This window comes from Pelophylax lessonae (assembly GCF_965119305.1).
Source record: "Pelophylax lessonae genome assembly, chromosome: 9".
NCBI lineage: Eukaryota > Metazoa > Chordata > Amphibia > Anura > Ranidae > Pelophylax > Pelophylax lessonae.
Window position 1 is genome coordinate 173,422,744 of NC_138776.1, and position 144,179 is coordinate 173,566,922.

At 41.8% G+C, this 144,179-nt stretch overlaps 1 protein-coding gene across 1 annotated transcript; it reads right to left on the bottom strand.

Annotated features, from left to right (window-relative positions):
• Positions 1–16,315: 16,315 nt before the first annotated feature.
• On the bottom strand, positions 16,316–103,404 carry MMRN2 (multimerin 2). The gene is made up of 7 exons (XM_082269348.1): positions 103,059–103,404; positions 53,994–54,116; positions 39,009–39,115; positions 38,620–38,694; positions 29,698–29,871; positions 23,105–24,994; positions 16,316–16,448 (listed from the first exon to the last, which is right to left on the bottom strand). The coding sequence occupies exons 1-6, from the start codon at positions 103,343–103,345 to the stop codon at positions 23,124–23,126; spliced, it is 2,637 nt and encodes an 878-aa protein (XP_082125474.1). The 5' UTR covers positions 103,346–103,404; the 3' UTR covers positions 16,316–16,448; positions 23,105–23,123.
• Between the last annotated feature and the right edge of the window lie 40,775 nt (positions 103,405–144,179).

Here is a 144,179-nt window from a genome sequence, read left to right on the forward strand (position 1 = left end):
TTCAGCGAGGGATGTTGGATGAGAAGGCCTGCCCCCACGAGGGGGGTCTTCTTACCAGAAAAATAAGCTAGAAATACAGTCAGGTCCATAAATATTGGGACATCAACACAATTCTAAACCTTTTGGCTCTATACACCACCACAATGGATTTGAAATGAAACAAACAGGATGTGCTTTACCTGCAGACTTTCAGCTTTAATTTGACATTTGGTATTTACATCCAAATCAGGTGAAAGTAAGGATGATCGAACGGTTCGGGTCGACCATCGGTTCGGCCCGAACACCGAACTTTTTGCGGTAAAAGTTTGGTATTCGGCCACCAGAACCGCCCAAAATGCACTGGGACAGGAACTGGGCTTTAAAAGCCCGTGATTGGCCCAGAAACGTCTGCAAAAGTCAATGAGGGGGCAGGAGTCTCCTAGGAACGTGATTGGAGTGACTACGGGGACCAGAGGCCAATCAGGAGTGAATACGCCCCACACTATATAAGATGGCCCCGCCTAACCCCTAGCACAATGATCCAGATCCTGTTGAAGAGAGTTGAAGCAGTTCTCTGACTCCTGCTTTGCTACACTACATTTTCTACATATCGAGTGGTTCTAAAGCTCCATATAGCAGAATTGTATTTAGCTTACAGCCAGTGTAGATAGATACAGCGATTGTGCTGGTTCTTAGAGTTACAAAAAAAAACAAAAAAAAACTTAAGGGACAGTGTCAGTCTTCTGCTGTATGGAGCTTTCTATTTAGTGGAAAGGGATATCTAGTGTAGTTAGGGAACTTTGTACTACATTAGTTAGATTTGAAAATTTAGTTTCTGTAGGGAAAGTGTGAGGGTTCTGTTTAGTGAGCACGTGGCACAGTGCTGTTCTATCACAGCAGGTGTACGTGCTTGCTAGGCAGCAAAATACAGTGACAACTTAACGCCTGTTGTTCAAAGCGTTAGGTGCACTGTACAAAAGCCTTTGCAACTGTGCGTGACACGCATCTGCTGTGCTGTATCCAGCGACAACTGTGGGTCGCATAGCAGTGTGCGTTTTTCACCGCACACAGTTGGCAACGCATCAGTGACAACCTAACGCCTGTTGTTCAAAGCGTTAGGTCCAATGTGCAAAAGGCTTTGCAACTGTGCGTGACACGCATCTGCTGTGCTGTATCCAGCGACAACTGTGGGTCGCATAGCAGTGTGCGTTTTTCACCGCACACAGTTGCCAACGCATCAGTGACAACCTAACGCCTGTTGTTCAAAGCATTAGGTCTACTGTGCAAAAGCCTTTGCAACTGTGCGTGACACGCATCTGCTGTGCTGTATCCAGCGACAACTGTGGGTCGCATAGCAGTGTGCGTTTTTCACCGCACACCGTTGCCAACGCATCAGTGACAACTTAACGCCTGTTGTTCAAAGCGTTAGGTCCACTGTGCAAAAGGCTTTGCTACTGTGCGTGACACGCATCTGCTGTGCTGTATCCAGCGACAACTGTGGGTCGCATAGCAGTGTGCGTTTTTCACCGCACACAGTTGCCAACGCATCAGTGACAACTTAACGCCTGTTGTTCAAAGCGTTAGGTCCACTGTGCAAAAGGCTTTGCTACTGTGCGTGACACATCTGCTGTGCTGTATCCAGCGACAACTGTGGGTCGCATAGCAGTGTGCGTTTTTCAGCGCACACAGTTGCCAACGCATCAGTGACAAATATGCCTGGTAGACCAAGAAAAGGCATACGTGGCCCTGCTGCGGAAAGGGGCACAGCTTCTAGGGTGTCTAGAGGTGATCAGTCCTCAGCCAGGCCACCATTTGGATTGTTCTCCGGCAGTGGCCAAGCTATACGTCCACAATATGTACAGGAGGTGGTGGACTATATGACCAAACCCTAATCATCGGCATCATCTGCAACTACAGTGACCCAGGCAGAGAAAAGTGGTCAGTCTTCTGCAGTTGTCAGAACAAATACAGATGAGTCCATGTCCACCTCACGTCCTCCCTTAGACTCAACTTCAGACATGACAGAGGAGTCAGCTGAGCTGTTTGACCACAGTGTCGGCCATCTACTCCAGCCTGATGCTCAGTCCTTTATGGAGTCTGATGTTGGGTCTGAGTTTGAGGAGGAGGCAGAGCAAACAAGAGGGGAGAGCAGACGGCCCGCTCCATCTAAGGCCGCACCTGTTGTCTCCCGGGCCAGGCCTGATGCTCAGTCTTTGATGGAGTCAGATGTTGGGTCTGAGGTTGAGGAGGAGGCAGAGCAAGCAAGAGGGGAGAGCAGACGGCCCGCTCCATCTAAGGCCGCACCTGTTGTCTCCCGGGCCAGGCCTGATGCTCAGTCTTTGATGGAGTCAGATGTTGGGTCTGAGGTTGAGGAGGAGGCAGAGCAAACAAGAGGGGAGAGCAGACGGCCCGCTCCATCTAAGGCCGCACCTGTTGTCTCCCGGGCCACTATACACACCTCATCTTGCTGGGACTTTTTTGAGACATCCCATGCAGACAAAACAGTTGCGGTCTGCAAGATTTGTTAGAAGGGTATAAAATGTGGCAGAAATGTCAACCACCTGGGTACAAGCTGCCTAAACAGGCATTTGACAGCCCACCACTCGGCCCGTTGGCAGGAGCATTTAAAGAACCCACAAAAGGGCCAAAGATCGGTCAGTATGCCTCCTAGTCCTCCTCGCGCTCCTCCCCATGCTCCACCTGCTCCACCTGCACATCAGTCTGTTCCTGGCCCTGCTATAGTCACTCGTCACCTGTTGGCAGCCTCCACTGACAGGGATGATGATATAGCAGGCAGTGTCGCATCTACCTCCAGCACACCACCAGCTGTAACATCTAGACGCCAAATTTCGATTCCACACATGCTGGAACAAAAAAAAATGTATACTCCCCGCCACCCACATGCCCAGCGTCTAAACAGTAGTTTGGCTAAACTACTGGCTCTGCAACTATTACTATTTAACCTGGTAGAGTCTGCTCCCTTCCGTGACTTCGCAAAATGTGCAGTTCCACAGTGGCAGGTGCCAAGTCGGCATTAATTTGCCCGTAAGGCCCTGCCATCCCTATACCAACATGTGGAAGGCAATGTAGTGTCGTCCCTGGCCAAGTCAGTCAGCCGTAAGATACACTTGACGGCTGACACTTGGTCAAGCAAACATGGGCAGGGACGGTACATTTCTGTCACTGCTCACTGGGTGACACTGCTTGCCAGCGGAAGGGATTGTAGCCAGGGCTCGGTGCTGCAGCCAGTGTTGCCCCCACGTCTGCAAACAGCTGGTGGTGTCGCTGATCCGGGTAGATCGATCACTTCTACCCCCTCCTGCTCCTCCTCCTCTACCTCCTCCATGCCCTCCTCTGCAGAATGGTCCTTTGAATATGATGAGGTACCACGTAAACGTTCAAAGGGCTATTCTATGTCTCAGGCCAAAAGGTGTCACGCAGTGCTGCAGCTTGTGTGTCTAGGGGACAGGCAGCACACTGCCCCTCAGATTCTTGGGGCTCTGCAGGCACAGGCCCAGAGGTGGTTGACACCACGCCAGCTGCAGCCAGGGATGGTGGTTACTGATAATGGGTCAAACCTCCTGCCCTTCGTCAGGGAAAGTAAACCCATGTGCCATGCCTGGCGCATGTCCTGAATCTCGTGGTACAGCAGTTTTTGAACTCGTACCTGGGAATGCAGGATGTGCTAAGGATGGCAAGAAGGGTGTGCAGTCACTTCAGGCGGTCGTACAGTGCCACTGCACGTTTGGCCGAGTTTCACCTGCCGGTACACCGCCTCATCTGTGACATGCCCACCCGCTGGAACTCCACCTTGGCTATGCTGCAGCGCCTGTACACGCAGCAGAGGGCCCTCAATGAATACCTATGCGAGTACGGCACCAGCACTGGCTCTGCGCGCCTGGGCTTCTTTTCACCACGGCAGTGGCTTTTGATTAAGGATGCATGCGCTGTCCTCTCGCCATTTGAGGAGGCCACAAGGATGGTCAGCCAGGACAGCGCATGCATCAGTGACACCCTACCGGTACTGTTTTTGTTGTAGCACAATGCGTGGCATTATGGACAGGGCACTGGAGGCAGAGCAGCAGGAGGAAGAGGAGGACTTCCTTGCCTCTCAAGGCCCCCTTTATCCTGAGAATCCTGACCCCATTATGCCTAGCTCCCAGAGGCCCGAGCAGGATCCAGGGGTGGAAGAGGAAGAGGAGGAGGACGATTCTGCGGGAACTTTTGCAGGGTTTGAGGAGGAGGAGGAGGAAGACATGCGGCAATCTGCAAGGCCTAGTTTGACTCCCTCTGGACACTTTGGAGTAGTGCGTGGCTGGGAGGAGGAGGAGCCCGTTCAAGATAATGTCGTTTTGAGTGACCCCGAGGAGTCAGCTTCTCAGGCCTTCGCTAATTGGCGACGCATGGGAAACATCATGCTTCAGAGCCTGAGAAAGGACCCCAGAATCAAGGCCTTAAAGAGACTAACCACTATTGGTTGGCCACCCTACTTGACCCCCGGTACAAGTCTAAAGTCTCGGAGCTTTTCCCATCCACCCAGAGAGTCCACAGGATCAAATCCCTTGAGGACAGTCTCAAGAGGATTCTGGTGAACAAGTTCCCCAACTCCCGTAGGGTGCAGGGGCGGGGACAACCTACCATGGATTCTACTGGTGGTCACGAGAGGAGCGTTGGAGAAGGTGTGCGGTTGACGGATGCCTTTCGGTCTTTTTTTAGTCCTCACCGCCCAGGCCTCTCAGCTGCCACATCGCATCGACAGCATCTGCATCACATGGTGGACGATTACGTGAGGGCACAAAGTGACACAGAGGGCTTTTCATGTGACGATGCCGATCCATTGGCATACTGGGTCTTAAGATTAGACCACTGGCCAGAACTAGCCCAGTATGCCATGGAGTTGTTGGCCTGCCCTGCTTCCAGTGTCCTATCGGAACGGGCATTCAGCGCAGCAGGAGGATTCGTCACAGACCATCGAACGAGACTCTCCACCGACTCAGTCGACCGTTTGACATTCATTAAAATGAATCAGTCGTGGATATCAAGCTTTGGTGCACCTGATGCAGACCTTGTAGACTAGGCTATCATTGTGATGTGGCAGCTGAGCCTCAGTTTAAGCCTGGACCATGGTGCCACCCTCAAACCCTCCTCTCATTCTCTTTACGTTCACAGAACCTCATTTTGGTTATAACAAAAACTACCATGTTTGCGCACCTGTTCCACAGGTGCACACCTTTACAATTTTTGGGCCTCCTTCAACACCAGCTCTTTGGGGTTAAGGTGGGGAGGCTATGCTAAAACAAAAACTACCATGTGTGCGCACCTGTTCCACAGGTGCACACCTTTACAATTTTTGGGCCTCCTTCAACACCAGCTCTTTGGGGTTAAGGTGGGGAGGCTATGCTAAAACAAAAACTACCATGTGTGCGCACCTGTTCCACAGGTGCACACCTTTACAATTTTTGGGCCTCCTTCAACACCAGCTCTTTGGGGTTAAGGTGGGGAGGCTATGCTAAAACAAAAACTACCATGTGTGCGCACCTGTTCCACAGGTGCACACCTTTGCAATTTTTGGGCCTCCTTCAACACCAGCTCTTTGGGGTTAAGGTGGGGAGGCTATGCTAAAACAAAAACTACCATGTGTGTGCACCTGTTCCACAGGTGCACACCTTTACAATTTTTGGGCCTCCTTCAACACCAGCTCTTTGGGGTTAAGGTGGGGAGGCTATGCTAAAACAAAAACTACCATGTGTGCGCACCTGTTCCACAGGTGCACACCTTTACAATTTTTGGGCCTCCTTCAACACCAGCTCTTTGGGGTTAAGGTGGGGAGGCTATGCTAAAACAAAAACTACCATGTTTGCGCACCTGTTCCACAGGTGCACACCTTTACAATTTTTGGGCCTCCTTCAACACCAGCTCTTTGGGGTTAAGGTGGGGAGGCTATGCCAAAACAAAAACTACCATGTGTGCGCACCTGTTCCACAGGTGCACACCTTTACAATTTTTGGGCCTCCTTCAACACCAGCTCTTTGGGGTTAAGGTGGGGAGGCTATGCTAAACAAAAACTACCATGTTTGCGAACCTGTTCCACAGGTGCACACCTTTACAATTTTTGGGCCTCCTTCAACACCAGCTCTTTGGGGTTAAGGTGGGGAGGCTATGCTAAACAAAAACTACCATGTTTGCGAACCTGTTCCACAGGGGAACACCTTTACAATTTTTGGGCCTCCTTCAACACCAGCTCTTTGGGGTTAAGGTGGGGAGGCTATGCTAAACAAAAACTACCATGTTTGCGAACCTGTTCCACAGGTGCACACCTTTACAATTTTTGGGCCTCCTTCAACACCAGCTCTTTGGGGTTAAGGTGGGGAGGCTATGCTAAACAAAAACTACCATGTTTGCGAACCTGTTTCACAAGTGGACACCTTTACAATTTTTGGGCCTCCTTCAACACCAGCTCTTTGGGCTTAAGGTGGGGAGGCTATGCTAAACAAAAACTACCATGTTTGCGAACCTGTTCCACAGGTGCACACCTTTACAATTTTTGGGCCTCCTTCAAAGCCAGCTCTTTGGGGTTATGGTGGGGAGGCTCCGCCAACACCAAAACTACCATGTTTGCGCACCTGTTCCACATGTGCACACCTTCATAATTTTTACGCCTTCTTCAACACCAGCTCTTTGGGCTTACAGTGGTATGGCTCCGCCAACACCCAAACAACAATTTTTGCGCACCTGTCACACAGATGCATATCATTGCAATTTTTTTCCTTACAAAGGCAATTATTGCCTTCATTACCAGCACTTTCATAGGGATATGGTGTCAAGGCATCGTCGGCACCACCAAAGGCCCAATTTTTAAGCATCCTTTACTTCTATTCAAAGTCAAGAGACAACAGTATTCATCCAAAACATCTCTAATCTTGTTCACTCTGCACTACATTGTGGCCCCTACCCCTAACCCTAAGCCTCAATGTATCCGTGCATATATGTCTGTTTCTTGTGAGAATTCAAGTTAAAGTGCACCAAACACCATTTTACATGAAATAAAGTGCAACTACATACATCTTTGGACTTCTTGAAAACATTTGGTAATAATAGCCCCATTGTGGAAATACACCCGTTAATTATATGCACATTTAAAGAGACAGCACCTTTTTCCAAAAAAAACTCTAATCTTGTTCCCAGTGCACTGCATTATGTCCCCATCATACACATTGGCTGTGCCGTTGATTAGGAGCAAAAGAAAGGTGCGGTTAAGCAAAAAAGTCATTTTTGAAGGTTTGGTATGCTATAATTCTGGTTCTGGACATGCTACAGAGCTGAAACTTCACAGGTACACCTTTTAGACCCCCCAGACACTAAATCCAAATCTCTCTTTTTTTTTTTCAATAATTGGCTCTCTATCAAAAACGACAATTTTTAAGAACTTTTTTTTGTGTGATTAATAGTCCCTGGGGCATGACCCAGAACCCTAGGCACTTTTTAGGGGCATTTATTGGGTTTTAGGGCTTCAAAATTGTGTTTTTTGATTCCAGAAGTTCGGGTCCCATTGATTTCAATGGGGTTCTGGAATCCGAACCGAACTTTCCTGAAATTCGGGTGTTCTGGTCGAACCGAACTTTTTAAAAGTTCGATCATCCCTAGGTGAAAGGTGTAGGAATTACAACAGTTTGTATATGTGCCTCCCACTTATTAAGGGACCAAAAGTAATGGGACAATTGGCTGCTCAGATATTCCATGGCCAGGTGTGTGTTATTCCCTCATTATCCCATTTACAAGGACCTGATAAAATGTCCAGAGTTAATTTCAAGAGTGTTATTTGCATTTGGAATCTGTTGCTGTCAACTCTCAATATGAGATCCAAAAAGCTGTCACTATCAGTGAAGCAAGCCATCATTAGGGCTAAAAAAAAAAAAAAAACCCATCAGAGAGATAGCAAAAACATTAGGTGTGGCCAAATCAACTGTTTTGAACCTCCCTAAAAAGAAAGAATACACCGGTGAGCTCAGCAACACCAAAAGACCCGGAAGACCATGGAAAACATCTGTGGTGGATGACCGAAGAATTCTTTCCCTGGTGAAGAAAACACCCTTCACAACAGTTGGCCAGATCAAGAACACTCTCCAGGAGGTAGGTGTATGTGTGTCAAAGTCAACAATCAAGAGAAGACTTCACCAGAGTGAATACAGAGGGTTCACCACAAGATGTAAACCATTGGTGAGCCTCAAAAACAGGATGGCCATATTTGAGTTTGCCATGCAACATCTAAAAAAGCCTTCACAGTTCTGGAACAACATCCTATGGACAGATGAGACCAAGATCAACTTGTACCAGAGTGATGGGAAGAGAAGAGTATGGAGAAGGAAAGGAACTGCTCTTGATCCAAAACATACCACCTCATCAGTGAAGCATGGTGGTGGTAGTGTCATGGGATGGGCATGTATGGCTGCCAATGGAACTGGTTCTCTTGTATTTATTGATGATGTGACTGCTGACAAAAGCAGCAGGATGAATTCTGAAGTGTTTCGGGCAATATTATCTGCTCATATTCAGCCAAATGCTTCAGAACTCATTGGACGGCACTTCACAGTGCTGATAGACAATGACCCGAAGCATACTGCGAAAGCAACCAAAGAGTTTTTAAGGGAAAGAAGTGGAATGTTATGCAATGGCCAAGTCAATCACCTGACCTGAATCTGATTGAGCATGCATTTCACTTGCTGAAGACAAAACTAAAGGGAAAATGCCCCAAGAACAAGCAGGAACTGAAGACAGTTGCAGTAGAGGCCTGGCAGAGCATCACCAGGGATGAAACCCAGCGTCTGGTGATGTCTATGCGTTCCAGACTTCAGGCTGTAATTGACTGCAAAGGATTTTCAACCAAGTATTAAAAAGTGAAAGTTTGATTTATGATTGTTAATCTGTCCCATTACTTTTGGTCCCTTAAAAAGTGGGAGGCACATATACAAACTGTTGTAATTCCTACACCGTTTACCGGATTTGGATGCAAATACCCTCAAATTAAAGCTGAAAGTGCCCATTCACACTACCACGACTTGTCAGGCGACTGATCAGCCTGACAAGTCGCGGTCCATGCAGTGCTACGGGAACCGTTCTAATAGGAGTGACTCAAGTTGCTCCGATTTAGAAAATAGTTCCTGTACTACTTCGCAGGCGACATCGGAGCAACTAGCATTGACATTCATTATATGAAGTCCGTGCAAGACGCGTCGAAGTTGCGGTGCACGCGACTTCACAGGTCGCCCCCGAAGTCGTGCCGCAGTAGTGTGAACCAGCACAAAGTCTGCAGTTAAAACACATCTTGTTTGTTTGATTTAAAATCCATTGTGGTGGTGTATAGAGCCAAAAAGATTAGATTGTGTTGATGTCCCAATATTTATGGACCTGACTGTATACTGGTTGGTTGTGTATATATATATATATATATATACAGGAATGCCTAAATATTTCTCTTTCTTTCTTTCAGAATGTCTAAAGTTAGACAGTTAGTCATTATGTTATGGTTTACCACCACCGGAGCACCCCCAAAATTGTATCCTATTGACAAAGTGCCTATATTTTTATACATAAATTATTCTTGTATATTTGTTTTTCCCTTTTCCCCCTTTTCCAGGTTTGTGGGATACTCCTTGAAAAACAGTTTTGTAGAATTTTTGTAGGGGGCGGCTGCCCCAGAGCCAATGGGGACATGGCTCATTTTGGTGGTGGGTGGATGTAGATCCTAGGTGGGTGCTAGTAGGTAAATTATAGTTTGCTCCATCTGCTTATGAGGGGAGCCTAATCAGTAGTTAGGCCTGTTGCATGTGTCCATGTGTGATTCACTTGGTCTGAGGGAGTGTCCCCACTGTGTCCAATAGGGGAGCCTGTTAAACAGTGGAGGAAACCTGGCCAGTGACACACAGGCTTTTGTAACTATCCCAGTGGGTTGGCACAAGCAGTGGTACATCCTGGGATATGTGATAAAAAGCCAAGGGCACATGTGACAGGGTGTCTTTGGGCGGGAAGCCAGGTCCCAGGAGGAGGGTGACGGCTGTTTCTCCTCCTGTCAGTGTGGAAGGTGGTCACAGGCAGTCGGCCTAGTGGACCAGAAGTGTGGTGCTGAGCCAGGAGGTCCAGTGGATTCTGACCAGTGGAGCTGAAGGCAGAGCGACCTAGGGAAAAACAGTGTCCATGAGTACCGGGAAGCTTGCCAGGGGTCTGCCCAGAAAGGGGACCGCTCCAGAGGAGAGTCAGTGGACAGGGGCTGGCACACACAGCAAGTGAGAAAGGGGATGCCAAGTTGAGACCCTGAAGAGGAGCTTTAACAGGAGCATATTCATCTATCTTCACTTCTGTGTCAAGGTGAAGCAGCGGCCTTGTCGCATACACTACAGCTAGTTGTCCTCAAGATTGTGCATAGTTCATAGTTGGAGTATCCCACTCATCCCTTCTCCCATCCCAGTTCAAAATAAAACACAAAAAAATCAAATCCCCTGGACTGTTCATTGTCTGAGCCAAGCGTTAAAGTGATACGTTTCTACAGACTGTTGCTATGGGTAACCCAGGGGAATCCAATCTCAGCAGCTCCCTAGAGGGCAATGCTACATCATAAAACTGAATAATCACTAAACATGTCCCATAATGGATCCAATTTTTTTTATTTATTAGGTGCTGCCAGAGCACAAAGTTTCTTTTTTACATATTGGAAAAAGTTACAGAATACCTTTCTTTCATGAAAGCTAAAACAACAACTACTCACTCGTGTATCGCTATCTACACACGTTTTATATATTTTTATCATAAAAAAGTTACAAAGAATAGAAAAAACAGCCATATAGAGAACAGTAGTATATATGTAAAAAATCAGTGCTTTTGCTATCTAGATACAGTATCTCACAAAAGTGAGTACACCCCTCACATTTTTGTAAATATTTTTATATCTTTTCATGTGACGACACTGAAGACTTTGAAGACAATGTAAAGTAGTGAGTATACAGCTTGTATAACAGTGTAAATTTGCTGTCCCCTCATAATAACCCAACAGACAGCCATTAATGTCTAAACCGCTGGCAACAAAAGTGAGTACACCCCTAATTGGAAATGTCCAAATTGGGCCCAAAATGTCAATATTTTGTGCGGCCACCATTATTTTCCAACACTACCTTAACCTTCTTGGGCATTTAGTTCACCAGAGCTTCACAGGTTGCCACTGGAGTCCTCTTCCACGACTACATAATGGAGCTGGTGGATATTAGAGACCTTGCGCTCCTCCACCTTCCGTTTGAGGATGCCCCACAGATGTTCAATAGGATTTAGGTCTGGAGACATGCTTGGCCAGTCCATTACCTTTACCCTAAGCTTCTTTAGCAAGGCAGTGGTTGTCTTGGAGGTGTGTTTGGGGTCGGTATCACGTTGGAATACTGCCTTGTGGACCAGTCTCCAAAGGGAGGAGATCATGCTCTACTTCGGTATGACACAGTACATGTTGGCATTCATGGTTCCCTCAATGAACTGTAGCTCCCCAGTGCTGGCAGCGCTCATGCAGCCCCAGACCATGACACTGCCACTAGGGATGATCGAACGGTTCGGGTCGACCATCGGTTCGACCCGAACATTGGGTGTTTGAAATTCGGCCGAATTCCAAACTTTTTGCGGTAAAAGTTCAGAATTCGGCCACCAGAACCGCCCAAAATGCAATGGGACAGGAACTGGGCTTTAAAAGCCAGTGATTGGCCCAGAAACATCAGTAAAAGCCAATTGAGGGGGCAGGAGTCTACTAGGAATGTGATTGGAGTGACAACGGGGTCCAGAGGCCAATCAGGAGTGAATGCGCCCCCCCATACGCCCCCCACACGCCCCCCATACGCCCCCCAGTATATAAAATAGTCCCGCCAAACCTCTAGCACTGTAATACAGAGGCTGTGGAAGAGAGTGGAAGAAAGTGGAAGCATTTGTGTTTCTCCTGCTGCTTGTAAAGCTCCAGTGTCATTTTGCAATTATTAGTGTGAGGAAAGGGATATGAAGTGTAGTTAGGGTACTATATACCATTATAGTTAGATTCAAAAATCTAGTTTTTGTAGGGATAGCTTTAGGTGTCAGGGTGACCATAGTGTAGTTTAGGGTGACCTGACTCTGCCATGTCAGGGTGACCGTAGTGTCGTTTAGGTGACCTGACTCTGCCATGTCAGGGTGACCGTAGTGTAGTTTAGAGTGAACTGTCTCTGCCATGTCAGGGTGACCGAACTCTGCCATGTCAGGGTGACCGGTTACGCCAAATTTAACACACCTGCTTCCTATTCACACCTGGGACCTTGTAACACTAACGAGTCACATGACACCGGGGAGGGAAAATGGCTAATTGGGCCCAGTTTGGACATTTTCACTTAGGGGTGTACTCACTTTTGTTGCCAGCGGTTTAGACATTAATGCCTGTGTGTTGAGTTATTTTGAGGGGACAGCAAAGTTACACTGTTATACAGGCTGTACACTCACTCCTTTACATTGTAGCAAAGTGTAATTTCTTCAGTGTTGTCACATAAAAATATATTATAAAATATTTACAAAAATGTGAGGGGTGTACTCACTTTTGTGAGATACTGTATATACAATAAATAAGACAAATTAGATGACATGACAATTGTAAAAGTATAAAGAACACAATATCAATGTTTCTATTTCAGTAGTATAAATAATTTTAGGCTGTACATTTCATATAATGATTTATACTCAAAAAACTGCTGTGTAAGATAGAACAGGTATATGTGGGGAGACTACAGTCTTAAAGGGATGAAATGCTGGAATTTTTGTAACTGCTACTAAAACATATAATTGCTTATTCTAAAAGCAGTTAAAATTGAATGTCAAGCAATGATCCTTGCTGATCTGACTACAGTATGCTTATTTCTCATTGGTTGCTCTGTATTATGGTACGTTAAGCATTAGTTTACTTTAATATATAATACCACTGGCATAATATCCACCTAATTTCTGTTAGCAGAATACTGGTAATAGCAGAAAATATTTTAGACTAACACGTTAGACTAATTTTAGGCCAATTAACAGAGGACCTTGCCAAAACTAGTGCATTTTTTACTCCTATACCTAACAGATAAAAAGTCGGAATTGCATTTTGGGCTCATTAACATGGGTGTGCAAAACATTGTATTTAGTTGCATACAGTACAGCGTATACTTTTGTACACATCTAAATGCAGCACTAGCAATCAATGGGGCCATACACACAACTGCTTCTGCAAAAGAAGATATATGTCACTTTTAGTGGTATACAGTAAACCGGACTGGACTCCAGCTTCCCGATCACCAGATCACTGTAATTGTCCTTGATTGGCTATCACAGTGAGCAGTCACTGTACAGCCCACCCATGTGTTGTTTTTTTTTTCTTCTCCAAATGAAAAAAAAAAATACATTGTATATCTCTCTCTCTCTCCTTGCCAGGGGAGAAGGATGTAAACAAATAAGTGTATAAAAAATGAAAAAAAAAAAAAAAATCTAGATCAAGGCTTGGTCAGAGTCAGAGTCAGGATTAGTGTTAGGGTCAAAGGTCAGGATCAGTAAATGTTGGGTAGGATTTAAAAAAAAAAAAAACAAAAACATTTTTTAAATTAGTATTAGTATCAGTGTGTTTTAGAAAGAATAAAAAAAAAAATGCAAAATGCGCACTATTGTTTCTGGGTTCTACTATGGGTACAAACAACAAATAATATGCACAAAATGGTATTACTATGATTGTTAGGAGCAGGAGATTTTTTTCTGGGTTTTTCTTTGGTGGTAAGATATAGTAAAAGCAAGACATTTACAGATAATTTTTTTTTTCTCACTATTTTGGGTTAGTTTTCCTAATGCCTCGTACACACGCACCGATTGTTGGCCGACCAATCAGCCGTCTTTTGTCCAGTGTTGTTGTGTTGTTTGAAATGTGCTCTAGACTGCACACGAATTTTGTCGGCCAACAACAACCAACTGCAGAAGTGATGTCATGTTCTGGTTATCTTTTCGTGTGTTTTTTCTTCTCTGAGCATGCCCAGTCTTGCTCATCACATTTTTGTCTGCCGAAATCTGTACTGACTGAAGAACAATCGGCCGTTCTGGTGACGGCCAACAAAAATTTTATAGCATGCACACCAGATTTTGTTCGGCTGAAAAGTCGCAGTCGGTTGTCGGAAGCATCATACTAACAAGCCGACAATCGGCCGATCGGACGTTGGCCGAAAATTCACGGCCAACAATCGGTGCGTGTGTACGAGGCTTAGGGCTCCTTAAACACTGGGCAGGCTCCGTTTGAGTCTGCCTGCTCAGGGGGGAATCCATCTGCTGATCCCCACTGAAAGGGCGGATGGCTGGTCCGTGTTCGCTCCACTTTTGCAGAGCGGACACAGACACAGACCTCTCTACTCTATAGGTGGTTGGATGTAAACAGACTGCCTGTCTATTTACACCGACTGCAACCCGATCCAAGAGACGGATGGGGAATGGATCCCCACCTGTCTGTTTTTAGTGGACAGGATTGGATGTCAGCAGGTGTCAACTGACACATGTTTGTTGACACCTATTTCTCCATAGATGAAACTGGAGGGTCCAATCGGGTCCACCTAAAAGACTGACAAATGGACCCAATCGGATGACCTATGTGAAAGGGCCCTAACACGTGTCAAAGTTGCAAACTTGTGCTCAGGCATTAGGATTTGTTTTGCCCTCCATCACAAAGAGGTTAAAATACCTGTCTTCCATTCCCTAACACTGCACCCTCTCTCCTACCGGGTGTAGTGGGGACGTTTTAGCTTGCCTACCTGCCAGCTGCCCGTAACCAATGAGGGGAAGCAGGGAATGCATAACTCTGCCCCCTCATTACACACTGCTGCTAGGGGTGGTTCAGCACACCTCAAATTTTCAATGCATGTGACATCCTTCACACTGTGCCCCATCACATTACTGGTGCAAGTGAAGATGGTACCAGCACACGAGGAGGAGAGCAAAATGCACTTGTGTATAGCCTCTTCTGCTGTACTGAAATTGTTTACTTTGATTCGCTACACACATCAGAGGCTGCAGTAAGTTGGATAGATTACGACTTATTTTTTGGCTGAAAGACATCCAGCATCATTTAGCTTTTCCTCGCCATTCTTACTATTCCTAGTCCACCCCTCTCATTCATTGTATTTAGAGAGGGGGTGGGTGAGGGAGGGAGAGAGAGGAGGTGAGGGGGGATGAAAGAGAGGAGGTGAGAGAAATGGGGGGTTGAGAGAGAGGGGGGGGTGAGAGAGAAAGAGAGGGGGTGTGAGAGAGATAGAGGGGGTGAGTGAGAGAGAGAGGGGGATAAAAGAGGCGGCTCTAGCAACCAGTGGCCAATAAAGTCTCAGGTGGTGGGGGGGGGGGGCAAATTTTTTGCTGCCCCCCTGCAAAGTGCCGCCCTAGGCCTGGGCCTTGTTGGCCTAGGCCAAAATACAGCACTGCTGACATCCACATATCCAAGGCATGTTATATTTGTATAACTCCTCCCTCTGAGAGAAATACTGAGACAGGGCGCTGTGCTGTTTTCAGGAAGTAGAGCACCCTGCATTGCATAGAGAAGCACAGAGACCAGCTGATGGCACTAGGTCCAAAAAACAAAACAAAAAAAAAAAGGGATGTAATGAAAACTGAAAGGTTTCCTTAAAAATGTCCTGATATTGATGAGGGGGTGAAAAAGGACAACATATAAGCAGCTTAGACTTCATCTTTAAAGCAAAACCCAATAGTGACTGATAGTGACCGATAGATTGGCTATGCCAATACTATCAATGTGGTTCACGTGTTAGTGGTCTTGGGTGTCCATCAGAAAGTACCTTGAAAGTAAAAAAGGGCAAAACTTGACTCTGGTGGAATGTCGTTAGTGGTAAGCAAAAATCTAATATTTGTGAGCTATATATATATATATATATATATATATATATATATAAAAATAACAGTTTTAACATTCAGTGGTTCTTAAAGAATAATGTTCTTATTGTTGGTCATGAAATGGTAGATTCAGCTCTTGTCTTCTCAGGTGCTACACGTTTTAAAATGTAGCTAATAAAATTTGTTCGCAGCTATAATGAAAGACTTTTGTCCTTTTTATGTATTCGTGATGAAGCCCTAAAATAACTGAAACCGGGGGGTTTCTAACATTCTTCAGTAGAACTGTTGCAGCAAATTGTTGCACAAGACCTTCTGCTTGCTGAGTGCTGCCAGTGCCAATGCAAAAATAAAGTGTTTGATGATTCTCCAAAATACAGAAATCCCTGGGTATCACCAGCACCAAAAACCAAGGCTAATTTCAACGAAGTAGTCTCCCACTGTAAGGTGCTGCGAGATTGGCCATCTTCTTTGGGGAAATGGTTTCCATAGTTTTACATTAGAATACAAAATGGTATCATTGTGGATTTCCTTGTGCTCCATTCTAAAGCCAGTATTGAAAGCATATTGAGACTCTAGAAAAAAGGTAAAAAAAAGAAAAAGGAAGTTAAATGTCATTCCCAGGTAACTGATTATTCCCCCAAACAACTAGTGCATACATAATATCTGTTAAAATGATGGAACAGGCTTTGGAGGGTAATTATTTACTACAGCTCCATTGCTAACAAGATTATCAACTCTCTGCTTATACTTTGGAAGACGAACAATATCAGTAGCTTACAACAACACAATGTTACAAAAGCCATATTGTTTCCTGAAATTAATTTTTTTAAGGATATTAATCCCTTTTCTTTCTTCCCCTTCCCTGCATTTGGTAAGGAAATATCTATTTTCTATTTTCTGCTCCGTGCCAATTTTTTTTTTTTTCACTACCTGGTGGGTTAGTTGGTAGAATAAGACAATATGGGCAGGGAGGTATGTGTATATTTAGGCCTCATGCGTAAAAGCCCATTTAATGCCCATTTTAATGCCCCTAAATACCGTTGCATGTTAGCTTATGTGGCCATGCAAATCAGGCATTTAGAGAAGTATTTTAGGATTAGTATTTAGAAGTAAAAAAAAAAAAAGAGAGAAGAGCTTTATGAGCATAATGAACGCGCAAACATTTGTGCATATCAACAAATGTATTCCAATGGCCAGAATAATTTAATATTCTGGTCAGTAGAGTGTGTTTTTGCTAAAAGCCATACATACACAACATTACAGGCATTTTTTTTTACATGTTCTGGCCGAAAAAATTCCAACATATTTGGAGCATACAGTCACATGCCCATGTATATTAGGCCTTAATGCCCATACACACGATAGGAAAATCGGAAGAAAAATTTTGTATGACAAACAATCGGCCCATTATCTGATTGTTTGTATAGTGCTTTTGACAGCCGATTCCGACTTTTCAGGCGACAAAACCTGAAGGTGCAGGCTAGAAATGTTTTACTGAACACAACATCCGATTTTCGTTTAATTAGTACAGTTTTTGAAATAAAAAAAAATGTAAGAATACGCATACTCAGAAATGAAAGAATATATTACAAAACAATTCAACACATTACTTCACTTCCGAAGTTGTATTCTGTTGTAAGAGAATTTATGTAAATTGAGTAACCTCTTAATTTTCGATATGAGCATGTAAAAAAAAAAAAAAAAAAACTGATGATTATTTGGTTTGATAACCTCATCGCGTGTACCAGGCTTTACTGTTTATTCTTGACAAGTGTATCAAGTGTTTGGATAAGTTCATATAATTTAGGGTCCATTCAAACATAAGCATTGTGTTGTGGTGCATCAAAACGTGTTACAGTACACATTAATGTGCCTTGTGTTAAGGAAACCCATTGTTTAATAATTTTCTTCCAGTGCATCACAACTCATGAAAAAACTTAGGACTCTTATTTTTGCAATGCATCACACCACAATACATGGTATACTGTATGTGTTGTGGTGCGATGCTGTGCTTTGTGTGTGGGACTCTACTCTACAATACTTTTAGTGCCATTCAAACCGAGTGTGTTGCTGTACAGTGTGGTAATGCAAGTTGTCACAACACACAATTGTGAATAGGTCCCCAAAAGAAAAAAAAGCCAGCTCCGGCTTTTAAAAAGATATCAAACAAGATGGAACAAGCAAATTTCTGTGAAAATATGGAAGTTTCCACTAAGTATTTATGAAAGTCATCAAAATATAATTATTGATGATCAAAACACAATGAACGAAACAATTTATAAAAAGCTGATTTTTTTTTTTTGCAAGTCCTACACGAAGGACCGGGTGTAAAAATAAAATAACAGTTTTGTATCTTTTGGGTTTTTCATGGTATTCCCACCAGGTTAAGTAAGCCCATCATAATTAGAATTCTGTTATTTCACTTCCTAATTGACTTTCCTTGATTATTATCTATTTCCTGCCAAGTAAAGATGCTGAAGCAGCTCCAAATTCTAATACACTAATTGAATCCAGTCGCTTCCTATAAATAATATATCACACTGGAGTTTGTGAAAGATTTCTGCAGCCTTGACAATTTCTAAAAAGAGATCAAATGTATGAATCTAACAAATAGTGTATATGTTAATGCATTACCCTCCAAGTGAACAAGCAAGGGAAACTTCCATCTTAATTTCTTATTTGTAGAATGCTAAGACCTCATTCCCATAGACATATTGATTGGTACCCTTGTGCAGAGGACCATGTTTACTTGCCTGTCATCCAGAGATGTGCATCATTCTCACACGGATGTATACTTAGGAATGTGTGTAAAGATCCGTTCAGCCGTTCATCTGGATTTAAACAGTCTGCACACTACACCTGTGCCTCCCCAGTGGGTAAAAATGGCTCTCTGCATAGGTGTACTGATCAGTGCACCAAATAAAATGAGACCTAACCAATAATACTCTTAAGTTACTGAAAGTAGTTAAAAAATTTAATCTGACTGTATAGACATATGGGAGAAGCCGCTGCTGGCTTGTTCCAATGCATTGCCACCAGACTTTCTGCCAAAAAATGCACACAGCATTTTGCTGCACTCTTCCACAAGGACACAACCACAGAACATAGACAGTGCGGCTCCTGTATCTGGACACACAAAACCTCATTTATTCTGCACTCCATAACCAAGAATACAATACTGGGAATCCCCTCGCTTAGCAATGGTGAATCACAGGTGCAAGGGAGCTGGAATATAAAACAGGCCAAAATGCATGCATTCTGCAGATGGCCTACAGGTAACTCAAGCTACTGTTCAAGGTGATAGCTGTTTATTGTTCCAGAGCAATGTCCATCTGTCCTCATCTGACTCTAGCTCCCTCTTTGACACACACCATGTGGACTCTCTGACAAAAGCGCCTGCTTTTTATGTGGTATCAAATGCTCTACTGTGAAAACGTTAATTTATGTGGTGTGCACCAGTCTTTGCTTAGCAGCACCTGACTCTCCACAGCCTCAAGAAATACTTTTCTAATATATGCATAACTTGATTGTGCACTTATTAATGTCTCCTAAGGTTTTTATTGAAATTTTTCCTATGGATAAGAAGAAATGGGCTGTTCCTGTAGGAGATACAGCCATTAAAGTTCTCCAAAACATCTTACAGTTTCTATTGAGGATGTTCCCTCTCTGTTGATAGGCATCTAAAAGCCCTCCTAAAGACCTTCTTTGCCCATACCTGTCCTGCTCTGCAGCCCGCTACCATTGCTGTATCGATTTGCCAGATTATTGCTAACTGCACAACACAAATCCAAATCAGAGCTTAACACCTCCTTTTGTTGCTAGCCATAGACTCCCAAGTCCACCAAGTCAGCCCAGAAGCCCTCCTCATGATGAAAGGGCACCCCTACTTCTAAGCATTTTCACCAGTTTGGTTCCAATATGTCCCGGGCCTCTTGGTCCAATAGTTTTTTTCAATGGGCTACAAAATATACTTTCTACTTCTGCTCCCTCTTTGATTTTTACCTTCCAATCTGCAGCTACAGACCCAAAGAAGGCAGATTTATTGACCGCTTTGCACAACTTTCAGGCACAAGGAGTGGTTGCACCAGTTCCTTTTAGAAGAACCATTTCAAGGTTTCTATTTAAACTTTTCTGCACTCCCAAAACCAAATGGAGGCATCCTCCCAATGCTGGACCTAAAATATCAAAACAGATTTATTTTTGTACTAACATTTCAGATGGGATTGATGAGATCTGTTATTACTTCTCTCAGAGGAGGGGAATTTCTGGCATCAATAAACATACAAAATGCTTATCTATACATTCCCGTCTTCCCTTCACATCAATGCTTTCTGTGTTTTGCTGTAAATAACCAACACTTCGAAATTGTAGCTCTTCCATTCAGGCTCTCCCCTGCACCCCACATGTTAACAAAGGCCCTAGCCCCACTACCGGCTCCTCAGACAACCCAGGACATTCATGTTATCGGTTTCCTGGAGGATGACCTACTGAAGGATTACTCATTCTCAACCTTGGCTACCAACATTTAGATGACTTTTCAGCTCCTCTAAACCTTTAGCTGGATAATCAACTTTCCTGCTCTTCAACCCTCAAACCATCTAGAGTACCTTGGACACAGCCCAAGACAGAGTTTTCCTTCCTCTGGAGAAACACCTCCTTTTGCTTCCCTAGGGTCCCAGACAATGATCCTCTGCTCAAAAGGATACCCCCCAGGTGGCTTTTGCTTAATGGCAGCCTCCTTTGAGACAGTTCCCCTTGCCCAGTTTCACCCTTCAATCCAACATACTCATGACATGGAATAAGAAAATTCAATCCTTGGATCACCCAGTACTCTCCCTGACTGGGTGGATCTCCAATTCTGCCCTGGAATTGGGAAAGTATATCCTTCACATGCCCTAGAAGGGGGTGACAACAGATGCCATCTTTACAGGCTGGACCTGGTCCCCACAGGAGTCTAAACTTCCCATCAACATTCTGGAACTGAGACCCATCATATTCTCTCTTCAACACTAGACCTCAAACCAGTCATGATACAGTTGGACAATGCAGTGGCCTACTTAAGCCATCAAGGGGGGAGGGGCTCAAGAAGTCAAGCTACGCTTAAAGAAACACATCTGATGATGTTCCACATTCTAGTGCTACCATTTAATTTAAATGCATTTCCACTGTGCCCTATCCTAATAAAATTTGTGCGAAATATAGAACAACTGTATTATCCCAAACAGGGATTGATTTTAACAGCACATGTTGCTGATTTGAATGAAGTGAACAAAATATGGTATTTTAGATATTTTTCCTTTGCCTCATGTTGGGCCTGTAAAAGTTCATATTTTTTTGGAGCAATACGTTCTTCCTTTTTTTCACACACATTCTAGTTTTCTTGGCCATCCCCATACCAGCATTGGACAATTGAAAGTAGATTTTCTAAATTGTCAACGCCAAGATCCAGGGGAGTGGCCTCTGCACCCAGAGATCTTTCAAAAGCCTTGTTTAAGGAAGGGGAAAACCAGATGTGGACATTCTGGCCTTCAGGTTCGACAACAAGCTAAACAAATTTGTGGCCAAAACCAGGGATGCTTTAGCTTTCGCAGTGGATGTTTGGTGAGTTCTTGGACTAAATTTGAGTGGGTTTATGCCATCCGTTCAATAAAGACCCTCCTTCAACTGCTACACAAGATAGAGAAGGAAAGGGCTCCAGTCATTCTCATTGCACCAAATTGGCCTGGAAGTACAAAGAAATAAACTTTTGGCGGACGATCCTTGGCCTCTTCCAAACAGACCAGACTTACTGGCCAAAGGCTCCCTATTCTATCCTGCTTCTCAGTCACTGCTTTAACAGCATGGTTGTTGAAACCAAAGTCCTAAAGAATAGGAATATTTCTGACTCTGGTATTCCTACCTTATTTAGAACAATGTCCAACACTAAGTAACCTCCTAAAAATGCTTCACTTACCAGGCCCTAGAACAATTGCTGCTAAAACATACCAGTCCTGTTTCATGATCTTAGAGGCACATCTGGACCTAAATCTAGTATCTGACTCTTATCAAGCTAATGTCCAGGCAGATAAAAAAAAAACACTAAATAATCTAATTATACAATTATTAAAATACGGTACTTTTTTTTTAACCGCAGCTAGTTTGTCTATAGCATTGTACAGCAGAACTGGGAAAAACAAAATAATACACTATTAAAAAAAGGAGCCTGCAGGCTCTCGGGAATGTCAGAGATTAACTCATCAGTCTGCTGCTGCTCCTTCAATCTCTAATCACAGGCAGGGGCTTGAGAAGTGACTAGACTGTGTTGCTTAATTGTAGCAGAGAAAAGTGAGGTCTGTCACATGGCTCTGCTGCCTGCCAGGGTTGTGTGAATATTAAGAAGAACAGCCGTCTGTCTGTAGTCCAGCTTTCTATCTACTTTTCCTTTCTACACATACTGTACAATTTTAGGAGAGAGGAGTTGCCTCTGTCACTAACTAACATTGGCAATAAATATTGTGATAATCAGCCAACAAAAGGCCTTTTTTTTTTAATACTTAGGACACCTATGGTATGTAACAAGGATGCTTGGACATGTGGTATTTTTGCTTTATAAATTACAATGGCTGCTTATCAGTGTCTATGATATTGATCCTGATGATGACATTATTTTTGTATAGACAGGATTGAATCTAGATATCCCCTACTATTTAGTGCCCGTTGCCCAAGGCATCCCTTATGGTTGGTTCCCTTCCTAGCCTGTGGTAAGCCTTACTTTATCTTTATAGAAGCAGATTCTATTTCTTTGAACTTATGATATATCTTTGTTATTATTAAGACTGCTTTTCTATAGCTATCAGTGCTCTCTACTCCTGATGAAGCGGGAATAAACCGCGAAACATGTCGAGAAGATTTCGGATAGGACTTATTCGATAGACTGTATGATCTTGTCATTAATATTACTAAGTATATATCCGATCATTAGAGAGCCTTTTTAGTGCATTTAGTGGCATTTACTGTATATGTAAATTTTCCCCTTTTCACAATCAATTTGTAATAAAAAATGTTTTTGTAACCAATTACTGGTGTCTATAATAGTACCAATAATGTCCATACAAGCCCCCACAAAAATGCTCTACTTTTGAAGACAACGATGAATCCACAGAATTGTAATTTAGCTAGCATACATGTTTATGTTCTATTCATTTTTACTCTCATCTTTTAAGCCAGTCAGGTAAAAAAATTAACGTACCTTGATATAGTATTCATGTTTAGACAGACTGATCATTCCTTTGCTTTTTATCACCTCTTCTATTCTGTAAATCTGATGCTTTCATTTTCTTTTTTGTTTTCTTATCAATAATAGACTGGATCTGAGCAAGGTCAAGAGATACATTGGAGGAAAGTAGAACTTCATAATTTCCAAAGATTTTGTGGAATAACTGTATATGTTCATGATAAAAACCTCTGAGGTTTGCAATGTCCTCTTTAATAGAGGCAATCGAAGAACTGAGTCGTTTTAATGTAGTTTCAACTGTATCATTGCTATTAATATTTCTTTCAGCAAAATAAGACTCCAGCTTATTCATTTTCTCACTAAGATTCTTTATGTCCTTTTTCAAGATGGCAACATCATTATGTTCAGACTCATCAGTATCCCTTGATGCTTCGTGGCTTGGTTCCATATGAGCTAAATTGCCTTGCTGGAAAGGACTATAATAGGTCTTTCCTTCAGTGTGTTGTTCAATATTGAAGATGGTGGATGTAGCTGGTGAATTGTCTTTCTGTATTTGCATCTCCAGGAAATTCAGTCGGTCAGAAATAGAATCAATTGTTATCTGATGCCTGTCTATCCTGTCCACATTATTACTTAGTGTTTCATACATTTTTGCTATTGATACATGCATTGCTTCAGGGTTTTGTTCTGAGAAAAGGTCTAGAACTTCTTCACCCAGCAGTGCTTCCAGAACTCTCTCATGTCTTGTTGCGTCATCCAATAGAGAACTGAATGAACTGTCGAGATTTTTGATATGATCGTGTATCTGATTATTTTCTAACCGGAGAAATCTAACATCATCAGTAAAGTTTGTAGCTTGAGATTGCAGCTGAGTGGTGACAAGCGTAAGCTTCCGTCCCTGTTCTTGCTGTGCTGTTAGAGACTGACGGTTAAGCTGGAGTTCCAATGAGAGATCTTCAACTGAATTTTGCAATGATATCTTTGAACTTCCTTCTTTTTGTTTCACATCTTCAATTCCATACAAAATGTCCCTATACTGGTTAGAGAAATTCCTCTGTATTTCCACAAGAGCAAGAATGTCTGCATTCATTTTGTGACAGTCACAATCCTTGAAAAGCTCATCAATACTTTCTTGTATACTAGCAATAGTGTAGTTGAGCTCCATTATCTGTCGTTGAATTAAGACTTTGTTTTCCTCCATAATTAGACTTTTCTCCATGAACTGAACCTGTACCTTTTCATTATTCTTTTTGGTGTCTGTGCGAAGCTCTTTAATCCATTTTTCCAGAGTAGAAATATTCTCAAAAATGACATCTTGCTCTGTTAGTAATTCTTGAATCTCTTTCTCATGCAGTCCAAGAGTGTCATTAATCTGAGGACTTGTAATTGATACCACTTCCCCTTCTCTTGGTCTACACTGTAATGTGATATTCTGAGATAAATCAAATAGATCATCCTGAATTTGCTCCTGACCCCTTCGAAGTTCACCAATGCTGAAGTTCAAATAGGAATACTGTGCCTGTTGCATCTTCAAGTTCCTCTTTAACTTCATGTCTGTGTCTGTTTTAAGCATTGTGAAGTTAAAGTGGATTACAGCCTGCTGTGTATGAAAATGATTGGCCATTTCATGTTTTAGCTGCTCGAGTTTGTCAACATTTTCCTGAATTTTTGATTCAAATTTTGTTCCCAGCTCATAAAGGTCTTTCTTGGGTACAGTGTTCTCCAGGAATGTATCTAATCTCTTTCTGTTCGATTCAACATTTTCAGAGAGGTTCTTGACCATGTTATTCAGATTCTGGAGACTTTTGTTAAAGCTGTTCCACACAGGGTTAAAATGAGCCTTTAGGAAGTTTTCCACATGTGGTAGAAACACTTCTCGTAGGAGACGATCATCTACTTCTAAATCTTTAAGAAATATAAAAAAATATATATATAATCTTTATTTCATATGAGAAAAACAATGGAAATATTTGATATCAACATCCCCTGTGCCTTTAAGGAGGAGGTGGGCTCCCTCTAGGCTTATGTGCCCTCCACCTATCCATTATAATACATTTGCTTCTACTATGGAGGCTCTTAAAATGTAGAGTTAGGACTGCAGATAATACTAGTGGTGCCATGAAGTGGCTCTACAGCTTACGCAAATATTTGCAATTGTGTGCAGACTAAACCCCTGTGTTTAACACAAATTGTTAGACAGGATAATGTGGTTGGTTGCAGACTGGTCGGTAAGCTGAGCTGGGAATTTTCTTTGGTTTTGTTTGACAATCATTGCCCTTCCAAGGGGCTCCTTGCTGCAAAGGCCAGTTGTAGCTGGGGACAGTGGCCATTTGTTTGTAATGTTTTAACACAAGCCTGAACCCACCTGAGCTATCCCACTGGGAAGCTGTCATAGCCAACAGCCAATCATAGGCAGCAGTGGCATTCCCTACTCTTCAGCCACATGTATGCAAAGGACATGTATACACATGGCTGGGTGCAGGCAATGCCTTTGCCGCCTATGATTGGCTGTTGGCTTTGTCCAAACAACCGTGAGCTCATTACCAGTAATGAACATGGTTAGCATGGTCTGGATACAACGAATGTTGCCCAGTTTTCATTCTTTAGCCAACTGGTATGCACTAGCTAGATTTTTCTTAAAGTGTCTGTCTGGGAAAAATAATTCAGTACATTTACTTATATTTTGTTTCATTAAAAAATGTTGTAAGAACCAAAGAATACCTATTGATTCTACTAGAAATACAGGGAGCTCCTAACTTCGTCTAGAGTGCTGACACCACTGTATCTGCCGCACCTAAATCCCAAACAGCAAGGTCTGTGCCTGAGTTCTCTGCTGGGTACAGAACACCCCCTTATATGTTATGGAGATAAAGAGAGGGGAAGTAATTTGAAGTCCAGCAGAAAAATTATGCTTGGCTTTGCTGTACTTGCAGTGGTTTTTAAGAGGCAAGCATAGAGAAATGTGCATTTATTGCAGATATGTACTAATTTTTTTTTTTACCAGACCTATATTTAAATGCATTAAGTTATCATCTAAACAGAGAGTATGGCTTCATGTTGTTAAATTGCTAACACACACTTAAGAATGTCAAAAAAACTGATTAAAATAGAAAAATAGTCACCAGTACACAAACCTGAGCATTCTTTCCATGCATGGTCAATGACAAGTTTACATAAGTTGTTAAATATTGCTGTCTTAATAAAAAAAGGTAACCCAGACATCTTCCATATTGGTGCCAAGTCAAGACTCAAAGACGGCCCCTATGGTCAGGGCTGTATTTAGTATAACAACATTTATGGACCAGTGTTACAGGGGACAGCACCAAACCTAAAAAATGACAGTGGATATAGAAAATAATCACCCTCCCCCCTTTAAAATAATCACATTGTGTTGCTTTCCAGCCTGAAATGAAGACAGACACATATTTTGTTTTATTAGCTGTGCAAATTATAACATCCAAGTGAAAGATGTAACACCAACATGTCAGAAAAAAGTAAAAAAGAAAATTAAAAAACAGAATCACAAGCTGGAAAAGGGATCAACTCTCTCTCAAAAAATGACTTGTAAACTCAATCAAGTCTAGCTAATCACCTTCTCAATGGCATACAATGCCATTTGACTCCTAACTATGATCAGCTGTGGTCATTTTGATTAGTTCAGCATAAAAAGAGCTTTCCTAATGCATTTCAGTTCCTGGTAGTGCAACTGAAGCAAACAATCAACTATGGGTGGTAAGGCACTGTCAAAAGATCTCTGGGATAAGGTTGTCAACAGGCACAAGTCAGGAGATAAACATCAAAAATCCACAGATGGCTTACAGGTATGGGTCATTGAAGCCATTCCCAGTAGCCTTCCTCATGCTGAACAGTTCAAACGTCTATGTCAACAGGAAACCTTCTGGATTTATTCATTAAATACCCCTTCGCCAGGAGGACCCAATGAAGAAATTGAGGTGCACTCCTTGTTATAGTCCCCCATACCCCCATTTGCTATAATAGTCCCATAATGATATGGTCTATTGGTATAATTATTGTACTATATTGGTTTATCATTAGAAATCACATTATCTCATTCTTTTCACAGTGGGCCCTTACAGTCATTCCCTCACAATTATTTGCACATCGTGTACTCTTCTTCTGGTTGCTGGTTGGGGGTGGTGGTTGGTTTCAACAATATAGTAAGTAAATAGTGTTATAGTATTTATTCTAATCTCCCCATTCCCCCTGTTCCAAACTTTCTTTTCCTCTCTCTAGATATTATGTCTACTGTGATTTTACATACTTTCTGTTTACAATGAAAATATTTTTTAATTCTTCTGTAGTCTTTAAAATAATCAATGTTTTTGTGAAGATATGTTTTTTAAAAAATGTGTATTGCATTATATTTTATATAATGTTTTTATTTTTTGTTCCTCTCCTTCATCTATACCCACCACATAAACTTGATTCAGGGACTTTTTTATGTGATTTCCATATTGCAATATTACTGGTCTACTGTCCCTTCTAGTTTCATAGCAGCAGCAGCAGCAGCAGCAGCGATCCAGCCTAGTCAGCCTGTTTAGTGTGTATTTAAGCAGCTAGCCATAGCCCTTCAGCAGTAGCCCTTCAGAAGGAGCCATCCGCTCCGAGTGGATAGCCTTTCCTGTCTCCATGGATTGAGTGTCTCTGGACTCCCCGCACTGGTGACGTCACTTCCACCTCCTCGTCCCATGCTGGTCCAATGCAGAAGCACAACACAGGAGAGCCAGCCTTCCATCTTCAGTAGTGTTTGGGGTGACACAGTCCCCAGGAACTCAATGGAACTGCCAGACTACATATCTCCAGATATTTTCACACTCTTGTAAGTGTTTTTAACTGCTTGAAATAATTGAATTCCTTCTAATACTGAACTTAGTGGCTCCTCCCCCCTCCTTTTCTTGTATATGTTACAGAGCATGAGCACTCTCTGAGGATAACTGCCTGAATTATAGTATACACGGTCTGAATGGACAGCAGATCCACCTTATGTCCCAGACAAACAGTCCAGGTGACTCTTTAGCATTTAAAATTGTAGAGCACCACACTCCCATTCGGTTTTCTTTTTCACAAGTCAGGAGATGGATACAAAAAAAAATGTCAAAGGCTTTATCAATGCCTAGAAGCACAGTGAAGTCTATTGTAAGGAAGTGGAAGGCATTTGGTACAACCTAGACCCTCCCTGGATTAAGACCTCACTCCAAACTGGAGGAAATGGCCTGGAGGAAATTGGTCAGAGAGGCTACCAAGCAGTTGCAGCAATTTATGACAAAGAGTGGTCTATGTGTGCATGTGACAACAATATTACAAATTCTCCACAAATGTGGCTTGTATGGGAGGGTTGCAAGAAAAAAAACACTCCTCAAGAAAGGCCACATGCAGTCACGACTGAACTTTGCAAAAATGCACCTTGAAGAATCTGAGACCACATGGAAGAAGGTGTTATGGTCATATGAGAGTAAAATTGAATTATTTGGCCTCAACAACAAACGATAGGTCTGGTGGAAATCCAATACAGCTCACCATCCAAATAACACCATTCCTACAGTAAAGCATGAAGGTTATGGGGGTGTTTCTCTGAAGCAGGGACTGGAGCACTTGTCAGGATAGAAGGAAAAATGGATGGGGCAAAATACCATCAAATTCTTGAGGAAAATCTGCTGCCTCTGCCAAAAAGTTGTCAATGGGAAGAAAGTTTACCTTCCAACATGACAATGACCCAAATCACACAGCAAAAATGATCACACAGTGATTGGAGAAGATAAAGGTGACTGTCATTGCATGGCCTAGTCAGAGCCCAGACTTAAACCCCATTGAAAATCTGTGGAGTGACTTGAAGACTGCAGTCAACAAACAGTCACCATCAAATTTAACTAAACATAAACAGCTCTGCCAAGAAGAGTGGGCAAATATTGCAAAGTCTAAATGTGCAAAGTTAGAGACATATCCCAACAGACTAAAGGCTTTAATTAAAGCAAAAGGTGGTTCAACAAAATACTAACACAAGGGGGGTGATCCTTTTTCCAACTCAGTGATTCTGCTTCTGAATTGCTATTTTATTTTTTTCTGACATGTTGGTGTTATATCTCTCACTTGGATGTTATAGGTTGCAACAAGTAAATACAGCTGGATAAAACAAAACCTGTGTCTGTCTTAATTTCAGAGTGCAAAGCAACAAAATGTGATTATTTTAAAGAAGGTGATTCTTTTTTATACTCACTGTACAAACTGTGATCACTTTTTCCTTATTTTGTTTCCCTCTTCTCTTCATATTTGGATATGGCTTAATTCAGCAAAAGAACTATAGGGGAAGGGGGTGCAGGGGATGCTGAGAGGAGTCAGAAGGCTTATTACAGTTTAAGAAAATGACAGGCATTCATGCAAGAAAACCCACAAACATTTTGCACCTGAAGGAATTTTGCACTGAGCAACGATCAAAAATGTGATCGAGCCAATGACTGACTTCTTGTAGGCATTTTGCATAACTGCCCACCAGTCTTTATCAGTTTTCTTCTATAATTTCATTTTCAAACAGTAGATGCAACATTGTATGATTTTTTTTCCCCCTAAAAAGAAATGTTTTCTCGATTTACCTTTATCTTCAGCAGTGTCTGTTTCATTGTGGCCCATGATAAAGTCAGTAGAAATGTTCTGTCCCAATGCGTTCTGTAGCTCCATGAGATGACTAGTAGCCTGGTGAATGTCATTCTGTATATCCTCCAGTAGACTCTCTTGGCTTTCTACTGCTTGAATGATTTCTGTTACCTCTGAAAAACAGTACATGATGACCATGTGTCTAGGCAGGATCATGGGGGCTGCCAGGTGTCTGGAATTCCCCAGTAAAGGAAGACACATTTTGAAATTGAAGAAAATTAGGGCTTGTTCACACCAGTCGCTGCATTGCAACCCAATGGCTGGTGTGTGGTGCAACGTAACCCAGCGCGCTGATGTGTTCGCTCGGCTGTGCGATCGCTCAGGTGTGAGATTGTGCTATTTCCTTTTATTTTTTATTTTTTTAAAGTAATTTTATTGAGATGTCAAACAGACATCTCACAAAATTCAATTGCCAGCCAAGCAGTGTGAGGCAGTGGTTTGCCTAGTGCTACGCTGAAAAAAAAAAAGTGCATCCGGAAAATATTCACAGCGCTTCACTTTTTCCACATTTTGTTATGTTACAGCCTTTTTCCAAAATGGATTACATTTTTTATTTTCCTCAAAATTCTACAAACAATACCCCATAATGACAACGTGAAAAAAGTTTGTTTGAAATCTTTGCAAATTTATTAAAAATAAAAAAACAAAAAAAAAATCCCATCTACATACATTTTCACAGCCTTTGCTTAATACTTTGTTGAAGCACCTTTGGCACCAGTTACAGCCTCAAGTCTTTTTGAGTATGATGCTACAAGCTTGGCACACCTATTTTTGGGCAGTTTCTCCCATTCTTCTTTGCAGGACCTCTCAAGCTCCATTAGGTTGGATGGGGAGCTTCTTTCTGTGCACAGCCATTTTCAGATCTATAGAGACGTTTAAATCTGGTTCATGTCTGGGCTCTGGCTGGGCCACTCAAGGACATTCACAGAGTCGTTCTGTAGCCACTCCTTTGGTATCTTGGCTGTGTGCTTAGGGTTGTTGTCCTGTTGGAACATGAACCTTTGCCTCAATCTGAGGTCCAGAGTGCTCTGGAGCAGGTTTTTATTAAGGATGTCTCTGTACATTGCTTCAATAATCTTTCCCTCCATCCTGACTAGTCTCCCAGTTCCTGCTACTGAAAAACATCCCCACAGCATGATGCTGCCACCACCATGCTTCACTGTAGGAATGGTATTGGCCAGGTGATGAACAGTGCCTGGTTTCCTCCAGACATGATGCTTGCAATTCAGGCCAAAGAGTTCTATCTTTGATTCATCAGACCAGAGAATTTTGTTTCTCATGGTCTGAGAGTCCTCCAGGTGCCTTTTGGTAAACTCCAGGTGGGCTGTCATGTGCCTTTTACTGAGGAGTTGCTTTAGGCTGGCCACTCTACCTTACAGACCTAACTGGTGGAGCGCTGCAGAGATGGTTGTTCTTCTGGAAGAAACGCTGGATCTCAGTCAGAGTGACCATCAGGTTCTTGGTCATCTCCCTGACTAAGGCCCTTCTCCCCTGATCACTCAGATTGGTCGGGCAGCCAGCTCTATAAGTCCTGGTGATTCCAAATTGTTTGCATTTATGGATGATGAAGGCCACTGTGCTCAATGGGACCTTCAATGCTGCAGAACTTTTCTGTACCTTTCCCCAGATCTGTGCCGCGATACAATCCTGTCTCAGAGGTCTACAGAAAATTCCTTGAAATTCATGGCTTGGTTTGTGCTCTAACATGCACTGTTAACTGTGGGACCTTATATAGACCGGTATGTGCCTTTTCCAAATCATGTCCAATCAACTTAACTTACCACAGATTGACTCAATCCAGTTGTAGAACAAGGATGATCAGTGGGAACAGGATGCACCTGAGCTCAATTTTTAGTGTCATGTCAAAGGCTGTGAATACACAGAGGACAAGGGGGCACTCTTTACATCTAGAGGAAAACAGATTTTGTCTCCAAATATGGAAAGGTTTCTTCACCGTAAGAGCTGTGAAAATGTGGAATAGACTCCCTCCAGAGGTGGTTTTGGCTAGTTCACTAGATTGCTTTAAAAAAAGGCCTGGATTCTTTCCTATGTGTACATAATATAAATGGATACTAACATTTTTTTCAGGTAAAGTTGATCCAGGGAATATCCGATTGCCTCTCGGGGGATCAGGAAGGAATATTTTTCCCCTGCTGTAGCAAATTGTATCATGCTTTGCTGGGGTTTATTTTCGCCTTCCTCTGGATCAACAGCGGGTATAGGATTGTGCATACGGGATTTTATGGTTGGGTTTTCAATACTGTTTTTTCCTTTTTTTTGGTTGAACCGGATGGACTTTTTTCAACCCGACTAACTATGTAACTAATACTTCTGTACATGTGATTTTTTTTCGTTTTTTATTTATAATCAACTTTTTTAAAGATGTTTACCAAACTTCTTATATGTTGTCATTATGGGGTATTGTTTGTAGAATTTTGAGGAAAATAATGAATTGAATCCATTTTGGAATAAGGCAGCAACATAATAAAATGTGGAAAAAGTGAAGCACTGTGAATATTTTCTGGATGCAATGTAAGTACTGCATGTAATACTTTTTCTCAGTGAATAATGCCCGCACACCACCACAATGCAGTGCTGTGTACTCTGGCACATAGGAAATCATTTATTTTGCCTCTGTTCTCTGGAATCTTCTGGAGGTCAAGTAGTTAAAGTGAACACAAGGTCATATTAATCATATAAAAAAAAAAAGTACAACATATAGCTTAGTGACTTGAGATGAGTTAACAAATGATGCCCCCTTTAGGCTCATACAATGGCACATAGATTACTCAGCAAGTTTGAATTTTTTAAAATAACATAAAAGAAAAGGTTGGGAGAGAAGGAGCAAAGGGGAACATGTCTCCCTCAACTGTCTTATGGATTTACTGGTGTCACGCAGTGCCGAATCGCAAAATAGGCCCTGGTCTTTGAGCAGCCAAATCCTCTAGCTAAAGTGGTTAAGTGAATTACCTAGAGCAAGTAGTAGATGACCTTTACTGAAACTAAATATTGGTTTTAAATAAGGGACATAACCTACAGTTAGGCTAGACATACACAGTTCAAATCTTGGCTGGTTCAGCAGGAACTCTGATTCCAACCGTTAATGGGCAGGCTGAATGTACCAAGTTGAGCAATCAACTTGGGTACAGCCAGTCTGCCGGAAACGCTACCGATTATGGCAAGTGGCTGCTATAGTCTCTGTTGTCCTGCCCTATGGGGCTATTTTAACCACTTGCCAACTGCCGACAGTAATCCTACTGCGGCATTGCGGCTCCCCTGGGTCCAGCGACGTAGACCTATGTCGCTGGACTCCTAGTGATTCCAGCGGCGCGCACCCACTGTGTTTAGATACAGCGGGAGTCGGCCCGGAGGAGGAGAGGCGGCGATTGCAGCCTCTCTTCTCCATCTGGGAAAGTGTGAGAAGACCTGCCTGCTTATGTAAACAAAGCAGGTAGATCTTCTCAGTGACAGACAGGGAGAGTTCACAGGATTCAGCATAGCTGAACCTGCGATCTCTGTCTGTGTCACAGAACCCCCCCCCCCCCCACGTCAGTAAGCATGAGGCTCACATTTAAACCTTTGATTAACCCCTTCCCTGCCAGTGTCATTATTACAGTAACAGTGCATATTTATAGCACTGATTACTGTAGTAATGTCACTGGTCCCCCCAAAAGTGTAAAAAATGTCAGTTAGGGGCACGATCTGTCCGCCGCAATGTCACAGTCCCGCAAAAAATCACAGATCGCCGCCATTACTAGTAAAAAAAAAAAAACAATAAAATAACTTTTGCGCAAACCAATCAAAATATGCTTATTGTGATTTTTTTACCAAAAATATGCAGCAGAAAACAAATTGGCCTAAAATGTTAAAAAATTTTGATTTTCAAATTTTTGTTTTGGTAATGTTATATAGCAGAATGTGAAAAATATTGTTTTTTTTTTTTCAAAATTGTCGTTTTTTTTTTTTTTGTTTATAGCGCAAAAATGAAAAATCACAAGGTGATCAAATAAAAGTAAGGCTCTATTTGTGGGAAAAAAGGACATACATTTTATTTGGGTACAGCATCGCACGACCGCGCAATTGTAAAAATAACGCAAAAAATAAAATAACGCAGTGCCGAATCGCAAAATATGGCCTGGTCAGGAAGGGGGTCAAATCTTCCGGTCTTAAAGTGGTTAAAGAATAAACAATTTCTATGAAATGCTTTGAATAAAAATAAAAAATGAAAATCCTACATTAGCTGTTTTTTGTTTAGGGACTTTTGTTTGATGGGTACTGATTCTAAAGGATGTGACACCAGTAAATCCATAAGACAGTTGAGGGAGACATGTTCCCCTTTGCTCCTTCTCTCCCAACCTTTTTCTTATGTTACAAAACACTTCTTGAGTTATTTAAAAAAATTCTAACTTGCTGAGTAATCTACGTGCCATTGTATGCGCCTAAAGGGGGCATCATTTGTTCACTCCTCTCAAGTCACTAAGCTATATGTTGCACTTTTTTAATAAAATCACCTTGTATTCATTTTAACTACTTGACCTCCAGAAGATTTTACCCCCTTCATGACCAGATTATTTTTTGTTATTCCTGACTGCGCTACTGTAGCGCCCCCCCCCCCCCAAACCTCCAGAGGCCTGGTGATGACCCCCAGAGACAGGGGGAACCAACATTCCTCCTGAGGGTGCAGGTTCTTAGGCATGGTGGGTGGTGTACAAGGTAGAAGGATTGGCGCCAGTCACTTTTATGCTTGAACAGAGAGAAGTTTATTTCTCACAACAGGAAAAATGTGGGAGAGAGGGGTAGGGAACAGGACACCCCTATTTAAAAACAGCAGCAGACTTGCAGATTGGCAAACTCCTTGGACAAAAATGTAGAAAAGGTAGACAGCAGTACAGAAAAAGAGCCTTTAAGCTGGAACCAGCAATCTGTACTTTGTAGCATAAGCTGTCTCCTATAGCAACAATATTAAACTCACAGAAGGTGCAGTAACTCTCTGGATGATTCCATCTTGACGTTTTCCCAGGCTCTCCATGGGTCCTCAGTCCATGGCAGAGTAACCTCTGGTACTTCATCTCAGGTCTCCTTCCCTTCCTTCATGCTTCCAGGTATTGAGCAGGCTCTGCCTTACAGAGCCCTGAACACATGGCTAGGTTCTTCACACACCCACCCACCCAGACTGGGTGGAAAAGGACAAAGATCACCTGGCTTCCTCCAAATTAATACCTTCTCCCAGCATGCTCTGCAACCAGTATGATTGGCTGAGAAAAGTATACATATTCATAACCTAGACCTACTGTAATTTATCACACTAATGCCAAAGATAACAGTGCCACCTATTGACAAAAGGGAGAAAACACAGCTAAAGCAGGCTTAGGAGGAAAATCCAATGATCACAAAGACAAATTAGTCAGACCAGCTACCACCTAGCACAGCCAAATTCACCAGCAGCCCTGTTTAGGACAAGGGTACCACACTACTTTAGCTGGAAATTGCGCAATCATCACACACTGTGCAAAAATGAAATTTATATCATATTTTTCACACAAATAGAGATTTCTTTTGGTGGTATCTGATCACCACTGTTTTTTTTTTTTTTGCGATATAAACAAAAAAAATACAGAACATTTTGCAAAAAAAAAACCCCTATTTTTTACTTTTTGCTAAAAAAACATATCCATTAAAATGAAAATGTATGTCCCTTCCCTTCAATCAGCTCTCAGAGCTCTCCCCTTTGAGCTCTACAGAGTGTAACTTCAGCTCTCCACCCCCTTTTTCTGGCAGCTCAGACAAGCTTTATAAATTCAGCATTTTGAATGGGCGTAGAGAAGAGAAGACTGGAGATAAATAGGTAACAATTTATGTAGGTGAATTACTTTCATTTCTGTGTATCACCTAAAGGATGGTCATTTAACTGGGTATATGTAAGGGTTTACAACAGGGGTGGGGAACCTACGGCCCAGGGGACGTATGTGGCCCTTAAAGTCATTTGGTCCGGCCCCCCGTGCAGTTGAGTCTGTGTCTCTCAGCTGATCTGTCAGAACGGAGCCGATGCTTCCTGTATAGTTCCTGCTCTGTTCTGACAGTCTGTGTGAGTCACAGGCAGAGTGATATCAAATGCACTCTGCCTGTGACCAATACAGGAAACATTGCCTCTTCCTCCAGCGCGGTGCCGCTGCTAGCCAGCATTTCCCACCAGCAGTACACACAGTAGTACCAGCCAGAGCCAGCAGTACTCACAGCAGTACCAGCCAGAGCCAGCAGTACCAACCAGAGCCACAGCAGTACCAGCCAGAACCAGCAGTACTCACTGCAGTACCAGCTAGAGCCAGCAGTACTCACAGCAGTACCAGCCAGAACCAGAAGTACTCACTGTAGTACCAGCCAGGACCATCAGTACCAGTCAGAGCCAGCAGTACTCACAGCAGTACCAGCCAGAGCCAGCAGTACCAGCCAGAGCCAGCAGTACTCACAGCAGTACCAGCAAGAGCTATCAGTACCCACAGCGATACCAGCCAGCTGTACCCACCAGCACTACCAGCCAGCTGTACACACCAGCAGTACCAGCCAGCTGTACCCACCAGCAGTACCAGCCAGCTGTACCCACCAGCAGTACCCGCCAGCAGTTCTTTTCAAAATGTACCACCACAAAGAGTCGACTGCACTCCAAACTGACCAACGCAAACCTGGAAAACCAGTTGCGATTAGCAACATCATCAATACCAGCTAACATCACACACCTCACCAAAGAGAAGCAGTTTCAGCCATCACATTAGGGGTGGGTTAATTAAATGTTTGACCAAATATAACAGGCACATTTTTACACCTGCACATTAAGTTGATAATTTTGTACGCCCCCCGAATGATTTTATAAATACCTAAATGGCCCTTGGCAGAAAAATGGTTCCCCACCCCTGGTTTACAACAACTGCAAAGGTCTAAAACTGAAGGAAGCCAAGTAATGTAGGCTGCCTATGTACCTTGTAGAGCACACAGGGAGCCACACAATGGCCTGCCAAAGTCTGATATACAGGAAAGACAAAAAGGAAGTGGCCACACTACAAAGCATCCTGACCATGAGAACATTGATTGTTCAAATATGCACAACAATCACCCTACTGAGATGCCCCCTTCTCTAACATGTTTTACCCAAAACAGGTTTAATTTATAGAGATGATTAAACCTGTTTTGGGTAAAACACATTATAGAAGATAGAATATCGGTACTTTGGAGTGCAGGCAATTTCCTTTGCCCTTTGCTGTTTTGTATATCGAGCAGTACACCTAACCAGTAAGGCTTCAGTGGCATTGTCAGTTTTTATTTCCTCTGATACGCAAGTGATGGTTTCAGATTTTATAGTTGTGCTTGTCCCCGTCTTTTCCATCTTTATTCTATTCTTATTGTGAGCATCCTCACAGACCAATTGGCATGCACACATGCAGGATAAAAATAAATAAATAAATAAATTCAGGAACTAAAGTTCCCATTTGCCTGTTCAAGCTTTCTGGTCTTTGGGCCTCCCAGGGTGCACTACAAGGTATGTGATGCTACATGCAAGAACCTTCATGAGCCTTTATGGATTAGGACATATTAAAGAGGTTGTAAACTCGAATTTTTTTTTTCACCCTGCAAGAGAAAGACATAATGAGCTAGTATGCATCGCATACTAGCTCATTATGCAATACTTACCTCAGAACGAGCCCCCGCCGTGCCGCTCACTCACCTCTATGACGGGCGACATGTCCAGTCGCCCGTCTTCTGGGATCGCGGCATCTGGCCATCTGATTGGCCGGAGCCGCGGTGACGTCACTCCCGCGCACGCGCGCGAGAGCCGACAGTCACGACATGGGACTCTGAAGGAACGGCACGAGCGGCCGTTCCTTCAGAACGCATGCGCCAGTGACGTCACTGCCTGCATGTAAGGTAAATATCTCCTAAACGGTACATGTTTAGGAGATATTTACAGTACCTATAGGTAAGCCTTATCATAGGCTTACCTATAGGTACAAGTTGTAGCAGGGTTTACTTCCTCTTTAAGTAAAGACCAATTCTTGTTAAATTCAGTAATGCACTGTGTGAAACTAGGGAACAGAAATAAACGCTGCTCCTGGTGAGCACAACAATCAGGTTGCTTGCTCCACGTGTGGGTGCCAACCCTGGCTCGCACCTGAGAAACAGGATGAATAAAGGAAGTGGCTGCACACTGATTGGAGTCAGAGTCCATTTATTTGCAAATTCCAAATGTTATACACCAGGCGACAGAGGTAACAGCAGGTTGACGCGTTTCACACAGCAATAATGTGCTTAATCATAACCAAGGTAATGATTAAGCACAGGAACGCTGTGTGAAATGCGTTAACCTGCTGCCACCTCTGTCGTCTAATGTGTGTCATTTTTTCATTCGGAATTTTCAAAAAAATGGACTCTGACTGCAATGGGCATTCAGCCACTTCCTTTATTCATACTCTGTGAAACTAAATTGAAGTTGTAGAAATTATATATGGTCGTAAGGAATATGATGAGATTGTGCCTGTAGTACTTTGCAAAATGATGGCCTTCCATTAAAATATGTCAGTATGCTTTATATATGGTTAACAGAGTGATTATACTAAGGAACACCCACTTCTTAGGTATTTCTTAATATAATTTAAAACGTTTTGGAGTCTCTTTGAAAACCTCTAATTTATTTGCCATCAAAAGCAAATTTTATTTTATGTTTCTAGTGCTGTATTTGTGAATGAAAGACAGAAGATTGCCTACTGAGAAGTACTGTTCTTCCATTGAATATTAATATTGTAATACAGTAATTTTATGCTTCCTATTATACATAATGCAAAACATTATTCATTTACGTAGGAGAAGCTTACCTGCTTTTACTGAGGCTTCTTGTGTTTCCTCAGCTTTAGAAGTGTGTCCCAGAGGAATAAGAATAGAATTGGGATCTGTATGAAGAGACAGCCAGATTTTGGATGAGCCGATGTAGAAATAACAGAATTTATTGTGTCAGCCATAAACATGCATTATTTCAAGACAGTACAAAGAGCAATAATAAGAAGTAACCACAATAAGCCTGTGGCATTTCAGCTCCCATATACTTAGAGCAGTCCAAAAAAAGATGATTGTTGATTGATTACTTCCTTTTGTTCTGTGCATATCCAGTATTGGCTATAATCCTAGCTATCTGCCATGCTCTATATATCATTATAATCTCAAGTCTTAGAATGAATTTACATCAGTCTATTTGTTCTTAACTTACCAGCATATTCACATGTGGAGCCACTATATCCAGGGCAGCATTTCCACTCTAAGCCAGTGATAAATTTTCTTTTTATTTCATAAACTGGTCTCTGGGCGAGTCTGTACCTGCAACAAATAACATTTACTGAATTATGGCTGCTTTTCTGTTATTTAAAAACGAAATCCTAAAAATGGTACACCATCGAAAGGTTTTAGTTGTGGTTGGCAGGGTTTGGTGTTTTTTATTGTTGTGTGTAACTACAGATTCTCTTATAGGCCTACTGTGACAATTGGACCTTACGGTCTCATGCACACTAGACATTTGCCTATTTCTCCTTAAAGCCTTTGCTCCTGGCAGCAGTTTATTGGCAGAAAAAATGCATGACGCTTGTAAACACGTCAGACTATTGGGCATGCATTTTTGGCAAGAATCATTTATTTTGGCCATTGAAATGAATTAAAGCTCAAGTTCTTAACGCACCTAGTGTTAACGAGGGTTTAGCTGCATGTTCACGTGTCTTGCATTTTTTTCTGCCAAAACGTTGCTGCTCCTGGACATGCTGGCGAGGTGGGGGGTTGGGGGTTCTTCCTCTAAATGCTCCTACCTCTGAACTCCTCTAAATGCCTATGTGTGCCTGGACACATAGGCTAACAAGCAGGGGCGTTTAGAGGCAGAAACGCCTCTAACAGCAGGATTAAAAACATTCAGTGTGCATGAGGCCCAACTGTGACCTGAATTTTCCTCTTTCTGGAGCAGTCCTCAATGGTAATATACATAAAGGCCACTCAAAAGAGAGGCATTAGAAAGTTCCACTAAAAGCTAAGCCTAGCACACATGGGCCGAATGTCGGGCGGCATTGGCCGGTTTAATAGAAACTGGCCGACATTCGGCCCCTGTGTATGGCAGCTGGTCCGACAGAAGCTGGTCGCTCGTCCGGTTTCTGCTGAAGGGTCATGATTGAAAAAGGTCTGCCAATGCCAGAGAGCGCTGACCAGAGTGTTCTGATGGGGATGGGGGGGGGGGCATCCCCCTGTTGGAATACAAAAGAACAGCAGGGGAGATTGCTGTACTAACATCGGATTGTTAGTACAGAAGCTGCAAGCTGAGTTGTCTTTTTTTTTTGTTCAACCTTGTATTGTGTACGAGGCATAACTGTAGGACCAGAAGTAGATCTCCCCATTGTTTGTTGATGAGGAGGAATTACACTCTCTTTCACACACTATTGAAACATTGGAGGGAAGGTGTGCTTTAATTTATAAGAAGTTTTGGTGCCTCAAACCAAAAAAGATGGGACTTTATGGGCTAGTCAAGAAATAATAAAGTATATAAAAAAGTATATCACAATTTATTACATAGGTCATAATACAATAAAGAAAAATAAGTGCAAATGGGTTATAGACCCATGTGTATAGTGAAGGATAAGATGGAAGAGGTGACAAAGTGAATGGTGAACATAGATATAATTCTCTGTCTGTTCCGGCTCATATGTGAGACTCAGGAATGTGTTGAGAGAGAGTGTATATCTCTAATTTCCAACGCGTTTCGGCATTCTATATGTTGCCTTTATCAAGGAAAGAGGGTTGATCACCATATCTGGAAGATATATGGTAAAAATAATAAGTTGTTTGCATTATATGTGAATATTTCCAGTAAATAGGAAAAAGAGGAGTATATCAACATACTTGTGACATTGGCGTCTGGTCCCGGACCTTGTTATCTGTTCTCTCAAAATATTGCACACAGGATTTGGGGGAATCACTGTCTCTATGGTGAGAAGGAGTTTAGGTGAATTTGTTGAAATATTGGAATGGTTTGTGTAGAAATTTGTTAACTGACTTACAATTTGAGATCGTTGCTCTTGTTGAAGGGGAAAAGTCCCTTGTAGTATCCTAAAATGTTTAGTACGGTAATTATTCAGATGTGGAAGAGCATGATGATGAGGTAAGTCATTTAATGAAGTAAAAAAATGATTTTACACTTACAAAATGGATGTGGTTGTTTCTTGTGGCCAGTAGAGGGAGCTCCGGTATGGTATCCCGGTTGTTTCCCTAGTAACAGTAATATACATATGAGCCTTTGTTCAAAAGGCATTTATTTTGAAAGAATCATCCAACAGTGCAGTGAATCGACACTGTTGGATGGTAAACTTACAGTTTTAGAGGGAATTAGGTTCCTGAATGTTGAAGAGCAGCGGGTCCTGGGCGTCCGGTACGTTCCCTCAGCTAGAGGGAAGTGGCGCCCTGTTAGAAATCCCCGGCTTTATATACCCGCTCGCGCATGCGCAATAGCGCATCGGAGCGTCACAGCGCAGACCCGGCTTCCGGGTGTGCGTGTCGGCGTGGAGCGCGTCAGGCGGACCTGCGCGCGCATCCAGCCTGTGACTGATGGAAGGGAGATGTCCCGAAGCCGCCGACACAGGAAGGACGGAGATAGTGCTCCCTGGGACGGGAGCATTTCTCTGTCAGGTCCCCAGGGAGAGGCCTCTGGGGTCACCTGTGCCGGGTGTGTTTTGGGATGGCAGAGTAAAGGCGCGGGGATATTGAGACGCCACTTATGTCACAAGAAGGGTATAAATAAAATATAATACAAAAGCATCACTGATAATTAGGAAAATGAGAGTATATGTTAGAACATTTTATATTAAACATGATAAATTGCAGCAAATTAGTAACATGAAGGGAAGAGTGGGTTGCACTCGGGGGGACAGTGCAGGTCAGGGCGGGGCATCCTACTGTTGATGATAACATGCCAAATAAAGTGTATGTCTCTTTGCAAATGTACGAAAGGAGAGACTAGAAGCTTGCTGGGGATTATTATGGAATAGAGTGTGTTTAGTCTGTTTTTCAGGAGACGAAGCCCTCTAAGAAGGGGCGATAACTTTCGTTATCATTAAGTCCTGGGGGTCTAGTAGCGTTGAGTTTTTTTATCCACCGCATTTCTGTTTGTAGTAAGGACTTATTCCAGTCTCCCCCTCTGCTTGGAATGTGTATACGATCAAGAACAGAAAATTTGACTTTCGGCATTCTGTATTTATGAAAATGAGACATGTGGCGGCCTAACGGTAAGTAAAAGTTACCAATGGACATGCTTTGCATGTGTTGGTTGACCCTGAGTCCAAATTCTTGGCGCGTCTTTCCGATGTAGAACGCGCCACATTCACAGTTCATTATATAGATAACCCCCTTCGTTTTGCAATTTGCATAATGTCTGGGGGAAAAGAGCTCACCATTAGGTAGCAGAAGAGAGGTTGTTTTGGGAATGACGGCGCATTGTGCGCATGATCCACAGGGAAAGGTGCCTTTGATTTTACAAGGATCTTTATATGATTTCATTTCGCTGTGTACGAGGGTTTGATGCACAGAGCGAGTCTTTTTATAGGAGATGAGGGGGTTGTCGGGTAATAAGTCTTTCAATGAAGGATCTTCCGTAAGGATGGACCAGTTCTTTTTTAATATATTGCGAATTTTACTATGCTCGTTGGAGAATCTGAGTATTATTCTGGTTGGTGGTGGATCCGTTGTTGGGTTTTTATTTTTGTTGAACAGGATTGTGTGTCGATCTTGTTGGTTGACCCGATTAAATGCTTTCTTAAGGCATGTTCGAGAATATCCTCGTGCTAACAATCTGTCAGTTAGAGCATCGGCCTCTTGTTGGAATTTAGTTGGACTGCTGCAAATTCTCTTGAGTCTTAAAAATTGACTGTGAGGGATGGACTTTTTAAGGGGTTCTGGGTGAAAACTGGTAGCATGAAGTACGGTATTGCCAGCAGTCTCTTTTCTGAATAAGGTGGTCATGATATTGCCGGTTTGATCTTTGTAAATGTAGGTATCCAAGAAGGGTATTTTTGTTTGGCTGTATGTCATTGTGAAATACATGTTGTATCTGTTATGATTCATTTTGTTTAAACATTCAAGGAGTAGATATTCGGGGCCGTTCCAGATAAGGAGTACATCATCGATGTATCTTTGCCATAACATGATATTGGTGGTATATAAGTTGTTTTCTTCTGATGTTAAGAAGTCCTCTTCCCATTCGCCCAAATAGATGTTCGCGTAAGAGGGCGCGCAGCTTGTGCCCATGGCAACGCCGCATGTCTGCACATAGTATGTGCCACAGAAGGAGAAAATATTGTGATGAAGTATGAATTTCAACATAGTTAGAATAAATGTATTAAAGTTGATGTCATGGTCGCTTTGTTGGTAAAGAGTTTTTTGTACTGAGTGAAGTCCTTTTGAATGGGGAATATTGTTGTAGAGTGTTTCGACATCGATTGTGACCAGAAATGCATTAGTAGGTATTGATATATTATCCAAAATTTGAAGTAAGTGTCCAGTATCCTTGATGTAGGAGGTGAGTTTGGTAACATGAGGTTTGAGGTGGGCATCAATGACTTGGCTCATTTTTTCTGTAATGCTGCCGTTACCGGAGATGATAGGTCGTCCGGGTGGATTTTGTGGATCTTTGTGCACTTTGGGTAAGGCATAAAAAGTCGGAACCTTGGGATATTTTGTTCGAATGAACTCCCAGAGGGTCTTAGTGATGGTATTGTTGCTGTAAGCTTGATCAACCAGTGTATAGAATTCTTGATTAAAGCTGTGTACCATAAGGGGAGAAATTTGTTTATAATATTTTTTGTTTTCCAGAATGTTGAGACACATTTGTTTGTAATCTTCATTATTCATTAGAACCACATTACCCCCCTTGTCAGAGGGTTTAATTGTAATGTCTTGGTTATCTTGAAGTTCTTTGAGTGCTTTCGTGTGTTCTGGAGTTAAGTTGGTAGAGTGGGTGGTTCTACGTAATTGTTCAATATCTTTGGTTGTCTGACGAACAAATAGTGCTATAGCTGGGTTAGTGTTGATGGGGGGATATTTCGGTGATTTCCTCTTGAATTGAATAGTAGTGGTTGGTGGGATATCGGGTTCTTCTTCATCACTGTCTGTTAATGAGTCCGTGTCTTCTAAATCATCTAGTCCACCTTCCTCGAGGAGTAGGTTGAGGTCTCTGATAGCCCTGAATTCAGCGGCTGTAAGTGGAGTGGGTGTAGGTTGTGTCATTGGTTTTTTGCTATAGCAAACCTTAAGAGTAAGGTTGCGTGCAAATAAATTAATGTCTTTAATGGTTTCGAAAGTATCCATACTTTTGTTGGGACAGAAAGACAGTCCTAAAGATAGGACTTCTTTCTGTGCTGTAGTAAGGTTATGTGAAGAGAGGTTTATGACATTTAGTCCCTCTTGTCTTCCTGTCTTTGTGTGTCCTGGTTCGCTTTGGTTTTGTTGTAAACTTTGCCTAAAAAAACACCCCTTTGTTTGGAGCGGGTGAACATTTCATGTGGTTTTAATGTTTTCGTAGCAGTTTCTGTTATTTCGGTGTCAGATGCACAGGCTTCTGATTGATCTTGAGGTATTGCCCAGTCGTTTCTGTCGGGGTTCCTGGGTGTCCTTTGTGTGGTACTTTTTTGGGGCATATTTCTGCCTTTGTTCATGTCAGAGCCAGAGTTGTAGGAAGATGAGTCAGAGGATTGTTGCTGGTAAGGATATCTTGGAGCACGATTTTTGTTGCGATTTGATCTTGTGGAATTTGTCCATCTGTATGCGCGGCCTTGTGTAAATGCATTCTTGTCGCGCCAATATTTCTTTTCTTTTTTGACAAGTATCTCCTTGCTGTACTCTTCCAGATGTGCCTTTAGCTTGGTTTCCTCTGTGCTGTAAAGTGCGGCTGTTTTTAATGGGGCGAGTTGGTCATAAATTTTTTTGATTTCTCCCTCAAGGCTTTTACTTTGTCGGAGGTATTCCCCTTGAAGAAGTAACATGAGGTTTTTTGAACATTGGTTAAGTATATCTTCCCATTCTTGTTTCATCAAAGCTGTAATGTTGTCTAATGTGGGAAAGATTTGGATACGTAAACCAGCCGGGTTAATATTTTCTTTTATGTATCTGTCAAAAGTGCGGACGTGCCAGTGTAGGGCTGACTTCCTTTCTAGGTGTTTTTTTAAAGTAGTAAAAAGTGCGGTGATGTCAGAGTTTAGCTGTTCTTTCTCTTTGAAATTGGATTGTATATTTAGCATCAGGGAGTCCCACTCCGTACCCACAAGGTCCCCCATTGTGCCCCCAGTTTCCCTTGCGAGTGAATCCAGCTTGAATTTAAATAGTAGCCGGAAAACAATATTTGGAACCCTGCGGCTTCTCCGTGAGTGAACCAAAGTTCAGAGACAGGGGAAAGCCGGGGTTGATTAAGTCGATAAGTATGTGCGTTTTTGCCTTGCTGCCCGACAAAAAACGAAATAATATGGAGACTTTGGGTCTATGGATCTAGGAGGTCACGGATGTGTTGTCCATCCAAAAAATCGATACTTGTGTGTTAGATCCCTAGTTGCCCTTAAATAGTAGGTGTAGCCAACATCCCGATATGAAATTTATAAGAAGTTTTGGTGCCTCAAACCAAAAAAGATGGGACTTTATGGGCTAGTCAAGAAATAATAAAGTATATAAAAAAGTATATCACAATTTATTACATAGGTCATAATACAATAAAGAAAAATAAGTGCAAATGGGTTATAGACCCATGTGTATAGTGAAGGATAAGATGGAAGAGGTGACAAAGTGAATGGTGAACATAGATATAATTCTCTGTCTGTTCCGGCTCATATGTGAGACTCAGGAATGTGTTGAGAGAGAGTGTATATCTCTAATTTCCAACGCGTTTCGGCATTCTATATGTTGCCTTTATCAAGGAAAGAGGGTTGATCACCATATCTGGAAGATATATGGTAAAAATAATAAGTTGTTTGCATTATATGTGAATATTTCCAGTAAATAGGAAAAAGAGGAGTATATCAACATACTTGTGACATTGGCGTCTGGTCCCGGACCTTGTTATCTGTTCTCTCAAAATATTGCACACAGGATTTGGGGGAATCACTGTCTCTATGGTGAGAAGGAGTTTAGGTGAATTTGTTGAAATATTGGAATGGTTTGTGTAGAAATTTGTTAACTGACTTACAATTTGAGATCGTTGCTCTTGTTGAAGGGGAAAAGTCCCTTGTAGTATCCTAAAATGTTTAGTACGGTAATTATTCAGATGTGGAAGAGCATGATGATGAGGTAAGTCATTTAATGAAGTAAAAAAATGATTTTACACTTACAAAATGGATGTGGTTGTTTTTTGTGGCCAGTAGAGGGAGCTCCGGTATGGTATCCCGGTTGTTTCCCTAGTAACAGTAATATACATATGAGCCTTTGTTCAAAAGGCATTTATTTTGAAAGAATCATCCAACAGTGCAGTGAATCGACACTGTTGGATGGTAAACTTACAGTTTTAGAGGGAATTAGGTTCCTGAATGTTGAAGAGCAGCGGGTCCTGGGCGTCCGGTACGTTCCCTCAGCTAGAGGGAAGTGGCGCCCTGTTAGAAATCCCCGGCTTTATATACCCGCTCGCGCATGCGCAATAGCGCATCGGAGCGTCACAGCGCAGACCCGGCTTCCGGGTGTGCGTGTCGGCGTGGAGCGCGTCAGGCGGACCTGCGCGCGCATCCAGCCTGTGACTGATGGAAGGGAGATGTCCCGAAGCCGCCGACACAGGAAGGACGGAGATAGTGCTCCCTGGGACGGGAGCATTTCTCTGTCAGGTCCCCAGGGAGAGGCCTCTGGGGTCACCTGTGCCGGGTGTGTTTTGGGATGGCAGAGTAAAGGCGCGGGGATATTGAGACGCCACTTATGTCACAAGAAGGGTATAAATAAAATATAATACAAAAGCATCACTGATAATTAGGAAAATGAGAGTATATGTTAGAACATTTTATATTAAACATGATAAATTGCAGCAAATTAGTAACATGAAGGGAAGAGTGGGTTGCACTCGGGGGGACAGTGCAGGTCAGGGCGGGGCATCCTACTGTTGATGATAACATGCCAAATAAAGTGTATGTCTCTTTGCAAATGTACGAAAGGAGAGACTAGAAGCTTGCTGGGGATTATTATGGAATAGAGTGTGTTTAGTCTGTTTTTCCGGAGACGAAGCCCTCTAAGAAGGGGCGATAACTTTCGTTATCATTAAGTCCTGGGGGTCTAGTAGCGTTGAGTTTTTTTATCCACCGCATTTCTGTTTGTAGTAAGGACTTATTTCTTGACTAGCCCATAAAGTCCCATCTTTTTTGGTTTGAGGCACCAAAACTTCTTATAAATTTCATATCGGGATGTTGGCTACACCTACTATTTAAGGGCAACTAGGGATCTAACACACAGGTGTGCTTTAATTTACAACTCATTGCGCTGTTTATACAATACTTCAATAGAATTACAGTAAAACCTTGGATTGCGAGCATAATTCATTCTGGAAACGTGCTTGTAATCGAAAGTGCTCAAAGTGAATTTTCCCATAAGAAATAATGGAAACTCAGATGATACGTTCTACAACCACAGCCACAAAAAAAAACTGTCATTAGGGAATGCATAAAGCTGAATCCAGCAGGAGCTACAGAGTATAAAAGAGAATGCTCAGGTTGGAGAGGCAACTCTAAGTGTATCAATATGGTTACATTTAATGAAGGTAAAACATTTAGCAACTCACATGGTTGATGATTAAACAGGCACATCTATGTATGCAAGCATCTGGGGTAAAGCTGTCCACATTGACCATCCTCCGCACCACCACTGCATCTACATCATCTCTTCCACGCTGCGCTTCACGAGCGCTTCAAGCTTCACTTTCAGACGGCTCTACTTCAGGCTAGTCTTCCCATTCACAATTGCAGACTGACAACGGTGAGAGCCGTTGGAGTGGACAGCTTTACCCCGGCAAAGAAGAACTTTACAATTTATTGAAATTCACCTGATCACTCTTCATAACATTCTGGAGTATATCCAAATTGCCATCATACAAAACAGAGGCAGCAGACTTTGTGAAAAAACTGAATTTTTGTAAAATCTTACCTGTAAAATTCCTTTCTCTGAGTCCTCCGACAGTCGCCGCCCCCACCCCTCTTTTGGGGTTCTTATTACCTACTGCTATGCTACCAAACTGAGTTGGGAGTGGTGATGCAGGGGGGGTATTGACCGGATGGGACAGCCCCCGTGGGTGTGTATATGCTAATGCCTTTTGTCTTTTGACTAAGTCTATATGCCTAGCTATTCCTACGGATAGGAAGACAATACCCAATAGTGTAAATGGGGGGTGTAGAACCAGCGCTATGAATAAGAACAGCCAGGCGGTGAAAATATAAAAGGTTGCAGCCACCAACCGACCTCTAAGAAGCTTAGGGGCAGGAATGTAATGTGGGGGTGAAGGGTTGGAAATCGGCGCTACCTACCACATGTGCAACGATGTGAGTAAAAGAGGAAAAAGTGCTTAGTGCATACAAAATAGTGCAAAATGTGACAATTATACTTAATCTTGTAAATGAGTAGATAATAAATCCAATAAATAAATGAATAAAAAATAGAAAATAGTTATTAAATATATGGTGTTTGAAGTGAAGTAAAAAAACTGGGTATGTATACAAAGTTAGTGGTTACAATTGCCACTATAAAATGCTAAATGAGGTAGTTGTGAATAAATACTATAAAAATGCCAATTGTATATCCTTTTGTTAAATGCTCATGTAATGTGTCGGTCTGGACACTGGGGGTCACACTTACCCTGGGACACACAGAAGTGTATAAGCCAGATAACAGGAACTAAGTAATTCTCAAACCTGCCTGTTGGTGGTCCCACAGGACCAGAAAGATCCCATCTGGGTGTAAAGGGAAAAAATAAAAGATCCTTAGTGTGACAAGTAGAGAGCAAGTATACAAGGCAATAGTATCGACTCACGCTTGAAATTGATGCAGCAGATCTTCTCAGATACTGGCAGTCTGCGCCGGGGAAAAAACTACAGCGTTCCAAGCATCGGCGAGCTGCGGACCGGAAGTGACGTGGGTTTCCGCCCGACGTACGTTTCGTCATAGGACGTCTACGGGGAGCGGTGCCCGTCAGTCGACCTCACTGTCCTAATATAGCCATAGTCATCCCAACGGCCTATAGGTTGCCTCAATGCACATCTGCCAATAGTTGCTCAGTATTGGAAACAGATGGGACGTGCAGGCTTATTATGGGATGCATATTAAAGGCTATTGTTATCATCATGTTAGATCGTGCTGCCATCTGGTGGATCCAATTTATATTACAAGGATATTTAAAATTAACTTTATTAAGAACAAATATGTGTAATAAAATGTGTATATAGAATTAATAAAAAGACAAAGATATAATTAAAAAAGGCGATAAACGTATTTTGTAAGGTGCTTTAATAGTGAATCAGTGTATATTAGTGAAAAAAAGAGGAGAGACGAGTCCAAAGGAGAGGACTGTGGTGAGTGGTTAAAATATAATATATAAGCCAAGGGCACATATATAAAAGTGCTGACGTTGAAGTAAAGAAATTGACGTTGAAGTAAAAGAATAAATAAGCAAATCTTTAGTGTCTGAGATATAAATTATTTGGTATATGTACTTATAGTGAATAATGAAAGTGATGTGAAGATAGATAAAGAACACCCGTGAGAACTTGAAAATTATACATTGAAGCGAGTGTGGGAAGGGATATTCAAAAAATTCCATATAAAAGATGTTTAAATAGAAAACAGGCTTATTCCTTGAAATGGTCTGTCCATTTTTTCTAAAAGGACAAAAAGTAAAGGGTTCCACATAGAGGGGAGAAAGTTCAAAAAATCAAAGAATTAAAAAATTAAAAAAATTTAAAAAAATTTAAAAAAATTTAAAGTGATGCTGGATGGGAAGGTTGAGAACAACCAAGGGAAAAAAACAGACAAATGGAGGAAAAAAAAAAAAAATGGAGGAAAAAATTATATCCATGTATGCTGAATGAGAAGGTTGAAGTGATGCTGGATGAAAAGGTTACAAACAACCAAAAAGAAGAACAGACAGATGGAGGAAAAAATTATTATATCGATGTAGTAGTCAATTGCTTAATGAATTGAAATCTATATCTTCTCATAAAGGGTAATATAATCCAGATACTTGTGTGAAGAGGGTATATTTATGTAAAAACATATAGAAAATTGGAACTCTAAAAAAAAAAAAAAAAATTGGAACTCTAAAAAAAGAAACTCTAAAAAGTACCCATAGGGGAATAACAGTCATTAAACCGTTTAAGGAGATCCCAATCATCGAAAATGGTATAAACCGGATAATTGTAGTAACGTGATGTTGGATGAGAAGGTTAACAGAGTCTGCTTGGGTGAAGAAGGCGCAACATCCCAAGAGCTGAATGAAGGGAAGAAAGCATATCAGAAAAAACACACATATCAGATGAAAAAAAGGGGGGGTAGATTGCCACGATGCAATATGCATCCCCGTAAAAACATATGTATTGTAAACATGTATAAAAATGTTCATAAAAATATTATATATAAAAGGGAAAAAACATATGTAAAAGAAGATAAAATCAGAGGTTGTTTCGTAGTAGAAAAATAAAGACCAACAGGATAAAAAATGGAATTATGTGTCTGTGATAAAACAATTTAAAACAATTTAAACAATTTAAATCGATGTCAGCATTTAACCCTTCGGGTCGAAGAGAGCGCATTAAGAAATTTAAATTGTTTTATCACAGACACATAATTCCATTTTTTATCCTGTTGGTCTTTATTTTTCTACTACGAAACAACCTCTGATTTTATCTTCTTTTACATATGTTTTTTCCCTTTTATATATAATATTTTTATGAACATTTTTATACATGTTTACAATACATATGTTTTTACGGGGATGCATATTGCATCGTGGCAATCTACCCCCCCTTTTTTTCATCTGATATGTGTGTTTTTTCTGATATGCTTTCTTCCCTTCATTCAGCTCTTGGGATGTTGCGCCTTCTTCACCCAAGCAGACTCTGTTAACCTTCTCATCCAACATCACGTTACTACAATTATCCGGTTTATACCATTTTCGATGATTGGGATCTCCTTAAACGGTTTAATGACTGTTATTCCCCTATGGGTACTTTTTAGAGTTTCTTTTTTTAGAGTTCCAATTTTTTTTTTTTTTTTTTTTTAGAGTTCCAATTTTCTATATGTTTTTACATAAATATACCCTCTTCACACAAGTATCTGGATTATATTACCCTTTATGAGAAGATATAGATTTCAATTCATTAAGCAATTGACTACTACATCGATATAATAATTTTTTCCTCCATCTGTCTGTTCTTCTTTTTGGTTGTTTGTAACCTTTTCATCCAGCATCACTTCAACCTTCTCATTCAGCATACATGGATATAATTTTTTCCTCCATTTTTTTTTTTTCCTCCATTTGTCTGTTTTTTTCCCTTGGTTGTTCTCAACCTTCCCATCCAGCATCACTTTAAATTTTTTTAAATTTTTTTAAATTTTTTTAATTTTTTAATTCTTTGATTTTTTGAACTTTCTCCCCTCTATGTGGAACCCTTTACTTTTTGTCCTTTTAGAAAAAATGGACAGACCATTTCAAGGAATAAGCCTGTTTTCTATTTAAACATCTTTTATATGGAATTTTTTGAATATCCCTTCCCACACTCGCTTCAATGTATAATTTTCAAGTTCTCACGGGTGTTCTTTATCTATCTTCACATCACTTTCATTATTCACTATAAGTACATATACCAAATAATTTATATCTCAGACACTAAAGATTTGCTTATTTATTCTTTTACTTCAACGTCAATTTCTTTACTTCAACGTCAGCACTTTTATATATGTGCCCTTGGCTTATATATTATATTTTAACCACTCACCACAGTCCTCTCCTTTGGACTCGTCTCTCCTCTTTTTTTCACTAATATACACTGATTCACTATTAAAGCACCTTACAAAATACGTTTATCGCCTTTTTTAATTATATCTTTGTCTTTTTATTAATTCTATATACACATTTTATTACACATATTTGTTCTTAATAAAGTTAATTTTAAATATCCTTGTAATATAAATTGGATCCACCAGATGGCAGCACGATCTAACATGATGATAACAATAGCCTTTAATATGCATCCCATAATAAGCCTGCACGTCCCATCTGTTTCCAATACTGAGCAACTATTGGCAGATGTGCATTGAGGCAACCTATAGGCCGTTGGGATGACTATGGCTATATTAGGACAGTGAGGTCGACTGACGGGCACCGCTCCCCGTAGACGTCCTATGACGAAACGTACGTCGGGCGGAAACCCACGTCACTTCCGGTCCGCAGCTCGCCGATGCTTGGAACGCTGTAGTTTTTTCCCCGGCGCAGACTGCCAGTATCTGAGAAGATCTGCTGCATCAATTTCAAGCGTGAGTCGATACTATTGCCTTGTATACTTGCTCTCTACTTGTCACACTAAGGATCTTTTATTTTTTCCCTTTACACCCAGATGGGATCTTTCTGGTCCTGTGGGACCACCAACAGGCAGGTTTGAGAATTACTTAGTTCCTGTTATCTGGCTTATACACTTCTGTGTGTCCCAGGGTAAGTGTGACCCCCAGTGTCCAGACCGACACATTACATGAGCATTTAACAAAAGGATATACAATTGGCATTTTTATAGTATTTATTCACAACTACCTCATTTAGCATTTTATAGTGGCAATTGTAACCACTAACTTTGTATACATACCCAGTTTTTTTACTTCACTTCAAACACCATATATTTAATAACTATTTTCTATTTTTTATTCATTTATTTATTGGATTTATTATCTACTCATTTACAAGATTAAGTATAATTGTCACATTTTGCACTATTTTGTAATACCCAATAGTGATGACGTAGAGGAGGCGGCGACTGTCGGAGGACGTAAGAGAAATAATATTTGTGTCACTCTCAAAACCTTTAGCCACCACTATACATAAACTCTCACTGTTAGTAGATTTAAGAAGCAACGGCACCCTAACATATTTCTTCAGGTGCGTGGAAGTTTAGATTCAGGCTATGTACTGTTTTTTTTTTTTTTTTTTATTGTTCCTTGAAACCCTGTGGTGGGGTGAGATAACATAACAGTTTAAAAGCTTAGTTGGCCATCAAGCTTCTGTTTTCACCTGCAGTTTGTGAGCCTTTGATGTGTTCTCACAGAGAATCCAACTTGCGTACAGGGCTAATGAATGTGTTAATGAAAACTCCATAGCAATACAGACTCCAGTCCATTGGCATAACTTTCCACATTATAAACTGCCATGGCAAGAGCTCATTGTGATTTGTGGGTATTTGATTTAGATTCAAAAACATTAAAGGATGCTTCTGTATGACCCAATGGAAGATGGATACCTTTCCTATTTCTTGCAAAGTAAAGAGTAGCTCCATTGCAAATTGACATTTCCAAAGTGTTCATAAAGTCAAAACGTTTTTTTTTTTCTTTAAGTTTTAGACATTAGAGAATAGTTAAAATTGCATATTGTCTATATCCCACAGAGGAGATTTTCCTTCAGTTCCTGTCAATTAAACAGGAACAGATGCCCCATTCAAGGATATTCTTCACCTCTTGCTAAAATGAAGTTGTTTTTTTCCCCATTTCCCATCACATTCATTTTCTTTTGCACTGCTCCGCTGAAAAAAACAGCGTAAAATCACATATGTGGTTTTGATTCCTTTACCATGTGTTTTCTGGTTGCCAGACTCCCAGCATGCACCTGTGAAACATGGACATGTGACTCAAAAAGTACACCAAAAACGCAACTGCGGTGCACCACAAATTCAGTATATTTAAAAATGCACCGCACCCGCAGCTCATTGGTGTGAAGAGTTCCTTAGGAGTTCAAGGGATATATTTCATGCATTTTTCTTCTGCTTTTTAAACACCAAAAGCGCATTAAAAACTAGTCAGTGTGAAAGGGCTCTTAGTGACATAGAGGTAATCTCACCAGCAGAGACACAGGCAGCAGTACAAACTTGTCAAAGTGTCCAACCTTTTCCTATTCCAGAACTAAAAAAAAAAAAAAGTTGCCTTTGCATACACTTTAAGTATATTTTAGGATTTTTATTTCTATACTCACATAGTCTTTTGGCAGTCTGGGGTTCCAAAGGGACAGGGCTGCTGAGACCTTATCACATATTTCTCTGTTCTGCACAAATCCACATATGATACCATTTGGCTTTTCACCACCGAACACCATTTTCTAGATAGGGAAAAAAGAATACACTATTAAAACATTTATGCAATATTTTTCAATGAACATGTCACCTTTTAGTTAAAACAAACATTAAAGGGCTCATTACAGTGTACCTCCAGCCTAATTTTTTTAAGTTTGAAATAGAATGGGCAAGGTTTGAAGGGGAACCTTGTTTTTACTGCCTCCTGCTGGGGCTCCATATGGGAGATTGCCCTTTATGCCCCATACACACGTGCAGATTATCTGCAGACTTTTGTCTGCAGATTTACCTTTTCTATGTAGTGCAAGGGCCTGCCGGATTGCATACAAATTGAAAGTGTTTAGGTTTGACCTCATATTATATGGTTTTGGTAAGTCTGCAGACAAAAGTCTGCAGATAATCTGCACGTGTGTATGGGGCATTACTAAAGGCCCGTACACACGTACCGATCGTCGGCATACAAACGTCGGTGGACGAAGGATCTGCCGATTGTACGCGTGTTAGTATGGTGCCTCCGACAGATGTCTGCGCACAATCCGCGGACAAAAGTCTTTCTTGCAAACATGAAAATTTTTGTATGCCGACACCAGAACGGACGATTGTTCGCCTGTCAGTACAGAATTCGGCCGACAGACCGCAGATTTGCAAGACTGGGCATGCTCAGAAAATTAAAAACACAGGGAAAGTTAACCATTACATGACATCACTTCTGCAGTCAGCTGAAGTCTGCAGACAAAATTCTTGTGCTGTCCTTGTGCTGTCTTTGCACTTTTCAACAGACACCGACATCCCGGGGAGAAAAGAGGAACATTTGTATGCCGACCATCGGTACGTGTGTACGGGGCTTTACTCCCTTTACTTACTATCACAATGAAAACGAGTTCACCCGACCTGTTCCAATAGCAACACAGACATAAATACATTTTTCTTTTTTTTTAGTATAGTAACGGAGGGTTAGAATTCCTGTCAGCATTGCTCAACACTGTTAAAAACTAGAGAAAATATTTTGGGTGGTGCTGGGCTTTAAGGCAGAACTAAACTCTCTCAGCATTACCTATTTTTTTAATTATTTTCTTTTTTTTTAACCACTTTACCACTAGAGGATTTTGCTGTCTTACGTCCAGGCCACTTTCTGCGATTCGGCACTGTGCGACTTTAACTGACAATTGCGCGGTCGTGCAACGCCGTACCCAAACAAAATTTATGTCCTTTTTTTTCCCACAAACAGAGCTTTCTTTTGGTGGTATTTGATCACCTGTGCGATTTTTACTTTTTGCGCTATAAACAAAAAAAGAGCAACAATTTTGAAAAAATAACAATATTTTTAACATTTTTTTTATATGAAATTCCCCCCCCCCCAAAAAAAATTTAAAAATCAAATTTATTTAAAATTTTTGGCCAATTTGTTTTCTGCTACCTATGATTGGTAAAAAAAATCACAATAAGCGTATTTTAATTGGTTTGCGCAAAAGTTATTGCGTTTACTAACAAAGGGAAAGATTTCTGTCATTTTTGGTGTTTTTTTTTTAACGCGTAATGGCGGCGATCTGCAATTCTTTTGCGGGACTGCGACATTGCGGCGGACAGATCAGACCCTTGACTGACATTTCTGACACTTTTGGGGGTACCAGTGACATTACTGCAGTAATCAGTGCTATATATTTGCACTGTTACTGTAAAAATTTCACTGGCAGGGAAGGGGTTAATTTTTTTGGAGAGGGAGGGGTTAATGTATGCCTGGTGCTTACTGACGTGTGTGGGGGGAGGTGACTGAGTGACACAGGGACAGATCGAGGGTTCAACTATGCTGAACCCTGCAATCTGACCCTGTCTGTCACTTAGGAGATCCGCCCGCTTGTGTTTACACAAGCAGGCAGATCTCCACACTCGATTCCCCGACGATCGGGGAAGAGCAGCGGCGATTGACGCTGCTCCTCCCCTGGCCCGATTCCCGCTGTGACTGAATACAGCGGGAGCGAGCCTCCGGCGGCGCGCCCGCGCCGCCGAGAAAGGGGAGTGTCTGGCGACGTAGGTCTACGTCGCCAGACGATAACTAACCACTTTGCCGCAGTAGGCTCAACGTGAGCAGACGGCAAGTGGTTTAATAAGAGAATGCACTTTTTTACATTTCTTCAGTTGTTTCCTGGTTTCTGGCCTAGGCCAAAATCATGTCATACATCCCAAGAGTCGTCCTGGGCATTTTTTTTCTTTCACCTAGAGCAGGGGTTCCCAAACTGCGGCCCGAGGGACAGATGGGCCACATTTACTAGCCTGCATCTAGCCCTTGGGGCACTACTTCTACCAATGATATGATGCACTATTCCTCCCACTGACACCAACAATGGGGCACTATTTAGGGTTGCCACCTGTTTGGGATTCCCCCAGAAAGTCTGGGTTTTGAATCATGAGTCCGGGTTTTAGTCAACCTGAAACCCGGACACAATATTCAGACAGGAATGTGGCTCAGAACAGGGCCTTACAGGAGGGTAAGGGGGCACTATGCACGCCACATTACTATTCTCTTTGCAGCACTCAAAGATGTTCCAGGTCTGTTACAATCCTATACTGTATGACACATGTGTCCAACACAAGGCCCGTGGGCTGAATCCGGCCCTCCACTCCATTTCATGTGGCCCTCACACCTCTCCTGGAGCTGTAGTAGAGCTCCAGCCCTCCATTGGGCCTCCTGCAGACCCTGCACTTTCTGCTTCCCTTCCCGGCTCTGCCACCAACTTCTTCCAAGCAGAAACACAAGGTAAGGGGGTGCACTTTGATGTAAGAGAGGGTGGGGGTGGACTCTAAACATCTAAATTTAAGGGGTTTGGGATACTCTGGACATCTAGTATTAGAGATGCAGCCGGCCCTTTGAGGGCAATTATAATGCTGATGCGGGCCTCGATGAAGTTGAGTTTGACACCCCTGCTGTATGCTAAAAAAAACAAGCTTGAAGAAAAAGTGGCAACCCTAGCACTATTAGTACCACTAATGCCATGAAGGGGCACCATTCCACCTCCTACTGACCACAAATTCCACTGATGCTGCCCGGGACATTTAATACCCTCACTAGCCACAATCCGGCCTCATTAAAGTCTGAGGAACATTAAACTGGCCCTTTAATTGAAAAGTTTGGAGAGCCCTTATATAGAAGAGAGGAGGAGCCTAGCACACCCTCCTGCCTGCATGCCTGAGCTAAGGGCGCATGGATTCCAAATAAATGCTACAATAGTCATCTGCCTTTTCTCAAGAGGATCACAGCTAAGAAATGCTGGAGGGGTTTCTCAACAAAATAGATCATGAAAGCGTGTGTGGATGGGTGAATTTGTTTTGAATATTAAAAAATAATTTAATAGCATTTTTAGTTTGTGGTGCTCAGATACAGTTACATTCTGCTTTAATACATATGTAAAGGTAAAACTTTTTTCAGTTTTGGATAGAGTGGGGACATTTTTTGTTGCTGTAAGCTTTTTTTGTTGTGATCTGTGGTTTCACTTCCTGTTTGCATCTCCAAGACAGGAAGCAAAGGGAAATCTCCCCAGCAGGGCACTGGCAGTAAAAAAAAAAAAAAATGAACCTTGTAGATGTTTTAACTCCACCCTACTCTATCCAAAATATAAAAATAAGTTTTGGGGATGATGGCGTATACATAAACTTTAAGAAAAGCAGTTCAAATTCATCATGGAAAATAGGCCTAGTGATCCACCGGCTGCTTGAAATGTAAACAATAAAAATATAACAAAAAAATATTTAAATGCAAAATAAATGTTCACTATAGTAAAACATTTCAGATAAACATTAAATGTGCACATGATAAGGAAATACAATATAAACAAAATCCCTATACATTTCCATTAAAGTAGTTTACATAACGAGTGTTTCCTGTGGTAGACATTACATATGAAAAGGATAGAGATGAACAAAGCTTGGGAAAAATTAAAATAAACATCGTTTACTTTTTTTTTAAGACGTGTCTCATCTGACAGCCCCAGATTTAGGCCAAAGAAAATATTTCAGTGGTTTCATAGGAAGGTCGGTCGTTACTTATACGATGTGTTTAAATCACTGTGTTTTACCCACCATCCAGCCACCAGCAGGAACAATGTTAGGAAATGGGGGTTGTTTTAAAGGTCATTGTATGCTTACAATTACATTCATTTTCTTCACAGTTCCCAGCAGATTATCACGCTCCTTGGGTTCAATGATACAAGGGTCTATATTAAAACTGAGGTGTGTGCAGATTCCCACGAAAAAAAAAAAAAAAAATTGTTTAGTCCCTGCAAATGTGTGGAGCTGATATGTCTAAATGCGAATGTGCATTCTTCATTTGTGCAAAACAAGTGGGACCCTCCCTACAATTTATGATCTTTTTTTAACCACTTTACCACCGGAGGATTTTGCTGTCTTACGTCCAGGCCACTTTTTGCGATTCGGCACTGTGCGACTTTAACTGACAATTGCGCGGTCGTGCAACGCCGTACCCAAACGAAATTTACGTCCTTTTTTTACCACAAAAAGAGCTTTCTTTTGGTGGTATTTGATCACCTGTGCGATTTTTACTTTTTGCGCTATAAACAAAAAAAGAGCGACAATTTTGAAAAAATAACAATATTTTTCACATTTTTTTATATGAAATTCCCCCCAAAAAAATGTAAAAATCTAATTTTTTTATCATTTTAGGCCAATTTGTTTTCTGCTACATATTTTTGGTAAAAAAAAAATCGCAATAAGCGTATTTTGATTGGTTTGCGCAAAAGTTATTGCATTTACTAACTAAGAGAAAGATTTCTGTCGTCTTTGGTGTTTTTTTTTCTAACGAGTAATGGCGGCGATCTGCGATTTTGTTTGCGGGACTGCGACATTGCGGGCGGACAGATCGGACCCTTGACTGACATTTTTGACACTTTTGGGGGTACCAGTGACATTACTACAGTAATCAGTGCTATAAATATGCACTGTTACTGTAAAAATAACACTGGCAGGGAAGGGGTTAATTTTTATTGGTGATCAAGGGGTCAATGTATGCCTGGTGCTTACTAACGTGTGTGGGGGGAGGCGACTGAATGACACAGGGACAGATCACAGGTTCAGCTATGCTGAACCCTGCAATCTGACCCTGCCTGTCACTTAGGAGATCCGCCCGCTTTGTTTACACAAGCGGGCGGATCTCCACACTCGATTCCCCAACGATTGGGAAGAGCGGCGGTGATCACCACCGCTCCTCCCCTGGCCCGACTCCCGCTGTGACTGTGACACAGCGGGAGCGAGCCTCCGGTGGCGTGCGAGCCTCCGGTGGCGCGCGCGCCGCCGAGAGAGGGGAATGTCTGGCGACATAGGTCTACGTCGCCAGACGTTATCGAGCCACTTTGCCGCAATAGAGCTCCAGTGAGCAGCGTTTACACCTGCTGACCCCTATATACACCTATCTACCCACCCTATACACACACTGACCCATAAATACACCTACCTACCCACCCTATGCACCCATTGACCCCCAAACACACCTACCCACCCACCCTATACACTGGCAGTGTACCACGCAGGTACCACAGTGCCACTCTCAGCAAATACCACTTCATTTACCACTCAGCAAATACCACTCAGGTACCACTCAGCAAATACCACTCAGGTACCAGTGTACCACACAGCCAGCCAGTACCACTCAGCAAATACCACTCAGGCACCACCAGTGCCACTCAGCAAATACCACTCGGGTACCGTACCAGTGTATCACGCAGGTACAACTCAGCAAATACCACTCAGGTACCACTAAGTAAATACCACGCTTACAAGGGGCATACAAGTTATTTGACATATTTGATTATTTTTTTTTTAAAGTAACGCAATAGTTACTTTCCCTGGTAATTAGTTACTTTTTACTGATGTAACTCAGTTACTAACTTAGTTACTTTTTGGGAGAAGTAACTGGTAACTATAACTAATTACTTTTTTTAGGTTACATGACCAACACTGGCTATAATAAACATAAATACCTTTTTTCCCCCTCTTTTATTAAGTGATCCCAGACCCTCTGTTCTCAGCTGTATAAGAGCTAGGGGAGGAGAAGCAGCAGTACAATGAGCTTACCAGTGAAAGGCCGTGCAGGGGGGGATGGGGGTGTCGGTACACGCCTGATCATTGGAGGACAATTAGTTCCTAGCACAGCTAGAGATCTGACCATGGTGTGTTCTGCTTAGTGTGGTCAGTTTTTAATAGGAAAGCAAGACAGACTGGCAAGAACACCTGGAATTTCACACAAAGGAAGCAAAATAAAGAGAACATGATATGTTTTCATTCAGGTACATAGCACAGCAGGCACATATCAGGAATATGAACTGTTGGGGTAACAAACACTTTAGGCCAGGTTCACATATATGCGAATTAGATGTGGTTTTAACCACATCGAATTGAACGTGACTGGTTCTCAATGGAGCCGGTTCACACATGTAGGGTACAAAAGGGTCCTGTGCATTTTTGGGTCCGGATCAGGTGCAAATTTAGGGAACAATGCGGACCTGATTTGCTCCTGAACCGATGAACAGAAACGCACCGGACCCTGGGCCGCAAATCGTGGCCGGCCACGCATATATAAACCCGGCCTTAAAGTTGGTTGAACTTTTTGGGTTCTAGAGACGCTATCAGAGGCACTTACAACTCAGGTACATATAACACCTTATGTCACCTATTATGCAATAGCTAACTCATTCTCTCAATATTTTTATAGTAATACTGGTATACTATTTGAAATGGCACATGGTCTAAAAATATTTTTCTCTTTTTTGCAGCCTACACAATAGAATGAACCTTTCCTTTGACCATGCAGTGCAAAGTAAAAGGTTCACTCAGCTCTACCCCCTACTAAAGGTGGGCACATACTCACCTTTTGTTAATCAATGCTCTGTTCAGCTGCAGGAGAAAGAATTTTCTGTTCAGGCTCCAAACCAACATCTCTGAGCTTGCACATGGCTATGGACTCTTTCTGCAGCCCAAATCACAAAGCGCCAGTGCAAATACATGGGGAGAGACAGGAGAAGGGAGCCACATTTTCACTCATACCTGCAGATGCAGGCATTTTACTTCTCTCCTGGAAACTAAAATAAGCAGCGTGGGAGCAAAGAATTATTCATTTTAAGGTATAACTGAAGGCCACATTTTTTTAAAGTTTGGATCGAGTGGAGAGGAATTAGAACACCTGTCAGGATTTTATTGCTGTCTCTGGCCCCATTAGGGAAATTCAACCTCTCTATTTATCTTGTTTAGTGCTATCAATAAAAGTGAAAAAACAATCCCAAATTTTGGGATAGAATGTTAATAGAGGGAAATCTTCCAATAGAGACACTAGTTATGGTGACCCTGGTGCCAACCAGGGATTCCCCTACTTTAGAGCTATTTCCTCTCACTTCCTGCCTTTGCTTTGAGATGGGAATTGAACAGAATTTTCCCCAATGTGACATAGATGGCAGGAAAAAAAGCCTGATGGGGTTATAACCCTCTATTACTCTATCCAAATTCAAAGATGTTTTGGCTTTAGTTCCACTTTAAGTGCTTCACACTTAGTCATTGTCTATTTACAAAAAAATTCAATTGTAACTAAAGGCAAACATTTTATTTTAATTTTGGACAGAGTGGAGTGGAATTAGAGCACCTGCCAGGATTTTGTTGCTGTTATGGAGATTCGCCCTCTCTATGTGTCCTGTGTACTGTTATCATCAAAAGTGAAAGTAAAAGAAAATCCCAAATTTTGGGTTGACACCTGAACATTAATAGAGGGGAACACCCAGGGATTCTCTCACTTTGGAGGGATTTTCTCTCACTTTCTGTTTTGGGTATGGGACAGGACAGGAAATTAAAGGAAATCTCCCAAGTGGGACAGAGATGGCAAAAAAAAAAAAAACCCTCACAGGGGTAATACCCACCCTTACGCTATCCAATGTGAAAAAAAATGCTATGAGGAAGGCGTAAAGCCGAAACGTGTCAGGATTTGTCATGTTGTCACCGCTATCCATGTTGGCATAAAGAATTTTACTTGGAAGAAGCCTTTTCGTGTGCCGGCTTTATTCATATAACAAAGTGATAAAAAGGTTTTGCCATTAAACTTTAAGTTCTTACATTTACTGTAACACTCCTAATGAGTATATTTAATTTCTCTTTTTGAAGTGTTGGCTCTTTGCAATAGACAAGTGACACCACAAAAAGTCAAGCTGGATATGGCAAACATGGTGGGATGGATGGAGCCAGGCTCTCACGAGGGTTGATACCAGAAACCAGTTTTGGTTGGAGCTGTCTGCTGATGGACAACAAACAAACTTTCAATTGTTGACCAATGTAACAGGTTATTCCATAACACTCCTAGGAAGTATATTTCATTTCTCTTTTTGAAGTGTTGGCTCTTTGCAATAAACAAGTGACACGACTGACTTACAAAAAGTCAAGCTGGATATGGCAAACATGGTGGGATGGATGGAGCCAGGCTCTCACGAGGGTTGATACCAGAAACCAGTTTTGGTTGGAGCTGTCTGCTGATGGACAACAAACAAACTTTCAATTGTTGACCAATGTAACAGGTTATTCCTGTTTGATGTCCCTACGGACTGCAGTATTTCTCAGGACACCCAAGCACTTTAAAAGGAAGTCATTAGGCAAGCTCAAGTGGCAGCAAGCATTAGCTGGTCATTTAGCATTCAAAGCGTGCGTAGGTGCTCTGGCTGCCTTGGCTTGTTACTGTGCAGTCTTGAATTTATTATTCAAGTAGCAGGCGTTTCTATGGTGTAAATATACGTACATGAGCAATACTAAAACAAGCCTGCCAGCTAGAGTGTCTGCTCTCTTTTTAGAAGAACTATAATATATATAACCAGCATCAACTGAAGTGTTAGATCAACAAATTACATAAATTGTTATGTTATTATAAAATATATGTAAAATTATTCTTTGTTTGCTGTAAACTTTATTGTAGCAATATTCTGATTTTATCCCATTGGACGATATAAGCCTGCAGCTGACTCACTTTTTGGCAAAAAAAACAATAAGAGCATTTTTACTTGGTATTAAACTTGGAAATGGACATCTGGAATGATTCATTTCCAGACGACAGAAGTGGGGAGAGGAGATTAAGGGATGGAGGTTGGCATTTAGACAGCTGAACCTTGTATGCTCTATGTGTAGTATAAACTGCATAGCAACTGGTTATGAATGAATGGCTGAATGTGTTATAGAAAGCCGATATAAGAAAGTTTTGTGATGGAAACACAAGCAGACCACCAGAAATTCAGGACATATTTTTTGCAGAGAAATAAACATTATATGCCTGTTAACTTGTTGTGTACTACCTTTATCTTTGGTAATTAGGGGTGTACATGCTCATTTACAAATATGTTTTATTTTATCATACATCAATTTTTTATAAATTTCTTTCCTTTTTTGTTCATCAAGGGACATAGGATTCATAGACAAATAGGTTATAAACTTCCACCTACAGGAGGATTTCCGGTTTACCCACCCAGCATGCCTTCGTTTTTTTTCTAGTGTCCTGGGAGACGTCTGTTATTTACTGAGGAAAGGTTAATAATTTTTACTATCAAAAGAATAGCTAAACTTTTCTAAGTAGATAAAAGACGCCAGGACTTCTCTGCATGCTTTTTGAGCTGGTCTCCTATGCAGCTATCCTAATCGGCATACCCTTAGCAGTAGCTTTGGAGGCCATACCCTGACCCCACTGGGCTTGCCGATTGCAGGGATAACTTGGAATGTGATCTTCGGGCACTGGGCTTCACATTGCGGCACTCTCCACAGCTGAATGTACATTGCCATTGCTGCTATTAGCAAGAGACATGCCGTTCTACATCGGTTAGTTCTTGCTGCCACCTAGTGACCTAGTCACCTCTGGCCAATCGAACTTCTCCTGTTCTAAGCAACCTGTTCTTGAGTACCCAATGTTTTTACCTGGTGTTTACAGCTAAGTTGGTTCTGTCGAGCAATGCAACATATTGGATCTCAGGCATAGGAGGAGCAGTCCCTCTGTATCAGGTCTCTCCAGCTCATGATCAAGCAAGCGTTCTTGGTTACTTGCAGTACCCATTCCCATGGTCCTGACACCGCGAGTCTGGTCTGTTCTCCTCTGAGTCCTAAAAATTCCTTTAACTCTTCTTTAGCTGCATCTTACATAGTTACATAGCCTTATAAAAAAACAAAAGCCCATCTAGTTCAACTAATTAAAAGAGGATAACAAAAACAAAAACCTAAAAATGTAAAAAAATCTGATGTGGCTCCTCCTCATTGTTTTCCTGGGAGTTCTTCAAAGTTACATAGAAGTTTATTGCCTGAATTAAAACTTTGCTTACTCTGGCTCTACAGTTGTAGAGGCCTCTGAGCATTTTGCTGCATGGGCCCTGCCTAATGAATCTCTCATGTCCTTGATTTTGTCCCTGAAGAGTCGCAGGCAGAAATCTTACTGTAACAAAAAAAAGTAAACATTAATTCTATCCTGGGGAGGAGGTTTGGACCATTGGCAGAAAGACTACCCCAGCAGGCAGCACATGGACTGTGAGAATGGTTTCTATAGCTAAAAGGGTTTCTTGGTGGAGGACCCCAGATTGTGACTTCCTGGTCCCCAGGTTTAACACCAAACTAGACCGGTTTATCCCTTGTGCAGAGATTCTCTAATGAAGTAGTGAATGCACTGGTGGCTGTGTGGGATCAGAACCAACTGATCCAAGCCTTTCCTTATCTGAAACCTCTTCAGTAAAAACCTTCTGCCCCCCACCCAGCCCCCCTCATACTTACCTGAGCCCAAATATCGATCCAGTGCTGTGCACGAGAGCAAAGACTCGTCTGGCTCTCTCCCATTGACTCCTGCTGCTGTCAATCACAACCAGTGATGGAAGAGTCGGGGTCAGGGCTGAGCCACACTTTGCCTGTCTATGGGAGCTCGGGATCGAGCATGCATGAGTGCCCCCATGGCAATCGGCTTGTAATGTTGGGCACACGGGGGAGTTAAGCTGCCAGGAGCATCAGTGGGGGACCCAAGAAGAGAAGTATCAAAGTTGCTCTGTGCAAAAACATTGCACAGAGCAAGTAAATATAACATGTTTGCTATTTTTAACAATCCCAATTGCCCTTTTACCTGAATGGCTACAAAAAAATGTATAACATCTGTCAGCAGGACATTCTCTGGTCTCCAACCCAAAGGTTACTTTCCATGGCTTTGCTTATAAAAAAGATTCTACCCTTTCACAGAGAATTGGTGTTCCACTGTCTTGGCATTGTGATCACGTACCAGGAGCTTGTGAAAGCCTGGATCTTTACTTTAATGTGTTACACAGCTTAGGGTTAGGACATCGTGGATGTGTAAAATAGTTTATATTTTGTTAGGGTTCATATCTGCTTTAAGTGCATATTTTTTTACTATGGTAGATACCCCAAAGAGTAAGTTCATCTTCACCAAAAAAACTGCCTATGCAGCTGTAGATAAAAACAAACTTTGGCCGAAGTTGAATAGTGTCCTTGCTATAGGTGTAGGCCATTTATGTAGCTCACGAAAACTCAGAGGACATTGCTAAGTGGCGTTTAATGGTCGCTTTTCACCTTCACAATCACAGGAGTGAGCTCTCAAATGCTGAGTTCAGAGTTACTGCATCAGGGAACTGAAAGAGCTCGGTCTTGTAAAGGTGAACAGTAACATCTAGGTGTCTCTTAGCAATGTCTTTAGTAACATCCCAGGAGTTTTCATGTCGGGCTTCCTGAGGTACCTAAATGGTCAACACATATAGCAAAGGCATTATTCAACTTTGATCAAAGCTGCACGGTTTGTTTTTATATTCAGACTCTCCTTTTCTGCATCTTAACCACTTAAGCCCCGGAAGATATTACCCCCTTCCTGACCAGGCCCTATTTTGCGACAATTGCGCGGTCCTGCGACGCTGCACCTAAACAAATTTGACGTCCTTTTTTTCCCACAAACAGAGCTTTCTTTTGGTGGTATTTGATCACCTGTGCGATTTTTTGATCATGTGATATAAACAAAAAAATAGCGTAAATTTTGAAAAAATAACAATATTTTTCAAATTTTTTTATATGAAATTCCCCTACAAAAAATGTAAAAATCAAAATTTTTTTACATTTTTGGCCAATTTGTTTTCTGCTACATATAAATGGAGATCTGAGTCACACCCTGTCTATAGAAATACCTCTGCGCTTAGAAGGAGTCAGCTGATAGCTGTAATACAAATTGCCAATAGATGCAGCTACTTAACAAAATAACGGAGATATTTGATACAAAGCATAAATCATAAATAATAGTAGTGCAAGATCCAACATCTAATTGGATAATAAAGTGACCAGTGAGCAATATAAATATAGACATAAATCACTTAAAATCACTTGAAATAGTTCAGAACGTCCCAAAAGTCCTTAAAGGTGAATAACAGAAAGTCCCCTAAGCAGCCAGTGATATTGTGCAATCTATCAGGGTCATCTCCTTATCCACCACCAAGTGCCAGGGGTAAAATCAGAAGAAGTGGTAACTCACCAGACCTCAATGCTCATTTGTTCTCACAAGTGAGCAAAAACGCATGGATAAAAAATGGACCAGCAGGAAAACATGAACGATATGTATAGTCCAATCTGCTTCTGGTTCGTTAGCCCCTCTTACCGATAAAATCCTCATAAGCCGTACCACATGTAGAAATAAAAATACCTCCAATAGTGTAATATGTCTCAACACCTTTATTAAATATGGACACTAAGTTGCACTTACATTTTGTAGTAAAAAGCTAGGCACATCATCATAGTAGGGCGATAAGGAAACAGCCGATGTTCGCTGTATACTGGCTCTACACCAGCCCAGCTAGTTCCGGGATGCTCCTCCGCCACGTAACGTCTGGTCACGCCCGACGCGTTTCGTCATATCCGACTTCAACTGGTGGCGTGACCAGGATGACGCTCACGGCCCATTAATACCCCGCTTGACACATAGCCAGCCTATCAGCGTTCCTGCAAGCTGACCGGAAGGACAGCATCAATTTGTATAGCGGAAGTAAACATCAGCCAAGCCAGATCCCAATACCTCCCCGCTCTGCGTAGCCCCTAATCCTGATTCATGGACACCGGAAGTGTCACATCAGAGTCAGAAAAATCTATTGAGGAAAAAAGGTAGCTTATTGCTAATCTGGCTGCTGGAATATATAAAGTATGGGCTGTATTGATGTGATCCGACCGGATAACTTGCCAAACGCCAGTCACATATTCATATACCAACATTAATAAAATGTCAATAAAAAATTACACAGGTATGGTTTCACAAATAGGAATTCCTTCATACCTTTAACCACATACTTCCAATTAAAATTACCCTATAACATTTGCAATCAATCAGACATGAGCCTAAAATTCATTACAAACATAATTTTTTAAAAACATCATGTTAAAAAGACTTTATTAAAAATACTAAAATATTTAAAATATTATATATATATATATATATATATATATATATATATATATATATATATATATATATATATATATATGTGTGTGTATATATAAAAAAGATAAGTATTATCCTCATAAATATTCTAAATCGCATCACCGTTAAAACCACCACTCATTAATACATTAATAAAATTAATTTATTAAGAATTACTAATGAAGCAATTAATGTCAAGCTCTATGTTAACTCCCATCGGAGCGAGGGACTGGGTCAGGAAAATCCACTTCGTCTCACACTTGGATAATTCCCTGACCCAATTCGCCCCCCTCCACGACGGGGTAACACGCTCCACACCCCAAAAGTGTAAACTCCTAGGGTCACGCTGGTGATATTGACGAAAGTGGTGGGCTGACACATTGTGCTCACGCTTCCCTTTCAATATATTTGTAATGTGTTCACCCACTCTAATTTTAAGGGTTCGCTTCGTGCGTCCTATATAGATCAAGTTGCATGGACACATAAGTGCATAAACTACGTGGGTGGTATCGCACGTAATAAGATGCTTAATCTTGAAGGATTTGTTAATAGCCGGAACAGAAAAAGACTGCCTCCTCCTAAAATTGGTTGGTGCAAACGCACAAGCTCTGCACCTTCCACATGTAAATGATCCTTTTAAGTCAGGAAAGAAGGAGATTTTAGGGGGATATAACACTTTCTTCACTATTTGATCTCCAAAGTTAGGAGCTCTCCTGTATATGAAGGAGGGTTTATCTGGCAGTACAGGGCCCAAGGTCCTGTCCATCCTCAAAATAGGCCAATGTTGCCTGAAAATCCCCTCAACTTTTTTATAGTCATTCGAAAAATCAGATAAGAAACTCCACTGTTCGGGATCATTATCACCCACAGGGGGTTTAATACGTGGGCCTAAAGGTCTTGGGGCGTCAAAGATTTTTTGAATGTCTCTATCCAAACCCGCCTCCTCATACCCTTTGGCCAAAAATCTCTCCTTCAAAATGTCTGCCTGTTCAATATAGTCTTCAGTGGACGTGCAATTGCGTCTCACACGCATAAATTGGCCTCTAGGTATATTCTTAAGCCAATTCGGATGGTGGCCACTTTTGATTGCAAGATAGCTGTTGCGATCCGTTGTTTTAAAGAATACCTCGGTAGCCAACAAATTCCGATCTCTTTCAAATGTCACATCCAAGAATCTCACTTTGACTATATTGAAACTCCAACTTAATATTATTCTGATTGGAGTTTAGATGTTGCATGAAGGATAATAGACGATGTTCAGAACTTTCCCATATGAAGATAATATCGTCTATGAAGCGCCGATAAAATTTCAATTCCAGCCTCTCCATATTAAAAACAAATTTGTCCTCCCATTCCGACATGAATATATTCGCCAGGCTGGAGGCAAATTTGGCGCCCATCGCAACACCAGTCTTTTGGCTAAAGAAACTACTTTGATACCAAAAGTAGTTGTGGCTTAGGCAAAAATCAAGAACTCTCCCTAAGAAGACTTTCTGTTCCCATGGCAAATCATCCCTCTTGCTCATGGCCCAATTTAACGCCAAAAGGGCATCCTCATGCTGGATGATGGTGTAAAGGGACGACACGTCGGCGGTCACCAGAAAGGCCGACGAGTCGTCCCCCAACATCACATCACCCAGCGAGATCAGAAGGTCAGCAGTATACTTCAAAAATGCCCTGGTGCGTGTCACACTTAATTGTAAGAATTGGTCTAAATATTGACCGAGCCGAGCATTCACCGACCCTATTCCATTCACTATAGGGCGTGGGGGCGGGTTAGTCGGATCCATGTGGATCTTCGGGAGTGTATACAGGATAGGAATTCTACAGGAACTTGGAATTAAATAATTCCTTTCCTTTTTAGTGAGAACTCCATCTTTAAATCCTAAATCAACCAATATTTTTAAATTCTCCACAAAAATTGCAGTTGGATCACCCGATAATTTGGTATACGTAAGCTCATCACTTAACATATCATGAATCTGATCATGATAAAATGATTTATTCATGATAACCACCCCGCCTCCCTTATCCGCAGGCCGAATGATAATATCTTTCCATGATTCCAGGGAGTCCAAACCCTCTTGTATGTGTCTGTATTTTTTATTGACTTCATAACCTGGTTGGAGTGCCTGGAGATCCCGTATTACCAGACTCTTAAACACCTCAACACACTGGTTATTGCTAACCGGTGGGTTGAAAACAGATTTATTTCACAAACCACTATTTATCATACCTGCGTTGCCTCTATTACTTATTGATGAAAAAGGGTTGTTTATGAAATATTTTTTCAAATTCAATTTCCGGATGTATTTGTGTGTGTCAATATACACATTGAATTTGTTCATAGGCTTCTTAGGTGCGCATTTGAGACCTTGGTCCAGGATGTGCAATTCACTTTCAGTGAGATTTACATCACTGATGTTGAAAATTCCTTCATTTACCAATCTCTCCTTCGTTTTTTTGCGCTGTATCCTTCTCCCGGCCCGTACTCCTCTTCGGGGAGCATGTTCTATCTGTACTGTTGCCTCTCCGGTTGAGGATTCTTGTTGTAAGGGCGATGACAACCCCTCCCCTGCCTCTGCCTCTCCCTAAAAAAGGCTGCCTTAAAGAGTTTTGGGGGGTTTTTGGTCCAGGGCCCTCAGTCTCACCATTGGACCTATTGGCTAAAACCTGATATTGGTTCTGAGTAGGTATTCCTAACAACTTCGGGTTCCCTCGAGCAGTACCTCTCTTTGTTTTGTTACCCCTATTAGACCCTTTAATGGGTGGACCCGTCCATTCTGTGACAGATTTCACCATCACATGTGATACCCCTACTTTTGGGCGGACCACAGGGGTCAGCGGTTGAGTTACTGGCTGTGAGCCTCCAGTGCCTCCACTGCTCGTGGCCTCCATAGGCGCCTCTATTTCCAGGGCCTCTGTAGGAGGCATGGGTGGTAAATTGGCTAGCCAGCAAAATACCTGTCCGTTTTTAAAGTCCTGTAAATCCCTAGTGTATTTTTTAACTTTTTTAAGGTGAGTCTCTTTATCCACCTTGTCTAGTTTATTTTTAATATTAAATTCTCTGATCTCAGGAGAATCACCTTTTGTTTCAATCTTGGTCTGAAGGTCATGGATTTTTTTATTCAAAATATCCATTTTACGTTTTTTCCTTTTCAGTACCAAAGACTGGAGGTCTAAACCTACTTGGTGGAAAAATTTATACCACTCGGAAGTAGAAAGGTCATCAGTCAGTCCATCCTGTGGTGCCACATCCCACCGGAGACCCCTGCTGATGATCCCCTCAGAAATATATGCTTCCAAGGTGGCAATGTCCCACCAGGCCCTTACTTGTTTTTCTAAAGTGAGGGCTAAGGTTTTTAGTGTGATGTTAACCACTTACCGCATATCGACGTATATATACGTCGGCAGACTTGGGAGACTAGGGAGCCGCTCGATCGTTACCCGGGTGAGCGGGAGGACGTCCCTCCCCCTCCCGCCGCCTTCCGTGACTTTGCTCGGGGCTCCCGTCCCACCGGGAGCCCCGAGCACCCAGCCGGCACGTCCGCCGGCTGGATGGAGTCCCGATCAATGCCGGAAACGGCTTCGATCGGGTCTCCGATGAGGTAACACGGAGGCGGCATCCATGACGTCACTTTCGGGTTACTGTGCTGCAAAAAGCGGCAAATTTAAAAAACGGCTGTATGCAAAAACGCAGTTTTCGGTGTTTTGCATACATGGAAGTGTAGTGGAGGGGTCTAGGGTCTTTTAGACCCTCGATCCCTCTATAAAGAGTATCTGTCACTACATATTGGTGTCACAAGGGATGTTTACATTGCTTGTGACAGCAATAAAAGTGATCAGATATATATTTTTTAAAAAACCTGTAATAAAGTTAAAAAAAATAAAATAAATAGGAAAAAGAAAAAAAATTTAGCCGCCCCCGTTTTTTGCTCTCGCAAAAAAAAAACGTATACGGAAGTCGAGCAGCGAATGAAATCGCTGTTCAACCCACACATGTGAGGTATCGCCATGATAGCCAGAGCGTGTGCAATACTTAAGAAAAAGAGCTACACTCTAACTCTAAACTGGTGACCGTTAAATAAATTTAAAGCGTCGCCGATTGAGATCTCTATTGACCGTAGTTTGTCGCCATCCCACGGGGGGCGCAATTTTAAACTGTAACATGTTGGGTATCTATTTACTCGGCGTGACATCATCTTTCACAATATATATAAAAAATGGGCTATCTTTACTGTTTAGTATTTTTTAAATGCAGTGAAATGCGATTTTTCAAATTTTTTCCAAAAAAATTGCGTTTTAAAGACCGCTGCGCTAATACCGCGAGACAAAAAATATTGCAAATACCGACATTTTATTCTCCAGAGTCTTTGCTAAAAAAATATATATAAAGTTTGGGGGTTCTAAGTAGTTTTCTAGGAAAAAATACTGGTTTTAACTTGTGAACAAAAAGTGTCCGAAATAGGGCTGGGGCTTAAGTGGTTAATATCCTCATCCACTAAGGGAACATTACTTGGTACAAAAATATTTTTAATATCAAGTTGTCTGGTGCTCAGAAACATAATAGCCTCCATAGCAGCAGAGTGAAAATAGATAAATATAAATGGAGATCTGAGTCACACCCTGACTATAGAAATACCTCTGCGCTTAGAAGGAGTCAGCTGATAGCTGTAATACAAATTGTCAATAGATGCAGCTACTTAACCAAATAACGGAAATATTTGATACAAAGCATAAATCATAAATAATAGTAGCGCAAGATCCAACATCTAATTGGATAATAAAGTGACCAGTGAGCAATATAAATATAGACATAAATCACTTAAAATCACTTAAAATAGTTCAGAACGTTCCAAAAGTCCTTAAAGGTGAATAACAGAAAGATAGATTGCACAATTTCATCGGCTGCTTATGGGACTTTCTGTTATTCACCTTTAAGGACTTTTGGGACGTTCTGAACTAGCTGCATCTATTGGCAATGTGTATTACAGCTATCAGCTGACTCCTTCTAAGCGCAGAGGTATTTCTATAGTCAGGGTGTGACTCAGATCTCCATTTATATTTATCTATTTTGACTCTGCTGCTATGGAGGCTATTAAGTTTCTGAGCACCAGACAACTTGATATTAAAAATATTGTTACACCAAGTAATGTTCCCTTAGTGGATGAGGATATTAACATCACACTAAAAACCTTAGCCCTCACTTTAGAAAAACAAGTAAGGGCCTGGTGGGACATTGCCACCTTGGAAGCATATATTTCTGAGGGGATCATCAGCAGGGGTCTCCGGTGGGATGTGGCACCACAGGATGGACTGACTGATGACCTTTCTACTTCCGAGTGGTATAAATTTTTCCACCAAGCAGGTTTAGACCTCCAGTCTTTGGTACTGCAAAGGAAAAAACGTAAAATGGATATTTTGAATAAAAAAATTCCATGACCTTCAGACCAAAATTGAAACAAAAGGTGATTCTCCTGAGATCAGAGAATTTAATATTAACACTAAAAATAAACTAGACAAGGTGGATAAAGAGACTCACCTTAAAAAAGTTAAAAAATACCCTTCTGGTCGCGAGTTCACCAGATTACAACTCAGGTATCCACATATTCCCTTGATTTTAACCCCGCACAATTTTTGCTTCACCACTCAAACACCCCAATTCCTGCTTATCTTAAAACATTGCCTATACATCTTATAAATGCTGCAAAACTATGCATACCTTTACACTGGGGATCTACACAAGCTCCCTCAGTAATGGAATGGTTCACTAGGATAAACAAAATCGCAGAAATGGAGGAACTTATAAACATAGCAAAAGATACACCAAAAAAATTCTCCAAAACCTGGGCATGCTGGTTCCACTACAAGACGACGCCCCAATATCAAGCCTTTATGAATAATAATGATGACCGGACACTCCATTAAATAGGAAAACAGAGGTTTATATCTTTTTAGACCCTAAAGGAATACACGGAGGGTTTCTCCCCCCTAAACAAGGGTTGCGAGGAGATCCCTTAAACATGGTTTATACAATCTCTGCCTTTCTTTTATGCACTGATTCAATTTTGCAAAGACGCCAATTTGATGTATGTTGGTACCCCCATTTCTCTTTTACCCCATAAGAATTAGAGAGTTACAGACCATCCCCTTTACCTACGTCTCTTTTCTTAATCAACTCCCCCTCCCGATACACTAGGATCTTTGTTAATAACTTGCATAGGTGATGAGAGTTTATTCTTACATCTGAAGATCAATCCTATGCTATTGTATTGCTGATTGATAACTTTCATAAAGATTATTCATTGTACATCTCGTTCTTGTTTGTGCTATTCATATCTGTAAAATGTACTGGTTCTTTTATTTCTCTATTCAATAAAAACGTTTATGGAAAAAAAAAAAATACACTAGGGATTTACAGGACTTTAAAAACGGACAGGTATTTTGCTGGCAAGCCAATTTACCATCCATGCCTCCTACAGAGGCCCCGGAAATAGAGGCGCCTATGGAGGCCACGAGCAGTGGAGGCACTGGAGGCTCACAGCCAGTAACTCAACCGCTGACCCCTGTGGTCCGCCCAAAAGTAGGGGTATCACATGTGATGGTGAAATCTGTCACAGAATGGATGGGTCCACTCATTAAAGGGTCTAATAGGGGTAACAAAACAAAGAGAGGTACTGCTCGAGGGAACCCATAGTTGATAGGAATACCTACTCAGAACAAATATCAGGTTTTAGCCAATTGGTCAAATGGTGAGACTGAGGGCCCTGGACCAAAAACCCCCCAAAACTCTTTAAGGCAGCCTTTTTTAGGGAGAGGCAGGGGGAGGGGTCATCATCGCTCTTACAACAAGAATCCTCAACCGGACAGGCAACAGTACAGAGAGAACATGCTCCCTGAAGAGGAGTACGGGCCGGGAGAAGGATACAGCGCAAAAAAACGAAGGAGAGATTGATAAATGAAGGAATTTTCAACATCAGTGATGTAAATTTCACTAAAAGTGAATTGCACATCCTGGACCAAGGTGTCAAATGCGCACCTAAGAGGCCTATGAACAAATTCAATGTGTATATTGACACACACAAATACATCCGGAAATTTAATTTGAAAAAATATTTCATAAACAACCCTATTTCATCAATAAGTAATAGAGGCAACGCAGGTATGATAAATAGTGGTTTGTGAAATAAATCTGTTTTCAACCCACCGGTTAGCAATAACCAGTGTGTTGAGGTGTTTAAGAGACTGGTAATACGGGATCTCCAGGCACTCCAACCAGGTTATGAAGTCAATAAAAAATACAGACACATACAAGAGTTTTTGGACTCCCTGGAATCACGGAAAGATATTATCATTCGGCCTGCGGATAAGGGAGGCAGGGTGGTTATCATGAATAAATCATTTTATCATGATCAGATTCATGACATGTTAAGTGATGACCTTACATATACCAAATTATCGGGTGATCCAACTGCGATTTTTGTGGAGAATTTAAAAATATTGGTTGATTCAGGATTTAAAGATGGAGTTCTCACTAAAAAGGAAAGGAATTATTTAATTCCAAGTTCCTGTAGAATTCCTATCCTGTATACACTCCTGAAGATCCACAAGGATCCGACTAACCCGCCCCCACGCCCTATAGTGAATGGAATAGGGTCGGTGAATGCTCGGCTCGGTCAATATTTAGACCAATTCTTACAATTAAGTGTGACACGCACCAGGGCATTTTTGAAGGATACAGCTGACCTGATCTCGCTGGGTGATGTGATGTTGGGGGACGACTCGTCTGCCTTTTTGGTGACCGCCGACGTGTCGTCCCTTTACACCATCATCCAGCATGAGGATGCCCTTTTGGCGTTAAATTGGGCCATGAGCAAGAGGGATGATTTGCCACGGGAACAGAAAGTCTTCTTAGGGGGAGTTCTTGATTTTTGCATAAGCCACAACTTCTTTTGGTATCAAAGTAGTTTCCTTAGCCAAAAGACTGGTGTGGCGATGGGCGCCAAATTTGCCCCCAGCCTGGCCAATATATTCATGTCTGAATGGGATGACACATTTCTTTTTAATATGGAGAGGTCGGAATTGAAATTTTATCGGCGCTTCATAGACGATATTATCTTCATATGGGAAGGTTCTGAACATTGTCTATTATCCTTCATGCAACATCTAAACTCCAATCAGAATAATATTAAGTTGGAGTTTCAATATAGTCAAAGTGAGATTCACTTCTTGGATGTGACAATTAAAAGAGATCGGAATTTGTTGGCTACCAAGGTATTCTTTAAAACAACGGATCGCAACAGGTATCTTGCAATCCAAAGTGGCCACCATCCGAATTGGCTTAAAAATATACCTAGAGGCCAATTTATGCATGTGAGACGCAATTGCATGTCCACTGAAGACTATATTGAACAGGCAGACATTTTGAAGGAGAGATTTTTGGCCAAAGGGTATGAGGAGGCGGGTTTGGATAGAGACATTCAAAAAATCTTTGACGCCCCAAGACCTTTAGGCCCACGTATTAAACCCCCTGTGGATGATAATGATCCCAAACAGTGGAGTTTCTTATCTGATTTTTCGAATGACTATAAAAAAGTTGAGGGGATTTTCAGGCAACATTGGCCTATTTTGAGGATGGACAGGACCTTGGGCCCTGTCCTGCCAGATAAACCCTCCTTCATATACAGAAGAGCTCCTAACTTTGGAGATCAAATAGTGAAGAAAGTGTTAGATCCCCCTAACATCTCCTTCTTTCCCGACTTAAAAGGATCATTTACATGTGGAAGGTGCAGAGCTTGTGCGTTTGCACCAACCAATTTTAGGAGGAGGCAGTCTTTTTCTGTTCCGGCTATTAACAAATCCTTCAATATTAAACATCTTATTACGTGCGATACCACCCACTTAGTTTATGCACTTATGTGTCCATGCAACTTGATCTATATAGGACGCACGAAGCGAACCCTTAAAATTTGAGTGGGTGAACACATTACAAATATATTTTAAGGGAAGCATGAGCACAATGTGTCAGCCCACTTTCGTCAATATCACCAGCGTGACCCTAGGAGTTTACACTTTTGGGGTGTGGAGCGTGTTACCCCATCGTGGAGGGGGGCGAATTGGGTCAGGGAATTATCCAAGTGTGAGACGAAGTGGATTTTCCTGACCCAGTCCCTCGCTCCGATGGGACTTAACATAGAGCTTGACATTAATTGCTTCATTAGTAATTCTTAATAAATTAATTTTATTAATTTATTAATGAGTGGTGGTTTTACCGGTGATGCGATTTAGAACATTTATGAGGATAATACTTATCTTTTTTATATATACATATATATATATATATATATAATATTTTAAATATTTTAGTATTTTAAATAAAGTCTTTTTAACATGATGTTTTTAAAAAATGAAGTTTGTAATGAATTTTAGGCTCATGTCAGATTGATTGCAAATGTTTTAGGGTAATATTAATTGGAAGTATGTGGTTAAAGGTATGAAGGAATTCCTATTTGTGAAACCATACCTGTGTAATTTTTTATTGACATTTTATTAATGTTGGTATATGAATATGTGACTGGCGTTTGGCAAGTTATCCGGTCGGATCACATCAATACAGCCCATACTTTATATATTCCAGCAGCCAGATTAGCAATAAGCTACCTTTTTCCCTCAATAGATTTTTCTGACTCTGATGTGTCACTTCCGTTGTCCATGAATCAGGTTTAGGGGCCACGCAGAGCGGGGAGGTATTGGGATCTGGCTTGGCTGATGTTTACTTCCGCTATACAAATTGATGCTGTCCTTCCGGTCAGCTTGCAGGAACGCTGATAGGCTGGCTATGTGTCAAGCGGGGTATTAATGGGCCGTGAGCGTCGTCCTGGTCACGCCCCCAGTTGAAGTCGGATATGACGAAACGCGTCGGGACGTGACCAGACGACGCATCCGGCAATACGTTACGTGGCGGAGGAGCATCTCGGAACTAGCTGGGCTGGCGTAGAGCCAGTATACAGCAAACATCGGCTGTTTCCTTATCGCCCTACTATGATGATGTGCCTTGCTTTTTACTACAAAATGTAAGTGCAACTTGGTGTACATATTTAATAAAGGTGTTGAGACATATTACACTATTGGAGGTATTTTTATTTCTACATGTGGTACGGCTTATGAGGATTTTATTGGAAAGAGGGGATAACGAACCAGAAGCAGATTGGACTATACATATTGTTCATGTTTTCCTGCTGGTCCATTTTTTATCCATGCGTTTTTGCTCACTTGTGAGAACAAATGAGCATTGAGGTCTGGTGAGTTACCACTTCTTCTGATTTTACCCCTGGCACTTGGTGGTGGATAAGGAGGTGACCCTGATAGATTGCACGATTTCATCGGCTGCTTATGGGACTTTCTGTTATTCACCTTTAAGGACTTTTGGGACGTTCTGAACTATTTTAAGTGATTTTAAGTGATTTATGTCTATATTTATATTGCTCACTGGTCACTTTATTATCCAATTAGATGTTGGATCTTGCGCTACTATTATTTATGATTTCTGCTACATATGTTTGGTAAAAAAAATCGCAATAAGCGTATTTTGATTGGTTTGCGCAAAAGTTATTGCGTTTACTAACTACGGGAAAGATTTTTGTAATTTTTGTTGTTTTTTTTTTTTAACGAGTAATGGCGGCGATCTGCGATTTTTTTTGCGGGACTGCAATCATTGCGGCGGACTGACGTTTTTGACACTTTTGGGGGTACCAGTGACATTACTACAGTAATCAGTGCTACACATATGCACTGTTACTGTAAAAATGACACTGGCAGGGAAGGGGTTAACTTTATTGGAGAAGAAGGGGTTAAGTGTGTCCCTAGGGGTGTGTTTCTAACTGTGCAGGGATGTGGCTTTTCAAGTAACAGCAGAGATCTACGATCCTATATAGCAGGACCGTATGATCTCTGCTGTTACACAAGGGAAAATGACAGGCGGCTTTGTTTACATTAGCTGCCTGCCTTTCTCCCTCTATAACTGACGTTCGCGAGTGACCGGCGGACATCGGGTCCGCCGGTCACTCGCGCGGAGGTGTCAGTGGATGAGCGAGGGGGGGAGCGTGCCTCCGGCGGTGCGCGCTCTCCCCCTATTGGCTCAAAGGCGAGTGCGTACCCATACGTCACTTTGCCTGCACGGGGCTGACCGCCGCAGTATATGTACTTACGGCGGTCGGCAAGCGGTTAAGTTCTTACCAAAGAACTTGGTTAGAATGTAGATTTCGTACCCCCATCACATGCCCTTTGATGGAGTCTTCAAGTGGCTGTGCCATCACATTATACAGATATGGTCAACTGTTGTCACAGCCATCCGAAAGCCAATCCAAATAAATGCAGCCAACAGTGGAACACGTGCAGGTACACAGGTAATAGCTGAGAATATTGGATGAGATCAGCACTGAGATGAAAACATGAATATAATGTATATAACAAAAGGAGAAATCTAAATTTTATTTAAAAAAAATTTAAAAAATGGAAAGTGTCTATGATTCACAGTGCTTTAGGAAACTAAGCGTCACTCCGTTAGGGATTAGATCAACTTTAATAAATATACTTCTGGTTTTATAAGTGCTAAAATACTTTATGACAAATATGGCCAGTTATACTATGCCTTCCGGATAGAGATAAGAAGATAATTAGCTGAGCTCATGGAAGGTTAGTGCTGGAACAGAAATGTACAGAAGGAAAAGCTTAATCATATATTGAAGTGCTTTCCTGTTAAAGTAATACATTGCAAACACTGTCTAACGCCTGCATTGTTCTCATTTCCCCTGCTAGCTCTTTCGGACAAGGGGCTTGTACATTACTTGGACTGATCCTTGTCCAGGTTTCATTTGGGGACTGCTTTCCCAAAGTATTATTATGTGGCAACTAGAAATAACCCAGTAGCTAATTACTTAAGCAGAGAAACAAGCAACACACAAAAGTTTTAATACAACTAGGGGTGCAGCAGAACTCCTCTGAGTAATCCACAAATTCAACTTATATCGCTACCTAATATACATTCATATGCCAAAGGCAGTATAATAGGTAAAAATAATAATAATAATAATATAATCATATTAGTATTATTATATTATTATTATTATTATTAAGTATATTAGTAAGCAAAGACTTATAGCTCTAGTTCAGGGGTCTGGAACCTTTTTGGCTGAGAGAGTCATAAACACCACATATTTTCAAATGTAGTTTCCGTGAGAGCCATACACTATATTTCAGGGGTCGGGAACCTTTATTTAATATTCATATTCATGGGCCACAGCTATACAGTGAGTAGATGGAGCCGTGTGAAAGTGCCCGTAGTCCGGTTGGGAAGAGAGCAGAGCAGGCAGGTATGCAATGAGGCCGGAGTGGTGAAGCCCCTGCAGGCCTGCGAGTGATGGAGGTGAGTAAAGGCCCTGAGAAAATGGCAGCCGGCCGCTGAAGGCCACAGAAGTGTATGTGAGAGGCAGCTCCCGTGGGTCCCCGGGTGTCAGAGGGGAAGGAGATTGGTGTCTGTCAGGGCGCAGGGAGCGGATGGCAGGTCTCCTTACCAGGCGGTGATTGCCAAGGCCCTCAAATGCACAGCACACGAGCCGGCGGCGGTACCGCGAGTAGACTGCGGGGTCCATAGCACGGCAATCCGGTCACCCAGAGACGAACTGAGGGTAGCGGTGGGTAGCCCACAAAGTATCGTCGATGGGTGCAGAAATCTACTTGGCACCGGGCACAGCTACGCGGATGGCACTGGACTGAGTGGTAGACGCGGGGGAGCTCTGGGACTACACGTTCAGCGCGGCTCACGTCCGGACACACCCCCCTTTATTAAAGATTTGTCTGCGAGCCAGAAGCAGCCATCAAAAGAGCCACGTCTGGCTCGTGAGCCATAGGTTCCCTACCCCTGCTCTAGCTTATAAATATGATGGAGGGAAGAGAAAGGAGGGAAGGGATTTTTGGCTTTTTTGTTCTCTTCTTGTATTTTTTTTTTTTTTGATTATGTTGATTTGGAAAAGAAAACAAATCTAATTATAAACACATAATTATGATGGGCTTAAGGTGATTGTAAACGATCACCTTGTAAGCCCCCGTTCACATGCAGGCGACGCTACTTCGCACCGCGACCTCGGAGGTCGCGGTGCAAGCAGCGCGCCGCGACCTCGGAGCGGCCCCCACGGACTTCATAACATTGAAGTCTATGGCGGTCGCCTCCTGGTCGCCCCAAATTAGCTCCGGACCCTTTTTCTAGGTCGGAGCGACTTGTGTCGCTCCTATTAGAACGGGTCCGCAGCTTCCCTATGGGAGGCGACCTGCGGCGACCTGTGAGGCGACCAGGTCGCCTCACAGGTTGCCCTAGTGTGAACCGAGCCTAAACAAATCATTCAGTTTAAATAGAAATTAAAGGCAAAATATTGTTGGGGGGGAGAGAGCAGTTCCCATCATACAGATAAATGACCACTGTGTGCTCTCATGCTTAGTGTGGTCATTTTTTAAAAGGAAAGGAGATGGACTGGCAGGAACAACAGGAATTTACACAAAGGAAGCAACACAATAATGGTACAGCAGGCACATATCAGGAATATGAAATGTTGGGTTTACATATTCTTTAAAGCGTTAGTTTACCTTTATCCAAAAACTGGCTATGGAGGTAAGGGGCACACGTGAGACTGATAGAAATATTTTGATATTAAAAGTGATATTTTTTAAATAACAAACATGGTATACTTACCTGCTCTTTGAAGTGGTTTTGCACAGAGCAGCTTAGATCCTCCACTTTTTGGATCCCTCTTCGGAGCTCCTGTTGAGTACCTCCACGGCAAGCAGCTTGCTATTGGGGCACCTGAGCCACAGCTCCCTGTGTCCATTCAGACACGGAGCCGCGGCCCAGCCTGGCCCAGCCCTCACTCTCTCCTCATTGTTTAACTAGCTTTGATTGACAGCAGTGGGAAACAATTGTGCCGCACTACCGTCTTGGCCAATGAGGAGAGTCCCAGGCAGCTGAGACTCTCCTGCAACATCGCTGGATCGAGATGGGGCTCAGGTAAATATTAGGGGGGCTGCTGCACACAGATTCTATGCATTAAGATAAAAAACCTTTTGACTTTACAACCACTTTAAGGCTGATTCACACTAGTGCGAACACAGACATTGCATGTGATTCGCACCACGTTGCTGTACAGATCACACGCAATGTCTGTGCACTGCGTATTCAGCCATACAGTTTGAAGATAATTTCTAACTGGCTTCTGAGAAACTGATATTTTAATATTATTTAATAAATAAATATATCTGTTCCCCCAACAACTCCTTGTGGTTCAACCCCAACTTGCAGGAATTATACTCCCTGCCTAACTCACAGCGATGGTATTCTAAGGGGGGATTAAATATCTATACCACTTATACACTGCACAGGGTTTTAAGTCTTTTTACCAATTGCGCATGGACTTTGACCTACCACGCACCTACCTGTTTTACTACTATCAACTTTGACATGCTGTCTGTGCGCAATGTGGTTCTCTGTACAATCCTGCCGTCACTGGAGAAAATGTTAGGACACCCAGATCCTAATAAACTTATCGCCGCATATTATGCTGCCCTTACCACAGAGTGTAACCCTAGATTCGGGGTTGCTCAGACGAAGAGGACCTCCCTGGACATTCCTCTCATGGAGGCCGAAGGCTCTGAATTTAGTGACACGTATAAGTCCTTAGTCATATCCTCTCGGGACCGCATTATACAACTTAAGATCTTTCACCACTCCCACCTCAATCCTGCTAAGCTATATAAAATGGGATTATCTCCCTCAGTTGAGTGTTTTAGAGGCTGCGGCCAGACTGCTGATTTCCTACATTGCTTCTGGACTTGCCCCATGGTTCAGGACTTCTGGATAGCTATAGGGTCCTTTGTTTTCTCCACACTAGGTCTGCCAAACATTGTAAATCCCAAAATCTTCATTATGGACATTTTTGGTGACCTGCCTATACCCTCTCATGCTAAGAAACTACTCAGCATCTTATATTTCTATGCAAAGAAGTCCATTTTACTATCATGGAAGGGATGACAACAAGATCCCAATGGCTGAAACTAACCATTGGCTCTTTACCATTGTACAGTATACCATTGTATAAACTCACATTTGAGACTCGGAAAAGAGCTAAAACATTTCATAAAATTTGGGGCAGATGGATAGCTAGCCCCCTGACTCTTACCCCAGTGTCAATATGATGGCAATATCACTCTTTGGATGTGCTGACCACCCTATTCATTTTGAATAATATTTACTTGACTCAAAACTCTATTACCTGTATAATTACTAGTGACCATGTATTTATTAATCACGAGAGACGCGTGTGAAGATAATTGACTATTGTTTATTGTTTAACCACTTGCTGACCGCCCTCCGCAGTTTTACTGCAGCAGGCTGGCTCGGCTGCACGAAACGACGTAGCCCTACGTCGGTCATGCGTGTGGTTCTGGGGGGCACCGCCCCAACTAGGCAGCGGGGATGCCAATCTACGGGACCGGCGGCTGCGACTGCTGAAAGAGAAGGACGGTCAGCTGTTGTAAACACAGCTGACCGTTCTTCTCTCTGGGATGATCACAGAGCTCCTGTGATCCTTCTATATAGGAACACAGGTCTCTATGGTCATTTCACAAGCCCCTCCCCCATACAGTTAGAAAACATCCCCTAGGCTAACCCTTAACCCTTTGATTACCACTGTGTTAACTCTTTCCCTGCCAATGTCCTTATTACAGTAACAGTGCATATTTTTAGCACTGATTACTGTAGTAATGTCACTGGTCCCCCCAAAAGTGTCAAAAATGTAAGTTAGGTGTCCGATCTGTCCGCCGCAATGTTGCAGTCCCGCTAAAAATCGCAGATCGCCTCCATTACTAGTAAAAAAATGACATAAATATTTCCCCTAGTTTGTAGACACGGTAACTTTTGCACAAACCAATCAAAATACGCTTATTGCGATTTTTTTTTTACCAAAAGTATGTAGCAGAATACAAATTGGCCTAAAAGGATGAAAATTTTTATTTTTTTATTTTTTTTTTGGGATTGTTATATAGCAGAATATGAAAAATATTGTTTTTTTTTCAGAATTGTCGCTCTTTTTTTGTTTATAGCGCAAAAAAAAAATCGCAAATGTGATCAAATACCACCAAAAGAAAGCTCTATTTGTTGGAAAAAAAAAACATCAATTTTATTTTGGTATAGTGTCGCAGGACCGCGCAATTGTCCGTTAAAGTAACGCAGTGCCTAATCGCACAAAAATGGCCTGGTCATTAAGGGGGAAAATCCTTTCCGGTCCAGAACTGGTTAATGTTTGTTTGAGTGCACAGCCCTTTTCTGTGGGCTGTGCTGGGCAACAATTTTTTTTTTTTTTTTTAATGCATGTTTGTCTTTAACCGCTTCCATACAGAGCAGTTAGACACCCTTCCTGCCCAGACCAATTTTCAGCTTTCAGCACTCTCACACTTTGAATGACAATTGCTCAGTCATGCTACACTATAACCAAACAAAATTTTTATCATTTTTTTCACACAAATAGAGCTTTCTTTTGGTGGTATTTGATCACAACTGGGGGTTTTTTTTTTTCATGATATATGCAAAAAAAGAGCAAAAATTTTGAAAAAAAAACACTTTTTTTTAGTTTCAATTATGAAATTTTGCAAAAAATAAATTTTTCTTCATACATTTGGGCCAAAATGTATACTGCTACATGTCTCTGGTAAAATTAACCCAAATTAGTGTATATTATTTAGTCTGTGTGAAAGTTATTGAGTCTAGAAGCTATGGTACCAATTACTGAAAATTGATCACACCAGATGTACTGACTGCCTATCTCCTTTCTTGAGGCCCTGAAATGTCAGGACAGTACAAATACCGACCAAATTACCCCTTTTTGTAAAGTAGACAGTCCAAGGTATTTAGTAAGAGGCATGGTGAGTTTTTTGAAGTTGTAATTTTTTCCCACAATTCTTGGGAAAATGAAGAAAAAAATTTTTTTTTCTTTTTTTTCCCACAAAGTTGTCAATTTATAAGCTATTTCTAACACATAGCATGTACACAGCAAAAATTACACCCAAAAATACATTCTGCTACTCCTTCCGAGTATGGCGATACCACATGTGTGAGACTTTTACACAGCCTGGCCACAAAAAGAGACTCCACGTCCAAGAAGCACATTCAGGCGTTCTAGGAGCATAAATACACATAAAACTTTCTTACTACCTATCACACTTTTCAAGGCCCTAGAGCACCAATACAATGGAAAAGTCCACAAAATGACCCCATTTTGGAAAGCAAACACTCCAACGTATATTCTATGAGGCATTATGGGTCGCTTGAACATATCATTTTTTTCCACAGGTTTTTGGAAAATGTGGGAAAAAATTGAAAACTTTTTTTTTTTACACAAAGTTGTCAATTTATAGGATATTCCTAACACATAGCATGTACACAGCAAAAATGACACCCCAAAATACATTCTGCCACTCCTCCTGAGTATGGCAATACCGCATGTGTGAGACTTTTTCACAGCCTAGCCATATAGAGGGGCCTAACATCCAAGGAGCATCATCATGCATCCTAGCCACTTGCCTAGGCCTATTTTTGACATTTGGTGTTTACAAGCTAAAATCAGTTGTTTTGCTAGAAAACTGCTTAGAACCCCCAAACATTATATATATTTTTTTTAGCAGAGACCCTAGAAAATAAAATGGAGATTATTGCAATATTTTTTATCACACCGTATTTGCGTAGCGGTCTTCCAAACGCAATTTTTTTGGAAAAAATTCACTTTTTTTAATTAAAAAATAAGAAACCAGTAAAGTTAGCCCAATTTTTTTCCATAATGTGAAAGATAATGTTACGCCGAGTAAATAGATACCCAACATGTCATGTTTCAAAATTGCGCACGCTCACGGAATGGTGACAAACTTTGGTACTTAAAAATCCCCATAGGCGACAATTTAAAAATTTCTACAGGTTGCCATCTTTGAGTTACAGAGGAGGTCTAGGGCTCAAATTATTCCCCTTGCTCTAACGATCGCGGCGATACCTCACATGTGTGGTTTGAACACCGTTTACATATGTGGGCGGGGTTTCTGTATGCATTCGCTTCTGCGCGCGAGCTAACGGGGACAGGGCGCTTTAATTTTTTTTTTTTTTTTTTTACTATTTATTTTATTTATTATTTTTTATTTTTACACCGTTTAAAAAAAAAAATTGATCATTTTTATTTCTATTAAAAGAAATGTAAATATTCCTCGTAATAGAAATAGGCACGACAGGACCTCTTTTTTGTGAGATCTGGGGTCAAAAAGTCCTCAGATCTCACAAGTACACTAAAAGATAGAAAAAAAAAAAAAAATAATTATAATATAAAATGAAAAGAAAAAAAAAAAAGGACCTTTAAACCGGTTGCTAGGCAACAACATTTTCCGTAGCTCCGGTCCTCCAAGACCATAGAGTCAAGTGAGGGCAAGCTTGCCCTCACTCGACATCCTGTCTGTGAGGATTCGGGACCGGATCGTTTTCCCCGCTGCCGGCGGGTCCGGTAAGCAGGGAAAAGGACCGGAACGCGTTGGGAGGGGGGGGCGCCTCTTCCGCCATCCCGGAAGGGTGATCCCACGGCGAATCCGCCGCTGGGACCACCCTTATCGGAAAGCCAACCGTCCACCGTTTAAAAAAATACCAGGGTTATGGCAGCTATCTGCTGCCATAACACCGGTGTTTAGGTTTAAACGGACGACGTATATAAACCTTTTTGGACTTAGACATGGTGGCTGTATGAAGGGTGACAGGTACTCGGGTACTTTGTTGGGCAGGTGACAGGTACTCTGGTACTGATGAGCAGGTGGCAGGTACTCGGGTACTCCGATAGGCAGGTGACAGGTACTCGGGTACTCTGATGGGCAGGTGACAGGCAGGTGATAGGTACTGATGAGTAGTACTCACTGACTGATAGGTGATAGGTGATACTGTACTGATGGGTACTGATGATCAGTACTGATACGTGATAGGTACTGATGAGTAGTGATGGGTACTGATGAGCAGGCGGCAAGTACTTGGGTACTTCAGGCGTCAGGTACTCTGATGAGCAGGTGGAAGGTACTCGGGTACTCTGATGGGTAGGTGACAGGTACTCAGGTACTCTGATGACGGGTACTCCGTTGACAGGTACTCAAAGTACCCGAGTACCTGTCATCAGAGTACCCGAGTACCTGTCATCAGAGTACCCGAGTACCTGTCAGAGTACCCGAGTACCCGTCATCAGAGTACCCGAGTACCCGTCATCAGAGTACCCGAGTACCTGTCATCAGAGTACCCGAGTACCCGTCATCAGAGTACCCGTCATCAGAGTACCCGAGTACCTGTCATCAGAGTAACCGAGTACCCGTCAGAGTACCCGAGTACCTGTCATCAGAGTACCCGAGTACCTGTCATCAGAGTACCCGAGTACCTGTCATCAGAGTATCCGTCATCAGAGTACCTGAGTACCTGTCATCAGAGTACCCGAATACCTGTCACCAGCCCATCAGAGTACCCGAGTACCTGTCATCTGAGTACCTGATGACAGGTACTCGGGTACTTTGATGGGCTAGTGACAGGTGCTCTTTATTGGGGGGGGGGGGCAATCAGTGTGTTTAGGGTGCACTGTAGTTGGTAACTAGCTGTTACCACAATCTCCTCCTCACACAGGATCAGTGTGTGAGGAGGAGAACACGGTGACAGCTAGTTACCGTGTTCTCTGTTGACATTTGTGACCGGCTGTGATTGGACACAGCCGGTCACGTGGTAAAGAGCCAATTTCATTGGCTCTTTACCTAGATCGGGGATCGACTCTGTCCGAGGGACGAGCCTCGTCCCCGATCGCTGCTCTGCGCGCCCCCGGGGGCGCGCATTGCAGAGAGAACGAGCGGCTCGTGCTGGAGCCGCTCATGTGATCGGCTGTGATTGACACAGCCGATCACGTGGTAAACAGCCAATTTCTATTGGCTGTTTACCTTGATCAGTGATGGGCTATGTCCGAGGGACGAGCCTCATCCCTGATCGCGCCGCTGCGCGCCGCCGGGGGCGCGCAGTAGCAGCTAGAACGGGCCGACGTCATATGACGGCGGCCCGGATCTAGACAACCACTTTGCCGACGTCATTTTACATGACTCGGTATGGAAGTGGTTAAAGTCAATAAACCTATATTTTAAAAAAAGAATAATTCCTGTGCCTTCTAACCAAGGTTTAATTATTGTGATATTTAGTATTTATAATTCTAAAGATCCCATATTTTCTACTTTATACCTACTTTTAAGAGTTAAAATTTTTCTGGAGAATTATAAAATGTATGCTTTAAACTGAAGTAGTTTTAGTGACAATGTTCAGTTCTGGGGCAGACCCCATTCATACTATCTGAAGAATGCTCGAATTTGTATATGTATTGAATTTCCCATTATATTCCTTTGTTTACTGAAATGCAGATTGACATCAATTGATAAAAGAGAAGTTGTGATGGAAATTGATGGGGTTTCCCCACTTCTTTACAGGTGTCAAGCTACCCTAGCAACAGAAATGCTTCCATGTATCCTTGGTAGCCAGTGTTGAGAGGAGTCGTTGAATAACATATTTTACATGTCAAAAAAAAAAATGCTTTACTAAATATCTATTTGAAGTCTACAGATATATAAAATGGCTAGCCAATTTTATCAATAATGTGTTACCTATTACAAAACTAGAAATGTAGAATAATGTATGAGTGTTACTTTTTATACAAACTTTAGAATTGACATGTTTGTTTAGTGGCTGTGGTCACTACTACTAGAAAACTAGTTTGGTTTTAGGGTGTCTGAGAACACATGCATGTATTTTAACAACTTGACCTCCGGAAGGTTTTACCTCCTTCTTGACCAGTCCATTTTTTTGCTATTTAACACTGCGCTACTTTAACTGGGAATTGTGCGGTCATGCAAAACAGTACTCAAATTAAGTTTGTCTTTTTTTTCACATAAATACAGCTTTCTTTTAGTGGTATTTGATCACCACTGTGTTTTTTATTTGTTATTATATGAATAAAAAAAGGCTGAAAATGTAAAAAAATAAATGTTTTACTTTCTGCTATAAAAGATAACCAATAAAAAAAATATAAGAATTACATTTCTTAATAAAAAGTTAGGCCAAAATGTATTCTGCTACAGTAAAAAAAAAAAGTGTTTATTAATTGGTTTGCGTGAAATTCATATATTCTACAAATGACGGGATATATACTGGAAATTATTTTATTTTTTATTTTCTATGCTAGCAATTGCAGCGATCAGCAACTTATAATAGAACTGCGATAATGCAGCAGACAATCTGACACTAACTGACACCTGGGGGAAATCATTAACTGAAACTGACATCACCAGTGACACTAATAGAGTGATAATAATATACATGGTCACTGTATTAATGATACTGGCTGGGAAAGGGTTAATATCTAGGGACAATGAAAGGGTTAACTGTGTGCCTAACAATGTGTAATGTGTGCAATATGTGCTGCTTTTATTAGTAGATGTGGCTGACTTTGCAGGGAGAGAAAAAACAGCCACATCTCTGCTTCTAGTACAGAGCCTTATGTTGCTTGTAAACACAGGACTCTGTACTGTGATTCGCTAGCCCGATCAGCGGGTCCCGGGCATAAATCATCGGACCTGCTGACCGACTTGTGCTGTACCGTATCACAGCACAGATGGGGAGGGGGGCGGCGGATGCCCCTACCCGGGGTTGCCTAATCACGTTCATGTACGTGATCCGGTGCAGAGCGGCTGGCCCGCACGGGAGGTCTGCAAGTAGTTAAAGAGGACAGTGGGGTTGATTTACAAAAATTGGAGAGTACAAAATCAGTTGTGAATGGTAGGCAACCAGCTTCTAACTTCAGATTGTTCAATTAAGCTTTGACAAAAAAGGAAAATGGGTTTCTTTTAATGCACTTTTTGGATGGCATACAGCTCTCAGCTCATTAAATTTAATGGGTTGAGGCTATTTGAAGTGTACAGCCGGCCATATATGGATCAAAATTTAGCTGGCTCACCAGGGACTGGACAAATTTCGATCCATATATAGGCAGGGAGGTTGTATAGAAGTTGATTTACCGATTGATTACTGTACAACTTCCTTGTCGGATTTTCTCCACTCAATCAGCACTGCAGACTATAGCCTGCAGCTCTGATCAATGTATTCTGACAGTGAGGAAGTCTCCCCACTATCAGAATACAATGACTCAGCAGGGACATTTCCCCCATCGACACCAACATGGCTGAACGAAAAACAAACAGACTCATCTGTAGGCTGCTTAAGCCCTTTTATGAAAACAACGATGATGGCGCTATACACAATAAGTAGCAGTAGTAAATAAATAATAACTATCTATAATGTAATGGCAGCTAGAGATGGACCGAATCACCCCCTGTTGGATTCACACCAGAACATTTAAACATCGCGAAAGTTTGGAACCAAATAAGGAACCCCATTGAAGTCTATGGGACCCGACCTGGAAAAATCAAAAGTGCTAATTTTGAAGGCTTATATGCAAGTAATTGGGCATTCAATGGTTATGGGGGTCCAGGTACTAATTTACTGATGCCTAGGCCTCATGCACACTAGACGTTATCAAAATGTCAGAAGAAAGCTGTAGCTGTAGAAGATGTTTTTCAGCTTTTTTGCAGTAGAATTTTTCAGCGTTTTTTAGCTTTTTTCAGCTGTAGCCTTTTTTTTTTAGCTTTTTTAGCAAAACTATACTCCCGAACGCAGAATAGCTGAGTTTTTTGGTGTTTTTCTACAGTTTTAAGCTTTTATCATAGTTAGAGTGTTTTTACAGCTGAAAAACTGCTCTCAAAACCCACTAGTTCTGGGTTTTCTTCCAGCCAGAAAACGCCCCTGCAAAAAAACTACATGGACACATAGGATAACATGCTGGAGAGTTTACTGGCTGCAGAAAAAAAGTCTAACGCTAAAAACAGCAGCTGTAAAAAAGGCCTGTGTGCATGAGGCCTTAAAGTGAAATTAAAAATAACAATCAAAATGAAAAATTCCTTTCAATATAGTGCCTGGAGGGTCTCCTTAGTCTACCTGTAAAGTGGCACATCTGTTCTGTGTATAGAAGCTGCTGCAGAAATAATTGCATTTATAAAGCCAAAAATTATATTTTCTCTGAAAACTTTCTTTATTTTGTAAACAACGGCTTGGGGATCCAGTCTGTATGATTAGGCCAAAATGTATTGCACTGGGAAAAAGATTAGAGATTTTTTAGATAAATTTTGGTGTCTCTTTTGCAGACTTTGGATAGAAGTAACAGGTGTAAAATTGGTCATTGAAGACAACTTGGCAATAAGCTGTGGCTGGGGGAACATGACTGCCAATTTATGGACTGGTGTTCTCCCCTCTCTGTAGGCTCATGTTCCTACCTTCCTCAACCTCAGAACCAAAATCTTAATCAAGTAATGGCTGTGAATCATCAAGGAGCAAGTGGCTGAAGCTGTGTTAAAAAAACTCAGCTGACTCCTCCATACAGCTGCTGTGGACTTTGCACTAGTCTCTGCTTGGGTGACGTAGGATGAGGATTGTTTAGTAAGCCAGTCCACCACCTCCTCTGCATGCTGTGGCCCGATAGCACAGGCAACATCACTAAACGGAGGAAATGATGCCCTGCCTAAGGACTGATAACATCCACCTTTGCCTGTGGACACATATGCTGCTGGTCCCCTCACAGTGCTATTGGAACATCTGCCTCTCCTTGTTGGCCTCCCAGACATGATGGGAAGGTGCCTATTAACAAAATGTAATAACGATGTGGCAGTGTGTATGTGGATGCACTTTAATCAATGGAAAGTGGTGCACTTTAACCTGAGTACTCACTACACAGACACACTCCACCAACACACTACAATATAGTGCAGTAAAACTGCACTAACGTACATAAATATACTGTGTTTAACATTTAGCAATGCACTGAAATATACTGAGTTAAACGGCATGTAACACACTGAAATATACTGTGTTAAACATGCAGAAATGCACAGTAATACACTGCATTAAACGTGCACTAACGCACTGAAATATACTGCGTTAAACATGCACTATTGCACTTAACCTGCCCTGACAAAAACAAACTGACACTAAAGTAAAAATGAATGGCCACTCACTACACTCACACTGACTGAACTATCACTAGATTCACACTAAAGTAAAAATGAATGATCGCACTACACTCACACTGACTAAACAGTCCTATTCTATCTCTCTCCACACCGATATCACACTACAAATGGCTGCTATTGAAAGAATACTTTTATAGTGTGGGGTGGGACTTTAAGTAATGAGCCATGATTGGATAGAATCATCATTACTTTCTCCAATCATGGCTCTGACAGTGCTCTGTGCTCTTACTGGGCAAAGCTTTCATTGCTTCAGCCAATCAGGGCTTCCAATGCACTGTGCAGAGACGCAGTGCATTGTGGTTATTCGGCGGGCTGAACAAATGACTGAACGCCCCTCGGGTGTTCGTCGAACGAGCGAACGAGCAAACAGCAAATGTTCGGGCCAAACCCTTCACCCTTCCCTACAGGCAGCACCTAATAAAGCAGTCTCTCTGAATGTTTGATTTTAGATAAGCATTTAGTTGGTGACAATGCCTGGTACACACGGGCCGAATAACGGGCAGTTCAGAAACCGGCCAACATTCAGCCCATGTGAATGGCAGCCAGACCGCCTTCTGTCTAAGGGGCATGCCAGAAAAAATTTGCTGATTGGCATCTGATCATTGTTGTAAGACAATGGCTGCAAGCACTGACTGATGTGTTCTAGCTAGGGGCAGTCCTCCTGTCAGAACACAAAAGCTCAGGAGGGAGATTGACGTACTATTGGATTGTTAGTACAGTGGCTCCTCCCTAGCTACTCAGTTTTTTTTCGTTCAGCTCACTGGGTTGAACAAAAAAACTGTCAGCTCCAGTTGAAGCAGCTGTACTAATTATCCAACGTTAGTACAATATACACAAAAAAATGCACAAACTAGCCCTGTAGTAGATGGACTTTACTTGCAGCAACATGACACCGATACAATTTGTAGAGGTCTCCCTTTGTTTCGCCAACGTTAGTACAGCCATCTCCCCCGCTGAGCTGTTGTGTTATGACAGGGGGGGCGGCCCCCCCAACCACTCTCAGCCACTTATATGTTAAGTGTAATCCAAAAATCCATCATCCTGAACATATTGTGACTAAATATATTCTGTAGTAGCCGGTTCTTCTCTGCCCCAATGCATTTCTAATACCAAGCCACCGATGTATTCACTCTTAGTTATTTAAATACTTCCGAAACTGTACGTGAGATGTCGCATTCAATTTTAGCACACAGAAGGGGAAATGCTTGTAGCAAGTGAACTTGGCAGTAGAATTGCCCAGGGACCTGATGCCTAATTTAGAAAGAGCCATGACAATGATTAGGTAGACAGCACTGGCAACAGGAGAGATGATATTCCACAGGGGTAAGTTTTTTTTTTTTTTCTCTCTCTTCCTTCTTTCCTTTGCCTACCGGCTTGTTTGGGCTTGAATTCCAGCATATGAGCACTCATCTGGGCTATGAATAATAAATAACCTATCAAAAAACGTATTACCACTTTATTATTATCATTGTCTCCCATGTTCGCTGGTGAGAGTGTGTTTGTGGCTGACCCATCTGAGTGGCTAGTGAGTCTAATCGCCCCCAGGTGAGCCCAAACCCTTTTCCCCACATGTTTTTATATATATATTGGATGTATGTAATCATATATGTCTGTTTTTTTATGTTATAGACAATGTTCATCTTGTTGTATCCTACTGCTGTCTTTATTTTGAGTGCACATATATCCTCCTGAAGAAGCGATCTATCCGTGAAACATGTAGAGGAATGCAAGCTTGAATTTCTTACTGCACACTCTGCTTCTGATCAACCAATTGATGTCTTTTGAACTATGTACTATTGCTGGACCTTGGTCCTTTTTTAAAGATTATGTTTTTCTGTTTTGAATAAAAGTTTTGATTATAAATCCTTCAATGTGATGAATTTTACATAATATGGTACCTTGAAAGTCCCCCTGTTTTCCTCCCTCATCCCCAATTCCGCATTCCCAGGGAATGTGTTTGTGGGGAACCAGCTCCCTTTCTCCCCGTCCCCCAGTTCTGGAATAAATAAAAAAAAAACAGCCCAATATTTTTTTGTTGGCTAGTTACCTGTATAATAAGAAACTTTGTGATATTTGGTATATATAAGGGTCCTTGATGCAGCTCCCACAAATCCATCAGCCTAGTGATGTTTGTTATAAAACCCAAATCCCCTATCAGTGCACTAAAATCTCAAAAATTCTTGCTAAATATAAAAATAGCATTAATTGAATCGGTTAATTATAATAATACATTTAAATAATTAAGTATAATAATACGCAATACATTTAAATAATTAAGTATAATAATACGCTAAATAATATATATATCTATCTATAAAATTAATAAAAAATAATAATAACTTATGCTCAAAATCTTTACAACTTTAAATAAACCTTACAATCATTCCCAAACCTATAATGCGTTTGAGGATACCTGTGTGTAGTGTGATTAGGATCTAATGTAATACTGTGCTTGTTATTGTGTGTTTTATAAGTGTACAATATAGCCATGTATGTTTGAGGAGTGTGTGCAGGATTGTATACAATTTTAATAGCCTTTTTTTTATTATTATTTAGAATAACCTTTTTAACCTGCTTTTTTTTTTAACTTAACTTAACTCTAGGCAAAACTGAAATTTAGTGCATTGTGCATTATTTACCATACTCCTTAGTCTTGATTGGAGCCACCTCTTCCTAAGCCATCCTGCAGTGTAATAGATCAAAGTGCCAGTTTCCTCTATAAGCTAAGCTAATTTCCTTCCCTACGGACCAGGCATTTTTCCCTACTTGTAATCTTCTTGGGCACAATCCACTGTTAGTTCTCCTGCCTCTGTAGCCTATGAGGGAGAATCTGACAACTCGAAGTGTTGCCTTGAAGTGGACACCCGAAGAATGCCCTCCAGGAGTAAAGAAAAAAAGAGAAGGATCAGGCTGGCAACCTCATGTGAGTGTGGCTTCAGGTAAGAAAACAGATCATTAGAATAGTATTTTTTTTTTTTTTTTTTTCAAACCACTGGTTAATTAGAGGGGTTGCTGGGTTGCTAATGCAGGGTTGCTAATATCCTGGGGTTGGGCTTTAACTTTTGTCTTTATTTAATTTTAGTTGAGGTGACAGGTCCTCTATATCCAGAATTTAGGGTTCTAAATAGGTAAATTCACCAAAAGGGATACAGACAGCGAAAATAAATTTGGCAATAGTTCTAGTTTTGGGTGCAATTCTTATTTTTTCATTAACATATATAATCGTTTGGTCAATTTTGAAAATCCCTCCAGCTTTCCTTTCAGTGTGGTGAGAGCCGATGGAGCTGTGACAGGCACTCATCAAGAATGCCTGCCCTTTCTACCTAACTCATCTATTCATAGAAGGCATCCTATAGCTTCCATGAATGAAACACCACTTATGAATGAAGGGGACGGACCTTTCAATCATCCACCCATTTTCCATTAATAGATTGTGTTTCATTCATAGAAGCTATAGTACAGCTTCTGTTAATAGAGGAGGTGGGTAGAAAGAGTGGGCATAGTCAGGTGCTCTTGATGAATGCATGTCACAGCTACATCAGCTTGGGGAAGATTATGGCGGTGGGGGTCGTTTTGGGATCAATTTCAGCTAATTTAAAAGCCTGCAGCACAAGATACTGTAATTAATATCCTCTGTACTGTTTTTTTAATTTTCATTTGTGACTAAACGTACACTTTAAGCACCACAGTGTATTGCTTTATAAATTGTAAAATGCACACTCACTGCCAGTTGAGACATGTGATATAGTGCTACAGGAGTAAAGAGTGATAGAAAAGGTGCAGTCATATGCCACCTGACTTCTTCATTCCACTCCTGAAGAAGCCACACATGACGAAACGTGTGGAGTGGCAGGGACACTTTGAGCTGGCACAAGGCTTGCAGTTTTACACTATAGAGGCTCTGTGTTCTCTATGTGTATGTTGAGTTGTGAAGAATTCCAAACAGTAAAGTGTGATGGACATAACTGGATACATTTATGTTTGGAGCATATTTGGGCATGTTTGGCACTTTATATTATATGTTGCACTGAAGACACCATTCCGATTTAAGTACATATCCCTTGCCACATTTGGAATGTCATTTTTTTTGTGGAGGGGAGCGGGTACCTAATTTTGACAGGTATCTGCTCCCACTTCTGCTCAGATCACTGAAGTTCTCCGCTCTCTCTCTGCAGTCTTCTGGGACACTTCACAGGTCCCAGAAGATTGCCGGACCATTCAGGAGGTGCAGCGTGACTTGCACATGTGCAGGGCACCCGGCTGTGAAGCCGCAAGTTGTCACAGCCGAGTGTCCACAGTTGAAATGAAGGCACTGGGGAGAGAAGCCCATGGGAAGGGATGGCTTAGATGAGCGTATCGCTGGATCCAGGGAGAGGTGAGTGTTTGTATTATAAAAAAGTCAGCAGCTACAGTTTTTGTGGCTGCTGGTTTTTAATAAATACAAAAATGACCGGATAGCCTCTTTAATACAGGGCACCCAACAAGCACACCTGTTAGTGCAGTAAATAGTTTTTTTTGGACTTGAGATTATGTTTAGGCACATTATTATGGTGCTGTTATAGCCCTCTTCACTGTGAGTGTGATTCCTATTGTGTAATTGGTTGGATGTTTGTGGTTTTACACCATGCAAGCTTTAAATCTTGTTGCATTATTGTACTTCTGAGACCTATAGTCAGAGGCACAAATAGAACCTTCAGGGCCCCTGTGCAAGAAATCAAATTATGAAAGGCCGCCCAGACCCCTGACCAGGGCCCTTCCCTCCTGTGCCTGGGACCCTTTCCACTAATCCCAGGGCCCTTTACTCCTGTCGCAGGGCCCTTTATTATGGTCCCACAGCAGGACCCTTTCACATGTTTTGCAGCAGGTGCCCTTCCTGCCATCTTGGGCCCCCGCATGGTGGTGGTGGAAGGCCAGGCCTGACCTTTGTGTGTCACGATCTGGAGTCAGGCTCGAAGACTAATAGCTATAGCAGTGTACACAGGAACCAGCTGTATAGAAACACAGGCAGGTCACTCTGGCAGATGATGCAGACTCTCCTGAGGTGCGGAATCTAAGTACTAACCAGTGTTCACCAGCACTCCTGATGGTGGAGATGTATTTTTCTGCGTGTTAGTCCTCAGGATTGCCCCACCAGGAGGTGAGCAAGCCAGGGTCCAGTAGCAGATATAGCAGGTTGGGATCAAGCAGAAGCATAGTCAGTAATGAGTAGTTGCAGGTTGGGATTAGGCAGAAGCATAGACAAGGAGCAAGCCAAGTGTCGATAATGAACGGTATCAAAGATACGGATGGCAGCAGAAGAGACAACTGAGATATTGGCTGGTGATGGCACGATATTCTGGCAAACAGGAAGTGCAGAGACATGTCTTAAATCAGGAAGTTCATGGGAGGAGAAAAGGGTTCAAGGTTCAAGACAATGAAGATTCACAGCAGGATCATTCAAGGATTTGTCCAGGGAGCTATCCAGCATTCCAGGTGGCTTAGTAAGCAGAGTGATTGCCAGGCACAGTGGAGGTCCCAGGTTCAGGTCTGGGTCCTGACATTGTGACTCTGGTAGTTCTGACACTGGTGTCTATAGGACTGTGAAAGGCGTCAGTCAGTACAGCAGTGGACGGTATCAGTATGGCAGTGGACTTTGTCAGTGGGGCAGTGGAGGGGGGCAGTAATGTTTTATTCATTTATTTTTTATTTATTATTTTTTAGGAACACTGTTGGGGGGCTTTGGTGAAAAATCTGGGTCTAAACAGACCTCTGATGTTTCATCTTTTTTTTTTTTTAAACCAAACAAACGTTTATTGAGTTAAGCACTGCATATAAACATCCAACAAAAGGCATCGTCAGAAAGTTGCATAAGTACAATACCACAAAGTCAAACATTTCAAAAATTCACACTGTGCAAAGAGCATGGTTGCAACAAGAAAAATAGGGAAATAATATAGCACCGCCGTGTCATAACAGGATTAGAAACTCCAGCAAGGCAAAACATAGCAGAGGCCATGCTGATGTTTCATCTTTAAGACAGAGAAAGGATATTGAGGAAACAGCCCTAAATCTACATCTCTGCAGCTTCAGCTTCACAGAATGAATGGACAATATTAGCTCTGTACATAGCTTTCAGCTCATTCACAAACTGAAGCACAGTTTACTATACTTAAGTTATGAATGGACACAGGAGAAATCAGTACCAATCACTTACTGTGTCCATTCAGAAAAGAAAGGGGTTTGTAATCTACATATTTACTGGTCCCTTCCCCTGCTCTCCATCTTGAAAGTCTCCTGCAGCAGCCAGCAGAAGAAAGGGGGGGGAAGCTGGCAGCATTGTGGGGGACACAGGGGAGCACACAGGGGACCCAGGGGCAACAGGAAACAAGAGTAACCTGGATAGAAGCGGTGATGGGGCAGCATATAGAGAAACCAATCCCCCCTATTTTCCTCCTGCAGCTGCTAAATGTCAGCGGGAGGGAAAGGAGAAGAAGCTGGCTTTCAGCAGCTGTGGGAAGAAAATGGAGAGGACCAGTTCCTCTATATACTGCCCCTTATATGTAAATGTAGAGCCTAGTGAAACAGGGGAGCTGCATGGGCGCAATGAAGCATGGGGCCGGGTGTCAGTTGTAAACCTCTATAGTTATGCCTCTGCATATAGTGGTCCACAGCTTTTGATGAGTCTATTTCAGAAGGAGAGCTTAGCTGATGCATGAATCATATTTGAAACACTTTTTGGGAGAATTGAGTACTTTTGCATTGCAAAGCATTGAGGATATGCTTGGATGCTGATAATTGGGAATGTTTAACTTTTGGGATAATACAGTGAATGGGGCTGTGCCACAACTGCCCCTCAACCACGTACAGTGCATGTAGTTGTGGTGCAGTCCTAGAGGTTAAAACAGGTGGTGAGGAGGCCTTCTCACAGCCTGTCAAATGCCCTCTGAAAAGTGCTTGTCAGTGGGCCAGTGCAGGTGTGAACAAGCCCTTATTTAGCTAGTTTTAATGAGTGAGGTACACTTTAAGATTATAAACTCATCTATTTTTCAGTCCCTGGGAAAAACTCATTTTCTTGAATTCCATTGCACCTCAGCACCACAATTGTTAGTGCTTATGTCAGATTTATGTATCTGTCAGAAACAGGTATGTACATATTCCTCAGGGGGTAGCAGGCACTGAGGAGCAGCATTACTGAACTCCCTGCTCGACACTGGGCCTGTCAAACAGACACATGCATTGGTCAAGGTGTTTTGCTGTGGGGTAGTTGGAGCCTGATGAGGAACTCTGGTTGACTAGTTACCCATCAAGTCTGCTTCCCTTGTGATTGGCTTGGGTGGCTTCCATAACTGTTCAACAGCCCAATAATAACTATGGAATCAACCCACTGCCATCACCAGTTTGTGGATTCCCAACCACTATCAATCAAAAAGAATGTGGACCTGATGGAGAACTAGTCTATCAGAGTTTTCCATTAGGTTCACCAGACTGACCATTGTTCAGGAATGGGCACTTGCATGTTTCCGGTAAAGACGATTACTACATATCCAACTTGTTCTTTTACAGTATATTTTGTCTATCACTACAGAACTCTTAATTTACATTACTAGGTTATGTCAAACTAGAAGTACAAGGATATGTGCTTTGTTGTGCTGGGATTTGTATTACTAAAAGAGCTGGTACTTGTAGTTCCACAGGAGCTTTTAAAGCACTTACAATATTTGTGTTGGGACCTATAACACATCTTCAATCTTCAAACCAGGAAACTGACCTTTTTTGCCAAACTTTCAGCACCCCTCGCCTTCTTTTCCAGAGGGAAATCAACATGCAGCTATTGAGGAATACAGATTACAAATGGATTGCCTGTTTAGGGGAATTACATGAGTCACAATCCCCCTTTTGTAACAGAAAGGTCAGTTAACCCGGTATTAAACCGTGTCTTCTGATCCCAGATCTTACATGAGGATGGGTTCTACCCTCCCTTCTGGTAAAATATCTGCTTCACCGTTGGGTTGGCAGAGCCTCAAAGGAGGATAAGAGACTAGTTGCGCATCAGGTGCAGTGGGTGGATTCCATAGCTACTAGACCAGTCCAATAGTGATTATGGAATCAACCCACTGATATCTGCTGTCAATCACAAAGTAGGAGGACCAGATGAGGTGCTAGTGTATCAGCATCTCCATCAGGCTCTGCCCGATGTCAGTTCTAAGCCCTGAATTATTGATTGCCTGGATGCTGGTAGCCTGCGTCCTAGCAACCAACGAATCTGTGTAGCCACAGCTGACACTGTCCTAGCAACCATCACCCACAAACATGCCTTACTCTTTACTCCAAACCCCTCTCTCAACACTGGTGTGTCTCTGTACCCCTAGTCAAAATTGGTCAGTTTGCTGATCTATGAACTGTCGTTATTTCTTTTTGAATTTTTTGCAGCCAAACCAACTCAATCCTAAAATGGTGAACTAACTCTCATATCCTTTTGAACCAACCAAGGAAGCTGCCATCTTGACCTCGGTTTGATCTGTACCTGACATGGTGCTGTACATGTGATCAGTCATGACACCAGCCATTTGATGGTTTGACAGTTTGGTTGACCGCATAAGCAAATGTGACCGTTAGCATTCCTGGCATGCCGGGAATGTAACTCTTTTTTTAAACTGTTAAACAGGGCGTTTAGGCTCCATTCACACTCGTGTGATTTGTCATGCAACTTTGGACATTAAAGTCGCATGACAAGTCATTTTCCATGTTTTCCAATGATATTCATTCATATATGTGCGACTTAAAATTGTAGCGACTTCAAAGTAGTTCATGCACTACTTTGGTATGACTTTCATGCAACTTGAGGGCCTTAGAGTTCAATGGTAACCCTCAAAAGTTGCATGAAAGTCGTACCTGATTGTTATACAATACAACAGTTGTCCATTATCACAAATACCAAAAATAGTTGCGCTGAAAAATACAATAAAAATTGTAATTGTGTACAGTGACAAATACAAAAACGTGTAAAATATGAATATAAATATAAATGACAATGGCAAACCACCTGTGATAGTCCAAAAGTTGCAAATATTTGAATGAAAACACAGTGTGATACTGTGTACTAGTATTAAAAGTAAAAGTCAGTGATATGACCAGTGACATTCCAGAAATGCAGATTCTTCAAAGTGAAAACACAGTGTAATACTGAATATTGTTGGATAACCACCACCGATTGAGAGATATCCACCACCGATAAAAATGATTGCTTACCAGAACCATCTGACCTCAAGGATCAAGAACGCTTGTACACTCCACCAGGTTATTGAATTCAGATGGGGGATCACAGGCATTCATCCATGAAGGTCCCTCAGAGCTTACAGGGCAATAGGACATAGGTATCCATAAAAAATGGGAAAGGCACCATAGTGTAAAACTGTCATTTATTGAAACGAATAATAAAATATTGCACTTACATGTGGATAAAGGTTAAAAAGCGTTAAAATCATATGGAAAGCCGGCCGGCTTCAGCTGGACACCCGTCCTTCCGGAATCGTAAGAGCACGGCGACGTCAGCACGTCGCTAACCCCGTTATCACTGGTCAGGGCCAAAGCCAAAGTCGTATCCAAGTGTCACCCATCCAAAGTTGTGTCAAAGTCGCACTCCAAAGCCGGCGCAACTTTGGAGTCTTACAAGTGTGAATAGAGCCTTAGTTCATTTAGATTTGGCAATGCTGAATTTACACAGTGAGCTGCGCATGCACTGTACAGAGGCATACAGCCAGAAGAGAAGAGACAAAGCATGTCACTTCTGCATTAAAATTCCTGCCTGTTGGCCCTTTTTTTATTTTTGGTCTAAAGTTCCACTTTAAGGACTTCTTGACTCTATTGCATTAGCAAGCAAAAATTGAATTCCCCCAACTGTTAAGGTTTTCAATCAGACTTGCATCTAAAAATGAGTAAATGGAACAAATTTGGAAGCTATCAGGGACAGAATAATGAGGCCCATTATTATGGTTTTAATTGCGCAGTTAGTAAAAATTATACATATTTTACTGGAAATAAACTCAGAGGCAGAGCTATACTTCAGTTGTATTAGCCCTCTCCTGCGAAGGAAGATTAGGCAAATCCCGGAAATGGCAACACACTTCTGGAATGTCACTGAATTTCATCCAAGGATTTGGGAATGTCACTTCTATTATTAATTTCTATTTCAGCTGCAGTTACTAACTTTTTTTCTGTTTAATATAAAAATGATTCGTTACCAAAATGATTTCACATTATTGTATTTTGTTCAGTTCTTTGTTAAATAGACTAACACAATTATTGCAATGTATAGAAAAAATTTTTACTCATGAAAAATATAAACTTTTTTTCCTTTTTTTTTCCTTTTCTTGTTTTTTCTTTTTTCATTTTTTGTTTTTAAGGAATAATGTTATAATTGACAAGTTTATTGTAAAATTGTCAATAATTTTTTTTTCCCGTTTTATTTTATGTATGTATATTATTTGTTTTTTGGAAAAATATAATAAAGAGATATTGAAACATAAAAAAATATAAACTTGCAACTACCTGCTGTTCTTACATTCATTTTAAAATGTATTTGTAATGCCCATTTGTCCCAGTTATACTTTTTGTGAGCTCTGAAGTGATGTCATCATTTTCAATTACGGTACAAATAATCAAGGTGTTTCTTAACCATATAAGGGTACAAATGTCCCACATACAACACAAAAGGGAAATGGCAACCTTGGGCCGCAGACAGTGCATTTATGGGATGCCTTATAACAATATAACAATGTGCCAGCTGTCCCTTTCACTCTGTCATCTGGACCAAATTTGTCTTTAGATGCTGTCTTAGACCAACCCTTTCCAGTCAATGTATTGTATACTATATATATATACACACACACATATATATATGTATATATATATATATATATATATATATATATATATGTATAGCTATATCTATCTATCTATCTATCTATCTATCTATCTATCTATCTATCTATCTATCTATCTATCTATCTATCTATCTATCTATCTATCTATCTATCTCAACAGTATATCTATATATATATATATATATATATATATATATATATATATATATATATATATATATATATACATATATATGAACACATACACAGATCAACTCAATATTCATAATTATTGTGAACCTGCGCTCACTTTGAATACCAAATGTGCTAGGAAAAATCTTTTTTTTTTTTTTTGTTGCATATAGTTAGGATATTCAAACTGAATGCAAGTTCACCTTACTAAGTGATTATCATTTCCTTCATTAAAACTGTAATGATTTGCTAAAAATGTCACTTACCCTCTTTTTGGTACAGGTGGTCTTGTCAAAGGAGGAGAATTTGTCCCCCGGCTGTCAGGTAGGTTAGCTTTTGGTAAATGCCTATTGCCATGGTGTAAAACATCCTTGCTCTCAATTGTGTCCTCGTGTCCAGGTAGACCATGAGCAAAGGTAGATACCCCATGCACTTCAAGCGTTGAGGCAATAGGGGAAGATCCAGCGGTATAAATATGTGGCTTGACCAAAGTAGTGGTGACCAAACTGATCAGCCCAAGAAGACTTATTAAAGCACACAGCCTTTCTGCCATGGTCTTCTATTCTCCACACACACAGATCCACTTCAGCTTCTAAGTGCTTACTGAGAGTCTTTAAGAAACCCCTTTGAACTGCCTTCAAGTTTAAAACTAGGGGTGGGGGAACTTTTTTAACAAAGAACGGAAAAAACGCACAATCCCTCCCAGCTACTGTGGAAATGTGAAAGGTCAGCAGACAATGTGAGGGCCTGTTCCTGTGTGGTGAGCACTAAACTTACTAAGGAGAGCCTGCAGAGGGAAAAAAAAAAGGGAATATTTTTTAAAGGAAGCTAAGCTGCTGGCAGCCTACATAGGGACTCTGCGCTAAGGAACATTGCCTTATCAGAGCCCCTATGCCTGGCCTGTGTAAGACAGAGCTGCTTTTACTGGGAGGAAAAGGATGTTAGTTTAAGGGAGAGCAAATATTGTAAAGTTTACATTAGGTTTCCTTAAACTATTGCATATTCACGGACATATCTATGCAATGTTGAGCTATATGATTGGTAATCTGTCAAAAGAAGCAAGGAAAATAATTTTGTCTATGTATATGTATGCTCTACAGGACTTTAACAATACTTGAAAACTTCTGTGTTAGTTAGAAGGTGGTGCTAAATGCTTGTTACTAATCTTAATGGTAAAGGTTACGTTCACCTTGCATTTATTTTTCAGTATTCAATTTTTTTAGATATTTTATAAGAGTTACACTTGGAAGACACATGGCCTGGAACAACATGATCTCATGCATCATTACATTAATGGAACAAAAAATGTGTAGATCTCTCAGAACAGTTCTTATGAACTAATCGCGCTTTTCCACTGCATGGAATCTAACGGTTCGGCTCGCTTTTGTGCTTTTCCACTGCTGGTACCGTATGGTACGGTGTAGGAACGGTTCGGTACGGTACGGTACGACAGCGCTTTTCCACTGCATGGAACCGAACGGTACGGCTCTCTAAAACAGTACCACCTCGATTGTGGTACCAAGAGGTACCATACTGGTACCATATCCCACAATCCTTTGCATGCAGTCACTGCTAGCCACTGATTGGTCAGAGAATCGTTGTTATCCCACCCACTTAACTTTAGTAATACTCTAGTGGAAAAGCAAACCATACCAAACCGTACCGAACCGTTCCAACACCGTACCATGCGGTACCAGCAGTGGAAAAGCAAACCGGGCCAAGCAGGGCCGAGTAGAGCCGAGCCAGTACTTGCAGTGGAAAAGTGCCATAATAGTACAGTCAATGTAGCTATGTGTTACCACCTGTTCATCTGAAGCATCTATAATGTGCTAACTAGTGTTTCCCATGGGCTAGAAAGCTGCTCAAGAGTAAGTGAAAACAATAGATGGAATCAAAAGAAAGAAGAAGGAGAAAAAAAAAATGTGCATTTATTTTTTTTATTTATTTTTTAGGAGTGTGCCGAGCACTGCACCTGTGATCAGCAGATCACAGGTTCATTGTCAGGCGCCTGCAGACTCTCAGTACAGTTGTCTATCCGTACCTCCAATACAGGTACATACGTAGCTACTGATTAGCTACAGAAGATCTTCTGCCCACTGTCATAAGGGGGGTTGGGAGATTCGGGCAGGTGCACTTTAGTAATAGGGTACACCCTAAATATGGGTGTGACATGGTACTGAAGGTGAACTTATCCTTTAAAGCAAAATTTACTTCTTTTCTTCAACTTGGTTGTTTTTAACCTTTGCGAGCGACATAAATCTTACACAAATGCAGCTGATGTAAGTGTTTTATACCTAATGAGCAATGTTTTTTATCTGTATATATACACTGTTGTATTTGAATCAACTATATATATGTGTATACTATTTGTAAATTTATCTAATTGTTGACAGAGTACCACCTAAGGTTAGAACTACCCCTGAGGAAGAAGTTACTATATACTTCGAAACGTGTTGGGTACTTACCTGCTGTTCCAATGTGGTCATCATGTCAGGGAAATGGCCGTAGGAGAACTGGCAACATTTCCAGTAATAGTAATGGACGCTCCTGGCTCAATCGACACAGCCCTCTGCTGGCCCGTCTGGGAAATGGCTGTAGGAGAACTGGCAACATTGCCAGTAATAGCAATGATCATTCCTGCCTCAATTGACACTGCCCTCTGCTGGCCTATAAAAGGTGGCCATAGGATCAGACTCATTGCTGGATTATCTCTCAGCTTCCTGTGTTCCTGTGCTTCCTGTTTCCTGTTTGGACTTCCTGTTGTGACCTCGGTTTGTTCCTGATTCCATTTGATCTCCTGCTCCTGGTTTGACCCTTGGCTTCTCCCTCTGACCGTGCTTCTGTTACCTACCGTGTATGACCCCGGCTTGCTTCAAGACCTCGGCTATTCTGGTTGTCTCCTGTGCATGACCTCGGCTTGTACCACGGTTCCTGCTACCAGAGACTATTCCTTGGCACAAGGTAACCCGTGCCACTTGGGGTGCTACACCCTCTGTACCATCTCCAGGGGTGTGCCGCACTGAGCCGCAAGGGGAGCCCTCTCAGCACCTCGGCCTCGGATCAGGTAATCCTGACACATCACCTGCACTTTGTGACATGTAATATGTACTGCTTGCTGATTTTATGCTTCTTACATTTATGTATTTTCAATAAAGTATTATGTTGATATCTTACACATGTTTTTTCAATTACCTATTTTTGGAGTGCCATTAAAATTCCACCACTAGGGGAACACTTTCTCTTTTTTCAATTGACTTCTTTTGGCCTTTTTCAGTTACACAAGCTGATGACAATACAAAAATTGACAGTGTGATAGCAAAAGTTTTTATTTAGAATTTAGCAATACCATTTTTATAACACGTTTTCTTTAGATCACAGTATAAGCAAGCATAATAATACCCTGAGATGGTTTGTGATGCTCACATGTTTCTGCAGTAGCTCTACAGTTAGGTTTCTATGGAACCCTAGGGTTCCTCCAGAGGTTGCTAGAGGTTCCTTAAACAATGAGCAATTTCTTCCTCTCAGATAAGTTCCCACTGACACCATTGTTCTTTTACAATCTGTAAGGAGCATTCCTCCCACTAATTTATCATGGGTTGTAGATATAATAATTTTTAGCCGGGGTTCCCTGAGACTGGAAAGTTATTTCAAGGGTTCCTCTATGTTGAAAAGGTTGAGAAAGACTGCTCCACTGTATAGAAAACTTTACCACCTTTTGGTTTCTGTTTTTTGGAGGTGTGCCATTCAAAGTGTGTGCCTGAAAATTGTGAATATGGTTTCCTTGTACAGACATGGTCCTACATCAATGGCCCGGAGCCAGTCTGTGTCACTTCTGGTCATTTGATCAGTGTGACAGTCAGCAGAAGAAGTCACAATGAAAAAACTGTGAATAAGCAAAACCTGCCTTCCCTTGTAACCGGTCAATTTTCTCAGTAAAAAAGCAATGCTTACTATATTTTCTTACTGTGTCAAAAACTTTGACACCTATATATTTGTTTATGTGGCCAACAATTTTTGGCATTGAAAAACTTAAAGTGCTTCATAAGCCTTAAAGTGGTTGTAAAGGGTGAAGGTTTTTTTTTAACTTCATGCATTCTATGCATAAAGCTAAAAAACCTTCAGCGTACAGCTCTGACCCCCATTAGTTACTTGAGCCTCATCTCAATCCAGCGATGTGCACAAGAGCCGAGGCACTCCGGGGTCTATCCCTCCTAAATAGTTGGGACCAGTGCTTTAACTGGGCCAGTATGCACTGGTACTCAGTACGGCCACTTCCAAATATGGCTCTTGAGCATACCGCCACTTCTCCGTGCGCCTTAGCGTACCAGTATGCGAATTTTGGACATCTGCGCCCTCAATCCCCCCCCCAAGAATATTTCCCACTCCAGAGCCAGACCAGTCACCACCAGTGAGTCCCCCTGCTCCGGAGTCCCAGCCCAGGCCGGGGGGGGGGGGGGTGTTCTGTGGGGACCCTGATGTGGGGTGGGGAGGGCAAAATTTATAGGCTATAATAGAGTACCGCCACCTCTTTTGGGCCACTTAAAGCACTGGTTGGGACACAACAGCGGGAACTATTGGCTCCCACTCCTGTCGATCACAGCCAGTGAGGAGGAAGCGGGGGGCGGGGCAGAGCTATATAGACACATAAAGGTCTCTTGGGTGCAAGAATGCACAAGTGTCCCCAGAGCAAGCAGGAGGGGCCAAGACCACCGGCAAGGGGACCTGGGAAGAGGAGGGGGAGGGTTAGGGGGTAAAACTGCTAAACATGAAGGATTAAATAACCGCATGTGAGATTTTACTTTTATTGTGGGCAGAAGACATTGCTGCACTGTATGTGAATTAACAGTTAATTTGATCTTGGAACAGATGGCTTATCATCACTTATTGTTGAGATAAAACATGTTAACATTTTCCAAAGTAGGACTGTTACTAATAACTTCACAGTCTGGAAGAAATAAAAATAAATACATGCCAGTAAAAATAACACTATTACTGTATTTAGATAAAGGTGCTTTTTTTTTGCACAATAAAAACTAAAAACGGAAAATAATGTTTTAAGGGTAAAGCGGCACTTGGGATCCTTGACAGTGCTTCTGGCTCCCCACAGGATTCTCCATAAAAATATACACTACTCACAAAAATGAAAGGAACACTTTGAAAACACATCAGATCTCAATGGGGAAAAATCTCATGCTGTATATCTCTACGGATATAGACTGGGTAATGTGTTAGGAATAAAAGGATGCCACATTGTTTCATGGAAATGAAAACGATCAACCTACAGAGGGCTGAATTCAAAGACACCCTGAAAATCAAAGTGAAAAAATGATGCAGCAGGTTAGCCCATTTTGCATTTTATATTACAGCAACTCAAAATGATACTCAGTAGTTTGTATGGTCCCCACATGCTTGTATGCATGCCTGACAACATTGGGGCATGCTCCTATAGAGACAACGGATGGTAACCTGGGGTATTTCCTCCCAGATCTGGACCAGGGCATCACTGGGCTCCTGAACAGACTGAGGTGCAACCTGGCAGCATCGGATGGACAGAAACATAATGTCCCAAAGGTATTCTATTGGATTTAGGTCAGGCAAGCGTGAAGGCCATTCAATGGTATCAATTCCTTCATTCTCCAGGAAATGGTTGCATACTCTCGCCACATAAGGCTGGGCATTATCATGCACCAGGAGGAACCCAGGACCCACTGCACCAGTGTAGGGTCTGACAATGGGTTCCAGGATTACATCCCAATTCCTAATGGCAGTCAGGGTGCCATTTTCTAGCCTGTAGAGGTCTGTGCATCCCTCCATGGATATGCCTCCCCAGACCATCACTGACTCACCACCAAACTGGTCGTGCTGAACGATGTTACAGGCAGCTTATCGTTCTCCATGGCTTCTCTAGACCCTTTCACGTCTGTCACATGTGCTCAGGGTGAACCTGCTCTCATCTGTGAAAAGCACAGGGCGCCAGTGGCGGACCTGCCAATTCTGGTGTTCAATTGCAAATGCCAATCGGGCTCCATGGTGCCGGGCAGTGAGCACAGGGCCCACTAGAGGTTGTCAGGCCCTCACGCCACCCTCATGAAGTTTGTTTCTGATTGTTTGGTCAGAGACATTCACCCCAGTGGCCTGCTAGAGGTCATTTTGTAGGGCTCTGGCAGTGCTCATCCTGTTCCTCCGTGCACAAAAGAACAGATACCAGTCCTGCTGATGGTTTAAGAACCTTCTACAGCCCTGTCCAGCTCTCCTAAAGTAACTGCCTGTCTCCTGGAATCTCCTCCATGCTCTTGAGACTGTGCTGGGAGATACAGCAAACCTTCTGGCGATGGCACGTATTGATGTGCCATCCTGGAGGGGTTGGCCTGCCTGTGCAACCTCTATAGGGCCCAGGTATTGCCTTATGTTACCAGCAGTGACACTGACCCTAGCCAAATGCAAAACCACTGAAAAACAGGTAGACACAATAAGTAGGGAAAAAAATTTCCGTGGCCTTCACCTGTAAAACCATTCCTGTTCTGGAGGTTGTCTCATTGTTGCCCATCTAGTGCACCTGTTGTTAATTTGATAAACACCAAAGCAGCTGATTAACAACCCCCTCCGCTACTTAACTGACCAGATCAATACCCCAGAAGTTTAATTGACTTGATGCTGTACTCTGATTAAAATGTTTTACTTTAATTTTTTTGAGCAGTGTATTGGGAATGCACCTTAAGAAGCTTGTCATCAGGGCAGAAAATGGAAAGAAATTGCCACAGAGAGCACTAAAACATACCAGATGATCTAACTCTTCTCCACTCTATAAAGAAAAAAAATTTGGGGGCTAGAGTTCCACTTTAGCTTCTCATAAGGAATGAGACGCTGTAATGACTCATTTGTACAGCTGTGTAAAAGAGAAGTATGGGCAAAGCTTTTTTTGGCGATAGGTCTCTTCTGGGTTATAGGAGTGCACTCATTTCTGCAATCCTGTGACCCAGATTCAGCTGACATCCCTGTAAACATCACAGAACCGATCCAGACTGTGGAGGGATCCCGACAATAAAGTCATGATCCACACAGATGCCTAACCAGCAGGTGGCTCAGCCTTTAAACACACCACTGAGAGCCTAAACCAGCCGCTCCTGCCCCCTCCACAGCTCAGCGCTCCAATGAGCATTGGAGGGGCAGAGCAGAGAGACAGTGACTGACAACCTCTGCTCTCTGCTCCAGGCATATTGAGAACTGAACAATCAGTGGTCATGTGATCTCTCAGCTCTCAGAGCCGGCAGGGGATGCTGCAGCCACATAGGTTAGTGTGTGCGTTTGCTTTTTTGAAATCCTGCACTTCTCCATTAAATTGCAGCTTAAGCTATTAATCTCTGGAACCAATAGGATTTGTACAACAAAAAAACTATGCATTCTCTGGAAAATACCGTAATTGAAAAAAAGACTAAAGCAAAAAAAAGCGATAGCAATTTTCCTACTTTAACCACTTCAATACAGAGCACTTTCACCCCCTTCCTGCCCAGGCCAATTTTCAGCTTTCAGCACTGTCACATTTTGAATGACAATTGCGCGGTCATGCTACACTGTACCCAAATAAATTTTTTTTCACACAAATAGAGCTTTCTTTTAGTGGTATTTAATCACTGCTGTTTTTTTTTATTTCTTACTAAATAAGTTAGTACATTTTGAAAATAAGTAATTTTTCTCCTTCACTGATGTGCACTGATGAGGCAGCACTGATGGGCACTGATAGGCTGCACTGATTGGCACTGATGAGGTGGCACTTATGGGCACAGATGAGGTGGCACTTATGGGCACTGATGAGGAGTTACTAATATGCCACACTGATGGGCAATGCTAGGTGGCACTGATGAGCACTGATAGTTAGCACTGATGAGCACTGATAGGCGGCACTGAAAGGCGGCACTGATGGGCACTAAGAGGTGGCACTAATAGGCAGCACTGATGAGCGGCACTGATGGACACTGACAGGCGGCACTGATGGACACTGATGGGCAGCACTGGCAACACTATGGGCATTGATTGTGGGCACTGTGCGCACTGATGGTGGGCACTGTGGGCACTGATGTTGGCCACTTTTTGAGCTTTTAAGTAATCAGGGCACTGATGATCAATGCCCTGATTACCTTTCCTGTGTTCCCCTTTGACGAGGAGCCTCTGATCGGCTCTCCTCGCCACACACTCTGTGTGAGGCGAGTAGAGCCGATAAACGGCACTTCCTCCTTTACATGTGATCGGCTGTGACTGGACACAGCCGATCACATGGGTAAAGAGCCAAGTCATTGGCTCTATACTAAGATCGGGGTCGCGCCATGTCCTAGCAACATGGCGTGGCCACAATCACTGTTCTGCACGCCCCCGCGGGCGCGCGCTAGAGGTTGTTCTGGTGCGCCATCATATGAAGGCATCCCAGAACAATAGCCGCACCGCTCCGCCATCAATTGATGGTGGGCGGGCGAAATGTAGTTAAGGCCAAATCCTACTCAAAGAAAAAATATAAATACGAAATACCCATACATTACTGATCACCACAGTAATATACACATTTCTGTTTTTCAAATATGTTAAAGTTTACATTTTTAAACAGCCAAAAAATTTAATATATTTCAGCTTTCCAATCCTTAAAGGAGTTGTCAGAAGGTTTTTTATCTTAATGCAATCTTGCATTAACATAAAAAGCTTTCTGTGTGCAGCAGCCTCCCCAGCACCCCTAATACTTACCTACTGTCCTTCGCTGTCCAGCGATGTCCACGAGTCCCTCGGCCATCAGGACTCTCCCTCCTGATTGGCTGGGACACAGCAGCGGCGCCATTGGCTCCCACGGCTGTCAATCAAAGTCAGTGATTATGAGGTTGTGGTTATGTGGTTATGAGATTGTGGTTATGAGTAAGCGACCTACAGCGTCGTGAAACGCGTCAACCAGGCACGTCTGTTTGCACACTGTCTATCTACTTTATACATGAGGAATAAAGAAACCTTTTTGATTTCATCATATACCTTGAGTGCGGTCTCAAATTTTGGATTTCTTCAGTTCTCGCATGATGGATCTGACCTGCACCAGGTTTGGAATACACACCTGAGCGGCTTTCCCCATCTTATTGCTTAATCAAAGTCAGTGAGCCAATCAGAAGATAAAGGGGACGGGGCCGAATGGCAGCTCCGTGTCTGAATGGACACATGGACCCGCAGCTCGGCTGGGGTGCCCCATAGCAAGCTGCTTTTGCTGTGGGGGCACTCGACAGGAGGGAGGGGTCAGGAGCACCAAAGAGGGACCCGAGAAGAGGAGGACTTAGGCTACTCTGTGCAAAACTAACTGCACAGAGGAGGTAAGTATAACATGTCTGTTATTTCATTTTATTTTTTAAAACAAGAATTTACACTTACTTTAAATCTAAGGCTAGTGTAGTGTTAGATGTACCAGCAGATTTAGATAGACTTTACTAATGAATTAACTCCAGCTAACACTTTTTAAGCAGTTATAACAACAGTTTTTTTTTTTACCTTTTAAAATAAAAGTTTTAAAAAAATAATAATGTATTGTACCCCTTGTCAGTGTTAGGGCTCTGCAAAAACAAGGAAGAAAGCCGCTCAGGTGCAAGTTCAGCACTCGGTGCAGGTCAGATCCGCCATCCAAGCATGTAGACATCCAAAAGAGAGAGACCGCACTCAAAGATGTTAAATAAAAATCCTTAGGACTCCTTTATTCTCCATAAATCCAACAGACAGCAGACAGACAGTGCAATACACGGACAGACGTGTCGGGTTGACGCGTTTCACGATAAAAATCGCTTATTCATAACCACACACCAGTTTTTTAGGCGGATCTGATGCCCCATTCAGCCCTATGGAGCAGCGGATGTCAGCGGTGACATGTCCACTGACACCCGCTGCTATCCGCATCCGATCCTGTCAGTGAAATCCGGATGGATGGAAACCCTATTTTCCATCCGTCCTGGGGATCGGATGGGATTGGATGAGAGTGGACAGGCGGTCCGCTCTATTCCGATTCCCCATAGAGAGCAGCGGGGGCTGTGACACCTCCCTCTCCGCACTGCAAGTGGAGACGGAGGCGGACCGTGTGAAAGAGCCTTTAAATAGGTTGTCCCAAGCCTGTACAACTTGGTCTGATAAAAGATGTTAAAAACAGACTTACTGGCTGGATCAGTACGTAAAACTAAAGGGAAAAAAAGGCTAAATTTTTTTTTTAAAATGATAGTGGATGGAACCAAGTCACAACAGGCTAGAGTACCAACATCCCTATAGAATGAAAAATTTGAATGTATAGGTTGTGGGACTTTACCGATACTCATAAGACAATCATATTTCAAAAGAATTTAACCATAATATTATAAAAAAAATATATAATAGTTTATTTCCATACAAACTTTAAAAATAATTATCCAAATTGTCTGCAAATGTGTGGGTACAGAATAATGTACTAAACCTCTATTTCCAACCAGTTTCGCCGGATCGGCTTCTTCAGGGAAACAAAGATGTTACATATATATATATATATATATATATATATATATACATACATACATATATAAACTAGCGAACAGAAAAAGAAAACATATAAGGCATTTTTTTTTACACCATATACAGATCAATATAACTACACATCATCAAAAAGCAAAAAAGAAAATTAAAATACAACATTTTTCAAACAACCCCAAACCAGTCAGGCAGGAGGAGAATACATGAGGAGGCCATACCTGCAGCATGGAGCTCCAGTGACTGAAGAAAGATGTATTAGAGTGAAGTCCAGAGAACCCCAGCTCAGCCAACAAATGGCAGAGATGCTTCACCACAGAGGGTCACCCGCCGAGGTCACATGCACCCTCCAATGGAAAAAAACTCTGTGGCAGTACACACCAAACTGAGCATGTGCAGAGTGCAGAGTGAGGAGATTGTTTTGGGACTGTGGAAGAAGGGGAGGACCAGAAAAGACAGGATCAAACAGTCCTTTTACACAATACAGGGGATTAACCCCCTTAGGTTGCACTGTAAGTATAACAAGCATGCTTTACTGCATATACAGACTGATTTTACTGTTGTAGGTTTAGTAACACTTTAAGTTTATAATTGAATTCTCAATGGTGGAGTTTCTAAGGCTCCTTTTCGATACAGGATTTTAATGTTGCATTTATCTTTAGATAGACCGTGCCACCACAATTACCACTGTCTAGTAATATTACATTATTATATATTTCCAGGGGTAGAATGTTTAGCTGAATAGACATAGGTGAATCTGATCAGATCAAATACAGTACTGAAATTCTCAGACAGCCTTTCTTCACCTGACATGAACACTCAATGCACATAACTGCTTATAATGTAGGAACTTCGGCTGTTCAATTGTGCTTCAGTTCACGGTCACCCATGTCAAAGAACCAAAAAACTAATTTATATTAAGTTACAATAATTTATAATCAAGATATATTGTGATTTTAGGTTGTTCAGGTTTACCCACTTCCCGACCATGCTATAGCCAAATGACTGCTAAAGCATGGTCCTCCAGCTTTGGGAGGGTGTCTATGGACCCTGCGACCTGCATCGGGCATGCTCTGTGATTGCTCTGTGATTGCTGTGTCCTTTTGACACAGCTGATCCCAGATCGGGGTAAAGGGCCAATCACAGCGGATCAGATGTAAACAAACTGGTTATTGGCATTCCTTTCCTCATGTGCTGTCAGAGTGAGTAGAGAAGAGCCAGTAACCAGCAAATGTGACAGGGGACATTTACACTGATAATCAGGGCACTAATCGTCAATGTCCTGATTATCAGTGCAACCCCAAGAGTGCTAATCAGTGCTGCCTAACAGTGCCACATATTGCAGCCTCATCAATGCCACCTCATCAGTGCCCATCAGTGCCGCCTCATCAGTGCCCATCAGTGCCGCCTCATCAGTGCCCATCAGTGCCGCCTCATCAGTGAAGGAGAAAAATTACTTGTATGCAAAAGTAGAGAAGTTCCCGTTGGGAGAAGGTGATTGTATTAACACCCTATTGTGGACAGAACTGTCCAGTACCACATCCTAACGAACTATGTGTAGAAAAATATCCTAACAGACTAGATAGAGTACTTAAACGGTACCTTAGAAGCACATCTAGCGCAATTTTATTGATACACAAAAAGATTATTCATTAAAAACTTGTAGATAAAAAATATACATACAGATACTAGACATATACATCTAAATCTATTTAGGAAATTGTATAATTCCCAAATGATTGGACTTATCCGTCCACCCTGCTGCAGTCAGGTGGTAAATTGTCTCGGCATTCGACGCAGGTGCGTTTCTCAGGGCACCAGCCCGCTTCTTCATGAAATTGATTGATAGCGAGATTTTCCAAAGATAAACATCTTATAAACAAATATCTTCATACAACAACTTTTATTTCCCGCCCATTGGATCTGAAGAGGTCCCATTGTTTAGATCTACAGTGAGGAGAGATCTGCATTGGCTGCAACACAGCCTAGGACCTTGGATTTACCTGTGATCATTCTCCATTCTGGACTGATGTGCAGTAAGACCATTTACATAACGGGGTAAATGATCTTACCACTTACCCCGTACACTGACACCAAGTTCAGAGATAAGATACTTCTGCTTTATTTCTACAGTGTCAGTGGGTTATATATTGGTGTTAGTGTCATGGGTTAGTATGTCATAAACATAATGTTATCTGCTTGCTTGCAGCTTCTTAATTGGTCTTGTTCATCATAAGGTAAACTCCCTCCAACCTAGGAATGTTATCTTGTTGGGTGGTGTCTTCTGTGCAATCCCCATCTTTGTTGCTCAGACGAAGGGAGGGGTGATCTAGCAGCCATTTTGAGTAAGGAAATAAGTTGCAGCAGTAACATATATAAATAAGGCATATGGTATGCATCATAAGGTGAAATAGGCATTTCACTATAACCATTAATTACATCCATTGCAGAGGTCCCAACCACTTTATTTTTTATCAGAGGTCATCATAAGGGTTAAAATCCTGTATCACTAATTTAAACTAATTTAATTAAAGTGTTCTCTGTAAAAGATATTTTACTGGGTCAGCATGAAGCCAGGGGGAATATGAACAGAAAAAGAGCTTGATGTCTATGCATCCATAGGGATGGAATGACTCTCCTTTTTTTCCCATGCAAAATTTTATAACAGAAACTAAGGAAAACTTTTTTATTTTTCAATTACATTTTGGGTCTTTTTTTGTTTAGCAAAAAATAAAAAATCCAGTGGTGATTAAATACCACCAAAAGAAAGCTGTATCTGTCTCAAAAAAAAAAAAAAAAAAGAAAAAATTCATATGGGTACAGTGTTGCATCTCCGTGCAATTGTCATTCAAAGTGTGACAGCGCTAAAAGCAAAAAATTGGCCAGGGCAGGAAGGGGGTGAAAGAGTCCAATATCGAAGTGGTTAAAAACAGTAACTGTCCAACATGCATAGTCTAGTCCTAAGTGAAGTCTTGCGCACGGTTCCCTATTATGTTAGGGATTGGGAGAGGGAGCTGGGGGTAGAATTTTCCCCTCCGCAATTGACCAAGATCATGCATCTGGCCCATGTCTCTTCCATTAGTACCCGGATTCAGGAATCATCCTACAAACTTCTGTCACGATGGTGTAGGACTCTGTCCAAGTTGGCGAAGATGTTCCCCACAGCTGAACCACACTGTTGGAGCGGATGCGGCCAGGTTGTTTCATTCCTCCATATTTGGTGAGATTGCCCACTCATTCAACCTTTCTCGGATGCAATCCCTGGATACAGAAATTAGCCATCTCCCCTCCTGGCCGCACTCTCCTTCAATACCTCTTCCATGACACCCAATCCTCTGTGAAGAGATATAAACATAGTGTTATTCCGTTTCTACTGAATGCTGCCAAATTCTTGATTCCCAGGCACTGGAAGCAATCCACGATTCCCACTCTTGCCAAATGGAAACGGGAGGTTAACTGGATCACGGAGGTGGATACTTGGACGGGATGGATGTTTTATTCGGAGGAGATTCCTGATATATGGCTTGGTCGGGGTGGGCTAAAGAACTGGAGGCGCTACTGTTTCTGTCCCCATACCTCACCTTCGGGGCGTATGCTCCCTGGGTCTGTGAATCCCCTAGGACGTTTCTTCCTTCTTTCCCCTTTTTTCTGTTCCTGATACTTTGCTGGCTCCATGGAGCACTATCTACTTTCTTTTTCTCTGTTCTCGTTCTATCTTCCTGATTCTTCCTATGGAGTATAAGCTGGGTGGCAATCTCACCAGTAGATTTCAGTTGATGGAGATCATGTACTCTCCGGGATGCGCCAGGGGCTCCTCCCTGGTACTGACATCTGGACATTGGGACGGGAGTTACATGAGGGTCACCTCTGTTTGGCCGATAGGCACAATCTTCATGTTGTTAAGGCTGTCCAATATGTACATGACTTTGACTTGGTGTATATTGCCACTAATGATATAGATTTATTCTGTTAATCCTCTTCTTTCTGTATTATTCATTATTTTTCTGTTAATGTGTTGAAATTGCTTAAATAAAGATTAATAATAATAATAATAAAAGAAAAAAAAAAAAAAAAACAGTAACTGTCATTGTATATATCTAAGTAAAACTATTGTTTGTTAGTTTTATGGAAACCTAGACCATGGAGAAGCAGCTACTAGGTAATTTACATGTTATATATACACAAGGCCCTTCTTCAGAATATGTATATATTTCAGCTTTGTAGCTTTCATTATACCTCGAAAGGAATCTTTATAGAGAAGAAAGTTTTATTTCATATTTTTAGTTAGGCACAAAAAGGTATCACTGTGACAATACTTTTTTTTTACCTTCTCTACCTGTGTAGACCTGTATCCATGTGTACCTGTATTCTGTAGTAATATAATATTAACTTCAAACTAAGTAAGATATTCGTAGTTCTTAAAAAGTGTTTGTACCCACACCTGTTAGCGTTTAAGCTTGAACGATTACATTTACTTTGATGTTAGCACCAAGATCTTGCTAAGTGATATATGACCTCTTTGTTATATTTCAGATTTGCTGGTATCATTTGCAACAGAGATCCTCATTTTTGAATGATCAATGGAGTCATAAGCCATAGAAGAACAAAAGCAAGACCCGCATACAGATGAAGCAAAATATCCACTCTAATTTACGTCTTTGTGAATTGGAAGTATCGGTGCACTGCCAATGTCCAATACCAATATTTACTTTTTTCACATTTTAAAAAAAAATAATGAACTACAGTAAATCTACTAATCGCTCTCAGGACAGAACAGGGGGTTCTAAAAACTTGCAAATTGCTAAATGTGTGTAAATCTTTCATTGCCAATTCCTAAATTAATGAAATACCATTGATGTTTGTGGCATATCCCTTTAAAGAATTTAATGATTTAGGCTAACAAAAAAGAGGAAAACATTTCTTTGGATCTGGTATTACATAAATACCTCTAGGTGAACCTTCTCTACGTGGAGAGTGGGTTTGTTTCAATTATGATTTTTATTAATTTAATTTCAATCAATGTTACAAAATACCTAAAAAGGCAAACTAGTCAATAACACAATTCCCCCCCCAACCCGTCATTGGCTTCCCCCAACCCCTCAGTCCCCTCCCTTTCCCCTCCCTGACCCCTGAGTCCCCTTTTAAATATCATTAACTTCCGATATGTCCTACTCAACCACTATATAATTCCTATACGTCCTACTTGTGATAATTTCTCCAATTTTCCCAAATTCGTATATAGACATTAGTCGTTTTGAAATCTTTACACTTTTTCCACTTTTTCGAGAAATTATCCACACTTTCTTCATCTCTGTGCACATATATTCTATATCGTACATGTAGTCGGCTCGCTTACACCATCCCCTGACTGTGGGGGCTTTAGATTCTAGTCATATTTTTGGGATCATCCCCTTTGCAGTGTTAAGTTTGGCACTATTGAATTTCTATAAGATTTTTGTGATCTATTGGTTTTGTGAAATAGGCAAACCCAGGGGTCATCTTCAACTTCCTCCCCTGTAATTTGGTTAATAAAATATTGTATCTTTAACCAATAAACACAGATCTTGGGACATTCCCACCATACATGAAACATTGATCCTAACACCTGGCACCCCCTCCACCACCAACTGGATTTCTCAGGTTGACAACAATGCGCCTTAAAAGACGGGTGTAATATACCATCTCGAGAGGCATTTATAGTTCATCTCGATGGTATGCACATCTCTAGTGGTGCAGTGTGCGGCTCTCAATACAGTTTTCACCTCGTGGGTTTGATAATAAAGTTGGCAGTGCCTCCATCCAGGACAGGGCCTATATGAACAGATTGGATTTCCTTCCTGGGAAATTAATCAGTAATCTACCCAAAGTAATTGGGAGCAGACGATTTGCGATTCTGGTGCGATGCTGGAACTGGCACTGATTCTCAGGGTGTCCCGCATTGCACCAGTGTGAACCGAGACTTTCTCTGATACCCCTAACTAAAATCTAGTAGAACCAATTGCCTTCAGAAGTCACCTAGTTAGTCAAATAGAGTCCACCTGTGTGTAATTTAATCTCATTATAAATACAGCTGTTCTGTGAAGCCCCCAGAGGTTTGTTAGAGAACCTTAGTGAACAAACAGGATCATGAAGGCCAAGGATTGGAACACACCAGACAGATGAAGACCAGACAGAGAAGTTTAAAGCAAGGTTAGGTTATAAAAAAATATCCCAAGTTTTAAAGCGGAGTTCCGGGCACAAAAACTATATTTTTTTTTTGTGCCCGTCCGCTAGTTCAGCCTAACCTGAAAAGGAATTGGATAGTTAGATTTTTTTTTTAAAAACTCACCTTGTAATTGACGATCGTAAATACTCACCTCAGGGTACTTCCTCCCTCGGAGCCCCGGCTCACCCCGTCACTTCCTGCGCTGCGATGATTCCTGGGAGCTAAACGTCATCGCTCCCAGGAATCAATGCGACGGCACCGGCCCCGCTCCTCACTTCCGGGCGACGCCGCATTCCCCTGCTAAACAGCTTCTGGGCATGCCCAGAAGCTGTTTAGGAATGCGGCGCCGCACCGGAAGTGACGAAAGGGGCCGGTGCGGCGCATTCTGGGAGAAGAAGACGCGGAAGAAGACGCAGAAGAGGACCGCGCCGGCTTCAGCTGCCCACAAGAGAGATGGAAACGCTGTGGAAGAAATTTTATAAGTAAGTATTTCTTCTAAAAGGTAAGTGCGAACCGGGACAGATCAGAGGCTAGCCATTGTGGAATGTGCTAGCCCTGACTGTCCCGGGGGTATGTTCATTAAAAAATGACATCTGTGCCCGGAACTCCGCTTTAAATATCTCATGGAGCACCGTTCAATCTATCATCCGAAAATGGAAAGAGTATGGCAACAACTGCAAACCTACCAAGACATGGCCATCCCCCTAAACTGACAGGCCGGGCAAGGAGGGCATTAATCAGAGAAGCAGCCAAATAGCCCATGGTAACTCTGGAGGAGCTGCAGAAATCCAAAGCTCAGGTGGGAGAATCTGTCCACAGGACAACTATTAGTCGTGCACTCCACAAATCTGACCTTTATGGAAGAGTGGCAAGAAGAAAGCCATTGTTGAAAGAAAGCCATATGAAGTCCTGTTTGCAGTTTGTAAGAAGCCATGTGGGGGACACAGCAAACGTGGAAGAAGGTGCCCTGGTCAGATGAGACATAAATTGAACTTTTTGGCCTAAAAGCAAAACGCTAAGTGTGGCAGGGAAACTAACACTGCACATCACCCCAAACACCCCCTCCCCACCGTAAAATATGGTGGTGGCAGCATCAGGGGCAGATCCACAGAAAAAAGGTTTTGCCTATAGTTCTACTTTAACCACTTCTGAACGTGAACGATTTGCCCCCTGATGACCAGGCCATTTTTTGCGATATGGCACTGCGTTACTTTAACTGACAATTGCGTGGTTGTGCAAAGCTGTATCCTAATAAAATTGATGTTCTTTTTTTCCAAAACTTTCTTTTGGTGGTAATTGATCATCTCTGCAATTTTTATTTTTTGCACTATAAACAATTCTGAAAAAAAAAAAAACCAAACAATATTTTTTACTTTCTGCTATATAATATTCCCAATAACAGAAAATTGAAAAATCAAATTTTTTCATCATTTTAGGCCAATTTATATCCTGCTACATACCTTTGGTAAACAAAATCCCAATAAGTGTGTTTTGATTGATTTGTGCAAAAGTTATCATGTCTACAAACTAGGGGAAAGATTTATGTCATTTTTATTTATTACTAGTAATGGCAGCGATCAGCGATTTTTAGTGGGACTGCGACATTGCAGTGGACAGATCGGACCCCTAACTGACATGTTTGACACTTTTGGGGGGACCAGTGACAATACTACAGTAATCAGTGCTAAAAATATGCACTGTTTCTGTAATAATGACACTGGCAGGGAAGGGTTTAACACCAGGGGCGATCAAAGGGTTAAATGTGTCCCTAGGGGGTGCTTTCTAACTGTGTGGGGGATGGGCTTGATGCATGAACACAGAGACCTGTGTTCCTAAATAGGAGGATCCCTGTATTCATAACTGACAGAACAGCATTCTGCCGCATTTACACCCGCAAACCGCCTTTCTGTCTCCACGGGGAGCGATCGCGGGTGCCAGACCCACTGATCAGCTTCCCCTGTGGCGAATGGGCGCGTGTGCACGCTGCCGTTAGCGGTCCCGTGGAGCATTATACAGGTACGTCATTTCGCGGGACAGAGCCGACCTGCCGCCATAAAATTATGGCGGCTGGTCTGCAAATGGTTAAATGCTATAGACTGTGGTCACTTTAACTTATTACAAACACTGGCTAGGCACACAGTTAACCCTTTTTTTTTTTGGGTACAGCGTTGCATGACTGCACAATTGTCAGGTAAAATAATGCAGTGCCTTATCGCAAAAAGTGGCCTGGTCATTAGGCGGGGTAAATCTTGCGGAGATCAAGTGGTTAAGTTAGCCTTGCAAGTAATGCGACCTTTAGAGCACAGTAGATTTCTATATGCAGTTATACTTCCTATACGGAAATATGAGTATTTTTACGCAGACAATAGGTGGACTTATGAAAGCTTTTATAACCAAAAAATAGAGAAATGGTTACATCACAAAGACTTGGATACAATTGGGGGGTATGACTTCATAACGTAAAGAAAAATAATATGAGTCACCGGAAAAAAAGATTATTAAAGGAGAACGTATACAAAGAAGGAAATCAATGGGCCAGGATACCACCACACAGGAGGCTGACAAGAGACAAAACTTTGTGCTGGGACAGGAAGAGAAACCTACAATAATATGGTTTTCTGCAACTATAAGGGATGCGGATGTTTGCAAGTTAAAATCATGGAAGCGCAGATAAAACCACAAGAGGATTAAAATAAGAAGTCAACAAGCTTGCCAGTTTTTAAACAATTCATCTGTAATAGAGATGAAAATGATTTCCTTTCATGTTTCATTCAACTCTGACTTGTCTATTCATTGCCCAATGTTCCTGCTATGTATTGTGAAGATTTTAGCCTTTTTTTATACACTATGTTGTCAAAAGTATTGAGACGGATGCCTTTACATGCACATGAACTTTAATGGCATCCCAGTCTTAAGGCCCATACACACGTAGCGATTGTCGGCTGTAAATATTCGGCCAACGTCCGATCGGCCGATTGTCGGCTTGTTAGTATGATGCTTCCGACAACCGACTGCGACTTTTCGGCCGAACAGAATCTGGTGTGCAGGCTTTAAAATTTTTGTTGGCCAACACCAGAACGGCCGATTGTTCCTCAGTCAGTACAGAATTCGGCCGACAAACAGCAAATGAGCAAGACTGGGCATGCTCAGAGAAGAAAAAACACACGGAAAGTTAACCATCACATGACATCACTGTCATGGCCGACAAAATTCGTGTGCAGTCTTTAGCACTTTTCAACCGACAGGACAGCACCGGACAAAAGGCCAATCGTTCGGGCGACAATCGCTACGTGTGTACGGGGCTTTAGTCTGTAGGGTTCAATATTGAGTTGGCCCACCCTTTGCAGCTATAACAGCTTCAACACTTCTGGGAAGGTTGTCCACAAGCTTTAAGAGAGTGTCTATGGGAATGTTTGAACAGGCTCAGAGTCTCTGCTCTAATTCCCCAAAAGGTGTTCTATTGGTTTGAAGCAGGGCTTTATTTCTCAGAAAAAATATGCAGGAACTCAACCACGACCCTGTGTTTACAAGTGATAGTGGTGAGCAGGGAGCAGAGGGCCTAAACCAAAGGTGGTGGAACTAGTTCCACCAAGTTCCAGCTGAAAAAAAGCCCTGGTTTGAAGTGCAGACCAGTCAAGTTCCTCCACCCCAAATTTATTCATCCATGTCTTTATGGACCTTGCTTTGTGCACTAGTGCGCAGTCATGTTGGAACAGGAAGGGGCCATCCTCAAACTGTTTCCACAAGGTTGGCATCATGAAATTGTCCAAAATGTCTTGGTATGCTGACGACTTAAGAGTTCCCTTCACTGGAACTAAGGGGCCAAGCCCAACCCCTGAAAAACAACCCCACACCATAATCCCCCTCCACCAAATGATTTGGACCAGTGCACAAAGCAACGTCCATAAAGACATGGATGAGCAAGTTTGGGGTGGAGGAACTTTACTGGCCGGCACAGTCCTGACCTTAACCCAACAGAACACCTTTAGGATGAATTAGAAAGGAGACTGAGAGCCAGGCCTTCTCAACAACATCAGTGCCTGACCTCACAAAAGAAAATCTGTAAGAATGGTCAAACATTCCCATAGACACACTCCTAAACCTTGTGGACAGCCTTCCCGGAGTAGTTGAAGCTTTTATAGCTGCAAAGGGTGGGCCAACTTAATATTGAACCCTACGGAGTAAGAACGGGATGCCATTAAAGTTCACCTGCGTGTAAAGGCAGACGTCCCAATACTTTTGACAATATAGTGTATGTCATTTTATCATTTTCAAAATGTGTAATATTGTAGAAGAATATTTTAACAATGATTAGAGAATGACAAGAGAACCAGTCAGGAATGGACTTTTGTAATAATCTAAATGTATGATTTAGATTTAGTATTACAGTACAGTCTCATAGTAGATGTATGCTCAGTTTTAAATTGTATTCTCTTTCTGTCAGAGCACAAATGTAAGCTTAAGCGGACCATAGACTAGAAGAATTTTGTTTGAATTTTTTTGTTTTTGGATTTCCTAGTAGGAAGGAAAAAGACTAAGGCCCCCTTTACACGTGTGCAACCTAAAAGTTGCGCGAATTTGCAGCAATTTTCTTGCCGCGATTTTGACTGGACTTAAGGCAATGCCTGTGTAATCTTGAGGTCCATAGACCTCAAAACGCATCAAAGTCGGGCCAAACTAGTGCAGGGACTACTTTGAAGTTGATGTGACTTGAAGTCGCACAGATATCAACGGTACTCATTGGAAATCATGGAGTACGACTTGTCATGCGAATTTGCAGTCCCAAGTCGCAGGACAAGTCGTACAAGTGTGAAAGGGGCCTTAAGGGAGTTGTAAAGTCAGAAGGTTTTTTATTTTTAAGCATTCTATGCATTAAAAGAAAAAAACCTTCTGGGTGTAGCAGCCCCCCCCCCCAGCACCCCCTAATACTTACCTGAGCCCCATCTCTCTCCAGCAATGTCCAAAAGTTCCTCGGGCATCTGGGACTCTCCATCCTGATTGGCTGAGAAGGAGCCAGGAGCCCCCCCCCATAGTTATAATCAGGAGCAGCCCAATTACCCATATAATAGGAAACATCCTGATTCTACTAGATGGGTTTGTCCCAAGGAATCAAAAGGCACAAAAAGGGGTCCTGAACAAAGAAGGGGACTAGAAGGGGGAAAGGGTTACAAAGGAAAGAGAAGAACCTTGAGGGATAGGTATTTTTAATTTAAGCGAGGTATCATTATCATTATCTAATGTAGAGACCAAAATATTGGATAATGGTCTTACATTTGCACCCTCCAAGAAAATTGTTAAGTTTCATACTCTCATTGACATACATAAATGTATCCGTAAAGTCAACTTACAACGATAACTGTTATCCAACCCTAAAAATCCCACTCGGGAATATTATGGTCTGGGCTATTCAATGCTTCTACCTTCAACCCCCCAGACCCAATAGCTCCCTCTATTGGTGTTTTTAGGGGACTTAAGTCCCCTTTTAAGAGATTTAGATGAACTCAAAATAAAAATATCCTTCCAAGACCCTTCTTTGAATATAGGTCTCAAAAACAGTGTGAAAGGAAGGCTCTAGTAATCTGCCTTGCGGATAAGGGAGGGAGCATAGTGGTCCTGGACAAACAAGACTATGAGTAGGGATGATCGAACGGTTCGGGTCGACCATCGGTTCGACCTGAACATTGACTGTTCGAAATTCGGCCGAATTCCAAACTTTTTGCGGAAATTCGGCACATCGCGGATCGGGTGGACAGATTATTGGGTGGGGCTGGGGAAGACCCAGCTGTCATGGTACACGTGGGTACCAATGACATAGGCAGAGGAAGATGGAGAGTCCTAAAAGATTTCAGGGACTTAGGCGCTAAGTTGAGGAGAAGGACCTCCAAGGTAGTATTTTCCGAAATACTACCTGTACCTCGAGCCACACCAGAGAGGCAGCGGGAGATTAGGGAAGTTAACGAGTGGCTGAGGAGCTGGTGTAGTAAGGAGGGTTTTGGGTTCCTGGAGAACTGGGCCGACTTCTCAGTCGGCCACCAGCTCTTTGGTAGGGACGGATTGCACCTAAATGGGGTGGGTGCAGCCGTACTGGGTGAGAGGATGGCCAAAAAGTTAGAGGGGCTTTTAAACTAGGGAATGGGGGGAGGGTACAGATGTAGAATTAGCCAGCGGTAAGCAAGTTTCAGAGGGCAGAAATGGGGGCATGAGTGATAGAGTGTTCGGAGCTCCTATACCCAGGGTGGGTATGGGGAAAAATCAAGAGAGCAGCCTAAAAACATCAAGTGAGGATAAATGTAAAATGTAAAATAAACGATCAAAATTACGAGGCTTGTATACCAATGCCAGAAGCCTGGCCAACAAGATGGGAGAGCTGGAGCTGCAGATGTTTGAGGAGGACTTAGATTTTGTGGGGATAACTGAGACTTGGTTTGACAGCTCTCATGATTGGATGGCGTCCATTCAGGGATATTCCCTTTATCGCAGAGATAGAGAAGGTAAAAAAGGGGGAGGGGTATGTCTGTATATTAAGAACAGTATACAGGTAAATATGAGGGATGATATTAATAATGGAGCTATGGACGAGGCAGAATCCCTATGGGTAGAGCTTCAAAGGGAAGTCACGGTGGGGAAGGTAATATTGGGCGTATGCTATAGGCCCCCCAACCTGAGGGAGGAGGGGGAGGTGGACCTCATTTTACAGATAGGATTGGCAGTAAGGACGGGAAACGTCATTATAATGGGGGACTTTAATTATCCGGATATAGACTGGGCAGATGGAACCGCAAACTCAGCCAAGGCTAGGCAGTTCCTAAATGTTTTGCAGGACAATTTCATGGGTCAGATGGTGAATGCACCGACGAGGATAGATGCGGTACTTGACCTACTGATTACCAACAATACAGACCTGATCACGGATATAGAAATACGGGACAACTTAGGAAACAGTGACCATAGGTCAATAAGTTTCAGTATTAATTACAGTTATAGGAAGCAGAGGGGTAATATAAGGACGCTGAATTTCAAAAGAGCCAATTTCCCAAAACTGCGCTCGCTGCTAGAAAATATCATTTGGGATAGAACCCTGGGAACAAAGAACACGGAGGAAAAATGGGAGTGCTTCAAGAGCATACTTAACAAGGGGATTGACCAGTGCATTCCAAAGGGAAATAAATTTAAAAGAGCAAAATTAAACCCTGGGTGGCTAAACACCAACATAAAAATGCATATTAGTGCTAAAGAAAAGGCCTTCAAAAAATACAAGGCTGAGGGGTCATTGGCAGCATTTAATCATTACAAAGAGTGTAATAAGAAATGTAAAGGCAAATTCAGGGCGGCTAAAATAGAACACGAGAGACATATAGCGGAGGAGAGCAAAAATAACCCCAAGAAGTTCTTTAAGTATATAAACAGTAAGAAAGCGAGGCCAGTACACATTGGCCCCATAAAAGATGACAAAGGTAATATGGCCACTGAGGACAAAGAAAAGGCGGAAGTGTTAAATCATTTCTTCTCTTCAGTCTTCACAAAAGAATCGGGGGGCTACACGAACCTAGCTTGTAAGGCCGAACTAAACAACACACCTCAGGAAGTGCCGCCATGGCTAACAGAAGATAGACTTAGAACTAAACTAGAGAAACTTAACATAAATAAATCACCGGGACCGGATGGCTTGCACCCGAGGGTTCTTAAAGAGCTCAGCCAGGTGATTGCCAGACCCTTATTCTTGATCTTTAAGGATAGTTTACAGATGGGTATGGTGCCAGCTGATTGGAAAAAAGCCAACGTGGTACCAATATTTAAAAAGGGGCCGAGGTGTATCCCGGGGAACTATAGGCCGGTCAGCCTAACATCTGTAGTCTGCAAGATTTTGGAGGGGATATTAAGGGACCATATACAAGACTTTAGTAATGAAAACTGTATTATTAGTAGCAATCAGCATGGATTTATGAAAAATCGTTCTTGCCAAACCAATCTATTGACCTTCTACGATGAAGTGAGCTGCCACCTAGATAAAGTTAAGCCGGTGGATGTGGTGTATCTGGACTTTGCAAAGGCCTTTGACACCGTTCCCCACAAACGCTTACTGTACAAACTAAGGAAGGTAGGTATGGACCATAGGGTGAGTACCTGGATAGAGAACTGGCTCCAGGGGAGAGTCCAGAGGGTGGTGATTAATGGGGAGTACTCGGATTGGGCGGGTGTGGAAAGTGGGGTCCCCCAGGGTTCGGTCCTGGGACCAATCCTGTTTAATTTATTCATAAATAATCTAGAGGAGGGGATATCTAGTACAATCTCGGTATTTGCAGATGATACTAAACTAGGCATGCCAATATCTTCTATGCAGGATGTGGAAACCTTGCAAGCAGACCTGAACAAAATAACAGGGTGGGCAACTACATGGCAGATGAGGTTTAATGTTGAAAAATGTAAAGTAATGCACTTGGGGGCCAAAAACCAGAAAGCAAGCTACTCACTAGGGGGGGAACCTCTGGGTGAGTCTAAGATGGAAAAAGACTTGGGGGTACTGGTAGACAACAGGCTTGGCAGTGGCATGCAATGCCAAGCCGCTGCAAGTAAAGCCAACAGAATACTGGGATGTATAAAAAAGGGGATTCACTCCAGAAATAAAGAGATTATTCTTCCACTCTACAAGACTCTGGTCCGGCCACATCTGGAGTATGCTGTCCAGTTCTGGGCACCGGTCCTCAGGAAGGATGTGCTGGAATTGGAAAGAGTCCAGAGAAGGGCAACAAAAATAATTAGGGGAGTGGAGGACATCAGCTATGAGGAAAGACTACAAGCACTGAACCTATTCTCTCTGGAGAAGAGAAGATTGAGGGGGGATATGATATCAATGTACAAATACTGTACTGGCGACCCTGGCATAAGGAACAAACTATTCAGAGTAAGGGAATACAATAAGACATGTGGCCACTCACTAAAACTAGAGGAAAGGCGGTTTAACCTTAAAATGCGTAAGGGGTTCTTCACTGTAAGAGCGGTAAGGATGTGGAATTCTCTTCCACAAGCAGTAGTATCAGCAGGGAGCATTGATAGTTTCAAAAAACTTTTAGATGGTCACCTTAGAGACCACAACATACAGGGGTATACAATGTACGGTTAAAACCAAACACACACACACACATCATAGGTTGAACTGGATGGACTGTTGTCTTTTTTCAACCTCACTAACTATGTAACTATGTAACTAAAGTTTGGAATTCGGCAACCAGAACCAACCAAAATGCAATGGGACAGGAACTGGGCTTTAAAAGCCCGTGATTGGACCAGAAACATTAGTAAAAGCCAATTGAGGGGGAGGATGCTATGAATGTGATTGGAGTGACTAGGGGGTCCAGAGGCCAATCAGTAGTGAATACGCCCCCCAGTATATAACATAGCCCCGCCAAATCTCTAGCACTGTAATACAGGGGCTGTGGAAGAGAGTGTAAGCAGTTCTGTTACTCCTGCTTCAAAAGTGTCATTTAGCAATTATTAGTGTGAGGAAAGGGATATCTAGTGTAGTTAGGGTACTATTTTCCACTATAGTTAGATTCAATAATCTAGTTTCTGTAGGGAAAGTGTTAAGTGTCAGGGTGACCGTAGTGTAGTGTAGGGTGAACTGACTCTGACTGCTATGGCAGGGTGACCAAACTCTTCCATGTCAGGGTGACCACCATAGAAAAAAGATCGTTTGTCTTAGAATTGCAGTAGAGCAGGCATAGGGCTCCGCTACTTTCACACCTGGGCGTTTTTGTTGCAGGCGTTTTTTTGGGCATTTTTTGGGCGTCTTTGGAGGCAGGCATAACATCTGAACTTCTGTGTAGGGGTATATATACACACACATATATGTATATATACACATACACACATATAGGTGTGAAAGTAGCGGAACCCAATGCTTGCGCTAATTAAATTATTTTGGGCGAGATATATAGACAACATCCTCCTCCTATGGAATGGCAACCTCAAATCACTGTCCTTTATGGGGGATTTGAGAATCAATGGCACAATCTTTCTGTCATTTACAGCTAGTCCCTATTCTATAAATTTTCTGGATTGGAGATAGAAGTGGTGGGTCAGAAGTTTATGACCCACACACATTTTAAATCCACGGATAGGAATTCATACATTCCAGTGGATAAGTCTTGGATCGGGCAGATGTCAGGGATTTTGACAACCAGGCTCTTATTTTAAGGGAGAGTTTCCTTAAACAAATCAATAACATAATCACTAAACATTTGGCGGTCCTTAAAAATGATAAAATCTTAGGCCCACTTTTACCAACTATACCTATTCTGATTCACAGAGGGGTTCCATCTTTACAACTCAAATTGGCCCTGAATGTACTGGAACCCCCCAGGAAGCCATCCTTCTTTCATGACCTGAAGGGAAATTATCCTTGCAGGAAGTTTTTGGTCTGTCAACATAATCGGTTAAGAGGAAGGAAGATTGATAGCTTTACTTCCACAACTACCTAAACCATTAATTCCTTCATCACCTGTGCCTCCAAAAATGTTGTTTATCTTATTTCCTGTCCCTGCAGCAAACAATATGTAGGGAGGACTATACATTCTTTTTCGGTGAGGGTTAATGAACATATTAAAAACATAAGAGAAGGTCTGAAGGAACACAGTGTTTCGAAGTGCTATACGTGCTGTCACAATCAAAATCCTAAAGGTACCCTCTTTACTGCAATAGAATCTTATGAGGCCCCCTGGAGGGGTGGATCCCTTAAAAGAGGGGTTTTTCAATTAGAAACCCGATGGATTTACGTATTAAAATCCTACAGTCAATTTGGTATGAATATTATAGAGTGGGATACTAATGCATGAACCTATTTGTATTCCCCTTCTCTCTATAGCTATCCAGTGATTATTTTTAGTGATCTGTTTTCAGCTTTCTGCATGTAATATAGAGTCGTCTTTTTGTGACTACATGTTTTGGGATTGTATTCTAGAAGAGTTTTTTTCCCTTCATTTTTTATTAAATATTTTTTTTGTAATTTTTATAATATACTGTATATACTCTCTGAGGGTCCAATAGGCTCTGTGACCCTTAAATGTTATTTATAACCATTAGATTCATTATAATTTTTTATTTTAGTACCATATATGTGTTGTGATTGGCATATATTTTATATCTACAAAGAAAGAGGGGGGTATATATAACCTCCCACGTTTTTTGCGCTTGCAATAATCTATAGATTGTGATGTAGATATATGTTGAGATAATATATCAAGGGTTGTTACAAACAATCAACTACATACAATTATACTAGAGTGTTACAATCAACCAATTCATATATAAGGATAGAATTAATAAATATATTAGAATAATGTCCTCTATAAATTAATATGCATTGGGTGTGAACCATTCATATATCCATTTCATAGTAAGTCCAAAAATTCCCAAATGATCCAATCAGAGAACAGAAGGGAAGACTGTGAAGGGAATGATCATACAGGGTCACCACGGTGCTCAAGGGGGTTATCAAGAGGCTCACCAGATATGTTGGATCCCCTCTAACCTTATGGTAGGGGGATTGTACAGGCTTGTATCAGATTCCTTAAGGTTCCTCTCTCCAGGACTTGGAGCAATGGATTGGTCCTCAGTCCGCTCCTGGGCCCAGGATCCCCTTTGGTGCACTCCAAGTACAGCCAATGAAGGTTTAAAAAAATAATATATAGGGAGCCCCATAGTGAGATCCGTTTTTAAAATTTATATTTTATTCAAAAAGTTATTATCTGTCATATAAAAACACTACGCATGCATAAGAGACAGATATAAAACCAAACTAGCATAAAAACATGCGAAGGAACGAGTTTATAATGAGAAGGCAGGCACGGACTTCAAATAAACACTGGACTTAGTACAGCAAGAGACGGGGAACGCCGGCTTTCGCGTGCGTTCCACTCCATCTATCCGGCTAGTGGTCACATGCCCCCTGCGTGCGTTCCAAAATGACGCGTTTCGTCATCAATGTGCGACGTCTTCAGATTTTGAAATAGGCAGACAATTTTGAAAAAAAAAAATACATATTTTTTACTTTCTGCTATAAAACATACCCAAATAAAACAATGTAAAAAAGCAAACGTATTCATCAATTTAGGCCAATATGTATTCTGCTACATGGCATTGGTAAAAAAAAATCCCAATAACCCTATATTGATTGGTTTACGCAAAAGTTATAGCATGTAAAAACCATGGGATATATTCTTTTTTTTAAATAGTTTTTACAAGTAATGGCGGCGATCAGCGATTTTAAGCAGGACTGCGACATTGCGGTGGACAAATCTGACACTAAGTGACACTTTTTGGGGACCAGTGACACTAATACAGTGATCAGTGCACTGTCACTGTTCTAATGACACTGGCAGGGAAGAGGTTCACATCAGGGGCGATCAAAGAGTTAAATGTGCTCCTAGGGAGTGTTTGCTAACTGTGTGTGGGATGCTTTGACTGTAGAAAGGCAGAGATCTGTGTTTCTGCTTAGCAGGAACACAAGATCTCCATCTCCCTCTCACACAGAACGGCAGTTTTCATAGGCTGATCGCTGTTCTGCCTCTCCTTAAAAGATCGCTGGATTCTGGTGCACATCAGGTCTGCCAGACCCGCTGATTGGCTCCTGCTGCGTCCAATCCCAGCGGGAGTTGGTTGCAAGGCGGCACGCGCGCCCCAGACCCAGTGAAAGAAATTACATGCATGTACCTGATTTTGCGCAGGAGGGCCACCCTGCGGCATTATATCTCCGTGGGGAGGTCCAAAAGGGGTTAAAGACAGAAATTCAAGAGAGCATATACAATAATTGAGTAAGGATTTTAGTCATTTCTATCAAGAAAAAAACGATAACTGTAAAGTACATGTAAAAAAAAACAGTCAAAGGAAGACAGGAAAAAAGGATGGTAGAGTCATGATAAAGCTGCTGTGATACAGCATGACTTACTGATGACTAGGTGAGTTAAACCAAAGGTCACCTAACTCCAGTGAACTGTCCAACTGTGGTCTTCCTAAGAATTATAGGTATAGAGGTGAGGAGGGGGGAACCAAAACGTTAGTGTGATTATAATGGTGGAAAGAAGTCAGCAGAACTTCAACCCATTCAGTAAGCCAGACTTTCTCAACCTTTTCAACACAGAGGAACCCTTGAAATAAATTTCTGGTCTCGGGAACCCCTGCTAAAAATTAAAAATCTACAACTCATGACACATTAGTGTGACAGTCAGTGGGACGAAGTGGGGGGGGGCACCAGTCCTCCTGTAGGGGGCCTGGGCACAAAGAGGGGCCCCATCAGCACGGGGAATCAGTGCTGTCGGGCAGAGGGGAAATTACACAAGGAGCTGAAAGCCACTTTCTTCCCCTCCTTCCAGCTTTCAGTTGCTGCGGAGTGAGACACAGACACTAGGCATCGTTCTTGTAATTGCTTCTCCGAAACCGATCCCCCTCCCTGTTCTGCCAGCTTCTGACCCCCCCACCTCCCCATGTGCCCCCCTTTCACTGTGCCGCCCCCCCTCCCGCAGCACTGCAGGCTTCCCTGTCCTGTAAAAAATAAACAAATTGTAAAAAATAATAATTAAACATTGTAATAAATCATTTAAAAAATAGTAAAACAAAATAATTGCAACATTTTTTAACATTTAAAAAAAAATGTAGCATGCGCATACTCCTCCTCCCACTGTATTAACCACTGGGAGACGTTTCAGAAGTTGTTGACTAGATGGTACAGGACCCTGCAACTACTCGCCAAATTCTACCCCTCACTATCTCCGCTTTGTTGGAGAGAGTGTGGACAAAAGGGGACTATCCTTCATCTCTTCTGGTCGTGTAAATCGCTCACCAGCTACTGGAAACAGATATTTACTATACTCTCCCAAATCATTGGCATGATTGTTCCTCCTGGGCCCGCCCTAGCTCTATTGCTCCTGGGCATAGATGCCTTCCCACCGGCTCTACGCACCTTGATCTCACACATCCTACTGGCTTCTACCTTGGCAATAGCAAGATACTGGTGCACCCCTTCCCCTCCTAATCCTTCTGAAGTGGTCTCTCAGGTCCAACTAAACTATCACTATGAGAGCCTATTGGCCCTGAGATCCACCTCCTACACAACCTTCGAATCCAATTGGGACCCGTGGCGGAAGTCGTATGGGAGTTCGACCTTCCGGCCGCTTCCCCCTAGGGCTTCTCCACAAGCTCCTGGCCTCAGTTCCCTCCAGACCTCACCGCGCTCTACTTCCCTAGCAGAGAACTCTTCCTCCTCCCCTTTGTCCCCCTCATCCCCCCCTCCCATCATTCAGACAGTTAAGTTGGGCTCACCGCCCATTCCCGTCCTCAGTGATACTAATGTTGTCTTACCCCTGTTGATAACTCTCTAATTCCCTCATTTGATGATGTCCTGTATGCCATGACCATTTTCCACATGTTTGCAGTTCTAAAGTTTGTAATTTTCTCCTACATACCCTTGTTTCTCAGTATTGCTCCACGGCTGCATCCGTGAGTTTTGCTTATTCTGCATTGTTTTTCTTTTTTTGTTTATGTGAAACTCCAATAAAGAATATTTGAACTAAAAAAAAAATGTATATATTTTTTTAAAACAAATGTCAAAAACAATAAAAAGGGGGTTAATTCACACAGGTTCTCTGTTATGTTTGTGTCTGCTTATAATGATTATAATTTCTAACAGCAGCCTGGGAAGAATTCTCCTTACTCTTGTCATCATTGGGAAGAATTCCCCCCTTACAGATAGCTAAAAGGAACAATGGTGTCATTGGGAACTTATCTGAGAGGCAGAAATTGTCCATTGCTCAAGGAACCCCCAGCAACCTCAGGAGGAACCCTAGGGTTCCACTGCAGAACCCTGGTTGAGAAATCCTGTAGTAAGCTAAGGGAAAATTCCCTTGTACAATGAAAATAACCTTGCAAAATGAACAGTCTATTGGCTTTTAGTGAATCAAACCCTAAAAATCCATTCTACATACAATACTGCAAAATGGCAACCAGTAACCTAATCATATGATTATCAACCCAATAATTAATATTTCTCTGTGTTTTTAAAGCAGGCAGTTCTTTACCCAGTATAGAATTCCCTGAAGCCCAGTACACACGGGCTGAATGTCAAGTGGCATAGGCCGGTTTCTATTGAACATTTGGCCCGTGTGTACTGGAGTCAGTCCGACAGGGCATGTTGGAAGGGTCATGACCGAAAAAGGTCTGCTGATCAGGCCACCGGCCAATGGCTGAGAGCGCTGACCAGAGTGTTCTGATGAGGGGGCCGTCCCCCTGTCAGAACACAATAGCTCAGCAAGGGAGATTACTGTACTAACATCGAATAGTGAGTATGGCGGCTTCTCCTGAGCTGTCAGGTTTTTTTAGTTCAGGCCTGCTGGGTTGAACAAAAAAAAAAAAACGACTAGTGTGTGCGAGGCTTTAACCTGTTATGGCCCTCCCCACGCAGATATACTGCGGCAGGTCAGTCCTCCTGCAAGAAATCACATACCTGTATGTGATTTCATGCACTGGCTCTGGGGCGCGCGCCACCAGCGACCCAATCCTGCTGTGATTGAACACATCGGGAGCTAATCAGCGGGTCCAGTGGACGCAATGTCCCCTGAGACATACCGTTCATTCCCAGAAGAGGCAGAACCATGGTCTGCCTATGTGAACAAGGCAGACCGCCATCCTATGAGAGGGGGAAGATGGAGATCGTGTGTTCCTGCCAAGCAGAAACACGGATCTCTGTCTTCCCCAGTCAAAGCATCCCTCACACAGTTAGAAAGCACTCCCTTACACACACATTTAACCCTTTGATTGCCCCTAATGTTAACCCCCTTCCCTGCCAGTGTCATTAGTACAGTGACAGTGCATTTTTTTTTAGCACTCATCACTATTAGTATCACTGGTCCTCAAAAAGTGTCACTTAGTGTCCAATTTGTCCGCCACAATGTTGCAGTCTCGCCTAAAATCACTGATTGCCGCCATTACTAGTAAAAAAAAAAAATGAAAAAAAATAAAAATTCAATAAATATATCCCATAGATAGTAGATGCTATAACTTTTGCGCAAACTAATCAATATACACTTATTGGAATTTTTGCAGCAGATTACATATTGGCATAAATTGAGGAAAAGATTTGTTTTTTTTTTACATTTTTTTTTTATTGGGCACGTTTTATAGCAGAAAGTAAAAACTATGTTTTTTTTTTTAAGTCATCTATACTGTATGATTTATTTTGCTCTGTTTTGTTTTTACTTATTATGATACGATTGTTATGTACGAATCTACTTATGCCTACTACTATTTGTAACTTTCTCTTAATACTCAATAAAAATAAATGTAAAAAAATATATATATATGTTTTTTTTTTTTAAATTGTCGTTTTTTTTTGTTTCTAGCTCAAAAAATTAAAAACGCAGAGGTGATCAAATGCCACCAAATAAAAACTCTGTGGGGAAAAAAGGACATACATTTTATTTGGGTACAACTTCACACAACGGCGCAATTGTCAGTTAAAGCAAAGCAGTGCCGTATCGCAAAAGGGGGGTAAATGTGCTGGGGCTGAAAGTGATTAAGGAGGAAATCAAGGTTAAATTCACAGTGTTCCTAACTACAAAATTAGACTGATTCTCAACAACAAGAGTAAAATAAAGTGGAGAAACAGTGGAGAAAATAGCTCAATGTTTCCTCTTCCATTTGAGGTCTGAATATTTTTTAAATGTAGTAGCTGCTGAACACTGAATAAATATTCCTAGTAGAATTATGCAGCAATCAGAAAGTATATTAAAGTAAACACACAGACTCAGCAGCTGACAGATGCGCTTTGCCATGTTTGCACCTATCGGTGCTTAATTATAATCGCACATCTTGTTAGGTGCGAAACATGTCAAAACGTATCTGTCACTTGCTGTATCTATGTGTTTACTAGAATAACCCTTCCCATGACTGCATACATCTTTGTAGATCATATCATCAGGTTCTGTGCATTTTTCTCTTTAATCTTCACTGTTACAGACCCCATGAGTCCAAGTGGCACCAGGCGGCCAGGCAGCCTTCACTGGTTGCAGATTCTTCAAGAGCCTCTTTCGGGAAATCCTCTTCCTTTAAGCCTTGGTATCATCAGGATTGGTAAGCGTTGCAGAAGCCCACCCTGAGTAAAATCTTACAAAAGACACTGCATGCAGACACCTTGACCCCATCTCGTTACACAAGAGCTTCGAGCAGGAAACACTTTGCATATGTTATACACTATGCCTGGTCGCCATTGCTCGGCAATCTCTAGCTAAAAATTCTGAACACTTTTGCTACAAGGACTTCTCTCCTCTTCTTCCACCCTCACATAAAGGACGCCGTTCATAACATCTGTGCGCATTAAGGGGAACTCTTAGGCTTCATGTACAAGGGACGTTTTAAAAAGTCCCTGGAATGCTGGAATTTAAAGGGCGTTTAAAACGTCTGTTGTGTCGCGTTTGCACCCGCGTTTAGAACCGTTTCTAGAGGTCAAAAAATCATTCCCCTTTAAAATAGAAAAACGCGAGCGCTAAACGCGAGTCATCGCGTTCGGTGGCGTTTTTGCGTTTGAAACGCCGGGAAACACACGTTCGAACGCAAATAATTGCTTTCCAAAAAACGGCACTGAACTCAGCTGCCTGCAAATCACTGTAAACGACCCTGTGTACATGGACAGATAAGATAACATGGAGGAGGGTTCAGGGGCTTCTGAAAAAACTGCTCCCAACTGCTCCTAAACGCCAACTGCTCCTAAACGCCCAACTGCTCCTAAACGGCCATTTACAAGTTGCAGTGTACATGGACCCTTACTCTAATTTTGCTTATTACATTGTTCACGTATTGTTTTCTTATAAATTGTGCTGTTTTCTTTCTGGGCCAGTGGCTTTTAAGGAAGCAGTTTGGTACAGAAAGGTCTTTCTCTTCGTTTTATTCCTGGGGTCATAAGTTCTTCCAAGGCCAATTGGTTATCACCGTTAGATTTATTGTGATTTTTCCTTGCATTGTATATTCTTTGTATACTTGCTAAGACTAAAGTTTGAGAGATATCTGCATTAACATTCTCTTTGCTGACTTAAGAATCCTTAGTAAAATTCTCATTTCATTTACTACAGTCTGGTGTCTTTGCAATTGTATTCTTCCTTTGAAATATGTCCAAACTCAGGGTGTCAGAGGTGTCGGGAGGCTTGAAGGGTCAGGGCAACCTTTGGGGACAGTCAGCTTCCAGTGGCCCTTACAGGGGTGGCGCTACACAGGAATGACTTGTACAATGAAGGCCCCTTGACCCTCCTTTAGGGAAAGGGAGCCTTGACTGCTGGAAGCATGGCATCACTGTGGGTGTGAACCTAAAAGAGAAGTTAAGTAGCTCCCTTAGGATTGGCTACAAAGACCTGAGGTGACTGGGTGAAGCCTGAACTCTAGAAAAAGGCTACGCTGGGGCACATCCAACTGCCCTGAGGAAATCCATCTGTCACAAGAGTTGATCACCCCCCCGCCCATTGTGATGTTTTGTCACAGCTTTATTGGCGTTTTTGACCTTGCCAGCAATCGATTTTGCTTTATGGGCTATGCCCTCAAGTTAAATTCTGGGGTCAGTCTAATGCCTGTCTGGCACCAATGGTAAGGACAGGCCTCTTAGACTATGTGAGTTTATGTTTTATGGGTGTTCATGGTAGAACTGTGACTGGCATTGTTGTTTGGTAAATTCTTGGGTCAGTCTAATGCCTGTCTGGCACTGATGGTTAAGGACAGGCCTCTTAGACTATGTGAGTTTATTTTTTTATGGGTGATCACCGTAGAACTGTGACTGGCATTGTTGTTTGGTAAATTCTTGGGTCAGTCTAATGCCTGTCTGGCACTGATGGTAAGGACAGGCCTCTTAGACTATGTGAGTTTATGTTTTATGGGTGATCACCGTAGAACTGTGACTGGCATTGTTGTTTGGTAAATTCTTGGGTCAGTCTAATGCCTGTCTGGCACCGATGGTAAGGACAGGCCTCTTAGACTATGTGAGTTTATGTTTTATGGGTGTTCATGGTAGAACTGTGACTGGCATTGTTGTTTGGTAAATTCTTGGGTCAGTCTAATGCCTGTCTGGCACTGATGTTAAGGACAGGCCTCTTAGACTATGTGAGTTTATTTTTTTATGGGTGATCACCGTAGAACTGTGACTGGCATTGTTGTTTGGTAAATTCTTGGGTCAGTCTAATGCCTGTCTGGCACTGATGGTAAGGACAGGCCTCTTAGACTATGTGAGTTTATGTTTTATGGGTGATCACCGTAGAACTGTGACTGGCATTGTTGTTTGGTAAATTCTTGGGTCAGTCTAATGCCTGTCTGGCACTGATGGTAAGGACAGGCCTCTTAGACTATGTGAGTTTATGTTTTATGGGTGCTCATGGTAGAACTGTGACTGGCATTGTTGTTTGGTAAATTCTTGGGTCAGTCTAATGCCTGTCTGGCACTGATGGTTAAGGACAGTCCTCTTAGACTATGTGAGTTTATGTTTTTTGGGTGCTCATGGTAGAACTGTGACTGGCATTGTTGTTTGGTAAATTCTTGGGTCAGTCTAATGCCTGTCTGGCACTGATGGTTAAGGACAGGCCTCTTAGACTATGTGAGTTTATGTTTTTTGGGTGCTCATGGTAGAACTGTGACTGGCATTGTTGTTTGGTAAATTCTTGGGTCAGTCTAATGTCTGTCTGGCACTGTTGATAAGGACAGGCCTCTTAGACTATGTGAGTTTGTGTTTTATGGGTGCTCACGGTAGAACTGTGACTGGAATTGTTTGGCAAATTCTTGGGTCAGTCTAATGCCTGTTGCACTGATGGTAAGGACAGGCCTCTTATGGTGTGAATACACGATTAGAATATCGCCCGATCATTCGAACACCGACTTTTGAAAAAGTATTTGTCGGTCGAAAACGTTGCCAACATACACGGTCCGAATATCGCCCGACCGTTGCCCGCCGACCATCGAAACAGTGTTCGTCGGTCCAAAACGTTGCCAACATTAACGATCCAAAAAAAAAATATTTTCGGGCATGCGTGATGAGGTTATACAGATTTAAACTGAACGACCTCAACACCAACGTATAGAATATCGTTCTTTCGCAAACGAGACAACAGAATTTTTCGTGTTTTTCAAACTGTATTTTTCGTTCACAATATCTATACCGATCATTGATGGCTGGGCATTAACGAGTAGAATAAACTAAACGGAAATTTTTGGTCGATTTTCTTATCGTGTATTCCAGCCATTAGACTATGTGAGTTTATATTTTATGGGTGCTCACGGTAGAACTGTGACTGGATATGTTGTTGGGTAAGTTCATGGGTCAGTCTAATGCCTGTCTGGCACTGATGGTAAGGACAGGCCTCTTACACCAGGGCTCGACAAACCCGGGCGCCAGGTCGCATTTGCGACTAGAATTAGCGACCTGGCGCCTGGGGTGCCCTGCAGGGGGTGTCCTGTCCCTTTTGAGCCCCCCACCTTCTCCTCGAGTGCACGGACTTCCGCGCTGTCCAAAAATTGAGGCCCGGCTTTTCGGCCTTCTTCTGTGAGATGAGAGAGGCTGGGGGAACTGGCGCCCTCTTGTGGTGGCCGGGAGTAACGCATGTTCTTAATGCCTTTCCATCTCCTTCCAAAGAGGAAATGAGAGGAAAGTTTTTTAAGGCTTCGTCTCTCTGTCCAGTTACCTTTGCTTAAAGGTAAGTGGACAGGGAGTGTGGTTATTATTATTAATTTATTTTTTAAATGTAAAATAAATACATAATAATTTTTTCTTTTTTTTTTAATTATTAAAAAAAAATAAAAAATGTTTTTTTTTCCAATTCTTATTATTAAAATTTTTATATATATATATATATATATATATATATATATATAATCTTTTTTTTTTTTTCCTCATCTCCGTGCCACAGCCGAAGGCCCCTTTCACACGGGCTGTCTGATCAAGTCCGCCTGTCAGTTTTTCAGGCAGACCTGATCGGACCCTTCAGTCTCCTCTATGGAGCAGTAATCTGCCGCCATCTGATCCTGTCCGCCAAAAACAGACGGATGGTGGTTCTATTTTCTATCCATCCCGTTGATCGGATCAGATGGCATCGGATGGAAAGAGACAGACAGTCTGTTTCCATCCAATTGCGCTATAGAAGAGAGTGGAGTTCTAGTCGTATTTATTTGTAAATTTAGAGCAGTGCGCTCCGATATTACATGCGATCGCCGCAGCCGCATGAGTGTGAACCGGCACTTAGTTTAAAAAAAAAACTGGCTCCTAACTTTTTTAGCTGGCTCCTAGATTTCAGGCAAATTTGTCAAGCCCTGTCTTAGACTATGTGAGATCATGTTTATGGGTGCTCACAGTATAACTGTGACTGGCATTGTTGTTTGGTACATTTGAACAGTAGTTACTTTTGCAAAGTTCAATAAAGCTATGGGCTTGCTCTATTTCCAACGTATTCAGCTTCCGTGTCTTTTTGAGGGGCAAGTTATTTTGCTTTATTAGTTGGTCATAAATGAGCCTATGCTTCTCAGCACTCATGCAGGTACAGTGTGGAGCAAACACTTCTGCGTTCAGAAGACAGTGACTAGCGTTCGAGACTGTAGTTCCTCTTTAGGAAGAAAGGTAACTTAAAAAAATGCCATTAAATAAATGTGAGCAAGAGAAAATAGTACATGTGACCCGTACAGGAAGTTTCCGACTCTGAACTTCAGGTTACCTTCCTCTTGAGATAATTCTGGTCTAGAGACACAATTTCATTTCCCATGAGACATTTACAAGAACCCTGCCTCATCCTTAAAAAAATGTTTATACAGTTGTTCTTCAAAAAGATAATGCTATTATTTTCCAGTATGATTTATTAGACATGATCTATAGAAATAATACGAATTATGTTTTTTTTTTTTTTTTTTTTTAGCGTGAGATTCTAGGTAAAACAAACCTACTTTGTTTAAAGCGGTATTAAACCTAAAAGTAAACATTTATTATATTTCAGCTTACTAATTCTTAGATGTGATGGCTGCATTAGTTTTCTATTTTAGGTTTTCTTTCTTCTATTTTCATCTGATGATCCAGTAAACTAGTCTGTTGTTTTTTTTCAACTAGCCCTCCAGCAGAATGTATCAGTTTACATGGAGGAGAAAAACCACTTAAAGTGTTAAACCCACAAAAGTAAAATCAGTCTGTATATGCAGTAAAGCACGCTTGTTATGCTCACTGCTCACAGGGGTTATTCCTCTGGATTGTGTTCAAAGGCTGTGTGATCCTGTCTTCTTTGATCCCCCCCCCCTCTTTAACTGACACCAGACCATTTTCTGATAATACAGAGCATTAGGGGACAGGCTGCACATGCTCAGTTTGGTATGTATTGATAGAGAGTTTTTTTTACATGTGATCAGCACAGGGCCAATCAGCACTGTCCAGACAGAGGGTCAGAGGAAAATCAAAACTCCTCCTACAAGCTTGAAGTAGACACTGATACAAGACTGCTTCAACTGCTGATAAGAAAAGGTATTTATCACTTTATATTTACTAAAACTATTGCATTTTCATGTTGTTTGTACTGTTGGAGACCCGATATAGTGGCTGCAGAGTCCTAGGTTTAGTAACACCTAAACACTGACATGGGTGAATAAAATGATCATCTTTTATTGATTCACGCAAAACCTTTATCATTAAGGAAACCATCTGTTTGCTGTAATTGATTATAATGTGTTAGCTGGAGATTGGTAACTGCATTTAACACTATCTTCCTCCCAGACGGACAATGCTGCTGTCTGATGTGCCTCCTGTTCTCATTCCTCCAGAAATATCACTAATACAGGAGGTGAATTACTGGCCAGATCACCAGGTGAAAACAGAGGGGGGGGGGGGGGCTAAAAAACCTGATGCAGCCACCACATCTAATGATTGGTAAGCTGCAATATAATACATTTTTGGTTTTGAGTTTATTACTGCTTTGCTTACCCTTGCTCACCCTGCTCTGCACATGCTTAGCTGTTCTCTATTTTCATGCACTGTGTCAAAAATGTAGAGGCCAATCTGCTGACAGCACAAATATTTACTGCTGCTCAGGGACTCTGGGTTACAGCAAAATGGCAGCCTCCAGCAAAAAGAAACAGGAACAATGCTGGAGGCAATTTACAGCACACACTAATTTTGGTAGCATAATGTGGAATGTATGTTCCTTGCTAAACATTATTATTATTTTTTTTTTTTTATCAAGTTGTGCTCTGCTTTAAGACACCTACACCTAGAAAAAAAAAAGATGGTTTATATATATATATATATATTTTTTTTTTTTTTAAGGGGGGGGGGGGCTTCAAAAGGAAGACAGAGATAGCTAGATTTTGACTTAAAGAGAATCCCATATTTTAGACAATTTCCCATATATTTTTAAATACCCCGTTCATTTTAAGAATGTAGTGTATTAATATTTAATGCTGTCTTTAAATGCACATTTATTTTTTGTGGTTTTATACCTTATATTTTAGTTGGTTATATGATGGAAAATAGAAAGATGAAATACATAAATTCAAAATGCCTTGCTAATACATTGGTATTTGATGCAAAATACCAACATATTCTGTGGCCCTCTACAGCAGAGTATACAGTATAAACACCCATATCTTGATAACAGGGGATATTTGTTTTCTACCAAGATATGTATTGCTTTCAATAAATAATAGGTCCACCTTCATGAAGATTTTCTGAAAATCTCCTTATGCAATTCCATATCCTCTGAATAGTATATGCAAGTGCTCCCCCTGTTGTAAATGGTGCATACTCTTCCAGTATAGATGCATTTGCTCCACAATCATCCTTCTCCATCCCGCTGTTTGCAGGATGGGCTAAACATTACACTAATGTGCCCCCTAGTGGCCACTCCAGGCCGTTGAAACTGAGTATGGGTGCTCTTTCCGCTCCAGCTGTGCTCAGTAGCGGCCACTGAAACTTCACACATGCATACTATACAATCTTTACACTTTAACTGCAAATTAGGAAAACTATCACTGTAGCTGACAAAGTCTGTAAATTTATTAGCATTATATAGTGACCTTAAAAAACAAATATGATGCTGGTCGCCTGGCTGCTATACAAATCAAGATTAAAGCCAGACCCCTTGATCTGTAATACTTGCTGTGGGTCAGTGACTTTAAAGTATTAAAGCCAGAGAGCCTGCATTTCTCATCTAAGAATCTCATCTATATGAATGAGGAGCATTCACAATGTACTTTTGCACATAGTACACGTCTCATGGAGAGCCTGATATGGCTACTTTCAGTTAGAACACAACATAGGTTGGTGGAAGTGTGAGTGTAAAAGTAAGAGCATTCGAGTTATCAGTGGTCAAAGTGGGAAATTAGGGCCCCACATGTATCAAAAACCTCAGGGGATATTAGATGAAGTTGGCACAGATGTGGACAAAGACTCACAGATTTATGGACTAAAGCCCCGTACACACGCAACGATTATCGGCCGACCGATCGTCCGTCTTTTGTCCAGAGTGGTGTTTTGTTGGTTGGAATGTGCCTAGACTGCACACAAATTTTCTCGTCCAACAAAATTCTACTTCAGAAGTGATGTCATGTGTTGGGTTGCTTTCTTTGTGTTCTTTCTTCACTGAGCATGCCCAGACTTGCTCATCAGATTTTCCCCTGTCGAAATCTGTACTAACTG

Coding starts and splice junctions, on each gene's coding strand:
- MMRN2 (XM_082269348.1), bottom strand. CDS start 103,345: ATGGCAGAAAGGCTGTGTGCTTTAATAAGTCTTCTTGGGCTGATCAGT. Junction 54,117..103,058: donor CCACCTGTACCAAAAAGAGG/GTAAGTGACATT, acceptor TTCCCTATCTAG/AAAATGGTGTTCGGTGGTGA. Junction 24,995..29,697: donor AGACACTGCTGAAGATAAAG/GTAAATCGAGAA, acceptor TATTTCTTAAAG/ATTTAGAAGTAGATGATCGT.